The sequence below is a fragment of the Peromyscus eremicus genome, chromosome 3 (genome assembly GCF_949786415.1).
Source record: "Peromyscus eremicus chromosome 3, PerEre_H2_v1, whole genome shotgun sequence".
NCBI classification, from domain to species: domain Eukaryota; kingdom Metazoa; phylum Chordata; class Mammalia; order Rodentia; family Cricetidae; genus Peromyscus; species Peromyscus eremicus.
Window position 1 is genome coordinate 157,622,010 of NC_081418.1, and position 144,179 is coordinate 157,766,188.

The 144,179-nt window shown below is 37.4% G+C and overlaps 1 protein-coding gene and 1 pseudogene across 1 annotated transcript; one reads left to right on the forward strand and one right to left on the reverse strand.

The window, feature by feature from the left end:
- The first annotated feature begins 5,734 nt into the window (after window positions 1-5,734).
- On the forward strand, window positions 5,735-115,399 carry Bicd1 (BICD cargo adaptor 1). The gene is made up of 8 exons (XM_059257183.1): window positions 5,735-5,812; window positions 38,350-38,562; window positions 62,220-62,372; window positions 67,962-68,387; window positions 81,292-82,386; window positions 83,757-83,908; window positions 86,079-86,286; window positions 115,288-115,399. The coding sequence occupies exons 1-8, from the start codon at window positions 5,735-5,737 to the stop codon at window positions 115,333-115,335; spliced, it is 2,373 nt and encodes a 790-aa protein (XP_059113166.1). The 3' UTR covers window positions 115,336-115,399.
- Window positions 75,132-75,857, reverse strand: LOC131905577 (telomeric repeat-binding factor 1-like; annotated as a pseudogene).
- Window positions 115,400-144,179: the final 28,780 nt, after the last annotated feature.

Consider the following 144,179-nt stretch of genomic DNA (forward strand, 5'->3'; position numbering starts at 1 on the left):
GAAAACTTTAGCTACACTTCAGTGTTTTCATTATTATGTACTGAGAGGACTTTTTGTTGTTGTTGTTGTTTTTGGTCCAGTCTATTTGGTATTCTGTATGCTTCATGTACTTTGATAGGCATCTCCTTCTTTAGGTTATGGGAATTTTCTTCTATGATTTTGTTGAAAGTATTTTCTGTGCCTTTGACCTGGGTTTCTTCTCTTTCCTGTATTCCTATTATTCCTATTATTCTTAGATTTGGTCTTTGCATAATATCCAAGATTTCCTAGATGTTTTGTGCCAGGAATTTTTTATGTTTAACGTTTTCTTTGGCCAATGTATCCATTTCCTCTATCATGTCTTCAATGCCTGAGATTCTCTCTTCCATCTCTTGTGTTTTGTTGGTGACGCTTACCTCTGTGGTTCCTGTTCCAGTTCCTAAAATTGTCATTTCCAGAATTCCCTCAGTGTGAGTTTTCTTTATTGATTCTATTTCCAGTTTCATGTCTTGAATGGTTTTATTCATTTCCTTCCACTTTTTATTTTTTCATAGATTTTTTAAAAAGCTATTTATTAATTTTCTCCCTAAGTATCTCTATCATATCCATAAAGGCTCTTTGAAGCTCTTCTTCTTATGCTTCAGCTATGTTGGAATACTCAGGGCTTGGTGTATTAGGGTTGTTGGGCTTTATTGCAGAGATATTGTCCTGGCTGTTAGTGATTTTTACATTGGCTTTAGGCATCTGGGATTGGGAAAATTGTAATTCTAGATGCTGATATCTGATCTTGTTTTTGTTGGGTGGTTATTTTATTCCTTGGTTTCTGTTTCTTCTCTAGTTCTTAGGAGAGTGTGGTGACATTTATTGCTTGCTAGGACATTCTTCTGGGGTCCTGATACTTGTGGCCACTGGGGGCTACAGGTAAAATGTGTTTCTGGGTAATGGGAGCTGAAATTTAGGAATGGAGATTGGCTGGAAGTTGGGGCTTCAGGGGGGTCCAAGAGAGAGAGGAAAGCAGAGTATTCCACCAGGATCTGTTTAGTTCCTTGAGAAAGGGGGGGGGGAGATGAGGAGAGGCCACAGCATGAGGTCTGCTACTAATCTGGAGGTGAGACTGGGGGATTAGATTTGGAGGATGGAGGGAGAGGTAAAGATCTGCAGCTAGTTTACCTGCTTCCCTGGCCAGAGTAGCTTGTGGGTTCCCAGAGCTAGTTCAGTGATTATTAACCAGAAAAATATTTGTTAATATCTGGAGACATTTTTTGTTTGTCACAACTGGCCTTCAGGGGTAGAGTCCAGGTATGATGTTATACCTACAATACATCAAATAGTCCCCATATAAACAATATTGAGAAGTTCTGATCTAGAAAATTTAGTAGTTTTTCAGACAAACTGGAGCCCAGAGAGTCAAGCTTTAAAATATAATTACTTAGTTGGGAATGGTGGCACGTATCTATAATCCTAGACTTTGGGAGGTTGAAGTAGTTCAGGCAAGCTTGGGATATAAGACCCTGTATAAAAAAATCTCTCATCTCTCTCTATATATATGATTATCAATATTTATTCCTAAAATAGTTAAATGATGAGAAATTTTTCTTTAATACAAAAAACAAGATAAAGATGTCTCCTTACTGATGCCCAAAATTTAGTGTCATCCTTGGGTAGGGGGAGCTTTTAATACATTGCAATGTGAAGTCAGGTATTGCTACTTGTTTGGGCCTCTGAAATGTGAGCAAAATCAACATATGTTTCTCAGGTAGAAGCTTTAGTAGCACATGTCTAATGTGTGTTGTCTTATTCAGTGAGTATGGTCAGCAGTGTTTTAGGGAGAGGCAGCCTTGTCAAGTTGGGTCTCAGAGATAGAGCATGTGGTGGGAACTGGAAGTATTCCATTGCTGTTGTTTTGAAACTGTAATCATATTATAAACTAAGATCTTAAGCAGTGCGTCATACATTATTTCCATGCAGAGCAAGATTTCTGTGCTTTTCTTTGTCACTTCAGGTTTACATACACAGACTTCAGTACTTTCTTCTTTTATGGTGCTCCATTAGGAGCTCTTTGTTTACACCCAGCTGGAGTGCACAATAAGCCTTATCTAAAGTTTTCCTCTGACTCGGATAGCAATATGAACATTTTTAAACTTGTGATTTATGTGTTTATATTTTAAATATTATAATATTAAAACTTCTGAAATTGGGCACTAGACAGAAAGACAGTGTTTTCTTTCCCCTTTCCCTTCTTTGTGTTATTTTTCCTCCCTCCTCCTTTTATTTGCTACTACCCAAGACTGTTCATTAATGTATACATTGCTGACTGGCTTTTATCTCCATATATGTGGCAAGTTTAGAATTATCAGTTACCCAAAAAGGAGGAAGCACATGGCTAGTGAGGTATTCTAGTTAATTGAAGCTACAGCAGTTGGATTTGTGAGAGGGAGTGGCTAGTTTTCTTTTATACCAGCATTTCCTATACCATTTCATCTTCTAAAGGTGTAACAAATTCCTCTTATTCTTGCTGGGAAATCTGACATATTCATCCTCCAAGGCTTTGGTGAATGATTGGTGGTGTTTGCAGAAGACTCTGGTGTAGATAGGACCTATTCATTTCTTTTCGTGCTTATCCTGTACCTGGCATAGCTCAGGACCAGGATTCACTCATAAACGGGATAGAGGACATCTTTGCTCTTGAGGTACTTACATTCTCAACATTAATTACGTTGATTTCTATTCCATAGTGTGTGTGCCTTAGGCAAAGTCATCCTCTATTCAGTTTCTTATCTTAGAGTAGGTGTTGTCAGGTTGTTAAACTGTCCCCATGTTGACAGCATATGTCACTAATAGTAACAGTATAAAATGCAATTCTTGGCTGGCCAGCCAGGGGTCCTGCTCTGCACAGGTTAAGTCTATTATGACTCCTAGTTATAAATAAAGTTCTACTTGGATTCCTTAAAAACTCTTTCTAGATAACCTGGTAGGCCATCTCTTTATGTACTGCCGAGGCTGAGCTAATCTTTTGTCCACTTAGCTCTCAACTGATAGCTGTAACTTCAGTTTTCATGACTAAACCTAGTGCATGGTGCCTTGGGTTTGGGGAAGAAAGAAAAAATCCCTGTTAGTTATGCTCACATAAGGTTTGACTTTTCTTGAATTTTGCTTGTTTTCCCATAAATACAGTAGCTCAAAGACAGATGATAACATATCCAAAGATAGTACTGCTTCACCCCAAACTTGATTTTATTTCTCCTTTTAGGGAGTATCAGACTGGTACTACACTGTAATTTTCCTCTTGGAAAAATTATCCAAGTTATCAGATGTATTTATCTAAATTTTTTAAGAACTTGCATAGTTTTACATACTGACTTGCAATAAATATTGATATGAATATGAATTCTTCAGGAATTATTTATTTCACAAATGCTCTCTTAACCAAGACTTCCAAAGGCTTTTTTCATATGAAAATAGAAAACAAAAGTCCAGTCTACTTATCCCCACAGAGCCTTCACATTCTGAACATACTTTAATCTTGTTTATGGTGTAAATGAAAATGCATCATCACATTTTTTCTTTTGGTTGTTCATTGTTTCCCATATGCCTTCATAGACATCCTTTGTCTGTTATGAACTTCACTGTAGTTTTCCTCTTAGAAAAATTATTTAAATGTATATAGTTACCAGATATATTTACCTGAAATTTCCTGAGAACTTGCATAATTTTACATTTACTTGCAATAAATATTGATTGGCTAAATGAATGTGAATTCTTCAGGAATTATTTATTTCACAAATTGTCTCACAGCAAGAGACCATATCCTCTTGTCTGTCTTGAAAATAGCTTTGCCTTTTATAGTTTTAAATATTTATATAAAAGTGTATAATGCTTATACAGTCAAATATATTTAATTTTTTGCTTCCAGTCTATTTCTGTTTAATAACAGGAACTAAACTAAATGTAAACTCTTGAATTATATTTTCTAGTTAAATTTACTATAAATTATGCTTTATTTTCTTCTAGTTGGATAACCAATATCATAATTAAGTATCCTTCCCTTTAAAATCTGATGATTTACCATGTCCATCTATATTCACATTGTTTCCTAGATTTTCTGTTCTGCTCCAGTGATTTATTCACAGCATAGTATCATGTTTGAAAACATTGACTTTAACGGAAAATTTCAAAATAACAAAGACTTCATTATTCTTATTTTAGATATAATTACCTAGTTGTTTTTGTTTTTTAATTTATTAATTATTATTCTATGAGTGTTTTGCCTGCATGTACATATGTGCCTCAGAAGAAGGTATCAGATACCTTGGGACTAGAGTTATGAGCCACCATATGGGTGCTGGGAATTGAACAAAAGTTCTTTGTAAGAGCAACAAATGCTCTTAACCATTGAACCAACTCTCCAGCCCCCAGTTTTATTTTTAATATGTGAAATTATGAATCATTTGTTATTGAAAGTCTAAATGGAATAAAATCTCCTAATTCAAAAGTATGGAATCTAGTTTCATTTATCTAAATTTCCTTGAACTCACAGAGACCTGTCTGCTTGCTCCTGTCAGATTAAGGGCATGCACCACCATGCTGGCTCTTAGGATTTGTTTTGTTTTGTTTTTTAAATATGAGTTTTATGGTTTTTTTCATGTAGAACATACATATTTCCTAAACATTTTGTATTTTTAAGACAATGGAATTGAAGATATTTTCTTTCTAATTCTTATTAGTATAAAAGCAATAATACATTTTTTTCTAACCTTTTCTTTTACTGCATTTATTGCTTGCAATTGGATAAAACTTCTACCACTGAGCTGCATCCACATCTCTAAGATGACCATTTGAAACACTATTTTTCTGTTTGGCAGCATGGGACCGGCTAAGGAGATATAGAAGAGTTAAGATTTTTAAAAAAGGAAGCAAGGATAAAGAAACATATCTAACAAAGAAATTACATTAACTGACTATAGATATTCACATAAAACAACAGTTATTAAAAAATTTTATAATGATGAAAGATTTGGAAACAGCATAAATGATAAGTTTAATGGAAGTATTTGCAGTTGCAGTTAAAGGTAATGATATACATGTTTAGAATGTGTTTTAACTGAAAATTAGATACCAAGTCTTTATACCTCAAGGTGAATTATTTTATATTCATATTATTTTATGATTATAGACTGTTTTATTTTTGTTTTAAAACCATAAGGGAGGTAAAAGAAGAAATTATTTCTACCAATATGAATAAAGCAACATAGTTACATTCCTTCAAATAAAGGAATTTATTTTTCTTGGGGTAGCTGTAGTTTTATGAGCTTTGGTCATCTTTTTAATTAGATGAAAGGATAATCGAGAACAGCAGCTCCTTCTTTAGATTCTATGTGCTACTTTCAGAACACAGAGTACTACTGATTCATAATATCCAGAGATCACATTACACATGACACTGATGAGAGATATAGCACAACATTAAGGAAATAGGGCATGAGTGTGAAAAAAGAGAAAGCCCTAGTCAGAGTCTCCTCTACTAGACTTCAGTTCTTGGTGGCAGCTAAGCAGACATGACCGCAATTGTTGCTAAGGTCTAAGCTAGTTTTAAGGAAAGTGCTTAAAGCCAAGGAGGGCAGGAACAGGGTTGAAGAGGACCAACTTCTTTGTTAGGTCAGAAAATTAGCTTCTAATTTACATGCTTGATTTAGGCTTTGACTTGTTGAGAATTTGATTACCTTTGCTTGATTCAGGGTGAGATCTTTACTACAAGATGTCCTATCTGGTAGATGGACCAAAGAAGTTGGAATCTTATGACAGCAATATTAAAATTCAGGCAGAGCCAGGTATGGTAACTCATGTGTTTAATCCCAGCACTCAGGAAGCAGAGGTAGGTGGATCTCTGTGAGTTCAAGTCCAGCCTGGTCTACCAACAAGTTCCAGGCCAGCCAGGGCTATGTAGAGAGACCCTGTCTCAGAAAACCACCACCACCATGTCAACAAAACAAAAAATGAAAAATAACACAAAACAAAATGAAGCAAAAACTCTGGCAGGGCGCTGCTTGCTGGTTCTGAGTAGTCTTCAAATTTATACAGGAATCTGGTAGCTGGATGGGCAGATAGACAAAAATTGCTGCTCTTTCCAGGGCTGATGAAAGGAGTTCTTCCATTACTACTGCAGGCTCTACTCACATCTAGACTGCAGTCCTTCCCAGCCTCTGGCCTTAGAATCTTTCTGTCTCTTCTTCCTTGATGGTCCCTAAGCCTTAGAGAGAGAGAGTGTGTGTGTGTGTGTGTGTGTGTGTGTGTGTGTGTGTGTGTGTGTGTGTATGTGATATAGATGTCCCATTTGTGGTTGAGCACTCTATACAAAACAAAGAAACGTCTCTGATGAGGTCTGAGAGCTACACTAATCTATGGGTATAGAGAAATGAATTTGAGTGATAGTTTGATATTATGTCCATTTAGAAAAGTAATAGCAGTATACTTACCCATGGAGCCTTTGAGCACCCCAGTCATGGGTTCTTGGCCAGATTTATAGTACCAGGCATGTGTTTTCTCTTATGGAGCAGTCCTTAAACTCAAATGTTTGGGTTAACCCAAAACATTTATGGCACTATTGCACTCATGCACATATCTTGCCACTCCAGTTGTTATATGTCACAGAGTTCATAGCTGGGTAAAAATGTTGATGATTTTTCTCACCCAGTAGCTTGCATAGCACTTTCTGGTACTATGAAAGCTAACCAGCAGAGGGAAGCTTTTTTGGTCAATACTAATTTGATTTCACCATGTCCTGTGACCAAAGTATGTGGTATCTTCACCAATAGGGCCTGAAAGTTATGTTGGGAAAAGAAATAACCTGTATTGTTTTGTGGTCTTCCCCCAACTATTTGAGGGGGAGATATGCAACATCCAGCACTGAGCTTATTTGGCAATCTATGGCTCTGGGAGGAGCATTGTACTCTATGTAAGGTAACTCCAATTAAGTTATTTTATAGTAGGTTTCTATATGACTTTTAAACTTCTCTAGTGTTAGCTATCACTCTCTCTTTTAACAGAGGGTAGCTTATTTTCTTCTTTTTCTCCACCTCTCTCTTAGAGTCTCACTGTGTAGCCCTCGTTGGTCTGGGACTTGATATGTAGATGAGGCTGAATTGAACACACAAAGATCCACCTGCTTCTGCCTCCTGAGTGCTGGGATTAAAGGTCTGCACCACCACACCTGGCTTGTTTTTTCCTATGTAAAGTAGGACATATTTGGGAAGTGTAAAATATTAACAAAAAGGACACAATGTTTTTCATAATTTTGTAAAGGTCATTGAAACGTAAATAAATCTGTAAGAATGTACCCCTTTTAGAGGGCTTGTTCCTTGCAATGAAGAGACTTTGCTTAGCAGTTTTCTGTGTAAATCCATCTGTAGAGATTAAAAAGGCCTTGTGCACATAAATAAGCACTGGAGAAGCCAGAATAGTTAAAACACATAGCTTATTTCTTATGAAATGAGGTGTGTAGCTGCTCTTGTTCTTCCTGGAATGCCAAGAATGATGTAGTTTCACAATCTGGTGATCCTCTGCTGTCTGATGAGACAGGCTCTGCCTATATCTCCCAGAATTTGTTTTTACTTATACCAGACCCTTTCTACCTAAATCTCGAGCATTGCTTCTAGGCCATAAAATCCATCCTTATGAGTGATGTCACTTGTACTTTACAATAGCCTTAGTGACTTGATATCCACAGGCTTTATGTTTACCTCAGTCAATCCCCATAACCCTAAATCTTGGGCACTATCTCTGAGTCAACAGTACCCATCTTAGTGAAAGAGGCCAGATTTACTTTGTATAGAATCTCAATGTAAACATGTCTTATATTGTTGTGCACTTGGGACTGAATTGTTATCAGAACCACCCCTCCCCCCCAAAAAAAATTGTGCAGTGCTTAAATATGGCTAAAGTAAAATGATCTTGGCCAGACTCTTGAAGTTCTGGTCCAGAGCTGGTTACAATAAAATCGGGCTGAGCTGAGTTTTATTCTTGTCTCTTTGTGGATGGTTTTTCCTGTCTTCTGTAAAGCCTGCAGGGAACCACCACACCATCTGCCTGTGTCTCTGTAGAAACTAGGCTATGTATCAAATAAGAAAGCAGTTCTGTGGAGAAACCCATTTACACCAAGCCTGTATGCTGCTTCCACAAGAAGCAATTCCAAGATCATACTCATATTTTAAATAAATTGCAAAATCAAATTCTAGATGAATTCCACATTACAAAGTAGAAGCTTTGTGTTATTGATATATTTACAATTCAGTATTAACTAAAATTGAAACTGACAGAAATATAGTGATTCCCTCTTAAAATAGACAGTGTACATTTTAAGGTAAATTGTTTTTCTTTCTACCCAGTGCTTAAAATCTGATGATGTGATAGGTTGAGTACCTAAAGAATTATAAATTTTTGTTTCCTTGTTTCCCATTGTGTTAATTTTATTAAAATTGGGATAAGCAAAATACTTTTCATAATGATAATATTATTGGGTGAGGTAATTAATATCTCTGGAATACGATGGAGAATATTTATTTTACTTTGTTTTTGAGACAGTCTCACTATGTTCTTAACTCTTTATCTTCCTATCTCAGCTTCTTGAGTGCTGAGATAACAGGTACAAGCCTCCACACCTGGTTCTGAGGAGCATTTAAAACAGAGAACTTTTTACACTAGGTAAAGAAGCACAGCTTTACTTAATTACAGCCCAAGCCCAGACTTCAGTCTCATTTACTCATTCATGCCTTTTATGAGGTGGCAAAGCCTGTTAAGTATAGATACAGACTTCTGTGTCTGAAAATCAGTGTCCAGCTTTAATGCCCCTGCCAGGAACTGAGTGGATTTCCTGCCTGGACCTTGAAGTCACACACATAAGGTGTTTTTCCTGATTCTGCTTTTCTGCTATGTTCATGATGGATGTCTTCCTCTCTTAGGCCTCTGAGGAATCTCAGCTGCATACAACCTTATATCCAAAGAGTAACAGGTGCCTACAGTAGGTACCAGGTATACAGCCTACTTACAATTATGTTTTTTGGCTTTTTGCTTCATGTTTTTACTTTGTTAGATTTCTAAAAATGCCCTTCCCTGGGTGTCTTCATGTCTTCTACAGAGGATTTCCTAGGTAAGTTATCCTAGCTCTGGAAGTACATGGCTCCCTGGAAGAGTCTGAAATAGAGCCTGCCCTTTTCCTTTAGGTAGTTGTCCGTCATTCAACCATTACTCATTTGTAAATATTTTATCAATAACAAAAACAAACATTAATTGATAATGAATTTATAATACTGTTTTATTTAATCTTACAGTGGTATAATTAAGTAAGGAACTTTACTTTCTCAGGTTACTCTCTGTCCTAACTTTTCACTGTTTGTTGCAATTGGTTTCTATACTTTCTTATTGGCATTGAAGTGCATTTCCAGTACATTTTAAAATTTAGTCAAGCCATAGATTCTGTCAAATATAATTTTCATCACTAGCTTTTAAAATATAATTAGTTTTTCTTAGCAACTGTTGTTTTTAAGTGGAATTTACTTATTCTAACAGAAAACACCGATCTATGTGATTTTAGTGCAATTAAAAATTTCTCCATATTTATATGCACCTGGTAAATTCAGTAACAAAACATGATTGAGGAGTCTCTGTACATCTGATTACAGGGAAGTAATCTGCTGATCTGTCTGTGCATCTTTAATGTGTGATGTGATCACTTTAAGATGCATTTTGTTTACCAAGACTCACATGCTTTTAATTATTTACCAGTGTGAAAACTGAAGTTATACCAATATCAAAAGGGAAAGTAGTGGTAAATGCTGAATGTGCCCTTTTGATTTTTTTTTTTTGTGTGTGTGGCACACTTGATATGGATCCTTTTGTAAGATTAAAATTTTATAGATCTTGCTATGATGCTCATTCTAGGCTACACTCTTGGGCTCAAGGAATTTTCCTGCCTCATTTTTTGAGTAGGTAGAAATCTAGATCTGTGTGTAAATTGTATGGTAGTTTTATTTATTCTTTTTCTTATATATAAGTTTATGTTCTGAGCAGATGATTCTCTTGTAAGGATGAGGCTCTTTGCAAGAAGTCCCCACTATTTGGTACTATATATAATAAGCATTTACTGACAAAGGGACTTGGTAGTATTTAGACTCATAAGAGTTTTAGAAATTGCTTTGAGGAAATAAAAAAAGCTGAAACTACAGAATTAAGGGCATTTTTTTGTAATTAATCATAGCTTTTGGTCAATATTTATTCTTACAATTTTATTTGCTTAATGCATTGGAAATTAATTAACTAATGGCACAAGGTTTTGCTTTATGGCCCAGGCTGGACTCAAACTTGGTAACAGTCCTTCTACATTAGTGGTGCATGCTTGTTAATTTTATTTTTCTGTTTCTATATGTCCTTTAACATTTTGATATTAGTTTAAAAGTCAAATAGCATTGATGTGTTGTAGGACTGCTGGAGAAAAGTGACATTTAAGTATACTGCGAAATGTGTCTATGTTGAACTTCACTACAGTGCTTTGCAAAGAGAAAACATATTAATTTTAGTTCATGGTACACTGATTTCTTGCTACTGTATGACTTTGAATAGTAAAGAATTGATTATAACGAAGATGCCATATGGAAGGTGATCACATTCCATTCTCTCTGAAGACCTAGTGACAATTTGTTTCAAACTAGCAAAGGAGCTTAGACCTTCCAGAGGAGTAAGGTGAAGAAGCTAAGGCTCTTTCTGTGTGAAATTTTAGAAATAGATGAATCATGGGAAAAATTCTTAGTTAATTTTTGATTTTCATTGTTACATATAAAGTTTAGGACACAATCTTCAACTCATGAAATGTGGTTAATGTTTGTCATAGTTACTTTCTACATAGATATGACAAAATACCCAATGGAAACAACTTAAGAAAGGAATGGTTTATTTTAGCTTGCAGTTTGAGGAGATGCAGTCTTTCAAGTAAAGAAGGCATGATGGTGTGTTTTGGTGGTGGCCAGAGCTTGAGGCCACTGGTTCTTATATCTCAGCAGAATCAGGAAGCAGAGAACACTCGGGTAAGAACATGGGCTGGACAATACCCTAGAAAGCTTGTTCCCTTAGACATCCCACCTACTAGTGAGATCCCACCTACTAAAACTTCCACAACTTTCCTAAACAATGCCACTGACTAGGGACCAAGTTTTCAAACACATGAGCCAATTGGGAACACTCTACATTTAAATCATAAAATTGTTTTAATAGAAAGCTCTGCTGTGGGAAGTTCTGTATGGCAAAATGTGTTGCTAATTAGTCAATAAATAAAACACTGATTGGCCATTGGCTAGGCAGGAAGTGTAGGCGGGACAAGGAGGAGAATAAAGCTGGGAAGTGGAAGGCTGAGTCATAGAGACACTGCCAGCCGCCACCATGATGACAAACAGCATATGAAGATGCTGGTAAGCCACGAGCCATGTGGCAGGGTATAGATTAATGGAAATGGATTAATTTAAGCTGTAAGAACAGTTAGCAAGAAGCCTGCCACAGCCATACAGTTTGTAAGCAATATAAGTCTCTGTGTTTACTTGGTTGGGTCTGAGGCTGTGGGACTGGCGGGTGAGAGAGATTTGTCCTGACTGTGGGGCAGGCAGGAAAACTCTAGCTACATAAACATAAATTAGATAAGTTTTTGTTGGCTACATGTCTGCAGCCTATGTAACTATGTCCTGGAAACCCAAGTGGGAGTGATGGGAGATTAAAGCAGACCCATCAAAGACCTAATTGAGAAACCCAAAACACTGAAATGGCTACAATAAAATATAGGCAATACCCTACATCATGTAGGTATAGGAAAGACTTTCTGAATAGGAGTCCATTTACCCAAGAATTAAGGCCAACAATTGACAAGCTGAGGGTGCCTCAACCCTACACAAAGAATGACAAGCAGTTAAGGAATACTAGAGTAGGAGAAATAGTCTTCTGTGGGGAAGAGCATATCAATTGGTTATCTGGTCCCAAAAGGTTGGGCCTGAAAACATACATACAAGTAACATTATATGGACTGAGCGGGTTGTACGTTTGTATTTGGGAGTGTGTGTGTGTGTGTGTGTGTGTGTGTGTGTGTGTAAAACAACAATGAGAAAGGATCATGAATTTGAAGGAGAGCCCAAGAAGAAGTATGTGGAAAGGTTTGGAGGGAGGAAAGGAAAGGGAAAATTATGTTATAATTATGTTATAATCTTAAAAATAAAAAAGACACAAGTAACATAACTCTGGGATGAGGTGGGCTGTTTGTCTTGATGGAGATACACCAGCAGCCTAAATATTTAGCATGTTTATACTATACAGCGTGAATAGGGAATCAGGTTAGCTAATCTTGGTGGAGGGTCTCTGTAGGGGAGCAATCTAAGGGTGTGTATGTCCATGCAGTCATCTAGGATGAGGAAGCTGTGGTCTATACTTTTTGCATATTCTATTTTTAGCTGAAGGTCATCTGCTCTCCATACTCAGACCAGGGGGAAGTGTTGCTGGAGAATTTCTCTCCAGCTCCCACCACCAAGTCCCGCCAGTCTCAGAGCCCACTTATAAAATAAACATACAGACTCTTACATTATTTAAACTGCTTGGCCATTAGCTCAGGCCTGTTATTGTCTAGCTCTTACTCTTATATTTAGCCCATTTCTGTTAATCTTTACTTTGCCACATGGCTCATGGCTTACTGGTACCTTACATCTTCCTTGTCCTGATGGCGGCTGGCAGTGTCTCTCTCCGCCTTCCACTTCCCAGAATTCTTTTCCTTGTCCCGCCTATACTTCCTGCCTAGCCAATGGCCAATCAGTGATTTATTTACTGACCAATCAGCACCACACTTGACATACAGACCATCCCACAGCACTTCCCCTTTTCTTTTCTTAAAAAGGAAGGTTTTAACTTTAACATAGTAAAATTACATATAACAAAACAATTATCAAGCAAGAATTACAGTTACAATATTAAAGAAGAGATCCTATCTATCTTATATTTGTAAGTTTAAGGTTTTATATCTAACTTATCTTTTATTATAACTAAGGAAAATTGTAAGTATCTAGTCTTTAACCACATCAAAGACCTCAGAAGGATATATTACTACCTGAGAAATGGAGAAGGATATAAGCAACTTTTAGGAGTCTTGTAGGGTAGACAGAGACAGCTGGCAGCCTGGACAGTCATTCAAAGTTCTCTTGTAAAGTTGGGGCATCTGTCTTCAGCCCACAGGCCTAGAGTCTCTTATTCACTTTTCTCTGTGTCCTGTAGAATGTCTGGCAGTTTTCTCTGCAAAGCAGGAACCTGAAGGACCATTTTGTCAAGCAAAGTTCAGTGGTCACCTTTGTATGGGTCCTGCATGTCCAGTTGATCAGACAGTCCAGGCAAGAACAGTTTCTTGCCCAAATGGCTATTTTTGTCAAGGTGAAGATAAACTCCGTATGGAGTGTCTTCGATGCCCATCCTCCTCTCTGAAGTAAATCGGTGCTGTCAGGAGCAGACATGTCTCACTGTCCAAAAAGTCTAAATTTTTAAAACATTTTAAATGCCATATTCTGTAGGTCTTTGAAGTGTTTGAAGACTACCTATCTATCTGAAATATATCTATGTATACCTAGAAGACTTAACTAACATGGCTACAAATATTATCATAGATGACTAACTATTAATCTATTTTTTAATTATCCATTACAATTTTAAATGAGTTACATAAACATAATACCTCAAACAAGAATAGAAATATATATACAGTATAACAAAATTAAGTTTAAACTTGTATCAATAAACTAAAATCTGTAGCAATGTAAAACATTTTAAACAAGTTGTTACTCTTTAAAAGTAGGTTCATTAATCTACCCTTTCATCCTATCATATCTAAACTATCCCCTTTTTTTCTTTAGAAAGAGATTGTATTTATAATCAACCTGATTTAAATAAAAATATTGTTTTTTCTCTGTCCCACACCAGAGGGCTCTTCTGATTTGGGACACAAGAATCTCTTAACCATTTTTTTTTTTTTTTGAGCAATATGTCTGGGTTTAGAGGGGGAGTGAGCCAATTCCATCTCTAAAGCCAGCTTGGTATATTTGGGAATTTGGGCGTAGCTTCTCTTACTACTTCCTGCTGGAGGGGGGCGCTGTATCTTCTGGAGACAGAAAGAAAATTTTAGGATCATGGAGTAGTCCGTGAGGCTGTATATCTGAGCCAGTTGACTTGAAACCATTCTGGATGTTGAATCATCTGGGCCATGGTGTCATTGGAGACCTTTCAGGGGGTCTTGGCTGGTCAAACCTGATGTATCTTAATCTGGAACAAATCCATAGTCTCTGGCTTTCTGTGGAAACAAGAGCAGAGACTCTTTTCCAAAGCAATATATCCTTATATCCAAATTTTGAAGTCAAGGTACCTTTAAAATATACATTTTGGCATAACTCAACAGCTTTTACAATCAAATGTTTTTCTGCAGTTACGAATATCAAAGAGAACATAATCCAGATTCTTTGTGTGGTAGCCATCTTTACGTGGCTTATTTTTTTATATTAGCTTGAGCCTATTCCTTTTAAACTGCAGCCTTCTAAGCCTGAAACGGCGCAGTGGCTGCTGGCTCCGCCCACTTCAGCTTCCCAACATGGCGGCGGTCCGCTTTCCGCCAGCTCTGGGAGCCATAACTCTCAGAAATAGTGGGTCTACACTTTTACCAAAGTAGCGTGTAGCCCAGAAACCTCTTTTTTTTTGTTTTGTACTAGCAAAGGCTAAATTCACCACACAGTTTAATGTGTTACTTGCAGAGGCCTCATTCCCACCATACTGCAGGTCGAGAGCGCACGCTAGGAACCCGCCAGTAGCTCAAACCCGCAGCTGCCGCTTATTTGAGAGAGACAATTAGGAAGCTGTTTTTAGGTCCGTTTTAGAATCTTTTTTCTAAGTTTTTAGGTGGAAACTCTTGCCACCACGTTGGACGCCATTTGTTGCTGGAGAATTTCTCTCCAGCTCCCACCACCAAGTCCCGCCAGTCTCAGAGCCCACTTATAAAATAAACATACAGACTCTTACATTATTTAAACTGCTTGGCCATTAGCTCAGGCCTGTTATTGTCTAGCTCTTACTCTTATATTTAGCCCATTTCTGTTAATCTTTACTTTGCCACATGGCTCATGGCTTACTGGTACCTTACATCTTCCTTGTCCTGATGGCGGCTGGCAGTGTCTCTCTCCGCCTTCCACTTCCCAGAATTCTTTTCCTTGTCCCGCCTATACTTCCTGCCTAGCCAATGGCCAATCAGTGATTTATTTACTGACCAATCAGCACCACACTTGACATACAGACCATCCCACAGCAGGGAAGCCTTGCCATTCTCATAAGTCTGAGGCAGTGGTGTCCTTGACATGGCTGTGCTCATGTTAACAATACATATTCACTCAGTACTCAGCCACTCTCCACAGCTGCATTTCTATAGAACCAACTTTTGTGATTTTCATCGAGATTTGCTAAATGCCCTTCTCCAAGGCCTTGCTGGTCTTTTAGCAGAAGGAAAAAATACACAATGGAAATGTGAAATGGCTCTTAAAGCTTCTGTTGACAGTGGCACATGCCATGTCTTCCATGTTTTATAATCTAAGTCAAATGGGCATCTGGGGATGTGCAGTTTTACCAGAGTGGAATGCCACACATTGCATAGCCAGGGTGGGCATTAGTGCAGTGGGGATATGCGGTGGTATTGTGTTCCCCAAAGTATTGTGCACCCTAATAAACTTATCTGGGGTCAGAGACAGAACAGCCACTAGATACAAAGGCTAGAAAATGGTGGCACTCACACCTTTAATCCTAGCATTCCAGAGGTAGAAATCCCTCTGGATCTCTGTGAGTTCAAGGCCACATTGGAAACAGCCAGGCATGGTGACACATGTCTTTAATCCCAGAAAGTGAGACTTTAATCCCAGGGAGTGATGGCAAAAACAGAAAGATATATAAGGCATGAGGACCAGAAACTAGAAACTTTTGGCTGGTTAAGCATTCAGGCTTTCGAGCAGCAGTTCAGCTGAGAGCCATTGGGATGAGGACTCAGAGGCTTCCAGTTTGAGGAAACAGGATCAGCTGAGGAACTGTCGAGCTGAGAAAGCTGTGGCTTGTTCTGCTTCTCTGATCTTCCAGCATTCATCCCAATAACTGGCCTCAGGTTTTATTTTATTGATAAGAACTTTTAAGATTCATGCTACAGGGATATGAAATTATTTCATGGTAAAGTCCAGTGTACAGTTTTAACTAATAATGAAGTATGCTACAACTACAAATTCTCAAGACTTGATGTAAATAAATTCTAATTTATTTGTATGATGAGGTCTGAGGTCGGCTAATTCCTGTGGTAGAGGGCATTCTGTGTTCATCATTACCTTTCATTTTGTTCCTTGACTTATAGGGAGATTGCTTTCTCAAATCCTTTGCATCTTTATAAGTCCAGAAAAGTATTTGTGGCTAATAGATTATAAAGAGGAATGCCATTGGTGGGGTGGATTTAGAAAAGCCTGTTTTTCCAAGTTGAGTGTTATATCCAAGAAACCAGAAACATCACTGTGGACACAGACTGGAACAAACACAACACAGTGTTAAGACACTGAAATTTTATGGTTCTTCACTGCTGTGTAGCTAGAGTTTTCCTGCCTGGCCCACAGTCAGGACAAATCTGTCACCCGCCAGTCCCACAGCTGCTCAAACTCAACCAAGTAAACACAGAGACTTATATTGTTTACAAACTGTATGGCCATGGCAGGCTTCTTGCTAACTGTTCTTATATCTTAAATTAATACATTTCTATAAATCTATACCTTGCCACGTGGCTCGTGGCTTACCGGCATCTTCACATGCTGCTTGTCATGGTGGCAGCTGGCAGTGTCTCCCTCAGCCTTCCACTTCCCAGAATTCTTCTCCTCCTTGTCACGCCTATACTTCCTCCTGCCTGACTACTGGCCAATCAGTGTTTTATTTACTAACCAATCAGAGCAACACATTTACCATACAGAACATCCCACAGCATTGCTGTGCTACTGTGTCCTGACTTTGTTTTGTTTTTAGTTAGTTATGAACATTTAGTTACTGGAGTGCCATGTATTTAGTAATGAAGTGGCCAAATACAGCCCTAAAAATTGCTGAAAGTAGGAGTTATATTTCTACTCTAAAACTATAAAAATGTGACTAAAGAATCAGTTTTTACATTTTCTTTTTAAAATTAATTGTAACTTAAACAGTCATATATGGTGGCTAGTGGTTACTGTTTTGAATCAGAATGTTAGGTAGCAAGAAGCTTTTTTTTTCTGTGTGAAATATTGTAAGTTTTTGCACAGTCTCAGAAATCTAAACAGAAAATCTATTGTTGAGATTTCTATATTTTTATGTTTAGAATTATTTCAAAGCTGGAGCTGAGTGATGTAAAATATTGAATTAGGAGACAAAAATACCTGAGCTATAGTGTCTGCTCTCTTACTGGTTATATATTTGGGCATTATTTGAACTGTATGTGTCTCAATTGATTCTAAAGTGAGCCCATAGGCTTAGGTAACTTATACCCTCTACAACTACATGGTTAAAAATTCTTCTATTTCAGTCAGATTTTTTTCCTTAACCATCTTTTAATCATGCATGCAACATGAGGTATCAGAACTGTACCTATTTGTGTCAACATAATTTAATTATTTTTTTCCAGGATATACTTGACTAGGAAGATAAGACAGTAAGTTAATAAATATTTCCAATGTTTGCTTTAGGAAACTCTTGCAAATCACTTTATCATGACAAATGGTTTGGTCTTTTGGGCAAACACCTTTCTTATTAGAATAATGGATTGCTCACTTGGATGGAACTATTAGGCTTAGTAATGGGATTGTCATTGGGTCGATTGTAACAAAATAGATGAACAGAATTTTCTTTGTCAAAGATATGCTCATAATAGCCATTCTAAAAAAAATGTACCTTTTTGCAATATACATACATTGCCTTAAGGTTATAAGTTAAATTATCTTCAGCTTGAAATTGTTTGACACAGAACTTCTCTGACATTACCATTCTGAAACTTAAGTTACTTGTGAATTTGACAAGAAGCATAGCATATGCAGATATAATTTTGTCTATTGTGTGTTTTTGTTCTCTGTACTTTCAGAGCCACCAAAAAGTGCTTCCTTTGTGTGTGTGTGCTTGTTTTTTGGGACATGGTCTTCCCATGTAGTCTAGGATGGCCTTGAACTTAATATATTCCTGTCTTGGCCTTCAACGTGCTGAGATTACAAGTGTGTGCCACCATGCCTGCTGAAAGTCCTTCTTAGTGTGCCAGTGTCATGTTTCGACCCTATGTCCCGAATTATTAATGATCTGCCATAAAGTTGATTTTCTAGACCTTTCTCTCCAATTACATTAACCATCCATGAATTCTTTGTGTAATTTTAACTACAAAACAAGCCTTAACACATGTAATATTGAAATCTCAGTGACATAGAACTAGAAATTAAAAACACATAATTTTAGAAAATCATAAACATGTGAAAATTAAACAATATACGCCTAAACAACCACTGAATCAAGAAAGAAAATAAAATGGATATAAAACTACTTTAAAAGAAAGATGTATATATGATATACTAAACTTCAAATTTACCATGTTACAGAGGATGGCCTACTGGTCCTTCTTCTTCTACCTCCCAAGTTCTAGAATTATAGGCATGTGCCACTATATTTGGCTTAGAAGGGTAGTTTATAGCAATAAATATTTAGATTAAGAAAGAACAAAGTTTTTTTTTTCCTTTTTTCTCTCTTAAATTTTATTTTGTTTTATTCTGGGGGATCGGTGGGATGAGGAGGCATGATGTGAAAGACACAAAGAACAAGTAAAAAGAAAGAAGAAAAAAAAGAAAGAACAAAGGAGCCAGGGGTAGTGGTGCATGTCTTTAATCCTAGCAGAGGCAGGTGGATCTCTGTCAGTTCTAGGCTAGCCTGGTCTACAAAGTGAGTTCCAGGACAGCCAGGACTGTTGCACAGAGAAACCCTGTCTCAAAAACCAAACCAAACCAAACCAAACCAACCAAACAAAGAAACAAAAAGAAAGAACAAAGGAGTTTAGGTTCTTTACCAGACATGTTAAATACAGAGAGTGGAAGACATTTACCTTGACAATTAATTAGGTGTAGCTTTAAGGTTAATGTCTATATTCCATAAGAAATAGGATTAAGCCTCTGAAGTCTGGTGTCTCACAGGACATAGATAGGACACTTTATGTCAAACTTTTCTGGTGACAACATACAGATCAACAATAGGACAGGAGTGGCATATCTCAGCATGAATTATAGTTATACCCTTAGTTTTTCTTGTCTGAATCTGACAAACCAATAGACATTAAAAATTACACACACACACACACACACACACACACCCCACACACTCTGTAGACCACTTATCCTAAAAGTTTCCATAGGCTTCAAAAATATCTTATGGAGTTGGGCATGGTGACATGGTTTTATTCCCAGCACTGGCAGACAGAGGCAGGTAGATCTCTGTCTCAAAAACCCAAACCAAAAACAATTCCTGCAGCTCCCAAGCCCAAACAAATTCTTATTGGGGGAATGATGGGAATTATAAGGCATAAATGGTTAAAAATGTTCCAAATGCTGACAAACATAATGAGGAACCTGAATAATTACCATACAGTTGGAGTCAGTCTCGAATGTCTCTTTGTTTTGGTAATAAAAAGCAGCAGTTGTCCAGTTTGATGGGTTGCCTGAACATTCTGTCTTGTTGCTGGTTGTTCTTTCTTGTTAGTTTGCTCTGCATATACATACACATTTTTTTGGATAGGTAATTGACTGGTACCTCTATGCCTGCTTATTTCATCATTTCATACTCCCTTTAAGTCCTTTGGACTGTACAAGGTCTGCCTTTAAATGGTCCCTAATCTTCATGGATCCTGATTACCACTTTATTTACTTCTTTCTTTAAGCCCTTGGTAAATTTGTCACTCTCAACTGGAAGCTTCTTCCTCCTCCTTGCCAGTTTATGGTCAGTTGTTAGACCAATGTCACAAAGGAGTCTTGAATCTGAGTCATGGTGTCACCAGATACTGAGCCCATGATTCAAGACAACTTTAATTTCCCGTGACTTTTTCCATCTTCAAAACTTCAGGCCCAGTCATTAAACTTTCACATCCATTTCTCACATAGACCTTTACTAATACTCTTCTTTACATTAACAGTGTATGCTCTGAACCTTTTGACATATTAACATTATTGTATGTAGGACACAGAGATAAAGATATATGAGTATATGAGGTCAGTGGAGATGAGTTGCAGAGAAATGAAAGTGTGTATTAGAAAAGAATGAGAACAATATTTTTAAGACTTCTTGCAAATTTCTGGCAAGAAGATACTGACAAAAATTAGTTTAAAAATTATATAAAATATAACATTATTTAGGATTAGGATTAAGTCATATTTTACAGGAGACTCAAATGTTCATGGTTTAACCATATACAAAAAAAGTCCAAGATAGTTTTCTGTGGCAACTCCATGATCACAAGTCTTCAGATTTTTTTCTCTCCCATCTGTAGTGCTGGTTTACATGACAAAAAATTATGGCTACAAATGCTTATGTGCTCCAGTCATTATGTCTGTGTTCTACACTGGAAGAGAGTAGAGGATACCTCAAATGAATCAACTCATTTTACACAGTTTCTCTTCCTTCTACCCACTAACTTCTGTTCACCCTAGAAGATGAGGTTGGGGACAGTAGCTTTGGAAATTGTTTCTCTGAACAACACCAGCATTATTGAATAAGGAGTGGGAGGCTAATGTGTCAGCAACTCAAAGTTCTAGTAACCATGGTTACAGGGCTAGAGATAAAGGGGTAATGGGTTAACTTTAGTCACAAGCCCATTTCTTACATTGCTTAAACTGGATTTTTTGTTTGTTTGTTTCTACCCTTCCTATAGGCTCTGAGAAAAAGTTTCATGTATATATTTTTGCTTGGCTAGTTTTTGTTTTTCAGACAGACTCTCACTATGAAGCCTAGGCTAGCCTGAAACTTGCCTCAGTCTCCTTAGTGTCAGGATTACAGACATGTGTCCCACACCTGGCTACCTTATACATTTACTGGGTTCTTTTTCTAGTTGCTTGGTACAGATCTGCCATAGACAACATGGTGTAGTTAGTGGGTAGATTCTGCCACCTGGCTTTGAATGTTGTCTGGGCTACTTTATTCACTAGTAGGTAACTGAACCTTGAATACTAAAAAACAATGCTGTTTCTTATTATGTAATTATTTTGGGCCAAGGCAGCTTTTAAAAATTCAAGTAAAAGATCATATTATTTGAGAACAAGAAGATGCACTTAAAACATATAGCTAATGCATATAATTAGCCAATAAGAATGCAAGTGCCTAAATACAGAACAAAGGAAACAAAGTAAAGAACATTTCTTTTCCTTCCTCCTTCTCCCTCTTCCTCCTCTTCTTCAAATGTACATATTTGTGTGTGTGTGTGTGTGTGTGTGTGTGTGTGTGTGTGTGTGTTGTGTGTACATGGGTGTGCATGCTGAGGTCAAAGGTTGAAAATGGGTGTCTTCCTTAGTTGATTTCCACTTTATTTTTGAGGAAGGCTTTCTCAGTGGGCCTAGATCTTACAGACTGAGACAGACTGGCTATCCAGTGAGCCCCAGGAATTCTTCCATTTCTGCCTCCCCAGTACTGGAATTGCAGGTGTGTGTTGCTGTAGCTTGAGTTTTCCTGCCTGACCCACAGTCAGGACAAATCTCTCTCACCTGCCAGTCACACAGCCTCAGACCCGACCAAGTAAACACAGAGACTTATATTGGTTACAAACTGTATGGCTGTGGCAGGCTTCTTGCTAACTGTTCTTACAGCTTAAATTAATCCATTTCTATAAATCTATACCTTTCCACGTGGCTCGTGGCTTACCGGCATCTTCATGCTGTTTCTCATCTTGGCAGCTGGCAGTGTCTCTATGACTTAGCCTTCCACTTCCCAGCTTTATTCTCCTCCTTGTCCCACCTACACTTCCTCCTGCCTGACTACTGGCCAATCAGTGTTTTATTTACCAACCAATCAGAGCAACACATTTGCCATACAGAACATCCCACAGCATGCTGTCCTGCCTGACTTTTTTACACAGGTACTGTGGATTGAATTCAAGTTCTAATGCAGGTGTGGAAAGCACTTACCCATTGAGCCATCTCTGTAGCCCTCTGCTTCTTATTTGATGAAGATCTCTATCTGTTCTGCATTTTTGTCAAAAGTGAATTTTAAGAAAATATACTTTGCCTTAATAATTTAACATCAATATACTTCCTGCTAAGAAGACAAGATAAAAATTCCTTCATTTCCTTTTTTGGCTTTCACAAAAGCCACTCCCCCTTTTCCCCGCCCCTGGGAGTAGTATGAAATATCTGTTTTAGAAACAAAACAAAACAAAAACCTCTTTTTTATGGTTCTTTCTTCCAAAACAAGGCTTTCTTTTTCTGAAACTTAAGCTGGAATAATTCCTTCTGGGACAGTCTTCTCATCTAGGCAGACTGTAGCCTCAGTTGATTCTAGTCTATTTTTCTGAGCTGAATGGAATGAATGGTTTAATAAGTTGTTCTCAAAAGGGACAGGCTTGCTTTAATATTAAATTTGCATGTAAATAAAACCTCTAGATTTCTTCATATAGTCTAATGAAGCCAGAAATTTTGTGCTCCAGTGCATAGGCATTCAATGAATATCTATTAGCAAGAAGGATGGCAGAAAGAAAGAGCAGGAAAACAATTAATTGAAAGTAAACATTTGATTTTTAATTGGGAAAAGGAATATGTAATATAACTTTTATATTTGGGGCATCAGGAAATAACACAATGATCTAAGGAGTAATTTGTTTTTAATCTGCATTTAGTAATCAAGATATTTATTGGACAAGACCCAGAGAAAAATAGCTTATTGTCTTAGGATTTCTGTTGCTGTGACTAGATATCATGACCATGGCAACTCTTACAAAGGGAAACATTTAATTGGGCTGGCTTACAGTTCAGAGGTTTAGTCTATTATCATCTGTAGCTTGAGTTTTCCTGCCTGGCCCACAGTCAGGGCAAATCTCTGTCACCCGCCAGTCCCACAGCCACTCAGACCCGACCAAGTAAACACAGAGACTTATATTGCTTACAAACTGTATGGCCGTGGCAGGCTTCTTGCTAACTGTTCTTACAGCTTAAATTAATCCATTTCCATTAATCTATACCTTGCCACATGGCTTGTGGCTTACCGGTATCTTCACTTGCTGTTTGTCATCATGGTGGCGGCTGGCAGTGTCTCTATGACTCAGCCTTCCACTTCTCAGCTTTATTCTCCTCCTTGTCCCGCCTACACTTCCTGCCTAGCCAATGGCCAATCAGTGTTTTATTTATTGACTAATCAGCAACACATTTGCCATACAGAACATCCCACAGCAAGACATGGAGATGTAGAGTTGGGAATTTTCCCAGCTGGTTTTCAGTCTTGGTTTAGTCCAGTATTTCCTCCCTATGCTTCCTCCCTTCCTTGAATTTTGGAATGGTAATATATTTCCTGTACTATTATATGTTAGAAGTATGTGATCTGCTTTTTGATTTTGATTTTTACAGGTGATTAAAGTTAAGAGATTGCATGAGTCTCAGAAGAGACTTTGAACTTTGGACTTTAAAACATTGTTGAGACTGTGATAGGCTAAGGGGACTTCTGAAGTTGGACTAAACGCATTTTGCATTATATTATCACTACAAGCCTATGGGGACCACAGAGTGGAATGTGGTAGTTTGAATGTAATTGCCCCTCATAATCTCTTAGGGAGTGGCACTTGGAGGTGTGGCTTTGTTGGAGTAGGTGTGGCTTTGTTGGAGGAAGTGTGTCACTATGGAGGTGGGCTTTTAGGTTTCCTATGTTCAGGATACTGCCCACTGTCTCAGTCAATTTCCTGTTGCTTGCAAGATGTAGGATTTTCAGCTACTTCACCAACACTATGTCTGCCTGCATGCTGCCATGCTTCCTGCCATTATGTTAATGGACTGAACCTCTGAAATTGTAAGCAAGCCACCCCAATTAAATGTTTTCTTTATAAGAGTTGCCATGGTCATGGTGTCTCTTCACAGCAATAAAAACCCTAACTAAGACACCTTGTTAGAGAAGTTGTCCTTTTAAAGGCATTTGTGTCTGTAACAAAGTGACTATATAGTTCACATAGCCTCTTCCAGAGTGGAACATCTCATTCAGAGTAACTTGAATCTGAGACCCTGGGCTATGGTCACTTATTTTTGCCTCAAAATAAACTATTACTTATTCTCTTTGGAAGAAACATGCAGTTTATTGCTGTTGTCCTTGGTTACCACCTAGAGGTGAAAGGTAAGTTCCTATTGATACTATGCACTTTAGAAATAGGGCCCAGAGAACCCTGAGCGGGAACAGAATTGAATGCCCCCCACCAGAAGACTAGCTTTCATGGTACCAGAAGAAACTATGCAAGCTTCTGAAGGATAGAGATATCCAATAGTCCTACTCAGCTATGGCATCTATGAGCCACAAGAATGGCCAGCATGACACAGTAACCTTAGGGTGCATCAGTGGCACACTTACCGTGGTGGTAACCAACAGCTCTGTAGTTGAATTTAAGACCTGCTCAACTAGCCCAGTCATCATCAGAGAGGCTTTCTCTGGCAGCTGATGGGAGCAGATGCAGAGACCCACAGCCAGACGTCAGGCAGAGTTTGGGGAACACCACGGAAGAGGGGAGGAAGGACTGTAGGAGCCAGAGGGTCGAGGACACCAGGAGAACATGGTCCACAGAGTCAACTAAGCAGGGCTCACAGGAGCTCACAGAGACTGGAGTGTTAATCACAGAGCCTACATGGGTCTGCACTAGGTCCTCTGCATATATAGGTAGCTTGGGGTTTTTGTGGAACTCCTAACAGTGGGATTGGGGGTGTGTGCAACTCTTTTGCTTGCTCTTAGGACCCTTTGTCCCAGGTAGCAGCATCATTACAGTCACCAACATGATGAGAAGAAGCCAGCAACTCGGAGTAGCAGCCACTGCCTCCGTGGTCCCACCACTGTTTGTGGTTCAGTCTGGGCCAAAGCTTCTCCCAAGCCTCCTAGGCTGGCCTCAAACTCAGGATCCTCCTGCTCCTGCCTTCTTCAGTAAATCCAACCAGTGTGCGCCACCACAATTGGCCGAGTGTAGCTCGGGCCTGAGCTAGGGCCCACAAGGCCACAGGCAAGAAGCTTTTTCATGAATTTGTACCACAAACGTTGGGTGCCAGATATTTTATTTGTACTGAAATGTGATTGTATTTGTATGTTAATAAATAAAGTTGCCTGGGGGTCAGAGCTAATAGCAAGCCATAGCAGAAACTGGGCAGTGGTGGCGTACGCCTTTAATCCCAGCTCTTGGGAGGTAGAGCTGGGCGGATCTCTGTGTGTTCAAGGATACAGCCAGCATCCTGTATGGATGACACACACCTTTAATCTCAATACCAACCATAGAAGACCTGGAGGTCTGTACAGACACACAGTGACGAGGAGGTCATGTGGTTGGGTTTACAACCAATGAGAAGGCAGAATAGAAAGTCTATAAAAAAGACAAATGGACAGGAAGTAGGTCTCTTGCTGAGGAAGATAGCAGCGGCAGTGAAGGGTAAGGTTTTTAGCTCTTAGCTATCGCTCTGACCTCTTGGGCTTTCATCTTTGCATTGGCTCTGTGTTTCTTATTTAATAAGATGGTTACATCTATACCAGGCTCTAAGCTGTTCTTTATTTCCTTTTCACAAGTTGGAAGCTTCGCTGGGTAGGATCTTGCCCTGAAGTCACTACTCCCTATATTCCATTTAATATCAGGATTTTATTTAATCTGTTTATCTCCTTGAACACAGGATTTAGCTCTATTCCATTTCCTAATGTCCCCCTTTGCTTTGAATGGTACATTTTGTATTTTTCTTTGTTCAGCTTGCTCCTTTTCATTATAGATCTTCATAAGATTGAACACTAATATAATAACCATATGACAGAGTCAATACCAGGCTATTTTGAAATTTTTTCTGCCAACTCAACTAATCCAAAACTGTTCAATTTAGCTTCCAGCAGATTATTTGGACAAGGGCAGAAAGGAGCTAGATTCTTCATAAAAATGTTGTAAGAACAGTCTCTAGGCCACACACTAACATTCTTCTCCTCTGAAACCTCTTCAGCCAGGCCACCACAGTTCAAATCACCCTCAGCACCACTGTCTTCCATGTTTCCACTAAGATGGCCCATTAAGCCTCACTTAAAGTGATCAACTGCTTTTCTAATCCAAAGTCCCAAAGTTCACATTCTTCCAAACAAAAGCATGGTCAGGACTATCACAATACCCCAGTCCCTAGTACCAATTTCTGTCTTAGTTAGGTTTTTATTGCTATGAATAGACACCATGACCATGGCAACTCTTACAAAAGAAAACATTTAATTGGGGCTGGCTTATAGTTCAGAGGTTTAGTCCATTATTGTCATGGTGGGAAGCATGGTGGCGTGCAGGCAGACATGTTGCTAGAGAAGGAGCTGAGAATTCTGCAACTAGATCTACAGGCAGCAGGAAGTGAGTGGCACACTGGCCAGGTTTGAGCTTCTGAGACCTCAAGCTCACCCCCTAGTGACACACTTCCTCCAACAAAGCCACACCTACTCCCTTTCTAATAGGGCATTCTCTGTGAGCCTATGGGGCTATTTTCTTTCAAACCACCACACTTACCCAATTTTATACATATTTGTTTTAATAAATGAGTGCTGAGACTGCAGAGATGACTCAGTGGATGAGCAGAAATGACTACTCTTCCAGAAGATGCAGTTTCAATTTCCAGCATCCACATGGTAGCTCACAACCTTCTGTAAATCCAGTTCCAGAGGGATCAGACATCGTCTTCTGGCATCAGACCTGTAAGTGGTGTACAGACATACATGCAGGCAAAATACCTATACACATAAAATAATAAAATAAATTAAAACATGGTTCTGTAAGCTATCTGGAGAATTTCTCTCTGATTCTAATACTAAGAAAATATGTGCATTTCAGTTCTGTTTCTGGATAGATATGTTCTGCTAAGCATGCAGTTTTTTTTGGAATTCTTGTTATGCATATGTTTTTCCTTGTATTGATTATTGAAGTTTATGTATTTGGATGGCATCTGGAGTAGTAAGAGTGAGGTTCTAATATATAGAAAGAAGCTGAAGTGGATCCTTAGGAATACATCAGCCACACTACATAATTATGGGATGACAGCCATCGACATTTTTGATCTCAAGATTTCTTTTTTTTTGGGGGGGGGTTTCAAGAAAAGGTTTCTCTGTGTAGCTTTGCGCCTTTCCTGGAACTTGCTTTGGAGACCAGGCTGGCCTTGAACTCACAGAGATCCGCCTGCCTCTGCCTCCCGAGTGCTGAGATTAAAGGCGTGCGCCACCACCGCCCGGCCTAAGATTTCTTGATGTATAACACTGCCAGCAAAGATAAGAACTGGAAATCTGGGGAGGGTTAAGGAAAGAAAGCCTGGATAGTTGTTGGTAACACAACTTTACTAGTTAGAATACAGATTCTAGTATTGGGCCCACTTTTGGGCAACAACAAATGTTCAGGGTGTAGCAGGTGATGGTAGGCAAAGATTTGGAAAACTTGAGTTTATCTATTTTCAAGGTAGAAGATGATACAAGTGGGAACTTTTTGGTATTATCTACATATTCTTTAATTATTTTATGAAGACATGCAACTCACATACTCTTTAATTATTTTATAAATAAAAGATATAAATAAATATATAAAATATTAAAACAAATAAATATAAAAATATAAAATACATAATTATTTTATGAATAAAATAAATATAAGTATTTTATAAATATAAATTATATATTCTCAGAAAGAACAAATTGTAAGACTTATATCCATATTTTTCTTTAATTTTGACATATATTTAAAAATATAATATGTAGCTGGGCAGTGGGAGCACACGCCTTTAATCCCAGCACTTGGGAGGCAGAAACAGGTTGATCTATGTGAGTTTGAGGCCAGCCTGGTCTATAGCGCGAGTTCTTGGATAGCCAGGGGTACACAGGGAAACACTGTCTAGAAAAACCAAAAAACAAAACAAAACAAAACAAAAAGTCAGACTGTAGAGAGCTGCAGGTAGCAATGACTTTATCAGAGGCTGTGGAACAGGTGACAGATAGTGTTCAGATGTCAGCCCACTAAACAAATGGTTCTCTGATGGAGGAACCCTGCCAGGCAGGGCTTGCAGGGCCAGGACTCAGAAAAACTAGAGTGCTCCTGTCTGTAATTTCTCAAGGGCACACAGTTGGTATCTCCCCATTACCATGCATTTTCATGAAATGTATATACGTAATCTCATGATTTCATCTCAATCTTATGGGCACATATATTTATGGATGGTCAAGAGGATGACTTCTGCTTATACTGTGTTGTTCTGATATATAATTCAAGCTCTCATAGTTCAGCAATTGTCCACTTTATGGTGAGAAACTTAGAAGCCTGTTTTCTATAATTAGCTTACTGACAGGGCAATTTGGCCAGATAAGAGTCTCTGTGGATAGATTACAAGCAGGACTTTCACAGATTAAACTCAAGGATGAAATTACAAAATGTCTGGCTTTGTTGATTCAAGGTCCTTCAGAGACTGAATTGCCCTGAGCTTCTCCCCCTGGCAGCTGATAATAGATTCACAGAATTCACCTACTCTGACCCTTTAGCAATTAATATTTTGTACAAACATTCTAATCTCAGTTTATGATATAAAACTCGAGCTTCAATTAACTAACTGTTTATTACTTAGGTCCCAAACAACAACTAATCAATTAACCAGGTCCAGAGAGAAATAGTTCTATGTCCAGCTAACTGCAGAAGCCATTGCCTTATCCCCACCTGTGCAAGTCCATGGTAAATGGCTTTGCTCCTCATCGTCTCTCAAGGAATGTGCTATGACCTTGGGTAGCTTTGTAACTTTCCCTAGTAGTGCAAAGAGTCTCCTACTAGAAGGATGTATTTAGCCATGTAGAGCAGAGGAGCTAGGAAAAATGAGCTGAAAAGAAGCTGTAGAATCAGAGCTGAGGAAGATAAAAAGAAAACGACCCTCAGAACATGTATAGTCTTTTTTTTTTCCTTCAGATAAATAGAAACTTATTTCTAAAGACCCTCAGATAAAAAAGTCTGGTGCTCTAGAAATACCCCTCAGATAAGAAAGTCATAGATTAGACTTCACTATGCTGTGGTTTATTCTACGAACGCTGTTTGTATCTGTGGGTCTGGACTCCATGAATACAATACCAGGCAATAAAAATATAATATGTATATATTACAGAAAGAAAATACTTCTAGGCTCATTAAATTCAACATGAGAGGGACTGGAGAGATGGCTCAGAAGTTAAGAGTACTGTCTTCTCTTCCAGAGATCCTGAGTTCAATTCCCAGCAACCACATGGTGGCTCACAGCCATCTATAGTGAGATCTGGTGCTCTCTTCTGGCATGCCAGCATTCATGCAGATAGAACACTATACATAATAAATAAATCTTAAGAGGAAAAATTCAACATGAGAATGGGGTTACTCTTGTACAAATGTTGTCATCTGTTGATTGCCACTAATATGTTGTTCGAATCTTAGATAGTCTTTTAATAAAATACTCAGAGCCAGATATCAGGGTGAAAGCTGAAAGATCAGAGAAACAGAACAGCCAGCCACTAGTTCTTACCTCTACAAAATCCTCAGCCTAAAGAGAGTGAGTTCTTGTATCCTCATGCTTTATGTACCTTTCTTTATCCTGCCATATTACTTCCTGGGATTAAAGGCATGTGCTTCCCAAGCAAAGGCATGAGATCTTAAGTGCTGGAATTAAAGGTGTGTGCCACCACTGCCTGGCTCTGTTTCTAATCTAGTGGCTGGCTCTGTCCTCTGATCCTCAGGCAAGTTTATTAGGGTACACAATATATCACCACACTAATATGCCTTAGAAGCAATTTTTCAGTTAGATGCAGAATATTTAAGTGTCAAATAACTTAATGAACAAATACAGGTATGTCAGGTTCCTCTTCCTTCTCAACGGAACTCTTCCCCTTCAGTATCTTCTGAATACTAGTGAAATATCATGGGATATCCTAGAAGCAGACACACTTATGCACGCCATTATGATTTTTGAATGACTTGGCAAATAGTGGGGAAGGAGAGACATTAAAGAGTTTGAGAGATATTGATGATTCATACAGAAAATAATTTAAAATCTGTACTTCATTCCATCTGCAGAAATAAATTTCAGGTAGATTAGCTGATATAAACAAAAGGCAAAACTTTTGTCAAGAGACTAGATTGTTGGAGTAAGGTAATTTACTAGAGTAAGCAAAAGGAATAGATTTTGCAAATTTATAGTACAGTTACAAAAGCAATTTGAAAGAGTGTACATATGGAAGGCTTCCATTGTATGGATTTAAAAATAATAAACAAAATATTTTTACAGATATACATGTGATAAAGAAAATGGAAAATATGATATTTGGATTGTGTTAATTTGGTCAGGAGCTGGGGGTACAATGCAGGAGGTAACAATGAAAAGTAGACAGACTTTTGGGGCTAACAGATCCTGCTGTGTTTTTTTAAGGTACAGAAATTTTTTTTTTGTTATATTTTGGCATAAGCTTTCTTTTGTGTGTATTTAGCACACAATAACATTCTGAAACATCTCTGACAGTTAAAAATGAAATTTGTTGAACAAGTCAGAGGTATCCTTTATCAAGGAGAAGAAAAAAAATCACTTGTGGCTTGAGAGATGGCTCAGCTGTTAACAGTGCTTCATGCCCTTCCAGAGGATTAGAGTCAAGTTCCCAGCACCCATGTGTGTGGCCCACAATTACCTAACTCCAGCTTCAGGAAATTTGATGCCCTTTTCCAGACTATAAAAGTACCTGCGCTCACATGTGTACAGACCACTGTCCAATACACAGTTAAAAATAAAAATAAATCTCCAGGCTTTTCCAGACTAAGCCAGATAAATGCCACATGTTGTAGCTTGAGTTTTCCTGCCTGGCCCACAGTCAGGGCAAATCTCTGTCACCCGCCAGTCCCACAGCCACTCAGACCCGACCAAGTAAACAGAGACTTATATTGCTTACAAACTGTATGGCCATGGCAGGCTTCTTGCTAACTGTTCTTACAGCTTAAATACCTTGCCACATGGCTTGTGGCTTACCAGCATCTTCACGTGCTGTTTCTCATCGTGGCGGCTGGCAGTGTCTCTCTGACTCAGCCTTCCACTTCTCAGCTTTATTCTCCTCCTTGTCCCGCCTACACTTCCTGCCTAGCCAATGGCCAATCAGTGTTTTATTTATTGACTAATCAGCAACACATTTGCCATACAGAACATCCCACAGCAACATGTTTACATGTGGAACCTATATTTAAAATATTTGTGTGTGTGTGTGTGTGTGTGTGTGTGTGTGTGTGTGTGTGTGTGTATGTGTGTGTGTATGTGATATATATAGAGAGAGACCTTGAAACACTTAGTCCTAAATAGGATGTTTTCATCATCCCTCCCTTCAGGGCTCTGAGAACCCCACCAAAGAGGAGGCAGAAAGAGTGTGAAAGTCAGAGGGGATAGCAGGCACCAGCAGAACAAAGACCTCTAAATCAACATGAGCAAAGCTCATATAAACTCAGAGACTGAGGCAGCATGTACAGGGCCTACATGAGTGTGCACCAGGTCCTCTGTATATATATTATGGCTTCCAGACTAGTGTTTTTATGGGATTTCTGAGTGTGTGAACATGTGCATCTGACTTGTGTGCCTTCTCTTAGGCTCTTTTCCTTTGTTGGTTTGCCTTGCCCAACTTCTATATGATGGTTTTTGCTTCATCTTATTATAATTCATTTTGTTATGTTTTGTTGTTATCTCTTCAAAACTTCTTTTCTAATGAGAGACAGAAAGGGAATAGATCTATATGAGAGGGGAGGAGAAGTGGGGAGGAACTGGGATGAGTAGAGGGAGGGGAACTGTAACTGGGATATATCATATGAAAAAAGAATCTATTTTCAATAAAAGGGGAAAAGAAATCAATAAACTGGAATAAAGCAATAAAACTTTAAAATGCTACAGAGAAAAATAGGTGATAGTTATTCTAAAAATATAAGGTGATTTAGTGCTAACTCTCTGGCTGCTGAGGCAACAGAAATATATCTGGTAAAGTAATTTTCTTTTTATGTTCAAAGAAGGTAATCTAAGTCATTGGGGAGGATGGGCTTCAGGGACAGGGTTGCTTACTAGTCTTTCTGTCCCACAGGTTGACTCCTCTCTATATACTTGGTAGAACACTCAGCTATAGAAGTACTGATGGGGAGGTCTTAAAGAACAGTCACCCATGACCTTAATGACTTAACACTGTTGTCATCCTTGTTTGGACTTCAATTTAGGCTTGTTCCTCTGGGGAGGGCTAGTTTCAGTTCACTTCCGTGCTTTGTTCTGGTCTCTATGCTGACTAATCTCTAAACAAATCTCCCTCTGTCCACACCTGTGTTCTTCTTTGTCCCTGTATGGTCTAAAACAGTAGCTACTAGCTATATGTAACCATTAAAATTAATTTAATTACACAAAATAAACTCAATACATTGTCCAAACCAGCTACATTTCTGGAGCCCCATAACTACACAAAGACAATAGTAACCATGTTGGACAACAAAGATCGTTATTGAAGAAAGTTTCATGGGCATACTGGTGATCTGTGCTCTTACCTTACCCACTATTTTCTTCTTAGAACTGTTACAACATATGGCACAGTTATTAATAATTTAGCTGCTTATGTTTCACTAGAGTACATGATGTGAATGATATTGTATTTTTCTACAACTCATTGCTTATAGCTAAAAGCAATGTTTGATGTAGAACAGTGCCCTGTTAATGTTTTTTGAGTGAATTAACAAATGAGCAAATAAATGATTTAGCAAACTTAAGTATTATTTTGAAATTTCAAATTATAATTTTTTTGTCTATTACCTTTGGTGGTAATATCCTAGGATACTTACTGAATTTAACGTGATATTAAAAATATTCTCATCAAACATTATCTCTCATTTTATAAAGAATAATGGGCATGAAAATTCTATTTGATAGTTAATGTATTGTCTTGAACTTGAAGATACAAAATAACATTTTCCCTTTGATTAAGAAGTCATATAAAGCATTTGGGAGGCAGAGACTGGAAGATCTCTGTGAGTCTGAGGTCAGCCTGATCTACAAAGTGAGTTCCAGGCCAGCCAAGGCTACACAGTGAGACCCTGCTTCAAAAATAACCAAAACAACAAAAAAAATTGTGGTGTAATGGCACATGATTACAATTCTAGTGTAAAGGAATTAGAGGCAGGAGAATCAGAGTTCAAGGTCATCCTTGGCTTACAAGTTCAGAGGTCAGCCTGGGCTACATATGATCATGTTTCAACAAACTTACAAGCAAAACAACAAGAATAATAACAACAGAAGGTCATATAAGGAAAAGGAGAAAAAAAGTACTTATAAAAGTACTTATTCTAAATATCATCCTGAGTGAGGTAACCCAGACTAAGAAGGACAAACATGGTATGTACTCACTCATAAGTGGATACTAGATGTGAAGCAAAGAATAACCAGAGAACAAACCAAAGCTCCAGAGAGGCTAGCTAACAAGGAGGACTCAAAGAAGGATGAATGGATAATCCTGGGAAGGGGAAATAGATGAGATCTCCATGAGTAAACTGGGGATGAGGAGTGGACAAGGGAGGGTAGAGGATGGGGCATGAGAACACAAGGGAACAGGATGGTTGAGCTGGAACAGGGATGGAGTGGGAGAGCAAGGAAAGAGATACCATGATAGGAGACATCATGGGGATAGGGAGAAACCGGGTGCTAGGGAAGTTCCCAGGAATCCACAAGGATGACTCCAGCTTAGACTGCTAGCAATACTGGAGAGGGTGCCTGAGCTAGCTTTTCCCAGTAACCAGATCAATGAATACCCTGTCATCACAGAGCCTTTCTCCAGTAACTAATGGGAGCAGATGCAGAGATCCATAGCCAAGCATCAGGCCAAGTTCCAGGAGTCCAGTCGAAGAGAAGGAAGAGGGATTCTATGAGCAAGTGCATCAAGGTCATGATGGGGAAACCTACAGAGACAACCAAACCAAGCTAGTGGGAATGCATGAAATTTAGATCACCAGCTGTATAGCCTGCTTGGGACTGGACTAGGCCCTCTGCACAGCAAGACAATTGTGTAGCTTGATCTGCTTGGGGGCCCCCTGGTAGTAGGATCAGAATCCATCCCTGATGCATGAGCAGACCTTTTGGAGCCCACTTCTATGATGGGACACCTCACACAGCCTTGAGGCAGGGGGAGGGGCTTCGACCTGCCTCTACTAAATGTGCCTCCCCATGGGAGGCCTTACCTTCTTGTAGGAGGGAATGGGAGTTGGTGGGTTGGGAGGGGGAGGCTAGAGGGGTGGGAGGAGGGAAGAGGGGGATCTTTGATTGGTATATAAAATGAATAAAAATATTTTTCTTAAAAAAGTAATTATTCTAGTTGGTCTTATACTAAGAAGTAGAGAAATTTGACTCACTGCAATGCTACACATTACAAGTAATAATGTATAATTGTAACTACACATAATAAGCACTAGTATGTTCTAAAATTCTATAGCTATGTCAGAATACCCATGGAATTATTGTAGTACCTAAAATGAGTTTTTATCTAAATAAAATAAAACTAGAATCATAATTAACCTAGTTATTGAAACTAGTTCTGTGATTCACTAGATAGCCTTTTTAATAGCTATTTTTAATAACCTTGAAAATGGTTGTTTCTCTTCTTGTCAAGACACGCTTTGTAATGAAGGAATGAAAAGTGAAAGACAAATTTGGTAAATCAACTTTAACAAGAAGGCATATGATAGTTGGGCCTAGTGGCATACCCCTTTAGTTCTAGTACTCAAGTGGCCAAGGCAGGTGGATCTCTATGAGTTCCAGGCCAGTCAGATCTACATATTGAGACTCTGTCTCAAAGAAAAAAGGTAGATGTTATTTTTCTGTCGTTCCCATTGTCATTACAATTAGGAATTAGAAAAAATAGGATTGTTGTCTCCTCTCTCTCTCTCTCTCTCTCTCTCTCTCTCTCTCTCTCTCTCTCTCTCTCTCTCCTTTTGAGAAAGGATCTCACTATGTAGCTCTGGCTGTCCTAGAACTTACTATGTAGACCAGGCTTGCCTTAAACTCATAGAGATCCACCTGTCTCTGCCTCTGGAATGCTGGGATTAAAGGCTTGTGCCACCATACCTAGCTTCCTTCCTTTCTTCTTAAAAACAGGTATCTTCTTATAACTTTTAATCCTTACTCACAAATGTGGATCATGAAGAATTGGTATTATTTTTCTGTAGCTGGAGTTTTCTCTCTGGGTCCCACCAAGCCCAGCAGTCCCTTAGCCCACTTATAAAATAAACATACAGATGCTTATATTATTTAAACTTCTTGGCCATTATCTCAGGCCTATCATTGTCTAGCTCTTATTCTTATATTTAGCCCATATATATATATATATATATATCACGTGGCTCGTGGCTTACTGGTACCTTACATCTTCCTTGTCCTGGTGGCGGCTCCAGCAGTCTCCCCCTCTGCCTTCCTGTTCCCTCAATTCTCCTCTCTGTTAGTCTCGCCTATACTTCCTGTCTGGCTACTGGCCAATCAGTGTTTATTTATACAGAGCGATATCCACAGCATTTTTCTATTTCAGTTGGAAATAAAACAAAACAAACCTATCTTTAATGTCCTTTAGATGATCTTTTATAGTTTCATTATTTTCAAATGAAATACAGTGAAAGGCCAAGTTCTTCACTAAAAATAACGACTAATTTTAGAAATTCATGTGCTCAGTTAAAGATTCTGAGCTGGAATAAATACAAATTAGGTGTTCATAAAATTTTTTGATTTGTTTGTGAATATAGCTGCTTATTACTTACCACATGTGGAAATCTAACTACTCAAGAATTTCTTACAGTACAGTGATTCAACATACCAAGCCCCAAGAGTGTTCCACTTGTGCAGGTGAACATCTTTACTGGAATATTTCTTTTTGAGTGGTTGCTTAGAACCATGTTTTGGTTCATTATGACACAGATTTCAGGGTTGTTCTTCCAGAAGACCCAAATTCGGTTTCCAGCACCAAAGCTGAGCAGCTCACAACTCCAGTTCTAGTAGTTCTTACACCCTCTCCTGGTGTCTGTGTGCACCCACACATGTGGCACACACACACAAATACACACGTACATAAGTAAAAATAAAAATAAATCTTTAAAGTCACTAAATCATGCTTTGTTTTGAAATATTTTCAGATATCCATTGGAGTGACTGACATATACTCTCAGGCTTCAGATTTATAGTATAATGATTATGGAACTGAGTTTCACAGACTGATTGTAGCCTCATCTTTGCATGATCCAGAAACACTATACTGTAACTTTTTAAAATTTAAAATGTAAGAAAATCATATCAGATCATAAAACTAGTCCTCTTATTGAATATTATCTCTTTGGTGTTTATGCCCACATCTTCTTTAGTAACTGTATGCTAGGACTTTATCAAACAGATCTGTTAGTTCCTTTTAGTGAAGAGACTATATTCACTTGTTTACTAGGTTTTTTTTTTTAAATACAGAGAAACTTGCTAAAGTACTGCACTGAATTTCATGTACCTCCAAAGGTGATCTCCTACAGTGCCATTTTCCTTAGCTTTAGGAGCCAACTCAGGATTCCACACAGTACTCAATTGACATGTCTTTTTGGTCTTACCTAGTCTTAGAAATCTTTCTCTATTTTTTCATAAACTTCATACTTTGTATTCTGGATAAATTTTAAAAATGCTCTTCCAGACTCACAAGAGCTGGCTTCTGTACTATTGGCAAGAATGCTGCTGAAGTAAGGCTACGACACATGGTACTTGTGTCTCATTGCTGCTGATTTTTTGTTAGCTGTTTTGTTTACTTAGATATGGTGATGTCTCCCATGTTTCTTCACTATTTATTTCCCAGGAAATGAATACTTGAAGAGAAGATTCTTTAAGATTATGAAAATAGCTGGCACTTGGGAGGCAGACCCAAGTAAATAGCTGTGAGTTCAAGGCCCATTTGGTCTGTCTTAAAAGAAAAACAAACAAAAAACAAAACCCCAACTACAGCAAAAGACGGTACAAATACTTTTGTCCATGAAGTTTATGTTACATGGATGATTTTTTTCCTGTAATAGTTATTTCTTGGTGTTTTCATAATATAATTTATTTCAACCATACCTTTTATGTTAGAATTCTACTGTAAGGAAGGGTATTTAGTAAAAGTACTGTTTTTGAAATTATTCATGTTAGTCTATTATTTCCCACCCCTTTCTCTGTGGCTGAATTGATCATTTGTAGGAAAGCTAGATTCATTTGTTACTATTTGTATTTAATATGAGTTGATTTTTAATAATATTTATTTTAGGTGAATATGAAATATTACTATAGTTTTAAGCGTCAGAATGACATGAAAAACATCGTCAAAACAGATTTCATTTTCTCATTCTTTTCATACCATTCTGCTGTCTTCTGTTGGCTTTCAATTTCATTAACTCGATTTATTACTCCTGTAATTGTATTTGCACAAATAAGCAAATGTTTATAGAGATGACATTTTAATGTCTTTTTGTGGTACTGGGAAATTTGAATACTGATTGGTGTATTTTCTTTTCTCTTAAGGATGTTATCCATAATTGGTCTGGCATTATTGTCAATGTACTAAATAATTGATGCAATTATTACTTTCCCTCTTGGAAAATACTTGTGGATGTTTTTCTTGAACAAAAACAACAAAATTTGATGGTCTCATTAACACTGTGCTGTAGGATGTGTCTAAACAACGTAGCATAAAGCACTTAGCAATGTTTTCTTTGACTCATACATTTTTACAAGATATTTAAACTTTTTATTTACCCTTATGATTGTACTTGAAGAGTCTGGAGGTGTAACTTAGGGATTTAGCATGTACTTAGCCTAAGTGAGGGCCTGGAATCAATCCTCAGCATTCCCCAGACCAGGTACGAATTATTTTAAGCACTAAAAGTGACAGACTGTTACACATTTGTGTATGTATATGTATTTATTATTTTATTTTTTGCATCTAGAAGTATTTTGGAGTAGCTTTTCTTATACACAAAGCCAAATAAAACATTTGCCTAAATCTGTTCAATAATCTTGAGATGTTTTTCACTGTGCACTCTTTCTCTTTCCAAATTCTCTGCAGGCATTTGGGCAGTCCTTTTCTATCCACCGTAAAGTGGCTGAGGATGGAGAGACTCGGGAGGAAACACTTCTACAGGAATCTGCATCTAAGGAAGCTTACTATCTAAACAAGATCTTAGAGATGCAGAATGAAGTGAAACAGAGCCGGGCTGTGGTCACAAATGTCCAGGCAGAAAATGAGAGGCTCACAGCTGTTGTACAGGAACTGAAGGAGGTAAACAAGCCAATTCCTTTTAAGATTCATCTTTCAGGATCTAATTATCTTTTGAAATCCCCTCACAGAGACACTCCACTAGGTGTTTTTAATCCAATTAAGTTAACAATCAAAATTAACCATCACAGATAAGGATAAGTCCTTAGTTTGGTGTAGCTGAAGTTTTCTCTGGTCCTGCCCAGCCCCACAGACCCTGCAGCCACTTATGAAATAATCACTCAGAAGCTTATATTAATTTAAACTGCTCGGCCATTAGCTCAGGCTTACTACTGATTAGCTCTTGCATTTAAACTCAGCCCATTTCTGTTAATCTGTATGTTGCCATGTGTTCCATGGCTTTATCTGTGTGCCATTACATGCTGCTCCCTGGATAGTGGGCTGGCATCTGCCTGACTCAGTCTTTCTCTTCCCAGAATTCTCTTTGTCTGTTTATCCTGACTATACTTCCTGCCTGGCTACTGGCCAATCAGCTTTTTATTTATCAACCAATCAGAGCAACACATTCACAGCATACAGAACATCCCACAGCAGTTTGGTAAAGTTTGGTAAATCCTTAGTTTGATAGATGTTGTGTAAATGTAACAATTTAATTAATATTATCATATGTATTCAATAAAATGATTAATCTTGTTTCCATAGCATTACTGATACTGGCAAAGGCATATATACTTAGGTGTTGTGTGTGAGATATGACTTTATGTATATATATATATATATATATATGTGTGTGTGTGTGTGTGTGTGTGTGTGTGTGTGTGTGTGTATGTGTATGTGTGCTAAAAATCTCATTTATAAATGATAATTGTAGGGTAGCATAGTAAGAAAATTGTTGAATTAAATATTAGGAAAACAGTATTCTGGCCTCAACTCTGCTACTAGTTTTAGTATTATATTCACAGTATGTGTAAGACTTATTTTAAAGTTATATTGCTATAATCCTGATCCATAATAAACAAATGCTGCTATCATTAATAACTTTGTGCATCTTTCATGAACTATTGTTGAAGATATTACTCATCATATAGGTCTGTATTCTTACATTAAAAAACATTAGCTAGACAAGTGTGATGGTGCCCACCTGTGATAGCTGCATCTGGGAAGCTTCCCAGGCCAGCCTGGGCTATGTTGCAAGACTTTGCCCCAAACACAAACCAAAAGAAACAAACAAACCCCCAATAAAACAACACAAATAAATAAAAAAAGAAGAAAAAAATTAGATATATATCTTCAGTTTTCCCTTTGGTTGTGATTTAAGGTAGACAGAAGGAATCATAGTAGTTTCTATTTTTGCTTTGGTCATAAAGAAGCTTTTGTCTTATGCTTAACTGTGAAGAATGACCTGAGATTTTCATATAATTCCTTTTACATTTTAAACAAGTTTTACTTTTATTAATTTTTAACATTTTAATTTATATTTGTGTGTGTGTGTGTGTGTGTGTGTGTGTGTGTGTGTGTGTGTGTGTTTGTACACACACTTGTTCTACAACGGAGGTCAGAGGAAATGTGCAGGAGTAGGTTCTCTACCATGTGGGTGACCTAGTGACCAAACTCAGGTTTTTCAGGCTTGGTGTCAAGTATACTTACTGAACCATCCACTGGCCCTTAAATTTTTTTATTAGCCTTAGTGTATATGTATCTTTAATGTTAAATTATTTAAAATATTTTTGAAAGTATAGAGAATATAAAGAACAATTATTGCTTAAATCAAGAAACCAATTATGAGATAATAGATAATCTTAACCAAATTGGAATTAATACTACATAATGAGTAATAGGAGGCAAATTCCTAATTTCTTTTGACCAGCATCACTTTAGTAAAAATGCAAAGAGGTGGGTAGATTTCTGTAGTATATAAGTAGAGCATTGGTAAATAAGTTTGAATTTCATGTTTCTATCTCCCCTTCTTTTAGGTCTAATATATTAGAGTATAACCTAAATAGATTTATTTAGAGATTATTATAGAACACTTGTTTTGTACTAATCTACATTGCTTAAACTATAAAATTAGATAATGAAACTTTTGGGCTGGTAGGATGTCTCAGTGTGTAAATGTGCTTACTGCACAAGCCTAACAATCTGAGTTCAATCCCTGGAACCATGTAAAGGTAGGACAGAATGGACTGAAAAGTTGTCCTCTGACCTCTACATGAGTGTCACAGCTTCTCTAGGTTGCCTCTTCAAACTCTACCACCTTTCTCTCACAAACCATTTCCAAAAGCCTAAGAACCACATGGTCAGATTTAGCACAGCAACAGCCCCACTACTTAGTACTAATTTTCTGTATTAGTTACTTTTCTTGTTACTGTAACAAAATACCTCTCAAAATCAACGTAAGGAAGGGAGGCTTTATTTTGGCTCAGAGCTTGAAGGTTTTGTCCCTCATGGGAAGGTGCCTGGTTGCATTGTATCTACAGTAAGGAAGGAGGGAGGGAGGGAGGGAGGGAGGGAGGGAGGGAAGGAGGGATGACAGAGGGAGGGAGAGAGAGACAGAGAGCAAGAGGAAGGAAGGGAGGGGAAGAGGGAGAGAGGGGGAGAGAGAGGGAGAGAAAGAGGAAGAGAGGGGGAGAGAGAGAGAGAGAGAGAGAGAGAGAGAGAGAGAGAGAGAGAGAGAGAGAGAGAGAGAAAGAGAGAGAGAGAGAGAGGCTAGCTTTCAATTTTCTTTCTCCTTTTCATTCATTTGTGGATGTTGTTACCCACATTCAGGGTGGGCCTTCCTACTTTAGTTAAACTTCTCTGGAGATGCCTTCACTGTAACATCATGAGTTTTTTCTCCTAAGATATTTAGAGTTCTAATAAGTTGCCATTCAAGATGAACCATCACAATACCATAGCTGTTATGGTCTGAATGTGTCTCCCTCAAATTCATATGTTGAAACTTAATCATTAGTGTCTTTGTACTAAGAGGAGGGTCCTTGAAGAGATAATGAAGTCTTGAGTAAGATAAAAGGTACTTAAGAAACATTCTTAATCTTCTTAGTCACATTAAAGCAGCATCCCTTCCCTCTAGACAACACAGCAAGAAGGTTGTATCTTGAGCTGGAGAAATAACTTAATGGTCAAGAGCACACATTACTCTTTGAGATGACCCACATTTGATTCCCAGCATCTACTTCAGGTAGCTTACAACCTCCTGTAACTCTGGATCCAACTCTCTCTGAGGGCAGCAATTCTCACACACATATACATATACAGACCAACATACATAAATATAACTAAAAATAAAGTAAATCTTTTTAGAAAAGGGCTCCATCTTGGAAGCAGAAAGTAGCCCTCACTAGACACTGTCCATGCTGGCGTCTCGATTTTATTTAGACTTCTTCCAGAACTGTGAGAATTTTTTTTCTATATAACATTTCAAATCTATGGTATTCTGATGTAACAGCAGGGCTAGGATTAGATAATAGCTAAATTTGTGACTTGTTGGGACATTATTATAATTTTAATAGGATATGACAGTTGTATTTTAAATGCTGCCTTATTCCTATGTTTTTAAACCACATTAAAATTTCATTTTCCCTTCTCTAGAATATATAATTAAGTTTCATAATATGTTAATGACTCAGCTTCCAGAAATCTATTATATCTACATCTGTTCAAATGTAAGACGTTTGTACCCATAGAGCCATAGGTTGAGAAGGCACCTCAGTGACTATTTGGTAATGATTCTCTCCAGGACAATAATTCTTTGACATCCTTAAAGGATGTATTTCTATCAGGTACTTATGACATTCTACAGAATATATAATAAATTAACAAGTTCTTTTCAAGTAAAAGAGTATGTTTTATTTGCTACTTATTTTAGTATCTACAGCTTCAGGACAGTGCTTGAAAAAAACATTATTTGAGAAACAATTTTTATTGAATCATAAAAATTAAACTAAAAGAACATGTTTTGGGAGTTGACTATCGCTGGGCTCAAATATCTGCTGTGCCACTTACCAACAACTAATCCAGGCAAGTTACATTTGTTTCCTTGTTAGTCAGCTTTCAGTTGCTGTAATAGATACTTGAGATAGCCAACTTATAAAGATACAGGGTTTATTTTGGCTCACAGTATAGGAGATTTCAGTCCATGACCAAATGTTCCTGTTGCTTTTGGGTAAGATAGCACATTATGGCAGATAATGTATGTCAGAATAAACTAGAACTCACTATAATCCTTGTACAAAAAAAAAAAAAAGAACAAAAAAGGAAGAGGCTGGGGCTCCACTGTCCCATTCAAGAACAGGCCTCCCAAACTGGAAATTTCCCACAATACCCTACTTCTTAAAGTTTCTGCTACCTCCCCATAGTGTCAGACTATAGACCAACTCTTTAACACATGGGTCATAGTATTGAGTAAGCTTCTTTCTTCTCAGCATGGAGATGATAATACTAACAAATAGGCTTTGTTTAAATGCCTGATACAATAAAGGTTTGAAAGTAATTCTCATTTTCTATCTCTTGCTTCCCTCCCAAGACTCCCTTGCTAGTGTGTGGCCACTCTAATGGTTACTCTGTGGTTGAATGAAAAATGGATTCCCTGTGTTTTACCAGTTGTATTTCTAGTTTATGAATCCACAGAGAATAATTTCTTTAGTTTTCTATTTGTCTGGACAGGTTTAGCCAATTCCCAAGAACTTTAACTATTTGGACAAAACTGTCTTGCTATCTCTTTCTCAGAATGAGCATATCTAGAGTCATTGGAACTCCCTCCCATGATATGGTCTTAGGTCAGCACCCTGGCCATTCTTTTTAGCATTGATTTGTAACATTTGTTTATAATGTGTGTTTTTTTTAAAATACTTCCACAGACTATATTTACCTTTGTTGGAAATCCTTAAAAATGCAAACCACTGGACCCATGTATTGGTTTTCTCCTTAAACATTTAACTCAGTTTTAATCCTTTTGGTTTCAATTTTTCTCTTGTTTATCCATTCAATATCTTTAATGCCTGTAGTAAGCTAGGCAGATGCCTTTAAAAACAATCTGTTCTCTTTGATTATAAGTTTTTTTTTCTTTTCAAGAAGGTCACAAAAGTGGAATCATTTAGTTTGCACTTTTTGAGATTGAATCCTTTTTCCTATCTTAATGTCTTTGAGATTCATCTATGTTGTTGTATATTTCAACATCAAGTTTATTCCTTTTTATAGCTGGGTATTATTCTACTGTATTGAAATATTACAGTTTGTTTAATTGATTACCCTATCTGAGAGCTTTTTTTTCCCTCTAGATTTTGGTGGCTATGAATAAAGCTACTGTACATATTCATGTACATTTATATTTTTCTGTGAGCATAGATGATATTTAATCTCAATTATCAACTTGATCTCTAGAATCAGTTGGATGGTGGGCATATGGGCATGTCCATAGCAGATTACCTTGACTGATTTCATTGGCATGGGAAGACTCATCCATAAGGGTAGCACCATTCTTTAGACTGGAAGTCTGCTGTATAAAAATGAGAAAATGAACGGAACACAAGGATTCATCACTCTTTGCTTCCTGATTGTGGATGTGATGTGACTAACTGCTTCAAGCTCCTGCCATATTGATGGATTGATGATTGACCCTTGAACTATAAGTAAAAATAAACTTTTCTTCACATATATATTGCTTCCTTAAGGGTATTTTGTCACAGCAGTAGGAAAAGAAAATAAGTCAGCACATGCTTTTATTTTTTCTCTTAGGAGAATGAGAGCTCATCTGAGTAACTGACTCTGTTTTATATTACTATTAGAGTTTTCTAAGAGATTCTCCTTCCCTGTATCCTTTCTAGCATTCAGTATTGTCAGCACTTTTTCATTATAAGTATTCTAATAGGTAGTGACATAATAGTTTTTTGATTTTAATTTTAATTTTCCTAATGGATAATAATATTGAATAGCTTTCTTGTGTTTACTTGCCTTTCATGTATTCTATCTAGTGTCTGTTCAAGACTTTTACCTAGTTTGAGTCTGATTTTTTTCTTTAAGTTAATGTTGAAGATTCTTTATGTGTTTTGGATATAAGGCCTTTACCAGATATATGATTTGCAAATATTTTCACCCACTATGCGACTTGTCTTTTCATTTACTTAAAAGCATTTCTTGTGGGGGTGGGCATATGGCTTGGAGATTACTAGCTTGGCTGCTCTTCTGGAAGACCTGGCTTTGATTCCCAGCACCCACATGGTGACTAACAAGCATCTGTAACTGCAGTTCCAGCACCCTCTTCTGGCCTCTGTGGCACCAGGCATTTAAGTGGTACACATACATACATGCAGGCAAAACACCCACGAATATAAAAAAATTAAATAAAACAATCATTTGCCAGTGTGTAATGTTATGTTTTTCAATACTATAATGAAGTACCCTAGATAGACTATTTTGTAAAGAAAAGAAAATTATTTAGTTTACAGTTCTGGAGATTCAAGGGTATATCAGCTCAGTTCTGGTAATGATCCTGTGGCAATAATAGAAATTTCTATAAGAAAGAGGGTTCATATCATCAAACAGAAAGCTAGAGATGTTTTGCTCCCACAATCCCTTTTGAGGGCACACCTCCAGCTAACCTAAGGACCCCCCACTATGCCCACCTTTTAAATGTCCTACTTCCTGAAACTGTCACATGGAGGACCAATCTCCCAACACATGTCCTTGAGAAACAAACCATATCCAAACTATAGCACAGAGTAAAATAATTTGCATTGTGATGAAGTCTAATGTATAAAAAACAATTTATTATGAGGTATGAGGGTATAGCTCAGTGGTGCAACGTATCAACACATGTACAGTGCCTTAGATTCAATTCAGAGGGAGAGGAGGAAAGGGACAGAGAGGGAGGGAGGGAGAGGGAGAGGGAGAGGGAGAATGCTTTTGATGTCAGGTTTAAGAACCTTTAAAAAAAGGTTTATTTTATTAAATTATGTGTATGTGTGTGCCTGCATGATTGTGTGTACCATGTATATACCATACCCGTGGAGTCTTTAAGAGCATGTTGGATGCTATGGAGCTGTAGTTGCAGGTGTCTGCATTAGCTGGAGAGTCACTTGGATGCATTGAACAAAGGAGTGACATAAATTAGTTGGGGTGAATCCTCAAGTTTAAAGTTATAAATAACTTATCCTGATGTGAGAAGACGGCGGTTAAGATCAGGATGACAAGTAAAGGTAGTGAAAGTGACCGTATTTTCAATACATATTGAAGTTGGAGCTACCATGACTTTCCTCCCTCCCTCCTTCCCTTCCTCCTCCCACCTCTCTCTCTTTCTGTGTATATAATACTGGAATTGAACCTAAGGCCCTGTGTGTGCTAGACAAGTATTCTACCACTAATCTACATCACCACTGAGAAATAGGGAAAAATAAAATAGCTGTAATTCAATGTTTTTAGTTTGGCCAGCTTTGAAAATAGGATAAGCATCAATTGTGGTGAAGTTGTATTTAAGAAGAAATTCAATTTGAACACATTAAATTTGAATTGGCACTAGATCTCCAAATATAAGCATTAAGTGGGTAGTGGGATAAGAGTCTAGAATTATGGAAAGGAGCCTATAGTTAGAGAAATAAATTTGGAGTTATTGGATAATAGATGGTTTTTAAAGTCATGGTATTATTGATCCCATTTAGGACAAAGATGTAGACAGAAAACAGAAGTCCAAGCACTGAGCTTTGGGCCACTTTAGTGTTGAGAGATTGAATAAGAGAAGGGGAATCAGTAAAATAAATAAAACATCATAATGGGGTAGAAAGAAAGCAAAAGGAGAATGGCTCCTTGAAGCCAATTGAAGAAGGTGGTTTTTAGGAAGAGAATGATCAACAGTACAAGTGATACTAAAGGGACAAAAGATGAAGAAACTGAATTGACCATTGCGTTTAACAACATGTTGCTACTGGTTACCTTAATGAGAGGATTACCACAGGATGGTGGAAGGAAAAAAAAAAAACCTACCACCACCACCAATAACAACAAAAACCCTGGCCAGAGTTGACTTAAGAGAAAATACAGGAGAGGATACTGAAAAAGAATTGAGGTGTTGTTTTCATGGAGTTAGTTTCTAAAGAGCATCAAAGAAATGAGGTGGTATCTAGGGGGATGAAATGGGCTCATGTGTGAGTTTGTTCTTGTTCTACAGAAGCAGGGAAGAACACAATACCATCTGTGGATGCTGATGGGTATGATGTAGTAGAGAAGAAAAGTTTAATGAGATTAGAAGAAAATGGAAGAATCCATGGACAACTGATTTCCTTGAATGAAGAAGAAAGGGATGGAACTGGGACAAAAGTGGGCCTTTAGATAGGGGTAAAAACATTCATTTAAGGTAATGCCTAAAAAGTAGATTATGTATATATCAATCCTAGGCCTTGGGTAGATGTGAAGAAGGAAGTGTGCAAATCTTCATTCCACCTTGGGTTTCTCAGAATGGGAAGCCAGTTCAGGACAAAGAGAAGATGAGGGAAGCACTGGGATTTGGAGATAGTGACCTAGAAAAGTAGGTCACTAAGATATGAACAGGGAGGTTAGTGGCTATGGTAGGAGAAAATGTATCAAGAAGAATTACAGGAATTGAGATACTGTCAGTAATGATCTTATAAAGAGACAAAACTCACCAGGCATGGTGGCACACACCTTTAATCCCAGCACTCAGGAGGCAGAGGCAGAAGCAGGCAGATCTCTGTGAGTTCGAGTCTCCCTGTTGCATGAATCCTAAATGGTCTTATAATAAAAACTGTGAGCCATATATTGGGATAAGTGCTGAAATATCAGAGAGATAAAGGAACAAGTCACTAGAGAAACTTCTCACCACTACAGAATCCTCAGGCCAAAAGGGAAGTGAGATCCTGTCTCTACAAATCCTCAGACTGAATGCCTCTGAGTCCTCAGCTGAAAAGGGCTGAGCTCCTGTCTCCTCCTGCCTTATATGCCTTTCTCTGCCCAGCCATATCACTTCCTGTCTCAGCCTTCCTAGTGCTGGGATTAAAGGTGTGTGACTTCCAAGTACTGGGATTAAAGGTGTGTGCCACCACTGCCTGGCTTGGTTTCTCTTTTAGACTGGATTAGTTTTGTGTAGTCCAAGGTGGCTTTAAACTCACAGAGATCCAACATTAATATTGTACTGTTTATTGTTAGTGACTTTTATTTCTTTGGACCGTGATGAGTGTAAAATTCTGGTTTGATATAAGAGTTACATCAGTTTCCTGTGTAATAGAAAATATTAAACCAGTGCCAAGTAGAGAATTAAATAAGAAATTGCAGGAATGGCCTTACTAAATTAAAAGATGTCGAGAAAGCATTGCTCAGGACACATAATAGAAATGGCAGTTGGAGCTGATTGATACAAGCTTTAAAAAATAAGTTTTTAAAGTAATCTTACATGGCTTTACTTCTCTCAAGGTCAATTTACAAATAATAAATTGTGAATGAAAGTCTGCTATTTAAAATGTAGAACTGATATGCTATGCACTTAGCATGTATATAAGAATTTCCTTCCTCTCTTCATTCCTTCCCTCCTTCCACCCCTTCCTCTCATCCTTCTGCTCTTTGTCTTCCTTTCATCCTCCCTCCTTCCATTTCCTATTTTGTTAAGTAGGGGCATTCCCACTGTAGCTGGAAGTTTTCCTGTGTCCTGTAGCTACTTGGTCCCAAGTACACACACAGGGGTTATATTGATTACAAACTGGTCTATGGCTCAGGCTTATTATTAAATAGCTCTTTTATCTCAAATTAACCCATTTCTATTAATCATGTGTCTCGTGGCTTTACCTAAGTTCCATTACATCTTGTTCCCCTGGCAGCTTGCAGCATCTGCCCCGACACCACCTTTCTTCTCCCTGTGTCTTTGCTTGGATTTCCTGCCTGGCTATAACCTGTCTTGCCATAGGCCAAAGCAGCTTCTTTATTAACCAATGGTAGCAATATATGTTTACAGCATACAGAAAGACCATCCCACAGCATTCCCACCTCTTACAATACAAGAATAAGGATACATGCTCAATCTGTTTTGCACATACTGATTCTTAGACTAAAAATAGTACTTTGATTTTAAATATTTTTCTTTCACCTTGAGCTCAGGTTTTGTTCCCTATGCAGCCTGGGCAGATGGAGAAGTAATGCAGTCAGCATTTCAGATGGAATGCTTAGTGAACAATTAAATTTTTTTCCATATCTTGACCTATATTTATGCAGACTATCCTGGTTGGAAAGTCTAGCTTGACTCAGATTCTGTTCAACCATTGAATTTTCCTGTGGGAATTTATGCCTCACTCTGACAATCAAAGATACAATCAAATGAATCTATTTAAGATTTAATTTCTTAAAGTTACAGGAAGCTTATATTTGAGCAATGTAGTGAGTTTTATCATATTATATATATATATATATATATATATATATATATATATATATATATATAATTAAACTATACTTTTTATTTTGTTTTATTTGAGACAGGTTCTATGTAGCCCTGGCTGTTCTGGAACTCACTACATAGACCAGGCTGTTGTGGAATATTAGTTTAAGATGTGTTACATTTGTTTATGCTGTGGAATATTTGTTTAATGATGCAAAGATGTGTTGTATTCTTTTATGTTTCATTTGTTGAACTCTGTAAATCTGTGTTACTTTGCCTGTCTAAAATACCTGGTTGGTCTAGTAAAGAGATGAATGACCAATAGGTAGTCAGGAGAGAGAAATAGGTGGGGCTGGTAGTCAGAAAGAATAAATAGGAGAAGAAATCTAGGGAAGAGTGAGAGTGAGAAAAGGAGAAGGAGAGGGGCAGCCACCCAGCCAGCTACAGAGTAAGAAGGAAAGAAAGATATATAGAATAAAGAAAGGTAAAAATCCCAGAGGCAAAACATAGTTAAAGAGAAATGGGATAATTTAAGTTAGAAAAGCTGGCTAGAAACAAGCCAAGCTAAGGCCAGGCATTCATAAGTAAGAATAAGTCTCCATAAAAAACACAACTAATCCAGACTTTCCTGGAACTCACAGAGCTCTGCCTCCTGAGTCCTGGGATTAAGGCATTAGTCACCATGCCCAGCTTCAAGCTACTCTTTTTAATGCTTAGTCAGTGAAGATATGACTCATGCTTCATGTGTTATTAGGCCCAAACTTTGAATTTGAATTGAAGTAGGATATAGAGGACTTCATAAGAAGGGTGTTATACTTGTCTACTTAGCTTTATATCATCATTTGTACAGTAACATTAAAAGACTTAATAGTTTTCTGATACAGTTTTAGTTTTACTAAAAAAATTTTTTGAAAAACAAATTGTAACTAAGCATCTTTTTGAGGCTTTCATAGTACACAAACACTTCAAAATATAAACAAGAGTATCAGATTGTAGAAATCTATGCCAAATATATTTCCTCTCTTTTGATATACTGTGTAACTCTACAACTGTTTTGAAATATGCATAATAATAGATTGACATTTCTTTTTTTCTTTTTCTTTTCTTTCTTTCTTTCTTTTTTTTTTTTGTTGGTTTTTCGAGACAGGGTTTCTCCATGTTGTTTTGGTGCCTGTCCTGGAACTCACTTTGTAGACCAGGCCGGCTTCAAACTCCCAGAGATCTGCCTGCCTCTGCCTCCTGAGTGCTGGGATTAAAGGCATGTGCCACCACTACCCGGCGATTGACATTATTTCTAGGCAAATTATTCTTGTTTTAATATAGACACAAAAGAGTGTATGTTTAAGATGAGGTAGAGATTTGCAGCCTGTACAAAGTGGAAGCCAGATAGTTATTCTGGATAGCTGTTTCAGTAGTGTGAATGTACACTGCAAGAGAGCTTATTAGGATAGCAACTCACCTCTTGTCCTTAGAAATTCATGATAATGAAGCTGGGCCTTGCAAGTAATAAAAATATGCTTGTCATTGTAAGCTTAACAACTATTTCTTTTTAATTTTTTTGTAATATGTCTTTTTTTGTGCTCTTCTAACTTTTCCTGATTGTCACAAAATTAAACACTGAGATATAGCTTGAGAAGACCATAAACCATTGTAATATGTAATATTCTTTTTTAATTTTTCAAGACAGGGCTTCTCTGTTTGTAGCCCTGGTTGTCCTGGAGCTCTGTAGAACAGGCTGGCCTCGAACTCATAGAAATTCACTTGCTAATGCCTCCCGAGTGCTGGGATTAAAGCTACTACTGCCCGGTTTGTAAGATTCCTTCTTTTCTCCAAGGATCAATTTTTGCACCCTCATCCTTGGAAGATGCATTAATTTTATATGGCTGCATTAGTGAGAAACTACAATATATTGTGGTTTAAAACAATGAAAACTGATTTCCTTATAGTTGTGGAGTACAGAAGTCTATGAGTTACTGGGTTAAAGTCAAGGTGTCACAGACAAACCCCCTCTGGAGGTGACAGGAACATGCACTTGTTCTTTTCCAGATCCCAGAGCAGGCTTCTTTGCACTCATTGGCATGTGGCCCTCCTTACATCTTTCTGAGCCAGTAGCATGGCATCTGGTTTCAGTGCCTCACTTCCTCTCCTCTTTGTGTCTGCCTTCTTTTTAATGTGGCAATTTGATTGCACTTAGGCTTTATCCAGCTTACCCAGAATTACATTCCATCTTAATTTCTGAACTTAATCACATTGGCAGAGTTTGTCTCACCATATAAGGCAGCAGTCACAGGTTCTAGGGATTGAGATCTGTACACTTGGGACTGTTATTTAGCCTACCACAAGGTTATGTCACTACCATCTCTTCCTTTATAACTGCATGTTCTATACCAATAAGAAAGTGAAATAGGAAGAATAAAAGGTAGTAAATATATAACTTTGGTTACCAACCAGTTATTTTTCATATCTCAGTCTATAATGTCTATTAGACAAACAGCAAAGATATGCTTAAAGTTGACAAAATGAAAGTAGTGGAGCTGGTGATATCCATCTCATTGTCATTTACCCAATTCAGTTTGCATTACTCTTTCTGCCTGGACCAGTCAGCATAGAAGGGCAATGAGTCACTCCAAGGTCAGACAGAGTTACTACTCTCTTATTGTGATGGGCAAATCCACTATTAAGCTTCAGATTGAGAGAAATACCATTGAGTTGGCAAATGCTTTTGATGTGTACGTGCAAAGAGTCATATGTAACCACAACTTTCCAGTCTGTCTGTGGCAAAGAGAAATGGAACACTGCTGTATTTTAATTTACTGCAAAGTCTCCTTCAAGAATGATCTTTCAATGATCTTTCTACTCTGTGCAAATGCTGTGCCAGATAGTACTGGAGACATCATTTGTAAGGCAATGTCTTTCTTTATTACACTGCTCAAGGGATAAAATACAGTTGCATCATGTTTGAATCAGTCTTTCACAGGCAGTACTTGCCAATGAGACATTTTGAAACCTATCTCTTTAAGCATCCTTTTGGATATTTCCACCTAAGCTTTCCTAGTTGTCACAAAAGTAAACACTGTAATATGGTTTGTGGGAAGAGCATAATTGCATCTATAATTAATTTTAACACTAGAAGGCACTTCTGTCGCCATGGGCTGCTCCCTCCGGGTAGGTGTCTGATTCAGAGCAAAACACACATGGCTTGTGTGCTCTAAGGTTATAACATAATGGGTCTCTGTATGAAATACCAGCTATATACCATTTATTTCCCCAGCTAAAGATAAGTTATTTGGAGACAGGGCCTCAGTATTCAACCTAAGCAGACTTTGAACTTACTACATAGGTCAGGTTGTCCTGGAACTTAGAATATTCATGTTTTGGCCTTTTAATTGCTGTTAATTATAGGTATATATCACTAGGCCTGGCTTTAGATCATTTTTTTATGCTAACGCACATCTTAGATGGCCTTGAAGTTGATCAATTCTCTATTAACAACCAATTGATCAATTCTTTATTGTTCTCCAGTCCGAACTGAGTAGAGTTCAGGGTTATTACTGTGGTTTGAATGGGTTCTCCTAAGGTTCAGATGTTGGAAATTTCATTCTCACATTTGTATGTTGAATGCTGTTGGAGAAATAATTATGGTTAAATGAGATCTTGAGGGTGGAGGCCCTTATATGGATTAAGTTGCTTTATTTCCGTAAGAGACACAAAAACTTGCATGTAATACCTACTACCACCCACCATGAGATGATGCATTCACAGGCCCTCACCAAATGCTAATGTCATGGGCTTGGATTTTGTAGCTTCTAGAACTGTAAGGAATAAATTCCTTTTCTTTATAAAGTACCTAGTCCCAGGCATCCTATTATAGTATAAAAAAGGGACCACAATCTTTATAGAAGCTGAATTCAACTAGGAGTCTTGGCAATAAAAGAATGTTGATGTCCTGCTTTAATTACTGTTAGACTTGAATTTTCTTGAATACATTCTACCAAGTTGCAAACTAAAACCAATCTTATTTGCTCTATTCTTGGCCTAGGGTGCCATAATTTATCTTAAATTGTATTATCAGGAAATTTTATCGAAGCTAGAAACATACCATTTCATACTAACTAAGAATAATGTACTAAGTACAACTTGTTTATAAATTTCTTACTTAAAACTTTACAGATAATTGAAATGAGAAGCTTAGTGTAAATTTTATAAGTATGTTCACCTCCATATTAACATTAATCATCACATATTAACTGAATGACCTCAGGCAGATGGTTTATCCTCTTGAACCTCAGTATTGTTATCTGGCATATGGGACTAATGACAGCACCTACTTTACAGGACTGTTATGAGTATTGAGTAAATGCTCAATGTGAAGCACTTGGAACAGTTACAATTACAGAGGTAACATTAATTATTATGTTATTATTTCAATGACATCTGTGCACATTTATTTGTTGTGAGATAATGTTCTTGTACACTGTAAAGATTTGTCACTAGAATTGGTTTAATAAAACACTGATTGTCCAGTAGCCAGGCAGGAAGTATAGGCAGGATAAACAGACAAAGAGAATTCTGGGAAGAGAAAGGTGAGTCACACAGGACGCCAGCCAGATGCAGAGGAAGCAAGAAGAGAATGCCGAACTGAGAAAAGGTACCAAGCTACGTGGCTAAACATAGATAACACTTATGGGTTAATTTAAGTGTAAGAGCTAGTCAGGAATAAGCCTGAGCTAATAGCTGAGCAGTTAAAATTAATATAAGCTTCTGTGTGGTAATTTGGGAAGTGACTGCTGGGTATTTGAGAGTTGTTGGCAGAACAGAAATTTCTACCTACATTTATTAGATATATTTAAGATTTTATTCAAGAGATCACTGTAGAAGTAGAGTTGCTATATCAGAACAGACTTTTAAAAGAAGATCTATAGAAAGCTATATTTCTTTTATAAATAATCAAACCACTTTTTGTTCCTATTAGTAAGATAAAAAAGTTTTCCATTTTAGCCAGCCTATGGTTCATGATTATAATCCTAGCACTTGGGATGCTGAGGCAGAATGACAAGTTTGAAGCCAGCCTGGGTTATATAGTGAGTGCCTATCTTTAAAAAAGAAAAGAAAAAAATCTATAAAAAGAAAGCCAGCCATAGTGATCCTACCATTTAGGAAGTAGAAGCAGGTGATAAGATACTGGAAGTCTTCTTCACTACATACTGAGTTTGAGGCTATTCTGAGTACACGAGACTGTCTTTTTAAAAATTACCACTTCACCAAGCCCTGTGTGTTAATCAGCTTTCTATCATTGAGAAAATACCTGCCACAAATACTTATAAGGAAGAAACGTGCATTTTGGTGCATGATTTTAAAGATTTCTGCCCATAGTCAACTGTTTCTATTGCTTCTGGGCCTGTGGCAAGGTGGCCCAATATAGGGATCTATGGCAGAGCAAAATGTTCAATACATGATAGCTGGGAGGCAAAGACAATAGAGGAAGTGGGGCTAGAATCCAGAATTCTCCTAAAGGACATACCCCAGTAAACTAACTTATTCAGTCTTTTAAAGGTTTCACCACTTCCCAAAGCTCTCAAGACATGAGCTATTAGGGCCATATAAGGACCAAATAAGGTACCTGACATATGTTAAGCTTCATATATATATATGAAGCTTAACATATACACACACAATTTTTTTTTCTTCTTAGTTACTTACTTTTCTTGGTTACTTGCTTGGTAGGTAAACAGTGGCATTGTTGTTTTTGGAGATGGAGTCTCACGTTAGCCTGGACTGGCCTTAAACTGGCTAAATAGCTTGAATTCTTGATCCTCCTGATTCTGTCCCCTGAATGCTGGGATTGGAGTCATGCACCACCAAGCCTGGCTCAATAATGCTATTTTGATGAGTTTATGAGGTTATCCTTTAACAAAGCTTAGCATATATAGATACCCAGAAAAAAGTCAAAGAATTAATAAGAAACATGCCATTTTTGTTTATTTGTAGAATAAATAATTTATAAACTAAATGTGAACTTAAGGAATAATTTTTAAAAATAATTTACTTTTTTTTATTTCATGTGCATTTGTGTTTTGCCTGTATGTATGTCTCTGTGAAGGTGTCAGATCCCCTGAAAGGCAGTTTATAGGCAATTGTGAGCTGCTATGTGAGTGCCGGGAATTGAACCTGGGTTCAGTTAAGAGCCAGTGCTCTTAACTGCTGAGCTATCTCTCTAGCCCAAAGGAATAATTTATTTGTCTTAAAATTTGCACATTTATTAGAGTTTAGTGTCCTACTATTAGTGTTTGCTAAATACTAATTGATTTTTCTTAATCTTTTGGTACGAGTTTTTTACTCTGCTTATCATTTGCTTGTTGGATTTGTTTTCCTTTTGACACATTGAGGTTTTGGTAATTTTTTTTTAATTACTGACTATTTCCTATTGGCTAAATTTTAACAGTTTTAAGTTGAGTATCTTGCCCTGTCTTTTTTCTTTGACCCTTCTCAAATTACAGAAATCTACTGCCAATTGTTATGTTCTAATATTTACTTTTAGTGCTTCATCATTCTGTCTTTATTCTGTTGTGACTTTATATTCTGGTCTGCTTTCTTTGAGCTCTCTTCTGCCCATTTCTGTCCTGTTTTATTGTTCTTTGTATCTACTCTGACAGCAAGGATACACCATTTAATTATTACCATAATGCTGCAGGCTGCAGGAAAATGTAATGGAACCCAGCTACTATCACAAAAGCTACTCTACTTGGAAAAGTCAAGGACTTTTCCAAAGGTCAAGTCATGGCTTAAGAAGTCTTGGTGATATTTTAGCTTTTGTATATATATAGCTGGTTCCTACAATGATTTTCTTGTGTGCTTCCAAGAACTCCTAACAGTGTATTTACTAACTTCTTACCTAACCACTTCTAGGAATGTAGATTGCGCACATAAATTCCCTTTTTGATATACTAACCAATATTAGCTCTCACCATATAATAATATGTATAAAGTTTACAAGTGTTATGTTTTTTTTATGTTTCAGTTATTTTGGTAGCCCTTCCATTCTTTATTAAAATTTTTCATTTATTTTACATACCAACTACAATTTCTCCTCCCTCCTCTCTTCCTGTTCCCTCTCCCCACCTCCCATCTATCCCCCCTGTCCACTCCTCCTCTGTTCAGAAAGGGTCAGGCCTCCTATGGGAGTCAACAAAGCATGTCATATCTTATTAAGACAGGACCAACCTTCTCCTACTGCATCAAGGCTGGGAGAGGCATGCCTACATGGGGAATAGGTTCCAAAAAGCTAGCTCATGTGCCAGGGACAGGTTCTGATCCCACTGCTAGAGGCCCCACAAACAGACCAATATATACAACTGTCATCCACATTCAGAGGGCCTATGTCTGTCCCATGCAGACTCCCTAGCTCTTGGTCCAGGGTCCATGAACTCCCATTAGCTCAGGTCAGCTGTCTCTATGGGTTTCTCCACCATGATCTTGATCCCTCTTACTCATACAATCCCTCCTCCTTCTTGTCAACTGGACTCCTGGAGCTTAATGCTTGGCTGTGGATCTCTGCATCTGCTTCCATCAGTTACTGGATGAAGGTGCTCTGTTGACAATCAGGGTAATCACCAATTATAGGATTATAATTGATTATAAGAGATTATAGGAGATTATAGGATATTATATAGGATTATAGGAGAAGACCAGTTCAGGTACCCTCTCTACTATTGCTAGGAGTCTTAGCTGGGGTCATCCTTGTGGATTAGCCCTTCCATTCTTGATTCATCTCTAAATGGTCTGATTTTTTTTTTAAGTTATCAATGCCCATGTGTTCTTAATAAACTAGTTTGGAAGACAGGTTCAGCCTTTTTGTTTCAAACTGCTATTGTTAACATCTTTGATAAAAGTAGCTTAAGAAATTGGGTACATCTACAATACAACTCCTGCACCTAAGGCTCAGGGATCATTTCAGAAGAGGAGGCAGGGAAGGTTTTAAGAGCCAGAGGATCAGGGAATTTGCTGTGAGGCTATGTCTCCTGGAAATTTCAGAAGCTGAGGGTGGAAGAAATAGTCTTCCCCAGAGAAGAGCCTACCAATTGGTTATCCAGTACCATATAGTCAGTCCTGAAAACACACACACACAAGTAACATTGTACATACTGAGCATGTTGTATTTACATATTTAGGGGTGTGTGTGTGTGTGTGTGTGTGTGTGTGTGTGTGTGTGTGTGTGTAACAACAATTAATGAAAAAGAGGCTGTGAGTTTGAAGGAAAACAAGGAAGGCTATATGGGAGGGTTTGGATGGAGAAAAGGGAAGGGGAAAATGATGCCATTATATTATAACCTCAAAAAAATAAAAGAAATAATTAAAAAAGAAATCTTTGTTTCAGTTGTCTATAGGAAAGAATTTTTTTATCAACTTCTCCAAAATTAAATCAATTGCTTTTCATAAATATTTTCTAAAATAGAACATGGGAGCCAATGATTTTTATAGCCAGATATTGAAAAAAAAAATAAAGATTCTCTAGTATTTTAAATATAGAAGACTAACAATACCTAAATATTCCAGTCTTAACTTTTTTTTGTTGTTAGTTTTGTTTTTTGGGTCATACTATGTATTCCTGGCAGGCTTGGAACTTGCTGTGTAGACCAGGCTGGCCTCAAACTCACAGAGCCCCTTCTGCCTCTGCCTATGCTGAGGTTTTGACCTAGTAAATTGTTGGGAGAAGGCAGTGGGAAATCAGACTTACCTTAGTAAATTTGTTTGTATAAATCTATTTCAGCATGATTTCTGTCTCTGATGGTAAGAGTGTTCTTCTCCTATATAGAAAGACAGTACTTTTCTCTTCTGGCCAGCTTCAGGTTGAAAGGGAAGGGCAGGAGGCCCTTTCTGTATCTGCTGTTTCCTCCAGTACTTTCAGCTTAAAATAATCAAGATGTGAACATGGCATGTCCTGAACTCATTCACAGGACGTGATTATCTTGTCTAACCTTTTTACGTTTGAGGGGGAGTCTGTCGAGGACCACCCCTGACCTTTTGAAGGGTTCTTGGGTGGAGGAGAGAGGAATGAGGAAATGACAGAAAGAAAGATAGTGACAAGGTGAAAGACAGAGACACAGGATAGCTTTGGGAGGCCCCTGGGTCAATACCTAGCTGCCTTGAGACTTTATTCAAAAGGGCTTTTTAAACAATGCCAAGAGGAGAGGCAAAAGCCCTTGCAAGATCAAAGCATAATGTTCAGCCAAGTGTAGACCCTTCAGAACACTTGGTAACCACGCCCATGGTCAAATCATCCCATTATGCAGCCCTCCTGGGTAAAGCAAGCTCAGACTCTCTGACCTTGAGCAAGGCCTTAACAGAGAGCCTCTATGGGTTCCCACATGCATTTTACTTAGTCTTTTACTTTTAAATTTTATGCCATTATTTAAATAACGTTTGGCTTGCTTTGTGATTTACTTCATCTACTACGTTTTTAAGGAGGTCCAGGAGAGGAGGAAGAAGGAGAGGGAGGGTGAGAGAGAAAGAAAGAGGGAGAGGAAGAGGGAGAGAAGGGGTGCTAAGCTATTAAGTCACTTTAGGCAAGAGGTTTATTAACCTCATTCACACACACACACACACACACACACACACACACACAAAACCACAGCTGTCACCTTAAAGGGAATAAAAGATCATTTATTCTGGAGCCATTTTCAGTGGCCATGGCCTGATAACACAGATAAAGGTTACCCCAAATTTTAAGTTGAGGAGGAGTGTCAGGAGACAAAGCCCAAAAGATAATAAATCAAAAATATTTCAAAGACAAAGAAAGCCAAGACAAACAAACAAACAAACAAAAAAACGAGAAAACAAACAGCGTTTAAAGTTCCAATTTTTAGCAAAATCCAAAATGCCTTTAGAGATCTGAAAGCAAGCAAGCAAGCCAAACCAAACTAAGTTTCTAAACCAAGCTGCTTTCAAAGCAAACAAATGAACTAGATACCTTAAACCAAGAACTTTGAAAGTAAACTAAAAAGGTTTATGTTCTATTGGGATCCTTAATTTACTAGCTCAGAATAAACAAGTGGACTGTTGACCAAAGCAGGAGAAGCCCATGAGCCGCAGAAAGCACTCACTAACCACCCACCTGAGGAAATAACACCAAGGAGCTCAGACTCAACAGTTCCAGGCAGGGAACTGGCTTTCACTCAGGTCCTTCCTCTGGTGAAAAATGGATTATTTTCAGAGTCCCACATTTTGGCATCAAAAACTTTTGAAGTACTAAACACAGCTCTCATCTTAAAGGGAATAAGAGATAGTTTATTCTGGAGCCATTGTGAATGACTGTGGCCTGGGAACATAGACTTAGGTTATCCCAAATTCCATGTTCCAACATGGAAGTGGTTTTATGAAGTTTTATAGTTTTACAGACCAAAGAAAGTCATAAATCAAGACATATTTAAAATACATTGGTGGGGACATCAGAGAGGTAGTTATAGCAAGATGGAGGAAGCTTTTCTGTAGGCTGCAAATGATGTCTGATGACATTCTTAGCTTTTGGGATGGTGAAAGCAAGTGGTCTACTAAGTTAATAGATTTCAAAAGGTTTTTTTTTCCCTTTTTTAAAAAATCTATTAGTCATAGGATGTTAGTTCTACCACTCTACAGATGGATAAGGAATGACTACTGATGGTCTTGAAGGCAGCCCAAGATAAGGTAGTTAGTCTCTGGACCAGCAACATTCCGAACTCTCAGCATCAGTACAGTTTTAACCAGCCAGTCTTTGCAGACACAGCTTCTTTCCAGGAATTCTTCACAACACCAACATCATGGCAGAAGTCTGAAGTTAAGCCTCAATGTCTCACCAACACCATCCCACTCCCCAAAAGGCAAAATTTTTGTTGTTGTTGTTTTTATTTTTATTTATTTATATTTTTTAGGGTTACTTAGGAGGATGGGCAGGGAGGTGCTACACCACCAGGGAATAAGTAGAGGTTCCTTTGCATTACCAAGTTAGATTGAAAGACTATTTGCCCTGAGGTTTGGGCTGGGAGACAAGTGCTTGGAAAGTCCAGAGTATACTTTTAGAAAAATGTTCAGATGAAGAATTTCACAGAAGAGTTGGCCTGGTTAATATGTACCATGTGTCATTTGTAGGACTAATTAATATTGACCTGTGAGGTGTGATAATAATTTGGCTGCCTCTGACCCCTGGGCTGTATGAGGGCAAGGTGAGTTCTTGTCAGCTCCCTGTGTTTAGGGCCTCAGTAGCTGGAAGTTGTGCTTCTCTGCCTATGTAATACTCTTGTTTCCAATGATTCAGTGTATAAATTATTTAAAAATTCTGTGAGTTCGAGGCCAGCCTGGGCTACCAAGTGAGTTCCAGGAAAAGGCGCAAAGCTACACAGAGAAACCCTGTCTCGAAAAACCAAAAAAAAAAAAAAAATGATATGTATTTAGTTCGAGGCCAGCCTGGGCTACCAAGTGAGCTCCAGGAAAGGCGCAAAGCTACACAGAGAAACCCTGTCTCGAAAAACCGAAAAATAAATAAATAAATAAAATATTCCTTGAAAAAGATAAAGGTCTTATAGTCAAATACATTTAGGAAATGGTGCATATTGTATTTTGCTCTAACAGAGTGTTAATATACACAAGCTCAATGTATATTGGCATTTTAAAGGTTCTGAGAGGCCTAGAAGAAAAAAAATGGGTAGTTTTAATATAACATTTCCTAACTCTCTTTTTATTTGAGGACTCCTGTTTATCTCCCAAGCTATGAACACAAAGATGTGTTTCTCCCTCACTCATTACCTGTATTCATACTTAAGAGCGATAAGTCATATCAGTCATAAATTAGCATGGTTCAGTAGTTAGTGCATTTTTTCTACAGAGATAGAAAGGGAGTACAGTATAAATATACATGGCCTAGAGGTTACCAATAAGGGTTTTTAAACAATGGAGAATTTTTTGTAGGGCCTGCTTGTGGTTATCCATAGGTTATACAATTAAAGTAATAGGCCCTCTGTTTATTGTGATGATCTGCCTAACCCTACCCCTGCCAAATAACCACTATTAACAAATTTGGAGAGAATTTTCACAAATATATTTATAACATAAAAGTGAAGTTTGTTTGTGTATGCATGTACACATGTATGCATTTCTTTAATTTCATTCATTTTTATTGTTTTGTTTTTTGAGAGAGAGTCATATAACCCAAGCTATCCATGAACCCCCAATCCTCCTTCCTCTACATTCCAAGTTCGGGAAATCCAGATGTGCACTACAATACGAAGTCACCCTTATTTATTAATTTAAATAGAGATCTTTACTTTAAAAATTATTATTTTTGCTGGGCGGCAGTGGCACATGTCTTTAATCTCAGCACTCTGGAGGCAGAGCCAGGCAGATCTCTGTGAGTTCAAGGCCAGCCTGGTCTATAGAGTGAGATCCAGGACAGGCACCAAAACTACACAGAGAAACCCTGTCTTGAAAAACCAAATATTATATATATATATAATTTTATGTGTGTAAGTATTTTCTCTATATGTGTGTTAGTGCACTGAATGCATGTCTGGTGCCTGTGGAAGTGGAAGAAGGCATGGAATATGCTAAACTGGAGTTACAAATGGTTGTAAGCTGCCATGTGGCCCTGGGAATCCAATCCAGGTCCTCTACAAGAACAGCAAGTGCTCTTAGCCACTGAGCCATCTTTCTAGCCCACTCCCTTATTTTTAACACTTATGAGATCCTACTGTGCATACTAGTCTACAGCTTATTTTTATATTTAATAATACATTGTAGCTATATTTCCATTTTAACATCATTAAAGTTCCCTCTGATTGTATTTCTCATCATCTTAAATAATTTTATAATTCAAGAGTAAAATAATTTATTTCAGTGTGACTCCAAATAGCAAAAATTTAGTCTATTTCCCATTCTTTGTGTGAATAAACATGAATTTGCTTAGCTTTTTATTTATTAATTTGAAAATATGTTTAAGGATGATTTTTAAATGTCAAATTGCTTGTGCTTAGGGTCAGGTATTTGTGCTTAGAAATTTTGCTAGATATAATTAAATTGTCATCTAAAAAGGCAGTACCAATTTAATTCCAGGAAATCTTTTTTTTTTTTTTTTTGGTTTTTCGAGACAGGGTTTCTCTGTGTAGCTTTGCGCTTTTCCTGGATCTCACTCTGTAGACCAGGCTGGCCTCGAACTCACAGAGATCCACCTGGCTCTGCCTCCCGAGTGCTGGGACTAAAGGCATGCGCCACCACTGCCCGGCCCAGGAAATCTTTTATGTTATTTAACAAGTATTTTCCCCCTACATTTTCTAAAACCTAGAATAAGGAAGTTTTATACTGATTGTTTATATTGTTGTTTCAGAACAATGAGATGGTGGAGCTACAGAGAATACGAATGAAAGATGAAATCCGAGAATATAAATTCCGGGAGACCAGACTCCTTCAGGACTATACAGAACTGGAAGAAGAAAATATTACGTTACAGAAACTAGTGTCCACATTAAAACAGAACCAGGTGAGGCTTAAGAAGATTTTCTTAAAAAGTTATACCACAGATGGGTCTACATTTTCTAATAAATGAGGTTCACTCTTCTCTTTATTCCTTTTTTTCCTAAAATACTTAGTTTTACAATTTTATGCATGTGTATGAGCACAAACAGGGGTGCAGGTGCTTGTGGGGGCTACAGGCTTTGAATCTCCCTGGAGTCTGGGTTAGAGGTACTTGTGAGACACCTGACATGGGTGCTGACAATTGAGATCATGTGCTCTGGAAGAGCAGCATGTGCTCTGGAAGAGCAGCATGTGCTCTTTAACTGCTGAGCCATCTCATCAGCCCTATACTTTATTTCTTAAGAAAGAACTTGTCAGATCTTTTTATACTCCTTTAATTTGTTCACTGGAATTTCTCAATCTTCCTATGTCAGCTAAAATTTATAAGAAAGAAATGTAAGTAGTATAGTTTACAATGCAGTTTTATTAAGTAAGAAGAATGCTAATTTGTTTTAGTAGTAAGTCAGATGTATTATGATAAATTTAACTTAGCAACTTCTTGTTGTTGTTGGGTGTACTAACTTGTTTTATATAGCATCCTTAAGATCTTTCTGTAGAATGAATCTTAAAAGGTCTTATTAATAAAAACAAACCCAGAGTCAGGTATTGAGGTGAATGCTGGAAGATCAGAGAAGCAGAACAAGCCACAGCTAACCTCACCTCTCCACTTCCTCAGCTGATCCTGTTTCCTCAGACTGGAATCCTCTGAGTCCTCACCCGAATGGATCTCAGCTGAACTTCTGCTCAAAAGTCTAAAAGCTTAAAAAGCCTCTAGTTTCTGGTTTTCAAACCTTATATACCTTTCTGCTTCCTGCCATCACTTCCTGGGATTAAAGGTGTGAGTCACCATGCCTGGCTGTTTCCAATGTGGCCTTGAACTCACAGAGATCCAGATGGATCTCTGCCTCCAGAATGCTAGGATTAAAGGCGTGTGCTGCCACTGCCTAAACCTATGTTTAATATAGTGGCTGTTCTGTTCTCTGACCCCCAGATAAGTTTATTGGGGTACACAATATATCAACCACATCTTCCTATAAAAACTTGTCTGCTTTCCTCCCCTTCCCCTTCCCCCTTCCCTTCTCTGTCCCCTTCCCTTCCCTTCCCTTCCCCCTTTCCTTCCCTCCCTCCCCTCCCCTTCCTTTTTCTCCTCTCTGCCCCTTCCTCTTTCTCTCATCTCTTTTCTCTCTCCTCTCCTCCCTTTCCTTCCTGTCTTTTTCTTTGTTTTCTTCCCCTTTCTTTCATCTCTCCTCCTCCTGTCTGTCTCTTCCTTTCATTTTAAATACTTGATTTCTTTTTTAGCTGTAACCTTATTATAAAAATCCATTGTAATTTACGTTTTCTTCCTGTAACGAGGCTTGGATGGTGTCTTAGTTCCTTTTTGTTGCTGTAATAAAACACCCTGGCAAAAAAAAACTTTGGGAGAAAGGATCTATTTTGGTTTACAGTTGCTGGGGAGGTAGTCCATCATGGTGGGGAATGCAGGTAGCAAGCAGGAAAGGCATGGCAACAGGAACAAAAAGTTGGATGGTCATATTACATGGGAAACAGAGAAGTGATCAGGTAGTGGACCTGGGCTATAAGTCCTCAAGGCCTACCTTCAGTTACCAACTTCCACTAGCAAGACTCTACTTCCTAAAATTTCCACCACCTTCCCAAACAGCACCACTAGGTGGGAGTCATGTATTCAAATATATGAGCCTACAGGGGACATTTCACATTCAAACCACAACATTCTGCTTCTAGCCTCTCTAGGATCATGGGCATTTCTTGGTGCAAAATATATTTAGTGTAACTAAATCCTACAGCTTCATGTCTGCCATCTGGGGCTTGTGATGAAAGTGGCTGGGCCCCGTTCCTCCGGCTCTGCCCTCTGCAGTACATACAGCCTTTGTCTTAGGTAGGCTTCATACCACACCTACAGCTTTCCTTGGCAGATGTCTCATGATTCTGGTATCTCCAATATTTTGTGTCTCCACTACAACTTAGGATTCACTTTCACAGCTTCACACAATGGATTCCCAGGGCCTACTTTCAGGAACTTTACCCATGCCACATGCTGCCTGTTCTCAAAAGTCTTTGAAACTGTGGAAGAAGACTTCATGATCCTTTCTTATCTCTCATGCCCGCAAAACTAGTCACTAGTAAGTTCTGCTGCCACCTTGAGCTGGAGCCTGGTTTGCTCATATCACAGTTATCAGATTCTATGTGCTCAACCTAGGTAAATATTTCCCTAAGTAATTGCTTACCAGGAACTGGAAATTACATGGACATCGGAGCTTAGGTTTTCTTCTTTTGAAAGAGACATATTTTTAATACCTTTCTACCCCAGTTATTACTCTTTATCACCTAAGACCTACATAAAAATAGTAATAACCATTAAACATGTAGAATTGTGTCCTGCCTGGATATTCACAAACAAAGCACATGAGTCCATTATATTTTAATTCAGCTAAAATATCACATGAATGACATCCTGCATAGATTCTTTGTTTCCCTCTGAACTATCATTCGCCAACCCACCATTATCTGCATTTCTCTCTTTATTTGACTTTCCAAAATCCTACCAGAACAACCCATCAAACTTTGTTTTTCACTATTCCAGAGCTTTTCTAGCCCAAAGTCCCAAATTCTTCCACATTCTTCCACAAACCAGTTCCTAATGCTTAAGAACCTCATGGTCAGGTTTATCACAACAATGATTTTACTTCTTGGTACCAATTTCTGTCTTAGCTACTTTCTTATTGCTGTGATTAAAATACTATGAAAAAGGCAACTTACTGGAGAAAAGTTTCATTTTGTCTTTTGGTGCTTGGAGGTAACAGTCCCTTATGATCGGAAAGGCATGGTTGCAGATAGAAAAGGTATAGAGGCAAGAACATGAATCTGGCCAGGTTATAAAGCCTTAAGTTCTCTCCCTAGTAACTGATGTTTTCCAGTGAGATCCCATCTCCCAAAGGTTCCATAACCTTTCCAAACAGCACCACCAGCTGGTGACTAAGTGTTCAAACGCATAAATATTTCACATTCAAACCACAATAGATGGTTTTGTTTTCCTAACTGGTTTGCATTTTGAGTTTTTACAATTATTGCTAGTTGTATTCTTGAGTCTGTAATATGATAATTCACTTATAAATCAATTATTTGTGCCAGTAATTCAGCAAAGGTGAACTAAAAGTTCAAATTCTTTCAGAGGGGCTTGCTCAAAAACAAGGTCTAGGTCTATTCTAGTTTAAATCTGTTATAATCACTCAGTCAGGTCTATCAACCATGTACCAAACTGTAGGGTGGTGAACATTCTTTAAAGAATTAATACTCTCCTCATCCCCATATGTAACTAAATACTCTTAGAAACAGCTTTTATTCATGAATCGTCCATAGTGTGTTCCCTGTGCCATTAGTCTAGTGACCTTCTATAACACTGAATGCTGTTGTTCCCTTCTGTAGCAGGAATCTTAGAGAGTCTTATTAATAAAATCAAACCCGAGGCCAGTTATTGGGGTCAATGCTGGTAGATCAGAGAGACAGAACAAGCCACAGCTATCTCACCTTGCCAGTTTCTTAGCTGGTCCTGTTTCCTCAGACTGGAAGCCTCTAAGTCCTCCTCCAGAATGGGTCTCAGCTGAATTGCTGCTTGAAAGCCTGACTGCTTAACCAGCCAAATGCTTAACCAGCCAAATGCTGCTAGTTTCTGGTCCTCACGCCTTAGAAACCTTTCTGCTTTCTACCATCACTCCCTGGGATTAAAGGCTGCTTTCTGGGATTAAAGGCGTGAGTCACCATGCCTGGCTGTTTCCAATGTGGCCTTGAACTCACAGAGATCCAGAGGGATTTCTGTCTCTAGAATGCTAGGATTAAAGGCGTGAGTGCCACCATTTTCTAGCCTCTGTATCTAGTGGCTGTCTGTTCTCTGACCCCAGATAAGTTTATTAAGGTACACAATATTTTGGGGAACACAATACCACCACACCCTTCTTCCATTTTATTTACAATTTTCAACTGTACAAGTCTGATCCTACTAGAGATTACATTTTTCACTTTCTTTACAGCAAAATGTTATATGTATATGAGGAAAAACAATGTGGGCAACTTTGAGGGGTCCTTAAAGGGAGAGGATATATCCTTTCCTTCATTCCACTGGGGACACAGTCAAGATGGCAAAGCCCTCCTGGATTGTGTGGACTGTAGTAGGAGGTTATGTAGCAAGAGAGAGGCCTGGTTCACAGAGGATCTCATGGAGCTGAGATTGCAAGCTTGCCTTGGCTATCCATTCCCATTCTGTTACACAGGGTAAAGTCCTTCTATCTTAACTAAGGCATTTTCAATTAGGTCTTGTTTATTTCAGCCAAATCTACATCTGAACTAAACTGGTACTTCAACATTTTTACAATAAAAAAATTACATTAAGGTTATGAAAATGGTAGAGAAATATTATATGAAAGCAATGATGGTCTATGATCCCTGATTCAATTTAAACAATAAAAATACAAATAAATATAAAACTAAATGTACAGTTTATATTAGTATCTAGTAAGATAATGTCTAGTACTTGTTCTAGTTTTTTTTTCAAAGTAGTTATCTATTAAGCAAATGCTTATTGAAGAGCAGAATTTGGTTTTAAACATTGTGGAGGAGCATTGATATACTAAGGGATATCTAGGAGAATAAAAAGGCACTTATTTATTTTTTTATTGAGACAGGGGCTCAATATGTAACCCTGACTGGCCTGGAAACTTACTATGTAGTCCATGCTGGCCTCAAACTCACAGATATCTACTTGTACCTGCCTCCAGAGTTCTGGGATTAAAGACATATAGCACCATGTGTGCCCCAGATAACATGTTTTTAAAAGGTGGCATATGGTTAGTACCATGGAAGAATCTCCAGGAAGGCATACCAGCTCAGAGACACTGTAATCTATAGTTCCTATGACCAAAGGTTGTTTGAGTAGACTCCCTATTATAATTCAAAAGAATATTACATCACTAACAGTATAGATACTCATTATTTGGGGTTAATTTTTTTGGCATTTTTTTATCTTACTCTCAATGATGTTTTATTGAAATTTTGGTCTTATTGTGATCTTTTAAACAAATGTTTGTGTGTATATTAAAACTGTGTTTTATTAATGAAATAAAACATTGGCAGTAAAAATTTTTTTTTTGGGTGTTACATATTCAAAAATTTGAAAAAATGTTACCAAAATATTTTATTGTTGTTTATTAGAAAAACAATAGATCCTAATAAATAATGTATCCTTTTTTCCACTAGATCCTAAAAAATGTCCTAATATAATAGATACCTTTTCATTTCTGCTAGATGTTAAATTATATATTTTTATTTTTAAAATATAGCTAGTTGTATATATAGATATGTGTATGAGTGTATGTGTTTATATCTGTGTAACTTTTGTGTACCATAAGAATATAGTATGTACTTTTTATTATTTATTTTATAGACTGTTTATACTTAAATGATTAAGTCCATTAGAGTGTTTAATGGAAATTTTTGTAAGGCCCAAATTTTAGTTTTATGAATCTTTTTTAACCTAATTTAGGTTGAATATGAAGGCTTAAAGCATGAAATTAAGCGATTTGAAGAAGAAACAGTGCTACTGAACAGCCAGCTGGAAGATGCCATTCGACTAAAAGAGATTGCAGAGCATCAGTTGGAAGAAGCCCTTGAGACACTAAAAAATGAAAGAGAACAAAAAAACAACCTGAGGAAGGAGCTGTCCCAGTACATCAACCTTAGTGATAACCACATCAGCATCTCAGTAGATGGGCTCAAGTTTGCTGAGGATGGGAGTGAGCCAAACAATGATGACAAGATGAATGGGCATATCCATGGGCCTCTTGGGAAACTGAATGGAGACTATCGTACTTCCACATCAAGGAAAGGAGAATCCCTACACCCCGTGTCTGATTTATTCAGTGAACTGAACATTTCAGAAATTCAGAAACTGAAGCAGCAGCTCATGCAGGTAAGAGCTTCATTTAAATCTACAAGAATGAATTCCATGTTGATGGTATGCAGTGTGCTATAGGACTTCTGGTTCTCAGATTTTTCTTCCTGATTAATTTTTTCACATATTGATTCTTCAGCTAGAAAATTTAGAAGTATGATATTTTAGAAAGACATGACAGAAAGAATGTTGAAAAGAACTTTCTCATTTGCGTCACTTGAGAAATGAGTTGGGAATAGCTCAGTAGTAGAGAACTTACAAGTACTGGGTCCTGAATTCAATCTGCAGCATCATAAGAAAGGAAAATTTTCAACTTACAAATTACATTGCAGTGTGGTCTATGAAAAGAAAAATCATTCATATATTGCTGAATGATAAAAGAATTCAAAATATTATATACAAGTAACATGACAGAAAATACAGCTTTTAGGTTAATGATTGCATTCCCTAGGAACATTCTTAGCTTTAAAGACACAAAGGACTTCCTAAATAGAAAGTAGCCAAGATTCCATATGTTTATAAATACAAAACAAATGTAAATATGAAAACAAAGTGTTCCAACTTAAATGAGTCCTTAAAATTTTAATATCTTCCAAGCAAAAGTCCTGTGAAGAGTCTGTGTCTTCAACCTTATCTAACCATGCTGTGGTTTTCTTAATTTAGATCTTTGCCTTCCCAATACACCTTAATCAAATGCCAATGGAAATGCTGTCTGCTCAATGGCAGCATCACCTTTGCCTCAAGGGTTATTCACACTATATATTTGGCTCAAGTAGATTTACAGAGCCAGGAATCTGGTTTAATAAACTTATTAGGTGATTCAATTTGAGGCTTGATCTTCAATCTCAGTCTCATCCCCCCATGGTTCTTTGTGTATAACTAGTAATTAAAAGTTGCTAACACTCTGTAAATGACTTATTTTTATAGAAAACATAATTCTGCTAGCACAGAAATAGTGGCTGAAAAATAGCATAAATAAATAGGAGGTTAGAGAGTCAATGAAGTTACTTGGTTAGAAAATTTGCTTCTGCCGGGCGGCGGTGGCGCACGCCTTTAATCCCAGCACTAGGGAGGCAGAGGCAGGTGGATCTCTGTGAGTTTGAGGCTAGCTTGGTCTACAAAGTGAGTTCCAGGAAAGGTGCAAAGCTACACAGAGAAACCCTGTCTCGAAACCACCCCCCCCCAAAAAAAAGAAAATTTGCTTCTAATACATCAAGAGTTTATATAGCCAGTATTTTACATGCTCATTTCTTGTGGCTGCTAAAATAAAATTTGTTTTTGCAATGTTTAATTTGAATCAAGATTGAAGAGTATGGCCATTGGAAGAAAATGAACTTCATGTAGATTTTAATATAATCACGAAGTCCAGTTCTGTGTGGCTAATACTTTTCTATATCTTATTGCTTGCTTTCTATCAAAACAATGAGGTTGATAGAAAACATTTTTTTCAAAAAATTTTAGATAGTTAAACATTAATATAAATTTTCCTACAAATTAAAAATTATTTTTTCTTAAGTATAATGCTGAGGGCTTTAGAATAAAGTTTGTGCATTGAGCCTCTTTGTTTCTTCATTTTTGTTGTTGCAGAGTGTAAGAGGGGTTTTAATGAATAAAAAAGCTCAGTAATTTTAGTTAGCTCATCTGTTGGGGGAAGCTCAGAACAATTCTCACATTTATCTTTAAATATATTTAAGTTGGATAAATGCAAATGACTAAAAATGATTAGTAATTTAATACAAAGAATGATGGAGGACAAATATGTTCTCTCCAAGAGAGTGATTTTAAACAGTGTCAGTTGTGCTTTGGGATGAGTGAATTCCTCACTGTCTGAGCCTAAATCACAAGGTACAAGAGACTTAGCACTTCTGATTTCAGTCCATTAAATGTCAGTTATATCTCCTCAGTAGCAGTGATGACCCAAAATGTCCCATAGATTTTTCTTCCTTCCGATTATGAAACTCTGATGGCTAAGAGGATTAAGTTCAGAGAGATTTACAGTATAGTATGATGACTGTAGTTAACAACAATCACTGGGCATGGTGGAGCATGTTGGGTTCATGGTGTGTGTGTGTGTGTGTGTGTGTGTGTGTGTGTGTGTGTGTGTGTGTACTTGTTACTTGTCTTTATTGGTGTCTGATCATTTTTTTTCTGAAAACACAGAAACTTATAAAGATAGCATATATACTTGTATTAACACAAGTATGGAATGTGCAGTGTGCACAAGTCAGCTAAAGATGATTTTTTGTTCTGTGTTTGAGCAGATAAAAGGCATATTTCAACTTTATAAGTCCATTTGGACTATATAACCAAACCTCTAGCCATGCCACATGAAAGGATGGCATGTAGTAATAAGTCATGAGGATTCTGTAGCCAACAAGATTTATCATGTTTCATCCATTCTCAGAGCTGTTCTATGTAGAGGGATCAACATATATATCACCTGTTCTATATAGTCTTCTTTCTTTCTTTCTTTCTTTCTTTCTTTCTTTCTTTCTTTCTTTCTTTCTTTCTTTCTTTCTTTCATCTGTAGCCAAGATTTTCAGGAGTTCTCCCCCAAGCAAATCTGATCTTCGTTAATTTTGAAGAGAACCATAGCTTTTTGTTTCCTGTACAAACAAAGGCATAATTTCTCCCCCAAAATATGTAGGTTTGTTTAATTTAGCAGTTTCTATAATCTATGTATCTCAACAGCATTTTTTTTGTACATTAGCATTTAAAAAATTCAAAGTCAGCAAAGCACTATACAGGATCCTGTATCTAGAGAGTTTTCTCTCTGGGTCCCGCCAAGCCCCGGCAGTCCGACAGCCCACTTATAAAATAAACACACAGACACTTATATTATTTAAACTGTTTGGCCTAATGGCTCAGGCTTCTAGCTATCTAGTTCTTACATCATAAATTAATCCATTTCTATAAATCTATACCTTGCCACGTGGCTCATGGCTTACTGGCATCTTCACATGCTGCTTGTCATGGCTGTGGCTGGCAGTGTCTCCCTCCGCCTTCCTGTTCTCTCCATTCTCCTCTCTGTTAGTCCCACCTATACTTCCTGCCTGGCCACTGGCCAATAAATAAAACAATAAATCAGTTTTATTTATTGACCAATCAGAGCAACACATTTGACATACAGACCATCCCACAGCAGGATCCAGATGTCCTCTGTATTTCCCATCCTTACATGGCTTATTTTTTTTTCTTTCTTTCTTTAAAGACTTTATTATTTTTAAACTATTTATTTTTTAATGACTGTCTATACCCATTTTCTTTTTCTTTATTTAGCATCTAAGTACATTTTTAAACATACTGTAATCTGTTAAGAGGTTTTGTTAACTTGGACCTAGATTTTTTTCCCCCCTCATCTGCAGCCTCCACTGACCATGTGAACCAAATCTTAAAGTGCTAGGCTATAGCCACGTGGCTTACTTAGCATGTGGCTCACTGGCAGCTTGCTCTGCCTCCCTTGGTTCCATGACAGCCTAGCTGCATTTATTCACCCATCTCTGGAAATTTGTTGTATCTACCTGAAGCAGGAGTTTGTACCCATTATTGGCTGCTCAAGTGCTCAGCTGTATAGTGGGACATCTTTAAAAGAGCCATGCCTCTGTACGCTGAGCCCACCCAAGAGACTGCTTTCTCGGGCCGTATGTGGATATTTGAGCCCCTCATTGTAGTTTAACTTTTCTTTAGGAGGCCTCCAGCTCCCAAACAATGACACAGAGACTTCTTATTAATTATGAAATTAATTATGAAATATTTAATGAACGCTTGGCCTATAGCTTAGATTGTTCCTAACTAGCTCTTATAACTTAAATTAACCCATTTCTATTTAATCTACATTCTATCATGTGGTGTTACCTCTCTTCCATCTTGTACATCCTGTTTCCTCTTTGTGTCTCCTGCATACTTAGATTCCTGTTCTTCTTCTTTTCTTTCCCCAGAAATCCTGCTTATACTTCCAGTCTAGCTATTGGCCATTCAACTTTTTATTACACCAATCACAGCGAATACATCTTCACTCAGTGTACAAATATCCCACAACACTGAGACATGTCTCCTGTCCTGGTGTACAGTATCGATGTATGGGCCAGGTGTGGTGGTAAACTTTTTTAACTCTAATACCCTGGAGGAGGCTGAGGCAGAGGAATCATAAGTTCAAGGCTATACTGATCTGTATAGGGAGGTCAAATCCTGCTTAGGCTACGAAGTGAGACCCTGTCTCAAAACAAACTAGCAGAGAGACAGACATACAACCACACACATAGAGAAAGTGTTGTTGCACGAATTCCATGTTGGGTGCCAGAAGTTGCACAAATTCCTAAATGGTCTTAATAAAAAAAAAACCCCAGAGTCAGATATTGAAGTAAATGCTGAATGATCAGAGAGACAAAGGAACAAACCACTGTCATGCCTCACCTTGCCAACTCCACGAATCCTCTCACTGAATGTCTGAGTCCTCAGCTGAAAGAGGGCTTTTCTCAGCCAAAAGAGCTCTGTTGAAAGAGAGGAAGTCCTTACTTCCTGTCTCCTCACACCTTATATACCCTTTTCCGCCCAGCCATATTACTTCCTTCCTAGTGCTGGGATTATAGGCATGTGATTCCCAAGTACTGGGATTAAAGGTATATGCCACCACTGCCTAGCTCTGTTTTCTCTCCTAGACTGAGTCAATTTCATATAGTCCAGGGTGGCTTTGAGCTCACAGAGATCCAGATGGACTCTGCCTTCCAAGTGCTAGGATTAAAGGTGTGTGCCACCACTGTCTGGCCTCTATGTTTAATTTAGTAGCTTGTTCTGTTCTCTGATCTTCTGGCCAATTTTATTAGGGTACAAAAAATATCACCACAAAGTGTGATATCTATATGTGAGGGAATAATATTTAATCTTAAAACATAATGAAATTGTATCATTTAGAACAATACTGGTAAATGTAAAGGATATGCTAAGTTAAATAAATCAGGCATAGTAAAATAAATAATGTGTCATCTCATTTATGTATAGAGTATTAAAAGATGGTGATTGACAGAGGCTGAGTTACCAGGGATGGTTAATGGGGAAAGGGAAGACAACCAAAATTTCATTTATACTGTAGAATTAAATATATGGAAACCTCATGCAATGTGGTGACTATATTAATAGCAATGTGTTGAAAATTTTAAATGGCTGTGACAAAAACCTAAGATCAAAAAACTTGTATGGTGGAGAGGTATATTTTGGGTTTTGTTTTAAGAGTTTAAGATCACAATTGCTTGGTTCCATCACTTTGGGGCTTGTATTGGGGTAGAGCATCATGTTTTCTTAAACACTTTATTTAAGAAAGAAACATAAAAATGGACAGCTAATAAAGTAGCTTGGAGTCTTTGTGTTAAAAATCACCATAAACAAAATATGGTGAGACATATGGGGGAATAGAGCTGTTTACTCCATGAAATCCAGGAAGTAAAAGAGGGGAAAAGGAAGCCAGAGTTCCAGTACTCTTCAAGGGCCTGTTGCAATAATCTAACTTCCTCCTACTAGGCCCCTCTTTTTGAAGATTCTATACCCTCTCAGTACTGATATAGGTTGGAAACCAAGCTTTTAATACATGTGTTTTGGAGGACGAATAAAACAGGATAACTGTATAAGGTAGTAGGTATGTTAAATAGCTTGTTTTAGTCCTATAATTAAAGGACTAGAAGTATACATGTATGAAAACATCACATCATACCCCTCAAAACATAGAAGTATGATTTAACAATTTTTTACAATAACAGGATTTATTTGGGCTTAATGGAATATAAGAGTATCCTGTGGGAGGATCATTTGAACTCAGGAATTTGGGGCCAGTCTTGGCAATATAGTGAAACTTCATGTTGTAAATAATAAATTAATTAGTAGGAATATATATTGAGACATAATTTACATATTATGAAACTTATCCTTTCAATACTATATTTAAAAAATAAACATAGAAATCAATGGCTAATAAAATAGCTTTGATTCTTTATGCTCTAAGTCCTAATATGAAACAAAATATGATGAAACATGCTTTTAATTCCAGTATTCAAGAGGCTGAGGCAGGAAGATCACTAACAAGATCTTATCTAAAAAAAAATCCTGCTGGGTGGTGGTGGTGGTGGTGGTGGTGGTGGTGGTGGTGGTGGTGGTGCACACCTTTAATCCCAGCACTCAGGAGGCAGAGGCAGTCGGATCTTTGTGAGTTTGAGGCCAGCCTGGTCTATGGAGCGAGATCCAGGAAAGGCACAAAGCTACACAGAGAAACCCTGTCTTGAAAAAACAAACAAACAAACAAACAAAATTCCTATTGTGAATTCAAAGTTTAATCTAAGCTATTTTTGTTAAAGTGTTTTAAAACTCAAAATAATGTCTCTTGCAGAATGCAGTGATGACTTACAATTTTACTTTAACAGCATAAACCCTTAGTAATTAAAGTGTCAGAGAAAAATAATACTTTATTGGTTTTAAGATTTATTTATTTATAGTGTGTATATGCCTGTGTGTATGTTTGCACCACGTGCATACTGTGCCTGTGATAACAGAAGAGGGCATTGGATGTCCTGAAACTAGAGTTATATGCAGTTGTAAACCATCATGTGGGTAATGGGAACCAAACCTTGGTCTTCTGAAAGAGCAGCAAGTGTTCTTAACTCCTGAACTATCTCTCCAGTTCTAAAAAATAATATTTTAAATAAAAACTTTAAGATACATCAGTAACCAGATTAAACATTTAATTTAACTGTCCTTTTTTATCCAGCTCTTGTAAATTTAGTCTGTAGTGTCTGAACAAATCAGTTTTGTTTCTTCATAGTTCTCCATCTGTCTATTAGCATGACACTCATTCATTTGTTGAACTTATGTGATAATATTTTGCTCATCCTTCTCCATATTTTCTCTCACCCTCCCTAAAATTATTGTCCTCTTCTGAAAGCCATGTTTGTATTTCCCCAGGTCCTCTTTTTATCAGTGTCTGGTTAATTCTGTGAAATGCATAATCCCTTACCTTCAGTGGTTCTTCTGTTTCCTTTCTTTACTTTTTTGTTATTGTTCTTGTGTCTTTTTTCTTTATCCAAATTAACTTCAGTTTCTGTTTTAATATCATTGCCATTGGAGTTATCTTGAGACTTTTTTTAATTTTCCATCACTTTTGCTGCTGCTTTTATTTAAAAAGTTGATGTATTTATTTAGCACATAATCTACACAGCTATTAATGTTTCCCTATAATGTAATTATAATTGCAATGATGAGAAAAGGAGTGTATTTTCCTGAGAGACTAATCTAAGCCATTTCCTTTATAAAGGCATGAGAGAATCTGGACAACCAAATATTCTTGCAAATATTTCTTCTTCTTCCTTATAACCACCATTTCCCATACAAGCAGCTGTAGCCTGAATATTAATCCAGTTCTGTATTCCTTCATAAACTTTGTCATGCTCCTTTTCAACTGAAGCCCAAATCATCAACTGACTTCAAGGGTGTCATGTGTTCATCGTTTCAATATATGTATAGTTATCAGTTTCAAGTTGTAAGACTAAATAGTACATGAATAATAGCTTTGGCACTATAGTTTGTAGGGGAGGGGAGTCATCAGTAGCAGAAGGTGGGACAAAGAGAAAGGGCAGAAGAATTTGTAGCCTTCAGCTACAGTGTCAGCCTCCATCATCAGATTGACATCCTCATCTTTCTCAGAGACCCCTAAACTATACTTGGCTCCCCAGTAGTTCTTGGCATTCAGACTGCTATGGGTTGTGTCTGTGTCTTTCTACTACAGATTCTGACTCTGCATCCTTCTGTAGGTGCCATTGTATCACACTTGGATGTAGCATGAATCTTAAAAGGTCTTATTAATAAAGTCAAACCTGAAGCCAGGTATTGGGGTGAATGTTGAAAGATCAGAGAAACAGAACAAGCCACAGCCACTTCACCTCGCCAATTCCTCAGTTGATCCTGTTTCCTCAGACTGGAAGCCTCTGAGTCCTCATCCAGATGGATCTCAGCTGAACTGCTGCTCAAAAGCCTAAAAGCTTAACCAGGCTCTAGTTCCTGGTCCTCACGCCTTATATACCTTTCTTCTTCCTGCCATCACTTCCTGGGATTAAAGGAATGTGTCACCATGCCTGGCTGTTTCCAGTGTGGCTTTGAACTCACAGAGATCCAGATGGATCTCTGCCTTTGGAATGCTAGGATTAAAGATGTTTGTGCCACCATTTTCTGGCCTCTGTATCTAGTGGCTGTTCTGTTCTCTGATCCCAGATAAGTTTATTATGGTGCACAATATTTTGGGGAACATAGTATCACCACATTTCCCCTTTTTTGTCTAAAATTAAAAAAGCTGATCCTGGGAGATTTCCATACCTCTGGCCCTCCATTGACTTTCTGTGGTTTTAGCCTTATCCCGGTAATACATGTGCCACTGCAGCTGTGCTCCAGGTTCCAGGACAGCATTTACCAGCTCTTTCCAGGCCTGAGGGATAATCCTTTCACAAGTTGACTAGGACCTAACCCTAACCATAACCCTAACCCTGACGAGTTTAACATTTGCTTTACAAATGGAGAATGCATGCCATAAGATACTATTGCCTCCTTAAACCTTCTTTTAACATTTCAATTGGAGTCCAATTAGTTTGTACATTCACTTGACCAGGTAGCTGCTGTACAGTTACTGGATAAATTAAGTTTGACTGTTTGAAAACAGGCTTTCTTTCTGTAACCTTATAATCTAATCCTGAAATAATTTCACCCTTAAATTCTTCTGTCTGAGTCTGATTTTCTCTATAATTCATTTTAACAGGTTTTTCTAAAGCTTCTATCCTGGCACTTAAATTGACTATCTTTTTAAATTGTAAAATAAGGATAAGTAAAGTAATAATATGCATAATTGGTATAATGTACATCCCATCAACATTAATCTTCTCATATAATTGTTCCATTTTCAGACTGCCTAAAGTTTTATCAAGCAAAGACCAATTTTCTTCTACTGTACAGATAATACCCATTTTTTAATGTGGAAAACTTTTTCTCTTTTAAATAGTTTTTCCCTTTAAAATATCTGATACCTTAATTGACTTACCAAGTCTGTGTAGAACAGTAGAAATCTGAGGGAATTTCAAAACAGCTACCTAGCATGGTTGCACAGAGAGAGAGAGAGAGAGAGAGAGAGAGAGAGAGAGAGAGAGAGAGAGAGAGAAGCCACACGTTCTGGCTAAAAGCTGAATTCCAGCCATGTGATTCCATTTGAGCCAATTAGGCTTGAGCTCAGGCTTCCTTAAGCTCTGACCACATGAGTTGGCAATTCGGCCGCAAGCAGCTCCAGCTGCAGCTGTGTGCAGCTCTGACCACGTGCAGCTGGACTGGTAGCTCCAGCTGGGCCTGGGGCTTGTAAACTCTGGCTGAGCCGGGGCGAGCCAGGGCCAAGCCAGGGCCGAGCCGGGGCGAGCCGGGGCCGAGCCGGGGCCGAGCCGGGGCCGAGCAGGGGCCAAGCTGGGGCATAACTACCAATGGTTTTTTAATGAATTCTTGCCCCATGTTGGGCACCAAATGTAGATGAAATTCCAAACGGTCTTATTAAATAAAAAACAGAGACAAATAAAGAGTTAAAAGCACAGAGATAAGAACAGTAGCCAATGTTTGGAACCTGGGGCTTATGCAGGGACACTTCGCTCAGCCTGGGAGGAAGGGACTGGACCTGCCTGGACTGAATCTACCAGGTTGAGCTGAATCCCCAGGGGAGTCTTTGCCCTGGAGGAGATGGGAATGGGGGGTGGGCTGGGGGGAAGGTGGGGGGGGGGGCGGAAGGAGGGAGGACAGGGGAATCTATGGTTGATATGTAAAATTAAATTAAATTATAAAATTAAAAAAAAATCAATAAATACTGCCAGATTTCACAGCATTTAAAAACATGGTAGTTGTTAGTTGTTCCTCCAGGGGGAGAATGGAATGCTAGGAAACACTACTTTTCTTAGAGATTAATCAAGAAGTTCTCTAGCAGTTTACAGTAGACCCACTTCTGTCTAGTCTTGAATAGGGGTCCGTTTTGTGTAGTTTTTATATTCATCTTTGAGAAATACTGATCCAAAGTGATCTCTCAGATTTTGACCACTAGTATTTTTGGTCAATAAAATTGACCACTATTATTTTACTATATTTTGATTTTCATTTGTTTTTTTCTTTGTTTCTTTGGGATAGAGCCTTGCTCTGTAGCCTAGACTGGCTTGGAATTTGTAATCCTTGTTCCTCAGCCTTCTTTGTACTGAGATCATAGATGTGTGCTACCATGCCAGCCATTAGGCTTTTAAAAACGTGATTAGAAATGCACTGTTCATGTTGGGGACACACACACACACACACACACACACACACACACACACACACATAGCATTGCAGTTTGATGCAAATATTTTCCCCTCCCCCTTTCTTGGCTGTCTCTACTAATGGCTAGCATATGATTCATTTCTGGTGCTGTTACAGGATTATTAATTATGCTTATGGCATTTCTCCTTTTCAATTAAAAATAGTGAGCCTAACCATGGATACATTTTGTAAAGCATGTACATAATGATATTGCCATAGAATATTGTAAGAATGTAATTATTCTATATCTCTGTTATGTACAATATATTTATGTTCAAAATAAATTCATTTCACACACACACACACACACACACACACACACACACACACACACACACACACAAGAACAATAGCCAAGAGCTAAGACCACCTTATCTTACCACTCGCTGCTGTCCTTCCCCTGAGAGAGAGAGAGACCTTCTTCCTGTGTCCTGTCTTTTTATTGCCTTTCTGTTCTGCCTTCTCATTGGTTCTAAACCCAACCACATGACTTCCTCATCACTGCCTGTCTATACAGACCTCCAGGTCTCTATGGTTGGTACTGGGATTAAAGGCATGTGTCACCATGCTGGCTGTGTCCTTTGAACACGTAGACACTTTGCCTGCCATGTGATCAGATTAAGGGCATGTGCTGTCACTACCAGACTTCTGCTTAATGGCTTGCTCTTAGCTCTGATCCCCAGGCAACTTTATTTATTAACATACAAATAAAATCACATATCAGCACAAATAAAATATCACCATACTTGGACTTGCATGCAGTCCAGCAGCTGGGGAGGCAACCTCCCTCTGCATAAGAATTCTGATTATTTTTTCCTTTGTTCTTTCACACAAGAGTCATATGTTTTCATTAAATATAAATGCATTCATTTAAAAAATAAGCCATTAACAAAATAAAAATTCTATGGCATGTAACACTACTGATAGTTGTCATATACTGTATATTTTTAGTAAATATTTTATAAATACAACATTCAGGAAAAAATAAAATCCCCAACTTCAAACATAAGATGGAACAGTAGGTAGAGAATCAGTGGCTGTTGTTAGTCACTACATAAGAATACAATCAAGTCTCTCTTGTAGCTAGAGTTTTCCTGCCTGGCCCACGGTCAGGGCAAATCTCTCTCACCCGCCAGTCCCACAGCCACTCAGACCCAACCAAGTAAACACAGAGACTTATATTGCTTACAAACTGTATGGCCGTGGCAGGCTTCTTGCTAACTGTTCTTACAGCTTAAATTAATCCATTTCTATTCATCTATACCTTGCCACGTGGCTTGTGGCTTACCGGTACTTTACATCTTCCTTGTCCTGATGGCGGCTGGCAGTGTCTCCTTCACCCAGCTTCCTGTTCTCTCAATTCTCCTCTCTGTTAGTCCCGCCTATGCTTCCTGCCTGGCCACTGACCAATCAGTGATTTATTTATTTATTTATTGGTTGAATTCTACACAAATGGAGTTTAAGATAACGATACTAAAAATGTAGAGTCAGTTTAAGCTTTGAAGTACTTTGCATTTATTCAGAGAGCAATGGCTCTTAGATCATTTAAGCAAAGCAAATATTCATCAAAATACAAATACAACTTAAGCTACTCTAAATTCCAATAACTGATTGATAATATAATGCTGAAGTTTTATGAAATTATCTGTAATCTAATAGACTTGTTTCTATTAGAACAGCATTGTCTAGGAACATATAGTAGAATATATGCATATCTATCTAGCTATATACAAATATGTGTGAAATATATAAAATTTGGATACCATTCCTTATTTAATTGATTTAGCACTACACAGAACACACAAGGGAGAGCCCATGTTCTGTTGAATGTTTTCTGTATTTGCTATAATGAAGAAATAGTAGATTTTAGAAAATGTTATATTAAATACAAACAAAACACAAAACAGACCCAAAACTTTTCTAAATGTATTACCTCACTTATCAAGATATTTTATCCTTACAATAAGCTTAAGACATATCCAGCAAATTTTGTTTTGATTAAATTTTATGAAAAGGCTTTTCCAGAAGGAAAGGCAATTTGGAAAAAGCTTCAGTTTATTTAATTAATGCTTAAATTTTAGAGGGAATTAATTTAATTTTCAAAGAAAAAAGAACACAGAAGCCCCCAAATCCATTTTTTTTTGAGACCGGGTTCCTCCATGTAGTTTTAGTGCCTGTCCTGGATCTCGTTCTAGCCTCGAACTCATAGATCTGCATGGCTCTGCCTCCCGAGTGCTGGAATTAAAGGCATGCGTCACTGTCGCCCAGCCAAATCCGCTTTTTTTTTTTTTTTTTTACTGAGATCATAATGCCAACAATGAAATATTTAGATTTTCTATTTCTTTTATGAAAAATTCAAATGGCTTGCCTTACATCAAATCCCATGTTATGAATTAGGTATTTTTAGGTTAACTTACCAGAATCTAAACTAAGAAAATATTTAAATTTAATTTGACATAATGTGAGTGCTGGCTCTGATAGCTGGGCATTTTAAATGTATACGTGTCTGTCCACCTGCATTGAGTTCATTATTGGCTTTGCACTGAAGTTATTCAGACATTGTCTTCTGCCATTGCAGGTGGAGCGAGAAAAAGCCATTCTTCTGGCCAACCTCCAGGAGTCACAAACCCAGCTAGAACACACCAAGGGGGCACTGACCGAGCAGCATGAGCGAGTGCACCGGCTCACAGAGCATGTCAATGCCATGAGGGGCCTGCAGAACAGCAAGGAACTCAAGGCTGAGCTAGATTGTCAGAGGGGCCGGAACTCATCGGAGGAGGCCCATGACTATGAGGTGGACATCAATGGCTTAGAGATCCTTGAGTGCAAATATAGAGTGGCTGTCACTGAGGTCATTGATTTGAAAGCAGAAATTAAGGCCTTAAAGGAGAAATATAATAAATCTGTAGAAAATTATACAGAAGAAAAGACAAAATATGAGAGTAAGATCCAAATGTATGATGAGCAAGTGACAAACCTTGAGAAGACATCTAAGGAGAGTGGTGAGAAGATGGCTCACATGGAGAAGGAGTTGCAAAAGATGACTGGCATAGCCAATGAAAATCACAACACCCTCAATACAGCCCAGGATGAATTGGTGACCTTTAGTGAGGAACTAGCACAGCTTTACCACCATGTGTGTCTATGTAATAATGAAACTCCCAACAGGGTCATGTTGGACTACTACAGACAAAGCAGAGTTACCCGCAGTGGCAGCCTCAAGGGGCCTGATGATCCCAGGGGGCTTTTGTCTCCAAGATTATCCAGGAGGGGTATGTCATCCCCAGTAGAATCAAGGACGTCATCTGAACCAGTTTCAAAAGAAAACACAGAGACTATTAAAGAGCCGAGTCCAACTAAGACTCCCACAATCTCTCCTGTTATTACTGCCCCACCATCATCTCCAGTTTTGGATACAAGTGATATCCGCAAAGAGCCAATGAATATCTACAACCTTAATGCCATAATCCGGGACCAAATCAAGCATCTGCAGAAAGCAGTGGACAGATCCTTACAGCTGTCTCGTCAAAGAGCAGCAGCCCGAGAGTTGGCTCCCATGATTGATAAGGACAAAGAAGCCTTAATGGAAGAGATTCTCAAGCTGAAGTCCTTGCTGAGTACCAAACGGGAGCAGATTGCCACACTCAGGGCGGTGTTGAAAGCCAATAAGCAGGTAATACACTTTTGCTGATGAAAGAATACTAGTAAAAGCTTTCTTAACCAATTTATTCCCTTAATTTTGTTGAATCTGTAGTGCCAAGATAAGTGTTCAAATTCCTGGCCAATAGAGCAGTAAAACAAAGTACATCCCAATGCCAAATCAGAATGTAGTCTTAGTTCTAAAGTGTGTAAGGGATCAGTGAGATGGCTTAGTAATAAGGGTGCTTGCTGCCAAGCCTAATGACCTGAGTTCAATCCTCAGAACCCATATGGTGGAAGAAAAGGACCAAATCCCACAGTTGTTCTGTCTGTCACAGATGGGCCATGATACTCATTCTCATTCTCTCTCTCTCTCTCTCTCTCTCTCTCTCTCTCTCTCTCTCTCTCTCTCTCTCTCTCTCTCATAAAATAGGTAGATAGATAGATAAAAATAAAATAAAACCGCAGTTTGAAGTGAATAGGATAGAAGAGCAATTGTGCATAGCTAGGCAGTACAGGTGGTAAGGAAGGTAAAGTACAGAGATCCAGCTGCAGATAAACCCAAGACCCAGGCAGTGATAAGCAGAAGCTTGGTGGCCAGGAAATATAGAAACAGCCCATGGAGGATCATGGGACAGGCTTGCCTAGTAGCTAATGCCAACCAGGGAGATTGGGAGGTGGGCACAGACATGATGAAAGAGGTCTGACAGGCAATAGCTAGACCCAACTTTAGAGATGGAGATTCAACTCTAAGACTCAATTTCTAGGGCTGTCACAGGATAGAAACTTGGTGTCTTGTCTTTCATTTCAGGCTTAAACAAATAAGACTTAGTAACCAAATGATCAAGTAATGGCATCAAGGACAACACAGCTGTGGGGATATGAGTAAACAGAAGCAGACTTTACCAACAAATGAAATAGTTTGGAACTATGAGTGAGAGAGAGGGGAGGAAGGAGGGAGGGAGAGAGGAAGAGAGACAACACCTCCAAATCCTAAAGCCTAGCTGTATCACCGACCACATATATGAACTTTATGTATAGTTAATTGTTAGTTTACTTGTGTCAGAACTGAAGCATTAGGGAATTTTCTTAAATATAGGTCATATCCCTCTGGAATAAGTAGGATGTTTCAACATGACTGATTTGTTTTCCATTGTTGAGTTTTACCTGGGTGTGGGTGTCCTGATGTACAGACTGGAAAATAATACTGTTTAGCAGAAAAGAGAGTAAAAGACACATCTCTGTTCAATACATACATAATACATATACATTTGCTTTTGCAAAAGTCCAACCTAATCTATTTCTATTTCCATTTTCAAGAGCAAAGAATAGGTTTGGCATAAAGAAATGTGTGGGCAGGTTTTCCTGGTGTGAGTTGGTAAGCACTGTGATTTTGTACCTCAGACAGCGGAAGTGGCTCTAGCTAATCTGAAGAACAAATATGAAAATGAGAAGGCAATGGTGACTGAAACGATGACAAAACTAAGGAACGAACTGAAGGCTTTGAAAGAAGATGCTGCAACCTTCTCATCTCTAAGAGCAATGTTTGCAACAAGGTAACTTTTTCTCCCTAAAATTGAGTGTTTCTCATGGGAAGAACACTGTCAATATTCATGAATGAGTGTATTTGGTTTTCATGAAGAAAATGATGAGATACTACTCTGACAAATCTAAGATTAGAAATGTGTTTCTAGAGCTCAATGTTACATGTTACTGAATCTCTTGGAGATGGTAAAGAGGAACCTTAGACCACATGACTGCAAGGAATCTGGCAGGAACTTACTTCTGGATTTCTCACAAAATTCAGTGGCATTTAGAATGTGTGTATTTCTGATAACTATGGGGGCAGGACAAAGAATGGAAAGGGAGACAAGGTCACCTTATTGAGGAAAGAAATCAGGATTACCTTCAGAATTAAGAGAACATATATTTCCTCTTTGAGAAAGAAATTTTAAAAATTTAAAGGGATATTTAAATGCTCAGTTTGGCTCATATTTTAATTATTACCTCCTTGCAGTCCATTTTCACAGACATTTGTTTCTTTCAGGTATAGTAATTTCAAGATACCAAAAAGAATTAATCCAAGGTCCTGGAGTTCATTTCATTTTTTTTTCCAATAAGCTGTGATTTTTCTCATGATCTATGTAGCCCCATAGTCTTGACTTTAAAGGTTACTCCCTGGACTTAATATATTTTAACCATAGTTTCTGGTTTGTTTGTTTGCTTTTCTATATAATATATCAAACTGTGCTAATTTTAGTTTGTACAATATATTTTGAATAATTCTCTGAGCTCATTAGCTATCTGCTAATACATGAAGAATAATTCTTACTAATTATCTTAAACTCAGCAAAAATCCATGTGAGTTTTCTTCTCACCCTACTTTTTCCAAATGTATGTGGATGGAATCAGGTTTTGACTTCAGTGGGGAAATAGCACAGACCTTGTCTTTGTGCTTCAGTATAAATATGAAGTGGGATGAAGATGTTTCCAATAGCCTGCTGTACCTGAATCAAACTTTTAAAAATCTTTTTTTTTTTTTTGACAACTCATGACTTTATTTGGTTAAAAATTCATTGAAACTTTGATTTTTTTAATTTGGGAAAATCTGCCATATTGAAAGCAGTGTCTGCTGTAATCTAAAATAAAGTCTGTAAATACAGATAAAGGAAGAAATGTTCTTTTTATTAATACTATTATTCTTTTGGCTACTGTAAATATAACATATTACAAACTTTTTGCAAAGGATACAGTGTTATACAATAGAGACAGCAATTGTAATATACCTAAAGTAGTGGAGAAAAGCATGTGAAATTGTATTATCACCACAAAGCAGCTTCCATAATACTTATCATTGAGGTTTATGCTGCTTATTTAGAATGTCCCCTTATGGATTCCATTGTGAGGCTGAACCACCAATTACTGAACATGGTCTACTGTTTCCAATTGTCTATTGACTATTATAGCTAGTCTTTCTTTGGACCCCCATCCCCAAAATAATGACATGGAGACTTATTATTAATTATGAAAGGTTGGCCTTTAGCTTAGGTTTGTTCCCAACTAGCCCTTAAAGCTTAAATTAACCTGCTTCTAATAATCTACATTCTCCCACGTGACTTTTTTACCTCTCCTCCATTCTGTATGTCCAGCTCCCTCCATGTCTTGCTGACATCTGCTGCTGCACCAGATTCTAACCCTGAGCTCCTCTCTCTGCCTGGAAGTGCTGCCTATTCTCTCCTGTAGCTATTGACCATTTAGCTCTTTATTTAACCAATCAGGTGCTGGTAGGTGAGGCAAACATAGACACATCTTCACACAGTGTAAACAAATATCCTGCAGCACATTATTATAGAGTATCTTCATTCTATTGCTGGGAAGATCAATGCTCTAAATTTCAGTTAAATTTATTATACTAGTTCTCTTTATCTATGGGGGAATATATCTCAAGACCCCCAGTGGATGCCTGAAATCACTAGTACCAAGCCCTATAGATTACTGTTTCCCTTGTATGTAGATGCCGCTGATGAAGCTTAAATTATATTATTAAGTATAATAATATAATATAATGTTGGTATATAACCATTCTAACAGTATTGAATAATAAAGGTTTTGATACTAGAGTGGACATCAATATCTGGGCTGAGGGTAAGAGGAATACCTTTCTAATTAAGTTACAGTTTATCTTCACCAGGATTGCTTCCTCACCCTTTTTTGCTTGGGTTCCAGATGTGATGAATATGTCACACAGTTGGATGAGATGCAGAGACAGTTAGCAGCTGCAGAAGATGAGAAGAAGACTCTAAACACTTTATTGCGAATGGCTATCCAGCAAAAGCTCGCCCTGACACAGCGGCTAGAGGACTTAGAGTTTGACCATGAGCAGTCCCGACGCAGCAAAGGCAAACTTGGAAAGAGCAAGATCGGCAGCCCTAAAGTAAGTGGGGAGGCGCCAGCAGCTGTACCTACCATAGACACTTACCTCCTGCATAGTCAGGGCCCACAGACACCCACCATTCGGGTCAGCAGTGGCACTCAGAGGAAAAGGTATGCATGCGGCTATTGTCATAGTGTGGTACAGTCGACAGGTTTTAGTTGACTGCAAAAAATTATGTGCTTTTGTTGGGTAGGATGGAGAAAGGGAAGGAAAAGAAAAACGTGAAAGCTACTAATCAGTCTTGCTAATGCTGGTTTTTCTGCCACCCCATCCACACATATTGATTAACCATAACATGATTTTCAAGTGTCTGTTAATGTTTTTGCTGCTGTTTGTGTACATAAATGTCTCTCCCTACCCTCCAATCTAAAAACGGGTAGATAAAAAAGTGAAGCTCTGTGAACATGGGCTATAATTTTAAATGCCATGTCTCTGGAAATTATGATGTTTGTCATTTTTTCTGTCATGGGGCAAAGATGAATTTGTTCTCTAAGAGAAACACTTGTTCATAAGACTAAAACTGATGACTAATTGAAAGGTCATTGCTATATTTGATAAAATGGAATAGAATATGTATAATCTTTTTCTTAAAAGCAAGTTTTTGTGACTTTTTTATTAGTCATGTTAATATTGCTGAGAAACCACTTTTAAGGATTTTAGTGACTTGATTTTGTAACCTTTTACCAAATTCTGGTTGTTGAGTTACTTGCCCTGTTTTCAGTTAATATAGTTAAAGTTTTTTTTGTTTGAGGAGCTTTTGTTTAAGAATCAAAAATAAAAAATATATTTTCTATTTGTAGTTCAAACTGTCTAACTATAATAAATTTCTATTCCAGTATTCAGAGTAGATTTCAAAAATGGAAACTAAAGAATTACAAAACAATCTTGACTTTCATATTTAAAAGATAATTAAATGCCAATATGAATGATGTTGTCACTGGTGAGGTGTTGAAAGGTAATTAAAGTAAAACTTTTTTGTTTCCTATATGTATTTTTCTTGGATCTCCTGCAAGACAATTTTCACCTTCCCTTTGTGATCAGAGCCGTCCCAGGACTTCAGGGGCTTCCTACCTACAGAATTTATTAAGAGTTCCCCCTGATCCCACCTCCACAGAATCATTTCTTCTGAAGGGTTCCCCTTCCATGAGTGAACTCATCCAAGGGCATCGGCTCAGCAAGGAAAAAAGGTTAACCGTGGCTCCACCAGGTAAACACTTTTTCCTTGGGTGCATGTGATGCAAATAACAGTTAAGTAGACAGCTTTCCTCTTATTCAGCCCACCTTGCAAGTTGAACTGTGACGACATGGGACTTCCATCACTGAAGTGAAAGCTCATTTACAGTTAGCATCCTGTTTTCTCTTTCCACAGCCAGATACCAGGCATGTCTTAGCATTCTCCAGTAATTTCTTTCCATTAGCCTAGGAAAGAGAAGGAGGGTTGGAAGAATGGGATAGGCAAAGAGAAGTGAGCAGCAGGTACAACACAGGACATGTGTGCATCCCGTCTACAGTTCTGTAGTTTATAGCTGTCCCGTCTTGGTTAGTTTTTGTTTTCTCTGAACGTTGTCAGTGTAATTTCAGCAAAGGGCGCCATATTTATAACATGCTTTTAAGGATAATTTATTTTTGTAGTGACTCAGAATGTCCAAATCTCTGACAGCTCTGCTCCTTGGGAACATTCAGGTTTGTTCTCATAGTGACACTTGACCACAGTTTACTTTAGCTTTATTGTTTTGTACCTTTTTTTTTCTCCCTACGTAAAGGTCTAAATAAAAGTGTGGTTTATGCCTCATATAGACTATCCCTTGTGAAGTCCCTGCACAGATCAGAGGTAGAAAACAAGTCCATGAAACAAAATAACTACAAGGACAGCCATTGCCTGTCTGTTGCAGGAAATATAAAATTAAAATGAGCTAAAATATTTGCTAACAGTTACAAGACCAGTAATTTCACACGAATGTCTGTGGTTTTGGCCTTTTGAAAGATTTTGGGGTATGTGGCAGCTCTAGGCTGGGTCTGTATTCACGATTGCCAGCTGTGCTGTTAGATGGGGTAGATTCTATACTTTGCCATAGTCCCTACCACTCCCTATTGATTGTACCCAGCTCTCTGTACTTTTTCCTGTATCTTCTTTCTTCCACCTAGCCTCTGAGAGTGCCACATTTGCCAATTTTTTTTTAATTTAAACTTCAAATTCATCTTAATTCCTTTTTGGGAACCCCAGCCTTTGAATCTCTATATTCTTCTCTGATTTATGCTATTAGCATAGTGATTGGGATCAGAATATGCGGTCTAGAAGGCTGCAGAGATGGCTTAGTGGTTAAGAGCTCATGTTGGTCTTGCACGAACCTGGGTTTGTTTCCCAGTACCCACATAGTTGGTGGTTTATAACCATCTGTAACTCTAGATACAGGGGATTAGACACCATCTTCTGACCTCCATGGACACCAAGCATACACATGGTTCACATACATATATGCAGGCAAAACATACATGAAAATAAAATTAATAAACAATACAAAATTTTTTAAAATGTGATCTTAAAATATACAGCACATGTTTACTGTTCTAAGAATTTTTGAGAGAATCTTTAATACTAATGATTTAAATGGCATAATAGCTAGAATTCATGCACTCAGGCATATTTACATGCATATATACACCTATGCACACATGCACGTCTATACACACATATATACATATACACATATATACATCTATGCACAAACATACACATATTCACATGTATAGATACACACATAGAAGTAATTAATCTCCTGAGCCTTTTTGCTTTCATAACCTACTTCCTATTGTTTTATACTATTTAAGAAAGCACCTGAAGAAAAAAAAAGCAAGCACCTAAAGTATTTTGTGAGCCACCAAAGTGGTGATGACTTATCAGGGTACCTAATGTAGGTAAAACACATTAAAATCTTTCTAACTTTTCAAATGGATTTAGTAGTACTGCCTTCTTAGAAAATAGCTGGTATAATTAATAAGTAATTCATTTGTATTTAAATATAAAGTAACATATGAATAAGATTAAAAATTAATGAATATTAGCAGTAACTATTTTCATCATTGTATGACTATTTGGTCCTTATGTCCATGAATATGTATTTACATCATTATCATTACATTGTAGATGCTATTAATATCATGTCATAAACTTTTTCATGTTGCTACTTAGTTTTACTTTTAAGATTAATTATTGTATCTTTTTTAATAAAAATTTTTTAATTCATTTTGCATACCAACCACAGATTGCCCCTCTCACCCCTCTTCCCACTTCCCCTCAGCCTCCCCCACCCTGGCCCACCTCTCCTCCCCTCCTCCAAAAGGGTAAGACCTCCCATGAGGAGTCAGCAAATCCTGGTACATTCAGTTGAGGCAGGACCAAGCCCTTCCCCCTTGCAAGGGTGAGCAAGGCGTTCCACCATACGTAATGGGCTCCAGAAAGCCAGCTCATACACCAGGGATAGATCCTGATCCCACTGCCAGGGGTCCTTCAAACAGACCAAGCTACACAACTGTCTCCTGTATACAGAGGGCTAGTCTGGTCCCATGCAGTTTCCACAGCTGTCGGTCTAAAGTTTGTTAGTTCCTACGAGCTTGGTTCAGTTGTCTCTGTAGATTTTCCTATCATGCTCTTGACTCCCCTTGCTCATATAATCCCCTTTCCCTCTCTTGGACTAGACACCTGGACCTTGGGGAACACTCCTCCACTGTTGGTGGGAGTGAAAACTTGTACAACCACTTTGGAAATCAATATGGTGACTTCTCAGAAAATTGGGAATCAATCTACCTCAAGAACCAATGATACCACTCTTGGACATATACCCAAGGGATGCCCAATCATACCACAAGGACACGTGCTCAGCTATGTTCATGGCAGCATTATTCAAAATAGCCAGAACCTGGAAACAACCTAGATGCCCCTCAACCAAAGAATGGATAAAGAAAATGTGGTACATTTATACAATGGAGTACTACTCAGCAGTAAAAACAATGGCATCATGAAATTTGCAGGCAAATAGATGGAACTAGAAAATTTCATCCTGAGTGAGGTAACCCAGACTCAGAAAGACTGTTTGTACAAACATGGTATGTACTCACTCATAAGTAGATACTAGATGTAAAGCAAAGGATAATCAGACTACAACCCACAGCTCCAGAGAAGCTAGGAAACAAGGAGGACCCTAAGAGGGATGCATGGATTGCCTTGGGAAGGGGAAACAAATGAGATCTCCATGAGTAATTATTGTTTCTGTCAAAATTTATTTTTATTATTTTAAAATTATGTGTATCTATATGTATGCACAAGGGTGTAGGTGCCCTTGGAGGTCAGAAGAGGGCATTGGATCCCCTGGAGCTGGAGTTTCTGATGGTTGTGAGCCTCCCAACAAGGATGCTGGGAACAGAGCTTAGGTACTCTAAAAGAGCAGTATGAACTTTTAACCACTAAGCCATCTCACTATTCCTTTGTATTTTATTTTTATTTCATATGCTATTGTCACATCAATTATTCTTTCCACTCTTATCCTTTATTTTGTGTATGTAGGATCCTGCTTGGCATAGCTTGATGTTTTCAACTTCTCATCCTTTTAGTCTTGGGCTCAGAAGTAAGATGATAGGTTAAAGGTTGAATATCTTTATGGTTTTTGCTCTGTTTTGGTGTTGCTTTAGAAAAGTTGTATTATTATCCTATCTGACCTATGAAACTTTCCACACATTCTAAATATTTCTAATTCTTTACATACTCTATAATACCTTCAGCCTTAAGATACTTAGCATACATGGGTGAAAGTACCACATTGTCTTAAATTCTTTAGTTTTGAGAAACCAGAAAAATATTTAGATATGAGTACTACATACAAGATGAAAGCTATAAATACTATGGAATTCAGAATTATCAATAGATCTAAAAGTTGCTTTCATGAAAACTTAGCTTGTTGATCAACTTTGTATTTCTAGCCATTTATTTGTAGTTAAAATAATGGTAGAGGAAAGAAAGTAAATTGTTATAGCCTGAGGAATAATTTCTATTACATATCATGAAACCAACCAATTTACTTGTATATTTATTAATAATTTCTTATTTGTGTATATGAGTGTTTCACCTACATATATGTCTACATGCATACCTAATATAGGCCTTGAAGCTAGAAGAGGGGTTCAGATTCCCTGTTACTAGAGTTACAGATGATTGTGAGCTGCCATGTAGATGCAGGGGATCAAAACCTGGTCCTATGGTAGATCAGCCGTCTACCTATCCCCAAAATCAACCAGTTTAAGCTTTAATAAATTCTTATCAGATGACTATTTTCTAAAATGTTCTAGTAGTGAAATTACTATAGAAACTGATTAATCATACACACCAAGCATAGTTTCTGGAAATATCTACTTTATTGACAATATGTATTAATTTTATTAATATGAAATATTGTTTGAGACATATTTATTTAGTTTTATTTATGGCTTTAATATAAATTATTGACTATTATAAAAATTTCTGACAGATAACGATATATATTAATCATTTTTAAGGAGAAGTCCCCTATTTTAGAATTTTTTGATAATCATTTTGTAAAATACATATATAACATATTTTATTTTAATAAACAAATAAAGATGCTTATTTTTCTGTTGAGGATTCTTGATGTAATTATATCAATAAAAGTGAAATTAATACTTTTTTATCCTTAGGTTAAGAAATTGAGAGATAGAGCTCACTTAAAAATTTAAGATAGAGAACATGAAATGTTTTTGCCTTCTATAATAAATACATAAAAAACATACTTAATAGGTTCATTTTTATGAGATGGTTAGCATACAATCCCACCTTCTTTTTTATTGTTAATTAATTTTTTCCAGCCCCATCATAGTTTCCCCTCCCTTCCTCCTCTCTTCCTAGTCCCTCCCCCAACCTCTCCTCTCCCCCCAACCCCCAACCCACTCCTCTTCCTTTTTCTTCAGGAAAGGGCAGGCCTCCCATGTATATTAGCCAGTCATGGCATATCGAGTCGCAGTAAGACTAGGCACCGCCTCTCCTATTAATGCTGGAAAAGGCAACTCAGTAAGGGAAAGGGTCCCAAAAGCCGATAACAGAGTCAGAGACAGCTCCCACTGGTAGGAGTCCCACAGGAAGAACAAGCTACACAATTGTAATATATATGCAGAAGGCCTAGGTCAGTCCCATGCAAGCTCTCTGGTTAGCAGTTCTGTCTCTGTGATCCCCTATGAGCCCAAGTTAGTTGGTTCTGTGGGTTTTATTGTGCTCTCCTTGGCCCCTTTGGCTCCCACAATCCTTCCACCCTGTCTCTCACAGGATTCTCTGAGGTCCATCTAATGTTTGGCTGTGGATCTCAGCATCTGTTTCCATCAGTTGCTGGGTGAAGCCTCTCGCCTAACAATTGGGCTAGGCAACAATCTATGAGTATAGCAGAGTATCACTAGGAATCATTTCATTGACTTTTTTTTTTTTTTTTTTTTTTTTTTTTGCCAGTCATGTTTGGTTCTATCCTAGTTCTCTGGACTGTCCAGCTTCTGGGTCCTGGCCCTCCAGGCAGTGTCAGGGGTAGTCTCAAGCTGGACCAGTCATTGGCTCCATGTCTCCCATTGCTAGGAGTCTTAGCTAGGATCACCCTCATAAATTCATGGGAGTTTCCATTGTCCTAGTTTTCTAGCTCATCTCAGAGATTCCCCCATTCCAGTTGTCTTTCCCAGGACACTCTCCCTCCGTCCTCCCCCTACCTGATCCCTTCTGTTCCCATGCCTACCTCCCCCATCCAGATACACCCTCATTCACCTGTGATGTCTATTCTATTTTCCCTTCAAAGTGAGATTCGTGTGTCCCCCTTGAGCCCTTCTTGTTACTTATCTTCTTTGGATCTTTGGATTGTAGCATGTCCATCCTTTACTTTATGGCTAATATCTACCTATAAGTGAGTACAAACCATGTGTGTCTTTCTGAGTCTGGGTAACCTCACTCGGGATGATATTTTCTAGCTCCATACATTTGCTGGCAAATTTCATGGTGTCATTGTTTTTAACAGCTGAGTAATACTCCATTGTGTAAATGTACAACACTTTATTTATTCCTCAGTTGGTGGACATCTAGGTTGTTTCCAGTTTCTGGCTACTATGAATAAAGCTACTATCAACATAATTGAACAGGTGTCCTTATAGTATGGTAGAGCATCCTTTGGGTATATGCCGAGGAGTGATACAGCTGGGTCTTGAAATAGGTTGATTCCCAATTTTCTGAGAAACAGCCGTATAGATTTCCAAAGTGGCTGTACAGATTTGCACTCCCACTTGCAATGGAAGAGTATTCCCCTTATTCCACATCCTCACCAGCATGAGTTGTCACCTATGATTTTGATCTTAGCCATTCTGACAGGTCAGATGGAATCTCAGAGTTGTTTTGATTTGCATTTCTCTGATGGCTAAGGATGTTGAACATTTCTTTAAGTGCTTCTTGACTGTTTGAGATTCCTCTGTTGAGAATTCTCTGTTTAGTTCTATACCTCCATTTTTAAAATTAGATTATTTGCTTTGCTGATGTCTAGTTTCTTGAGTTCTTTATATATTTTGGAAATCACCCCTCTGTCAGATGTGGGGTTGGTGAAGATATTTTCCCATTCTGTAGGCTGCCATTTTGTCCTTTTGATGTTGTCCTTTGCCTTACAGAAGCTTTTCAGTTTCATGAGGTCCCATTTATTACTTGCTTATCTTAGGGTCTGCATGACTGGTGTTCTGTTCAGGAAGTTGTCTCCTGTGCCAATGTGTTCAAGGCTATCCCCCACTTTCTCTTCTATTGGGTTAAGTGTATCTGATTTTATGTTGAGGTCTTTGATCCACTTGGACTTGAGTTTTGGGTCTGATCCTTTTGGGAGGAATTCCCCCTCCACCCCCAAGTTTTGGGGAATAATTCTGGCCCTGCTTATGACTTTAGTTCAGCCATTACTGAGTCAGTCTCCGAAATCTCATAATTTCTCATAGTGGCAGTTGACTTTCTGTTAATTTTTAAGATATATATAATTTATGTGTATAGATGTGCATGCATATATGTAAGTGCGCCATATGTATGCAGTGCCTGAGAATCCAGAATAGGGTGTCAGATCCCCTGGAATAGGATCTAGTTACAGACTATTGTGAGATACCATATGATTGCTGAGAACCAGACCCAGATCCTCTTGCAAGAGCAGCAACTAGTACTAACTGCTGATCCCTTCATTCTAGCCCCTTAACTTCTTGTTCTTGATATTATGAATCTCCTGGCACACACTCACATGTGCCCCACCCAATGCTCTGTTACCAGCTAAGCTGAGAAGTGATTCTCAATTTTGATGAGATTGAATCAAAATGGATTCTGTGGTGAAAAAAGTTTATAATCAGACAGCAGATGTAGATCTCCATAAATTACCAGTTATTCCATATTGATGCCCTAGCTAGTAGTTAGGCCTAACTAGTGATAATAGCAACTCTCTTACCATTTAATCATTAAATGAAGCCAGCCAACCAGGATATATAAGGAATTAACACATTTCACAAGTAATAGATACTATTTTTGTATTAAGTACCTGATTTTGCAGTACTTTTACAAGATGAATAACAAATTCCAACCTTTAAAAGCAATTTTCCACTCTGTTCTTGAATTAATAACCTAAGCAGTTTTCCACAGAAGAATTTTTTCCTTAGCTGCTTTGCTTTTTTACATTATTTTGAGTGTCATCATTGCTGTGTCCCTCCCTCTCTCTGTCTTGTCTTTCTCTTGCTTCTTTGACAGCATTTATGGGCTAATGTGAGAGAACAGTGTTGTTCTGAAATCTAATTTTTGTTCTGTAATATTTTGTACTTTGCTAATTTGAAAATCAGCTCACCAAAACACATTATCCTTAGACATGCAGCCACTGCTTTAGCTCTGTAGTCAACATACGCACATTTTTACAGTAAAAATTGTCTTTTACATTTCATTATGTTCAAACAACTAGCCCATTTTTCTATTATGTTACAAACCTTATGTTATTAATCTTGTACCAAAACCATGTTTCTTTTATTAATCTATTTGTTCACTCATTCTTCAAAATGTAACAAAATTATCTGGTATGTGTCAGGCACTTTTCTTGGCTTTTGATATATAGTAGTATTTAAAGCAGTCATCACAGTTGTTTTTCATGAAAATCAAAATATGGTAAGGAAGATAGGCAGGCAAACAAATAATGATTAAGTTAATAGATATTCTTATAATAAAAAAGAAAATTAGAAATATTAGTGATATTTTCTCACAAGAGACATCCTGTATGTATGTATGTATGTATGTATGTATGTATGTATGTATGTATGTATTGCCTAGACTTTAATAAGGAGAGACTAGGGATGTAGTAGTAAGAAGGGAAGGGTGCAGGTGTGAGCAATGAGAAAGTAGAGATGCAGATGTGGGCAGTATAGGAGTGCAGGTGTGGGCAATGAGAAAACAGGCAGTGAGTAGGCAGAAGTGCAGAAGATCAATGAGAACAGAGAGGGGATCGATTGTACAAAGCCATGAGCATTTGGTTAGAACTTGGTCAGGAGTCGAAATGATGGAAAAGTCTGGAAGGGATCAGAAAACAGAGGTCTTGATGGATGTAAACAGACTATATGCCCTGGGTTCTGCTAACAGGCTTATTTTTATTTTTGTTTTTAACCTGTAGTTTTATTTTATACGTGTAAGTGTTCTGCCTGCATAAATAACTGTGTACCATGTGCATGACGGAGAGGCCAGAAGAAGTCTTTGACTTCACTAGGGCAGACAGTTGTGAATCATCTTGTAGGTGTTGGGAATCGAACTGGGTCTTCTAGAAAAGCAACCAGTGCTCTTAACCACTGAGCCATCTCTCCAGTACCATAGCTAACAGTTTTAAAAATAGGACCATGTACTCATTATATAAAGCAATCAGGATGTCATCTGGGTGATGAATAGGTTGAATGTGTGTAACACCTGAGTAAAGAAGCAAGTTTGGTTACAAAGTGAAATTTAGTGAATCCTTGGTGCATACAGCCTGTTTTTATTGCCTCTGCCCCTTCATCCTTCTTATTTTGTATGCAGAAAGACCTTGGTGAACATTACTTAACTCTATTTCCTCAACTAAAGGTCTCAGTAGTTTGTTCTTCACACATTTATTTTTTTTTTATAGAGACTTTCCTATTTATGTGTTTTCCTCTTCTATCACTGTCTTGCATTTCCTTGACATAGTGAAAATAGTGATTTTGTTTAAATTTGTGGTCTCTCATCATCTTTTTTTTGGATGAGAGAACTCTGGGCCTAGTGCATGTTAAATGCATTCTCTACCATTGAACTATACCCTCAGCTCAAACTTTTAACCTTTTAAAGTTGTGTTTTTCTTTAGTTTGCACAGATTTCTTCCTGTAGATGATGGCTTAGGCATTGCATGTCTATGTTTTTGTATTTGCCAACACAAAAGTTAATTCAAAATACTAATTCACTCATGGTCTAGCAGATAATGGAACACTTGCCTAGCATTCTCAAGGCTTCAGATTTATCTCCACAAAATTACCAGCCATGCTTTGAAAAGCTATTTCTTTCTATCTTGTCCCAATATAGTATACAATTAAAAATCAATTCAGATTTCAAATTGTAGTGAGTCACAAATGGTGCGCATGATATTTTCTTACACTTTGAGGGTTAATGATGAGAAATTTCATTGTAGGAGAGTATAATACTTTCAGTGTCTCCTTCTTTAAGTATTTCTTTGGAAATTTTGCTTCTATGGGAAATCTTTTAGCATAGAATGATCTTGAATTGTACGTTCCTGTGCAATATTAAGTAAGATTACTGTCTGACAGATAGATTCTGTTTCTCACTCTAATAGCAGACAACTAATAGAATACTGAAAAAATACAGTAGTTTGTTTCTCTAGGTATTTCTATATTTTCCATATCTAGATGAATATCAAATATCCTCAAATTTAGCCTGATGTTTTTAACAGTTCGCTTCACAAGAATATTTTCAAACTTTCAGGCTGGGGAAATGGCTCCATAGGCAAAGTGCTTGCAGTATAAGAGTGAGGGCCTGAGCTGGGATTCCCCAGAGAACACGTAAGAAGCAGGCATGGTAGTACACATCTGTATCCTCAGTGCTGTGGGGAAGGGCAGAGACAGTGGATCCTGAGGACTGGCTGCCAGTCAGCCTAGCAAAAATGGAGAGCTCCAGATTCAATGAGAGAGTCTGTATCCAACTCTCTTCCCTTGAGAAACATTAACTTCTGCACATACACATGTATTGGCAAGTGTACCCACACACATATAAGAATACCACACACATACACAATAAATAAAGAATATTTTTAAATTCTAAGATTTCAATCCTTTTATTTCTTATAAAGGGTGTAAGCTATATGTATCCTATGCATCAGCTTTACCATTGTACACGTAGGAGTTAACACTGAAGTCTTTTCTGGTATCATCCACTGGAGCGAACCAGCAACTTTGTCATCTGTGCCCACATCTGACTGCTTTTTCTTATTTGCTCCTTGTGGGTCTGAAACTCTTTGATCTTTGAATCTCAGGATTACACACGTACCTGGAATACCTAAAGTACCAGAAACTCAGGATCGCCCAAGTATCCTGAATCACACAGTAGATACTCACTGTGTTGAATAATATGGGTATTAATTGTGTACAGTATCTCAAGATAGTCAGTTTATTTTTGTTAGCTACACATGAAGTTATCCTGGTGTATAATATAGTGTATCTCAGATATAGCTTACTATAGATAATTAAAATCTATTTGGCAGCTGGGCAGCGGTGGTGCACATCTTTAATCCTAGCACTTGGGAGGGAGAGCCAGGCAGATCTCTATGAGTTTGAGGCTAGCCTGGTCTACAGAGCAAGATCCAGGACAGGCACCAAAACTACACAGAGAAACCCTGTCTTGAAAATGTCCCCCCCAAAAGAAAAGCTATTTGGCAATTTTCCAGTTTTATTTCTTTATGTAGAAAGTAGTCCTTTGCCATAAATGTACCCACCCAACTCTTTTATCTTTTTAGAAGCATTCTATACATATGCAAGCAATTACATATAAATATCTACATTTATAAATACAAATGTATATTTATATATTTATTATTAATGGCATTGGTACAACCATAAACATGGTTATGCATGCTGTTTTCATATTATATCTCCCTCTTTCATATCAACTCGTCTTTTTGTTTATTTTTAGCCATAGGAAAATATCAAAGGGAAGAAAAATCTTGAAGAAAGCTTTAAATATTTCTCTATGTAAAATTGGAGTATTTCTTCCCAAATGACAAAAATTATAGCTGTCAGACTGTGCAACCTTTGGACTAGAGCTATCAATATTAGCAAAATGTATACTTTTAAATTCTGTAGTAGGCACATTAGAAAAATAAGAAGTAATTCATCTTAACTTTAACAGTATATATTTACCATAGTCATCATAGCATTTCAATAGGAGATTCCACTGTCTTGTTTCTCAGTCTTTGAAATTTAGTGTCTCCTGTGTACTTACAGCACATTTTGGTTTGAACCAGCCATGTGCCAACTCTCCAGTAGCGTTGCGTACAGTTTGAGACTTTATTTCCTGTACTTTTGATTAACAGAATTTCTGAATGTAAATGTAACTTGTTTTTCAATGTGTTTTTGTGGCTTGCTTAAAACTTACTATGTATACCAGGCTGGCCTCAAATCCATAGACATTTACCTGCCTGTGCCTCTGGAGTGCTGGAAACACCAAGCTCAGCTAATTGTAACTTTTGATAACTAATATCTTTCTGGTTTTGCGTGTGTGTGTGTGTGTGTGTGTGTGTGTGTGTGTGTGTGTCTGCGTATGGTTTTTCAAGACGTGATTTCTCTGTAAACAGCTCCAGCTGTCCTGGAACTCACCTTTGTAGCCAGGCTGACCTCAAACTCAGATATCACCTGCCTCTGCCTCCAAGTGCTGGAATTAAAAGTGTATGTCACCACCACCTGGCTTAATATTTAATTTTAAAAATAATAGTTAAGATGGTTTATAATTTGTCTATGAAATTGAACTGTTGGATCAGTTATTTCCTGCTGCATATTGAGTCTTCATCCCCCCCCCACTCTGGTTTATAGTATTGCTCTGCTATATACATTAAATGTTTGCATATCCTTTTCTACCTTTTGTGTTACTAAATCTCATTTGCATTATAGGAACTTAATTCCTGATGTTTACATAGATGCTAAAAAGACGTATTCTTTAATGATTTTTAGAATATTAAAATAGCTTTTTAAAAAATGGTATAATCATCAAATTGGGGAAAGGCTGTATTTCTTATTTTAGGCAGGGAGCAACTTAAAAATGTTCAAAGTACATCTTGTCATTTTTAAATGACACTATATAGACTGAAAGTATACCAATCTCTTTCAAGGTAAGTTCTTGGTGCGTTCCTTCTTCCCAGAATGAAAGAAAAGATAAGGACGATACTGAGTAAACCACTCCTTACCTTAAAGTGGATCCAGCTAACAAATAAGGCAATGATGGAACATCTGATGACCACAGTTCTATCACTCTTGATATTTTATTTTATTTTTGTTTACTACTACTTTTTGTCAGATATCCCTCTCCAGAGCTTGCATTTTTTTAATATTCCATGTTCAGAACATGAACTTTATAAGTGAAATGAACTATAATAGAAGGATATAATTCCTTAATTACTGGAGAGACCAATATGATAATTAACTCCACATCAGGAGTGTGCACAGAACATTAGATTATACTTTTTAGTCTATGCTATTTAATATTACCATACAATTTAAATTTAAAATTTTAAATCATATTAAAATTTTACTAAACCCATGAAAATTGAGATTTCCTTATTTAAATCTTTAAAGAAAAAAAGTGAAATTTATCCACTAAAAATGAAAGAGAACACATTTTTAAAATATTCTTAATTGTTTCATATTTAGAGAGCAAATGAGTGATTAAGGTGTACTTATATTCACCAAAGTCTACCCACATCATGCTGAAAATCAAGGCCCCTAGAATGAGACTGTGTCTAGAGGGTCAATATCTAGAAGAAGAGATACCCTGTGACATATTATAAGGCTCAGGAAATCTTAGTCAATAACTCCTGTCATCTCCACTTTCTGGTTCACTTTTTTGAAAACTATCAACCAGGAGACACAAAACCCAAAAGAGACATTTTTAGAGTTTGTTCCAGATCACAGATTGTGTTTTAAATTTACTGAAGTGACAACCTCTATCTAGTAATAAGAAGCTAGTACAAATACAGTCTGAAACTATTAAACATTTTATATACTGCCTTTTTCCTGTTTGTACTCACCACCTTCAAGTCAGAGAACAGTCTTTATTCTAAACTGCAGTTAATTGCTTACCTATAGCTCCTGACCTTTAGTTTTTCTGGTATCTTTTGTGCCAGGGGTGTTGATACTACAGTGTTTTGCCCTTGGTATTGCTTTCATTCCAAAAGTCTGCATGGAAAGAAGAGTTCTGGTGGCTAGCTATACCATTCCTGTATATTTCATAGGGAAATGGCCATCAATATCTTCCATGCTATTAAATTATTATTATACTATTGAATTTAGTCTGATGCACTCATCACTTGTAGTCTGCTCTTTGTTCTTATGTCATGTTGTAACATTATTTATTGAAAAAAACCTTGAGGCTATATGGCTTTACCTCAGTTTTTATATCCAACATGTACCTTGCAGAGGGTCCTTTTCTATCTGAGAAAACATATTAATAGAAAGCCGTAGTTGGTACCAAAAGAAGCCATTCAGTAGGATAACTAGCTGTTTCCTCTGTCTGTCTAGGCCCATATACATAAAAGAGATACACAGTGAAGAAATCATTAAGGGACTTCTACCAGTGCTGAGGCTGTCATTGTTTGAATTTGTTATTTTTCTCCATTATTGGATCTGGGGATCATTTTTAAAAATTATATTTTCCTTTTCTTATTTCCTCTCCCCTCTTTCCTTTAGGGTCTTACATAGCCCAGGCTGGCCTGAAAATCACTATAAAAGGCGAGAAGGATGATCTTGAACTTCTGATCCTCCTGCCTCCACTTCCTTAGTTATGAAATTACATGTGTATTCCACCATGCCTTATTTATACTGTGCCAGGGATCAAACCCAAGACTTTGTGCATACTAGACAGCCAATTAAGCTGCATCAGGTTTCTAAAAAGATATGTAAAGTATTTCAGTACTTTATAGCATAGTTCCCAAGCAAAGGTATTATTTTAAAAGGAAAATTAAAACATTCATTTCCTAGTATATAAAACACACCCCTTTTTCCAAGTTTAAAATATATGCCAGGCATGGTGGTGTATATCTATAATTCTAGCACTTGGGAAAAAGGAAGGAAGATTCAAGTTCAAGGCCAACCTGAACTACATAGTGAGTTAGAATGCAGCCTAGGTTATAGCAAGTCTGTTTCAAAAAACTTACTTATTATGAACTGGATACACAGGCAAAAAGAACAGTATTCCTGGATTCACTATGAATTCTTATAGTGTGTTAGATTTTTATTTTTGTCAAAACATTTATTATTTTAAAATGTAACTACATTTTAAATAGTGTGTAAAGGCTTACAATCCAATTCATTAATGCTTTTTAGTGTTTGTCAACATAGCAGGCACCAAAAGTCCTCTGAACTATTATATTGAGTAATGGACCTCTACATACTAATTCTAGATTTAAGGTCCCTTTTGAGTTCTGTGTAGCAGGAATCTTGCCAGTTCCTCAGCTGGTCCTGTTTCCTCAGACTGGAAGCCTCTTTGTCCTCATATCCGAATGGCTCTCAGCTGAACTGTGCTGCTCAAAACCTAAAAGCTTAACCAGCCAAATGCTTCTAATTTCTGGTCCTCACGCCTTATATACCTTTCTGCTTTCTACCACCACTCCCTGGGATTAAAGGCTTGCTTTCTGGGATTAAAGGTGTGTGTCACCATGCCTGGCCTTTTCCAATGTGGCCTTGAACTCATAGAGATCCAGAGGGATTTCTACCTCCAGAGTGCTAGGATTAAAGGTGTGAGTGCCACCATTTTCTAGCCTTTGTATCTAGTGGCTGTTCTGTCTCTGATCCCAGATAAGTTTATTAGGGTATACAATATTTTGGGGAACACAATACCACCACAGTTCTGAGTGCATTTGTTAGGGACTACAGATATGAACATGGTGTAAAATGTGTATAGTTGTGATGCCCATGGAAGGCTTTTTCTGGCTACTTTCTATCCTTTGATTTTCAATGATATGGTGAAAATATGGCTACATAGCATTTTTAGCTAGACTAAAGTGACCTAGGATTTCAACTTGTATAGCTAATCAACTAGAAAAGTTCATAGTGTGCTGTAGTTATAGTCATTGGAGGACTTGTAGCACCCCTGCAACCCTGTGAGATTCCTCTAGCATAGCTATATGTTCCTCTTCTGCACACTATCTCTTTAATCATTCATTGATCTTGTTTAGATTTTTGTGATTTAAAGTGTTATGTTTAAAAGGTATAAGATAAAAAAGAAAAGCACACCTCAAATGATTGATTTTATTTCTTTCTTTGCTAGCTTTAAAAGATTTCAAGTTGGGCTTAGAAAATTGCTCAGTTGGTAAAGTTTCTGTTGTGCAAGCATGAGGACCTGAATTTGATGCCTAGAAAAAGGCATGCTTGTGTATGCTTTTAAGTCAGCCTCAGGATGGGAGAGGAGTAGAGACAGGTAGATCGACCCCTGGCACTAATTGGTCAGCCAGCCTAGCCAAAGCCATAAGCTTCAGATTTAGAAAGATACTACCCCCTCCACCCATAAAAGCACAAAGTCATAAAGACAGGATATAGTCAAGTCATTGCCCTTTAGTAACCACCTTTTAGCTAAAAATAATGTCAATTTTACATAGATTCTAATGTAACGATTTTGTGAAGAGTACCCATGAAACTTAAATTTGTTTTGGCGTTAGTCATTACTGGAGTCCAGAAATTATCTTATTCATTTTTTAATTTAGATTATTATGTCCATAAATCAGATCTCCTTCCCACAGGCTGCCTCTAGAGTTTTTCCCATGTGATCACATCACTTAGCAAATATCTTTTAAAATGGGCTATATTCTGTTACTCAAACAGTAACTAAAATTTTTCATTTAAATATTTATGTAAAATATATTTTGTAAGATATTGACCTAGAAAAGGACTGCCATTTTAACTGAATTCACTTTTAGTGGATGTAAAAACTGAAGGGATTTTGTTAGCTTTTTTAGTTGGAAGGGGCTTTTCTCACTCTAAAGACTTGTCTGCTGCTCTATTGCTCACCATTTTCCAGTTTTTAAATCTAAACTGATCCCTAGTTTTTAATCCCATTTAAGATTATGTCTTACTACTAATATAAACTCAGTCTATGACCAAACTGGTCATAAGGATTGAAATTATATGAAGGAACATGTACCATTTTCTTCTGGTCCTGCTTTACCCAGGTCCTTGGTACAGGTACCCAGTGAGTACACTGTTTAGTTCGTCTTGTATACCTGTTTTTGGCTGTTTGAGCAGTCTGTTCTTTATCTCCATTCATAGGATACTTTGAAAAACAGTACTGACCTTTACTCTGGGTAGGTATTTATGGAGTAAGCCATACATAATAACATTAGAATCAGTTAAACATAATTTTTTTCTCTTTTATGCACTACTTGACATCAAAAGCAAAAAGAGGTAAGTTTGTTATAAACATGTAGGTGAACCATATTTCCCTTAATAGATTATTCCTTACTATCTTTGCCTGACTTAAATTTCCACAGATCAATAGTTTTACATCAAGAAGCTTATCATTGCAAATCCTTTTTAAAATATATGTAAAAATTGGATTTTTAAAAATGCTTTTTTAAACATATTGCTGTTCCTGTAAATTTTGATTTAGTTTAAGTGTTAGGACATTTGGAAACACTTCATTTAGTTTGGATTATTGTTTGCCTGATAATGTGTATTACACATTATAAGAACTCCTTTCTTAATATAAGAAAAAGAAAAACAGAACAAAAGAACACCACAACAAAACAAACCAAGAAAGAGCTGATATTGGGAAAGTCTTTAATTTTGAGATACATTGAATTGCAGAAGAGAATTCCAAACTTCTCAGAACGTTCTCCAGTGCAATGATTTAAAAGCGAAGAAAATTATTAGATAAGAAAATCAAACACATTTCATTGAGTGGTATCTCATGAATTTTTCCTCATCTGATATCTATCTTTATAACTGAATTTTTAGTGAACTCCTGGGTATAATTTGTTTAACTTATTTCTCTCTGTGTCATTGATGATGAATTAAGACATGAAATGATGATCTGGATTTGATACATGCTAAGTAACTTTGCTTACCAAGAATTAACTGCCTTATTATCTTGAGTTAACTGTGCTAGCTTGCATTGTTCTTGAGAAAGTTATTTCTAAACAAAGGGTCATGTTTGAAAAGGTGTTTAATTGGTATGAGAATCTGGCAACACAGTGTACTTTTACCTCTTGGTGCCACTGTAAATAATTACTCTCTCTCCCTTTATCATCTATTTCTGTCATGCTCATGATTTATTCCTAAATTGTTCAGAAGCAAAAAGGTGCAGACAATTTGTTTTTTTCTCTTTTGTAAGATTTGCATAAAATGGATTTTTCTATAAACATGTTTGTTTTATTGACTAGCCATATGGCAAGTCTCATGAAAGTTTTTGTCTAATCTGTAAACAAAAAAAAAATTCTGCTATACTTAGCAAACAGTTTTAATACTTACCAGAGTATGATAAGCTTGTATGCTGTTGTCATTTAGGGAAGGCAGAACCAGATGCTTTTTAAAGGTTTGTTACTTTGCCTGGATATTTCAACAGTTCTGTAGTTTTTGTCCTTTGAAGAATTTTAATGCATAATAAATTTCAGACTATCAAGGACACAATGATATAATGGAGTTTGCTGTCTTGAACACTGAGTGTCTGGTGCTATAAATTAGCAGATTATACCCCAGAGAAGTTGGAAATTATGCTATCATTTTATCAGTGACTACTTTCATAGAAACTAAAGTGTTTCTAGGATATGTGATATAATTGACAAAAAGGGATGAGATAGCCAACTCTATGTGTTTGATTATAAAATAGCAAATGGTCATAGCTACCTGTTTTTATTAGTGTTGATATACCATTAACTCATTACTGAATTTTTGAAAACATTTTACTGACTACAATTAGTATTTATGTGTTTCTATCACACCCTCTTATTTTCCCTTCTATAATATTTCTATCTCAAGTTTTTCATGCTTGCCTGTTATTTCAGTTGGTTTACTTGGGAGTCCTTAAGACTACTTAAGTAGTGTACTTGATGCTTCTTTCTGTTAGTTCACGAACACACTATTAATAACTTTGTGGATTTAGTGAGGAATAATTTAGTATTGTTGTTGTTGATACGTCTTAAATGATAATTTAAAAATTATTTTCCTGACTTGTCTCCAATTATCAAAAGAAAAATTAATGTTACTACATTAACTTTAAGATCTTTATTATTACTATTCCCTCTTTCTTATTCCTTTTGTTACAAACATATTTTGATGGCAGGAATGCTTGATTCACAAACTCTTTCTTCCTCAAGTGGATCTGTCCAACATTTACAAAGTACTCATAAGGAAAAAATTTACAGATCCTTTAAAGGAAGTGGAGTCAGTACATTAGTAAATATTTTGCATCACATTGTAAACTACTGTGGGGAAATAAGTAACCTTAAGGCAGTTACTTCCTTTGGCTGGAAGACATTCTTCAACAAAAGTTGCCAACAAAGGCTGATGGAGGCAAGTGACGATGGAGCTTGAAGAAGTCAGACATTCCCTTCTGGGATGCTGGAATGCTGTCACAAACTGGATGGCTCTGAACAGTCTGAGAGAGAAGGAACATTTCAGATGGACATAAAAATAGGAGCAAAGGCTTTTGGAAATAGATTCTTTTTTTAATTAACAAATTCAAAGGCTGAAGTTTATAGGTAGCTTTTTAAGTTTTCATGAATAGACAGATATAGCTGGAAAGTAGTAAAAACTCCAGACAAATTTGACAATTTCCAGGAGACTGAAGAATGACTTGATGCTTTTGAAAATATAGCTAAGAACAGACATCTCAACTAGGGTCATCATCAGTCAACTGCTCAGCATGACAGTCCTTTTCAATGTTTTGTCACCATGTTATTGGAGTATTTTTTTTCCTTTGAAGAATTTTTATGGTATTTTCTCTAGAATCCCTGATTTTAGAATTAAAAAATATGCATGACATTCTAAAAAGATTCTTTAAGTGTTTATTTTTAACCTTTCTTGCTTCTCCATGGTTACTCCCTTTACTTATTTCTTGCAGTGGAAAATCTCAGTCATGGCCAGATCTTCCTTTCCTTTGTCCTGTTGTCTAATCAATGAGCTCTGGGTTGTACATTTTCACAAACATTTTTTCACCTGATCTTCATGGGAATCCTGCAAGATTATTGTTTGATGTCTCCACTTATCTAGTAAATAAGGCTTAAAATTTGATGCTCAGAATAGTCAAATTACTTCTTTTGACACCTAGTGACTGGTCCACAGAGCATGAAGCCAAACACAATTTCTCTTTAAGTGCATGGCTTCATAGTGGAATCCAGGCTTAATGTGTTTGAGAACTAGGTTTAACCTTTGGCCCACCAGAGATAAATGCATACTGTATTAGTTATTTTTGTGTTTTCATGATACAATTCCATGACCATAAGCAACGTATAGAAGAGTTTATTTTGATTTACAATTCCAAAGGGAGAGTCCACAATGATAAGGAAGGCATGGCAGGAGGTGCCTGGATCAGGAAGTTTGCTGATCACATTTCAATAGAACACAGGAAGCAGAGAGAGCCAACAAGAAGTAGGGTTAAGCTATAAAATTTTAAAACCTGCCCACAGCAATGCACTTCCAAAAACTTCCATAATTCCTCAAGAAGCATCACAAATGCGGGACCAAGGGATTAAACATGTAAGCTCATGGGATACTTGGTCATCCAAACCACAACAAATGCTTAGTTCTTTCTGATAGACTCTGAATACCAGGCAGAAAAGGAGACTTGAGCAGAATAAGAGAGAGAAGGCAGTATAAAGAGACTGCCAGGAAATGGTGGCAGAAGCTTCACTGGCTAGAGGCAGGAAATACTTTGTAGAATGCTCATCATCTGTCATAGTAGGTCTGCATGACCATGCCTGAGGACCTGAATGTGTCCAGAAGAGTGTCTGTAATGATTACATGGAGAGTGTTTTGTGCTATTATCCACAGCAGCAAACTCCTGTGTTTGTAAGCAGTGGCTATAACGATTCAGTTTTCTTATCTCCATGTACAGTGTATAGAAGTTTATTTTTTAGTGATGCAATTATCACCCAGATTTATACTTAGTAATATAATTACCCACATGTCACATCTTGTCATCAGTTTAATTATCCCCAATAATACTTATTTGGTAGATTTTTGCTTCTAATATATACATATATACATACACACATACACATATATATGCTGTTTGGGGGTTTTTTGGACTGAAGAAGTACTCTTGGCAGAAAGTGGGTGTTACCATTGCATCTACTTTAGAATACATAAAACAAAGGCTATGTTTTATGTAGACAGAAGTTTTCCTGTATCCCATATGGACCTGCAGCTGCTCAGTCCCAAGTAAACACATAGAGACTTATATTAATTACAAACTGTATGTCCTATGGCTCAAGCTTCTGGCTAGCTAGCTCTTTAATATTAAATTATTCCTATTAATCTATATGTTGCCACATGGCCATGGCATTACCAGTCTGCTGGCATCTTGTTGCTCCTTTGGTGGCTGGTGGCTCTCTCCACTCCGCCCTTCTCTTTGTTTTTGAGAGAAACAAAATTTGAATTTTGGGCTCTCTTGAATTTCTCACCTGGCTGTAAGCTTTCTTGCCATAGGCCAAAACAGCTTTATTTATTATCCAATGGGAGCCACACATATTCATAGCATACAGAAAGACATCCCACAGCAGTTTTAGTTTTGGGGCTATAGTTACAATATACCACAGAGCGAGCAACTAACTTAAACAACAAATTGTATTTATTTAATTTTCCACACAAAATACTCAAATTCAAGGTCAAGGTGCCTACAGTAGATGCCTGCTGCATCCTCATTTGGTCCTCTGAGTTATATATATTCTTGTGTCTCTTTGATCTTTTCCCTGCACAAGGATATGCATCAGATGGAAGTAGAACAAAACTCAATTAGCATAATTTTAACTGACCCTCTGAAGGTCTCATCTCCAAATACAACCCTATTTAAAGGTGCTGGGGTAAGGCTTTAACTTTGGGAGGACACAATTCATGCCACAGCAGGCTCCATGGGGCATTACACTGAAAGAACATGTATAGACAATCAGAAACTTGGGCTTAAGTTCTAACTCTTACTTGGGCCCTGTGCTGATTAGTTTTATGTCAACTTGACATAGGTTAGAGTCATTTGGGAAGATGGAAGCTTAATTGAGAAAATGCTCCTAATAGATTGGCCTGTGGGCAAGCCTTTGTGATATTTTCTTAATTAGTGATGGGAAGGTTCATCTCATGGTGTATGATACCACTCCTGGGTAGGTGGTCCTAGGGTGTATTAGAAAATAGGCTACATAAGGAAGCCGTGGAGAACAAGCCAGAAAGCCACTATTGCATGGCCTTTGCATGGGCTCCTGTATCCAGGTTCCTTCCCTGACTGCCTTGGATGATGGATTACATGCTGTAGGGTGAAATAAACCCTTTCCTCCCCAAGTTTGTTTTTGGTCATGGTCTTTTATCATAGCAATAAAAATGCTAACTGAGACAGGCCCTAAGAAAATCACTTAACTTTTTGATACTCAGTTTTCTGAGCACACACACACACACACACACACACACACACCCTTTTGTTCTTTATAAAAGTCACAGAAAGTGACCAGGCATAAACTCCTCTACCTTTCTAAGCCTTATTTCTTTATTCTAAATAAAATTAATTCTATTTCAGTGTGGTGGTGCATACTTGTAATTATATTACTTGGAAGGATGAGACAGAAAAATACCAGCTTAAGACCATTGTGGGACCCTGTATCAAAAGTTAAATAAAAAGAAATAAAAACTATTTGATTGACTTTTTATAAGGATCAGAGGTCCTTGTATGCAAGATATTTAGTTCATGTTTGTGTCTATAGAGCACTTTCCAAACATTACAAGTTATCATTATGTCTCATCTTTCTTGTTTTTCTACTTTCATTCTGTGTGTGTGTGTGTGTGTGTGTGTGTGTTTCTGTCAACCAAAATCAGGTCTAGGTTTGCAGAAAAAAAGAAAACAAAAGAGGTTGTCTTTATGCTTTCATCATTGGATGTGGAGTATCAAAATAATCCATAACTCTATCAACTTTTATTCAAGTAGATTTCATAAATATTCTTGTTTTTATAGTATTATTTAGTCCTCTGTTACTGAATATTGACTATTTGCTGAAAGTTCCTATTATTTTTGGTACAAAGTTATATCTATTTGAAAAGTGCAAAAATGTCATTCTATGATAGGATTTGTTCAGATGTATTTATTAAAGTTATTATCAAAATGGTCTTAAAATATTATACCAGTTTAACAAAGATAATAACCAAGTGTCTTACCAAGAGGCATGTATGCTCACTGAATCATGAACTTCCCTTTCTCTTGTCTATTTTTCTAGCATGCCTATTTTTGAGAATATGAGTTACTATTTTCAAAACATAAAAAGAGAAGCCGAATGTAGAGGCAATATCTATAATCCCAGCTTTCAAGAGGCTGAGACAGGTGAATCATGAATTGAGGCCAGTTGGGCCACAGAGCAAGTTACTGTCTTGAAAGGAATAAGAAGAGCAGTGAAATGAAATTTTAAAATTTTAAAAAGACACCAAAAAGTCATGTGCATATACAGCATAAATAAAGAGGTGCCCAGGGAGAAAGAGAATGTGGAAGCAATAGTATAGACACCTAAATGCACCAGAGAGAATGTAGAAATACAGTTTTTATACAGAAGAAACAAGGTTTTCTAAATTCAATCCACAAACTTGAGCCTGATCTTCGGCAAATTTTGGGAAATGGATGGGTTCATCTGCTCAGTATACAGTGGTGACTGATAAAGGCTAGTTCATTAAGAATGACTTCTGCTAGACTAAGCTTCATTCTCATGCGTAAAGCCAGGGTAAGTGGTATGTCTGAATCTTGACAAACAACCAGCTGTTTAAGAAAATTTAAGGCAAATAGAGAATTAGTCATACATTTTTTTTTGCATTCATGATTGAAAGGGTCAAAAATCATCCATCAAAATTTATGAAATGTGTCTCTACCTAGCCCTATTGTTGCCAATATGAAATGAAGATATCAAAGTCAAATTACCACATTTTTTGGCTTGATACATAAAAATAGGAGAGGGACTAATATATTAAAGGTGAAATGCATTAGGGATAAACATAAAACATTAAAAAGTAGGATCTGGAATTGTAACTCAGTGGTAGAATACGTGCCTAGCATGCACAGGGCCCTGGATTCCAGTTCCAAACCACAAATAAATTATATAAACTATTTCATTGGAATTATAAACATATAGATCCTTAATTATATTAATAATGGATATATATCCACATTTCATTGGCATTGTAAACATATATCCATAGGCATGGAATAGAAGAAACATGACTTATTAGCACCATCTATAAACAAAAAAAGATTGGCATGAAATAGCAGTGGAATGTGGTTGCTTTAAATGTCATACAGACTTTGTTATTTTCATAGAATTTTGATAATTATGATGAGACAGGTCTGCTGTGCTATTCTTCTCTTGCCATACCTGACTGCATATGATTTCATTTTCAGACACTTCAGGGTTAGAAAGATGTTCCTATACTAGATCATGTCCTCTAGAGTAGGGTGAGGGAGGTACATGAGAGGAAAGTGAGAGAAGTTGCCACCATGTCTCATAGGAAGAGCTTGATTTGGTATTGGGGACATAGATTTCATAGAAACTTGAGCAGCACTGGATGTGGCTCATGGTGCTGAGGGAAGGAGATACATATTGAAGAGCCAAGGGTGCATTAGATCTTCCACTTTGAAAGCATGCTATAGGAGATTGTGTGCCATTGAGAACTGCTCTGTACTTTTCACGGAGTATCTGGTAAGCAAGGAAACCTCTTCTAGAGCCTTATTCTGGCAGACTGTGTGATCCCATATCACAGCCACTGCTGTCATGTGGGCTGAGGGATGAGCAAAAACCTAGTGTTTCAACTTGTTCTACTCAGGGCACTCTCACCTATCCCATGCAGCCACCGCTGAGTTTTTAGACTCTCTAAGGCACTGGCTTTTCGGATATTGATGAATTTTCTAAATTGCATCAAAAACATTAAAAGTAGTAGAAGCTTGAGGGAGAGCTGTAGAGTAATAACTTCTTCCTCTCTGCCAGGGAAATCTGTTTTCAGCCACCAAAACAACAAACAAGCAAGCAAACCAAACCAAAAATAACAACACAAAACATTATCCCTGTTCTTGGATGCTGTATCTTGCTTTGTTTTTTTGATGTATTTGATTCTCTTCAGATCAGAGTCTCAATTGTATGATGGTATTCTTTCACCATGTAACCCTGATACTTTCTGGAAGTAGCTGATAGAAATGTAAGAGTAGCCAGAGAACACAGTGCCTGACACATGGTAAGCAATGAGTGAGTTCCAGATGTTATAGCCTCTTCCTCTTCCTCACCATCTCCATGCCACATTACTGTAAGTGCTCACTGAATGTGTTTGTCTTTCTCAATCAAGCAGAGATTTTATCTTCTTTGTGTTTTTGTCCCCACTGTCCATTAGTCTCCAACATAAAGTTAGTAATTTGATTATTGAATAATTGAGACTATCTTGGTTAATAAATGACATCGGCTGTGGTTGCTCTGCAAGTCATCTTTTATGATTTAAAAATAGTGAGATTCAGCTACACTTACCTCAAGAGTCTGTCTGGCCTAGAACATCATAGTCAGAGCTGGGATAACAGGAACTGAAGCCTAGGAGGGACCTTTTCTATCTCCCAGCACACCTGCTTTACTTTGCAGAGTGTATGCTAAAATACTGTGGTTCAGTTTGGCTTGAAGTGGCATAATTAGAAAGATGTGGACCCAGGAGGACTCAGAGGGGAGACTTGAGAGACAGCTGAATCAGAGAAATGTAGCTTTTTTAAATTCACATCAACACATCATGTTTCTACATTTGGAATCTGTTGGTTTTGCTCTTAAGAGTAGCACTTAGTTAAAGGATTAAAAAATATTAACAATAACTGGAGGTGATGTCTATAGTTATTTTTATTTACTTATTAGTATATTTTAGACAGAATCTCATTATATAGGCTTGTCTTGTCTGGAACTCACTATGTAGAACAAGCTGACATTGAACCCAGAGATCTGCCTTCCTCTGCCTCCCAAGTGCTGGAATTAAAGACATATACCACCATGCCTAGAAAAGTAATTTATTTTTAAAAGAGATATAGGACTGGAGAGATGTCTCAGTGGTTTTTTAATTTGCTGATCTTGAAGAGAACCTAGATTCAGTTCTTCCCACATGGTTCACAACTGCTTGTAACTACAGTTCCAGGGTATCTGGCACCTTCTTCTGATCTCTGTGGCTACCAGGTATGCACATGATACATATACATACGTGTAGGCAAACACTCATGCACATGAAATAAAAATAAATCTTTAAAAGGAAAGAGAACATAATGTTCACTATAAATGTAAAGAGCTACCAAATCAGGCAGCTTATTAAGGGAGTGCATTGTGGTTTTGTGTGGGAGGCCAGCTCCCACCTTTTAAAGGGTTCCTATGAGGAGGAGAGAGGTATAAGAAAATAGTAGATAGAAAGATAGCAAATAAGAGAAAGACAGAAACACAGGATAGCTTCAGGAGGACATGGATCAAAACCCAGTGGCCTCGAAGATTTATTCAAAAGGCTTTTTATAACATGTCAAGAGGAGAAGCAAAAGACCTTTCCCTTGCTACATCAAAGCACACTGCACAGCCAAGTGTAGACCCTTCCAAACATCTGGTAACCATTCCCATGGTCAAATCATCCCTTTATATAGCCCTGCTGGGTAAAGCAAGCTCAGATTCTCGGACCCTGAGTAAATTCTCACTAGGAAACCTCTGCAGGTCTCTACCGTCTTGATCATCTGTTTCCTGTTATCAGAAAGGGTATTTTCAACGCATGATAAGCCATGATTGCATTGCAAAGAAATTATTTCTGATATACATATTTGAAAAGAAAGAATTTTGATACTCCAATTGATTCAACAAAGGCTAATGCTCTGCTTTAGAAGTGTTTCATTTATCTCTTGCTGACAATATAAAGTGTAAAGATTACAGAGTACATGTCCAGGTCATTTTTTCATCCATTGTACTTATCTAAAGGAGGGAAGTATGCACCTAGTTTATAACTTATAAATTGCATATCTGGTGGCACAATTAAAATTCAGTTAGCTGTCTGAATTTGTCCAAATTATAACACAGATAGAAAAGTTTTGGAAAGAGACAAAATGAACAGACAGAGATTTTTAAATAGAAAAGGAATTAATTTCTAAAGCCTTGAGTTTTTACAAAAGAGAACCATTGAAGCTGGTCGAACTTAAAAGGGACAAAACAATAAAAAGGGGACACCTCAAGTTCTGAGAAAACAGAGAAAAAAGTCCAAGTATGATAAGTCTAAATATCAGTTAATACAGATTCAGATTTCTTCATTCCTATTAATAAGAAATGGTTAAGCTGCAACAAAGATCACTGTGTAAAAGAGTCTACTCAATAATGATGCTATAGAGAACTCAAATCAAGCTTACTTCATGTTGCTTTCTATATTTCATTAGAAAGTTTATGTTTCTTAAAAACATTATTGTGAATTTTGATATTCTAGAAATACCAAATTCTGATACATTTTGTTATAAAATAGAATATAGTGATTTTAGAACAGCAGTGACTTAGATATGAGCTTTTAAACATAAATTTGAATAGAGTCTTAACCCTAAAAATCCAGAATTTGAGGTGACTTGGCTTTAATATCTTCTACATGTCTAAACTGTTCAGCAAAGAAAATGCTTCAAGAATCATTTTCAAACCCAAATTCCATTTTTGCTTTTTTTCAGACTTTTTAAAAAAATATTATGTATACATTTCCCACTAGCCTTTTGTATATTTCTAATATTGTAAACTCAATGCTAGAGAGCAAACTGATTTGTGATGGCTTAGACCTATCTTTTTGGATTAACACAATGACAACCTATAACATGTAGTTAATCTAGTATGAGTTATAGTATATGGTTTTAAAGTAATAAAAACCAAACAAAGTGAGTACCATTAGTAAGGTTAGCTTCCTTCATCAGTCCAAGTTACTCAAATTTTCTTATATAATGAACCATCTAAGATTTCTGCTAACAATTATTTTCAACACATACAATCCATTTTCTGAAAACTGTAAAGATAATTTTCTTGTTCAATATCATCTTAATAAGGTATTGTTTGACTTTCTCAAAATATCTGTGAGTTTGACAATATTACTATATGCCCTGACAATAAAATCTGTTACCTAAATATATTCCATTTTAGAACAGCAGATCTATGTGCTAATCAAGTAATCAGCATCATGTTCAAGTTCAGAAGTTGAAGATTTTTTTATATCAATAGACTCTGACTTTAGAGGCATCAGAACACCAACTATGAATGCCATAGGACATAATGTACTTTAAAAACTATTGCAACTGTTTTTATGCCATTAGTTTTTCTAATATTGTATTTAATTAAGAAAAAAATTCTGTCTTTTCTATTGGCGTTAGTCAAGGAAAACACACCCAAAAAACCCACACTTAATCTAGATGTTTCTGAGTGCACATTCCTCACTAAATCTCAGGCAGCTGATTTAGTTACTGTTGCTAACACCTTTATGTCATCTCTTTGTGTACATGTCTAATTTATTAGTTTCTTGTAGATTGTCAGCAGCCTGCTGCCTCCGTACCGCCACAGTGCTCACAACTAACTGGGAGGCAAGACTACCCAACTGTCAGGTAAATTCACAGGTCCTTCCTTCTCCCATCAGCTGCATGTCAGCTCCCCTCCCAAGACCATAACTACCTATGCATCTTTATATGTTATTGCATGTTTTTTCATGAATTGGCTACATGATGATTCCCTTGTTACTTGAAATCCATATTCCCTATGAGCATGCACAGGAGTTAGTGCTATGTCATCAACCACTAGCTGGTAGAATGAAGGCTGCTTCGTTTCCCCTAGTGAGCAAACACTTGGATTATGCCAGTGTTTCATTGCCTCCAATCTCAAACCTGTAATTTTAAGCTATTTGACCTACTTTTATCTTTTTGTCCTTCAAATATACATCTCAGGCAAACAAACAGTGAAAATATATGCAAATAGACATGGAAAATATCTAATGTCTATTCTAGGACACTTTATAAAAGGGTTTCCATTTTCTGTCTACTCAGTCCCATTGTTAAAATTGAATTTGTGATATTATGTACCTGTTACCCCAGTATTTTGAATGCTGTGATAAGATGCTGAGTTTGAGACCAGCATGAGATATATATTGAGTTCAATGCCAGCTTGTGATACAGAATAACACTCTCCAAAATCTATTTTTAAAAAAAAGGGGGGAAGGAGGGAGAAAAATTAAAATCTGAATTAAAAAAAATTGCAGTGATTATTTTCCCTTTATCTGAAATGCAGTGTTTTAAAGGCATGTTTGTAGACTTCCTAGACATTGAACTTGAGAGTTTGCTGACAGTTCATATTCCACTTTAAAGCACTCCAAAACAATTACTAGTTCCATCCTGAGTGACTCCCCCAGCCTAGCAGCATCTTGTCAGAACCTCCTCATCTCCATAATGTCTTTCATCCTCACTTACCTGGCTTCTGCTGGTACCAAGCTTATTAATATACATAATGTATCTCTTGTTCTCCTACCAGAAGAAGTCTTGTGTCAAGCAAGGACCAATCCAAACATGGGTCCATGTGTGTGTTTGAGATGAGTAGCTGTCAGTAGCAGACATACATGTTCATGCCTTAGGGTAACTGGGTACCCGCCAATACAGAAGCAATACATCTAAAGCTAGAGTGTGATGTGTTCTATTGCCTATGTAAGTGGAACACTGCCCTCAGTATTGTGGATTAAACCTAGGGTGTCACATATGCTGTTAAGGGATCTACTATTGAGCTGCATTGTCACCCCCTCAAAGTACATTGTAAATAGTGTCTTCTGATTGATGTCTCTTAGAAAACTGATCATACATTTACCTCAGAAATATTCCTTATTTTTTGTATTTATTTTATTTTATTTTATGTGGGAATGTTTTGCTTGCATGTATGTATGTGCACCATGCATGCTTGGTGCTTGGAGATGTTAGAAGAGGGCACTGGATTTCTTGGGAGTTACAGATGGTTGTGAAACATTATGTAGGTGCTGGGAATTGAACCCAAGTCCTTTGCAAGAATAACATATGTTCTTAATTACTGAGCCATCTCTCCAGCTTCTCAGAACTGTTCTTTACTAACATGTTGATGGCATTTATAACAATAGCCAATTCTGGGTAATTTCAATTATATAAGTAATGAATATTAGTATGAGTGCTCAAGTTGATCAGAGAGAGATTCTATAGTATAGTGACTAAGAACCTGGAGTCTGAACCTCTAGTCTACACTCTGCAAAGGAACCTCCTTCATTTGGGGCTCCAGGGTAGTGCTAACACTGTACAGATGCCCCATAAATGTTGACTACATAACGGAGTGAATGAGCTTTGTAGTCAGATTTTTGGCTTGTGATCCTATCTCTTACACCCTATATGTGTAATCTTGGAAGGCTGTTTCTGCTAGCTATGTTCTTTCTTTACTTATAAGGTAAAAAGCACAGACACTGGGGGAATTCAGTGATGAAGGGCCTGGCATGTCTGCCCAGTCTGCTGTTAGAATTCACACTTTTGTACACTACCATCCCTGACCAAAATCTGTTTATTTTGTGGCCAATCCAGTTTGCTTGAGCACAGTTGGCATACTACTGCATTAAAAATTTCCATGACTCAGGAATGCAAATAAAAGCAATTTAGTGAATTTCAGACATTCCTAGTTTCTATTCAAGTAGTTGTAGAATGTCTAGAACAGACATCTTCTCTTCCTCACTATAGTACACACAGAGAAAGGATTAATGTATAGAGATTTGGAAGGACTCCTCTTCAGAGTGGCTTGGGTCCTGACTGGCTTCTGCTACAGGAGGACCTGAGTCAGTACTGCACTGTCCTCTTGCTCCTTCTAGGCAGGAAAGGCAATACACAACCAGCATCAGAACTCAGACTGGGTACCAGGCAAGGGTAAGTTCTTCACGTGTGTTAGTCACTGTGATTCCCCTATAGGCTAAGCAGCTGTTATACTCCTCTAAATGAGGAAATCAGGGTTGGGCACACAGAACGACTGAGCCAAGTATTTAACACCCATCCCTGTCCACCATGGAGCATAGCTGCACTTAGATAAGGAGCCAGTCATTTTATCTACAGTTGGCAGAACAAAGAAAGCTTGTGTAAGTTACCTAGCTGACTCAGTTTCTTTGAATTGAAAGTGGATATTCAGTGAAACATGAGAAAAATTTCTAGGAATATTGAGTGATTTCAAATCAGATGCTCTCTTTGTTTCTCATTTTGAAAAAAAAAAGTTTTTTACTTCCCTCCTGTTTATATGTATATACTTAGTAACTGTAACTGTTTTTTTACTTCTGGGAGTTAAATTCAGGACTGTACACATGTTGTACTCACATAACTTTTAAGGTATATGATTTCTCAATTCCTTAGTATTTAAGGTATATGATTTCTCAGTTCCTTAGTTTCTTAATAAAGTGCTCTTACACTGAAAATGTAGAACTTTTCCACATATAGTTTTGTTGTTTTGTTTTGAGACATAGTCTTGCTATGTTGTCAAGGCTTATCATGAATTACATGAGCTCCTGGACTTCAAGTGACTCTCCTGCCCTGGCCTCTCAAAAAGCTTTAATTGCAGGTTTATGCCACATGCCCAACGTCTATATACTTTGTTTTTTGGTATTAAAGTTTTTATTTGGAGTCTCATGCACAATCTATACAAGTCATGAAAATGGAAAACACCACAAAATAATATTTAAATAGAAGGTAAGAGCACAGTATGTCATGTTTCAATAAATACAATTCAATTTTTTGGACTATTTGCAGGCTGATTCTATTCTAAGTTATTAAAAATTTTTATACATAACGATACAGTGGGAAATGATATTATAGCCTTGGACATAATATTTAAATATATAAAAATGTGTAATATTTATCACATCTTCACATCTACTAAGTTGTATTTACCTGGAAAAAGACAAAGAAAAATAATAACTGTAAGATGAATTACTAAATGGTCTTATTAATAAAAAACTTGGAGCCAGATATTAGGGTTAAAACTGGATATCAGAAAAGCAGAAAGAAGCCAGCCACATTCTTACCACTTGGAGATCTTCAGCCAAAGAGACCTACTTCCTGTATACCCAGCCTATACTCTTCTGTTCTGCATTTCACTTCCTGTCTCCACCCAGCTACATCGCTGCCTGTCCTGACCTCTATGGTTAGTGCTGGGATTAACGGCGTGTGTCACCATGCCTTGCTCTGTTCCCCAATGTGGCCTTGAACTCACAGAGATCCAGATGAATCTCTGCTTCCAAAATGCTAGGATTAAAGGCATGTGCTACCATTGCCTGACTTCTATGTTTAATATAATGGCTGGCTTTTTCCTCTGATCCTCAGATAAGCTTTATTAGGGTGCACAATATATTGGGAAAAACAATGTATCACCACAAATAACCTTTTTGAAGATATTTCAAACTTCCTGAAGATATGCCCAACTTAATACTTTAAATATCTTAGTAATGAATTATTAGGCTCTCTGTTGCCATGTTCTTCCAGTGAAAAGTTATTTATAGTAAAGGTTGAATAACAAGCAGTCTTCTAAAGATATTTAGCAGTCAAAATGGAAACTGAATTCATGTTATACTTTAAGTAATAATGTGCCGAATGTTTATGTTAAAATAACTTATTAACCTGTCAGTCAAGAATATGTTTCTTATAGGTTAGTGTATATATATTGTGCATGATGTTACTACATTTTATGCAAACTTAAAATACTGATACTATGGTGTAAAATAGTCCAACTTTCACTTTATAAGGAATTTTAAATGATGAAAATAATTTTAAGTCATCATGAATGATAATCAAGATGTTGAGCCAACTGAACTATAGCCACTGCTTGGGCTATGCTCTCCTTAGCTAGCCATGCAAAAACACCCTAGGAAGAAGAGAACTGCATCATACAAGGTCCTTCCTGTGTAATGTGACTACCATAATACTACTTGCTATAACTTATGCTGTACTTTATGTTTAATTCCATAGAAAGAAGTTATTTCTAACTTACAAAATACCACAGGGTCTGAGGAAAGTCTCTCTGATTTATTGTTAATCTGTTATTCCTTAACCGTTGACTATTGGGGAGGTTAGGGATAATCTTAGCCAGCATTGATTTTTTTCCTTTTATCATTAATTGATTAAACTGTACACTACCTTCTTGATCCTTGTTCCACCATTTTGTATTTGCTACATTTATACACATGGGTTAGAGCTGTGGCTTAGTCACAAACTGCTTGCCTAAACTGTATGAAGTCTTGTGTTTCTTCCCAAGCATCACCAAAAAGAAAAAGAAACAGGAAAAATAATTTTTACCATTGGTCATCCTAATCAGTATAGGACATCAGTTTCCTTTTAAACTAAATTTACAGTGGTTCAAAGAGCTCAGGAAGTAACTTCTTGCTAAATATTTACTAAATTATGATTTTATACTAATGTTCAACAGATACAAATGATTGACAATTTCAGTACCAAAGCTTCAAAAGTATCTGTTTAATCCGATTTTTAATTAATCCATTGATAATATTGCTTTTAAAATTATTTAAATATATAAATAATAAACTTTGAATAGTTACAACAAATACTCCCAATAGAAATGAGTTACGATACTAAAATTCATAATATATGGGGAAGTAGACCATGTTTTCCAATTTAAAAAAACCCATGGTACCCTCTCCCTGTTGATAATCATGTTTTAAAAGATATCAACCCAAATATGTTTTGTAGTTTTATCCTTGGAAATCTAATGATTTTTACTACTTTACTCTTCAAGATTATTCATCAAGACATTGAAGAGTCTGAAACCATGCTCATTACAACTGGAGGCTCTCAGAGGTGTCCTGTTGGTTAGAAGACCACATCATTCACTTAACAAATGTAAAATGCTGTAAAAGTCATCAGGGTTTTTTTTTTTCATACCACCAAACCAAAGTGGAGGAACCCTAAGAGCAAACTAGACTTCACAAGCAAGTGGATTATCTTTCTGAGTCTCTATAGTAAACTAGATTCTTATAAATGTTAATGTCTTGGTCTCTGGGCTAGCACCATCTGAACCACAGAGAGCACATGGCAAATACAGGCTCTAGAGTCCCTTACTGGCCCTGATAACTCAAAGTCTCCTTTACCAAGATAATAAAGTTTGAAAAGGACTGATCTAATGACACTTTACTGCCAACCCAGAGATCTAGGAGTTGGAGACTGTGCAAAAACTGAATACTTGGCTTGGAGGACAAGTTCATGTATCAGTTCCCAAAGTTTCTCTTTACTTTTTCTTTTTTTCTTTTTCCATGCTCTGCTTTAAAACCTGAATTTTTCTTGGCATGCTTTGAATTTAAACAATTTTCTTCACAAAGTTTCTGTTCATGTGTTTAAAATGTATAGTGCAATAATTTGTCTGACCATCACAGTGTACGTGGTTGTTTACCAGTATGATTTTGCTAACTGCCTTCTTTCTCATTTTCAGTCCGGACATTGCCCTCCCTGAGGAGCAGCCACATTCCAGCTCACAGTGTGCTCCTCTCCATTGTCTCACCAAGCCTCCTTACCCCTAGTCTTCATCTCTCATGGATGAGTATATGGGCTGAAGGTTTTGTAGCCACACTGAGGACACTGCCTGAGATCTAGCAGGTGTTTTCTTCTTGGAGATTAGATGTACATATAGATTACAGTCCATCATTTTTGAAGAGGAGAGAGAGTTCAGAAGAATAAAATGATGCATTGAACCTGGTGTAATCAAACAATTTATGGTTTATCTGAGTCACAGATGACCTGCAATCAAATGGCAACAGTTCACTTGAAATTTAAATGAAACATGTATCTCAGTTAGCTGGCTTTACCTCCACAGCATAAAAGAGATCCAAGACAATGTAAAACAGATACGTTGTAAAATCATCTTTCCCTATACTTCAAAGTCAGTCATCAAAGTTGATTCAATATTTTCATTGATATTTATTTTATATTTTATTTGCTATATGGTTTGTGTTTGTAAAGATACCTTCTGTAAGCAGAATTCATTTATTTTTAAATACTCATAGTTTGCTCAATTTAACTTAGTTTAAAATCTGGAACTGGCAAGATTATGGTCCTTTTTCTTGCAGAAAATTACAAATGAGGTGCATCAGAATGTTAACACTAACTGTTTTGCTGCTACATGAATATTCTTTATGCAGTTATTTTCTAATTAGTAACTCATTAATTGCTAGTTTTTTTTACTATATTTCTTCAGTGGACATTTATTAAGTAAATCTAAGAAAGAGGCAAAGATGTGATTCATTGACTTAATCAAGTTTTGATTGTATCTTTAATTTTTTTAAATTGAAGTTGAGTAGATATATTGGTGCTGCTCCTGTGTGATTGTGTGTGTATGTGTGTGTGTGTTAAAGAAGGGCAAATTACTGGAAGGAAAGAAATGGTGTGTTTATTTAATGACCACAAATTTTTTTAAACTTTTTCCAAATTTAGGGTCTTACTATGGGTTTCCACTAAAAGGGATCACTATAAATGTAAAAACATATACATATATAGCTGTAAGGTAGGCTTGGCTTGTTAATTTGTGCATAAAGTGTATGTTTTTGTTGTTTGTTTATTTCACAATGAATCTTTCTTGCCAAAAAAAAAATAATAAACCTTAGATCATTGTCTACTTTTGACAAATACTCAGGTGCCTACAGTCATATTATATTGAGATAAGACATATTCCTATTTAATTTACAGATTCTGCTAGGTAATTTTTATGACTTTATTTAAGTCAATAGAATTTCATAGAAAATTTTAGGTTTTGCATTATTGAGAAAACAAGGACAACAGCTAATTGAGCTGTGTGGTCTAACTTGGATTCCTCAGTTCTCAAGTGCTGCCCACATAACTGCGCCTAACCCTGACTCCTTGTCCTTGTCAGGTAGCCTTAACTTACATAAAACCATAAAGATTTTACTTTTTCATTTAACAGTATCTTTAACTTCTCTTCAAAACAAAACTGGTCCTCACTGTTAGCAAAAAGATGACTAGCGCTGTAGGAAGACAACAGAGATTTCAGAGCTTCCCAGCTTGTGGCACATTTATGAAGTGCTCCATCAAAGTCAGCTGTCAGTCACAAAGCACATTGCAGGAACTTTGTTTGTTTTTTCTGTTCCTGTTGAGTAGCAGTCATAGTTACCAAAGCAACCCAAAGATTTTGTGTTCCTTATCTGAATAATGTTTTCATGTCATTTCTTATGCAACTTGGAGTAATAGTTGAAATAGTTGCCCAAATAGGGATGCAGGTTAAAGTACAGCAACACACAAGACAGATCCTGATGGAAGTCCTAGTCAATCAGCATCCCCACATAGTTGCCTGTATTGCTTTGTTATTTCTGTACATTCTCATTTATTGGTGTTGAATTTGCCTGGTGCCAATATTAGTGAGACAGTATCGATTTTCATTGGAGTTCAATTAAAGACAACTTCCTCTGTTCTTTCTTTTTCACTTTCCCCTTTCCTAAGCATGAATTGAAACCCAAGAAGTGTCATAGTTGCTAAGTTGACTTTGACCTGAGGGATAAAATGCCTTTTTTAAGTAAGTACCCCAGAATGAGTTGTGTCTTTGGAATGGGAACTCAACAATGGATCTCTTCCCTGTGTAACCACTGTTGACATAGCTACATTGTGTTTGTGTGTAAAGCTGATTTCTTCCAATATGAAATTTATCAATAAGTCTGTTATAAATGTGTTTCATTTTAGTTGTTTATTTGAACAGAGTATGAAATGTTTGTTTTGAAATATTAATTCTTTAAAATATTAATTTTAACAGAATTTAACCAAGAAGATATAGAAACTTTGAAACAAATTTTTCATTTTCAGCACAAAAGTAGGTGGTAATCTCTAAGCAGTAAGAGACTGTCATTTATTTATGTTGTACTACAACATTTAGTATAGTTTAGACTGAGCCATATTTATATTTATTTATTTACAGACCTTTTCAATGAATAAATGTATAGTGCTGATAAAAATGAATACCTGTAAAGATAACAGTGGGATGTAAAAAGAAAACGAAAAAATGAAAAACTGATGAAACAAAAAGCATGAATCTCAGTAAGAATAATTGAAGGTGCATTTGATATTAAAATATAAACTATAGAAACACTACAAATGCTAATTGTTGTAAACATTTCAAACAAAGATGAGAGGTAATGTTCAAGATTAGTTAGACAAAGTAACCAACTATTTGTAAAATTTCATTACATTTTACTCTGTGTGTGTGTGTGTGTGTGTGTGTGTGTGTGTGCACATGCGTGCATGTACACACATGCATATCCACAGCATGTGTGGAAGAGTCAGAGGAAAACCTACAGGAATTACTTCTCTCCCACAACTATGTGGACCCCAAGGATTGAACTCAGATTATCAGGCTTAGTAGAAGGCATCTTCATCTGCTGAGCCATCTTACTGGTCTCCATATTTTTTTGGGTTTTTTTTTTTTTTTTTTTTTTTTTTTTTTTTTTTTTGGTTTTTCGAGACAGGGTTTCTCTGTGTAGCTTTGCGCCTTTCCTGGGACTCACTTGGTAGCCCAGGCTGGCCTCGAACTCACAGAGATCTGCCTGGCTCTGCCTCCCGAGTGCTGGGATTAAAGGCGTGCGCCACCACTGCCCGGCCATATTTTTTTTTTTAATGTAAGCACAATTACAAAACCGAATAGAAGAATTAGTATGCAGAAATGCTTTCCCACAGAGGATTTTTTATTAACACATAATAGTAAAATAAAAAAGAGCAATAAACTGTGATTGGCCTAAGTGCTTAGGAGCATAAAAAAACTTTGGATGCATAAACCTTTTGCATATCTAATTCTGGATTTAAAAGAAAGAGGAGGAGGAAAAAAGAATTTTGAAAACTTCTAGAAAATATAAATTTAGGAATGAAGAAAAGACTTATTTGAAGTTATACTTTACATTTGCCTAAAGGAGAGGTACAACAAAAAGAACTTAACAAATAGTAGAAAGTAGCTACAGATCCCATAAGACTGATTGTGAAAGGTTAGTATTATCTGTAGAAAGAGATTTTTAACAGTGGAAAATTAATCATTGGATTATAATGATTTGTTTTTAAAAATGGAATGCACTGGTAGTCTAGTAAGTATAGACAATTTACAATAATGTATTATTCTAGGAGCCCACAATTCTATTTCTTTTGTTTTGAAATCTAAAATATATCTAATTTTTACTGGTTGGTCATGAAATATTTTTACTTTTGAACTAGGATAACAATCTTAATTTTCTAAGGTATTTATTATTTTTTAAAAGGAGTTCTTCAAAGTTGTCTGGAATATAGCAACTTCACTTTAAAGAACTTCAATGTCAAAGTCTAAAAAGCAAAAACCCTCAAGAAAACTTCATAAATAGAAGGTATGCAATCTCTTAGAGGAGACAAATACTTCTTAAATTCTATTTACTTACAAAGATCTTCTGTCTTTAACATTTGTTTTACCTATGCCATAGAACATGTTCTTGTATAGATAAGTCCTTCTCTATTAAATAAGCATGAAAAATTGGCTTATTAAACTAGCTAAGAATGTGGGTATTCCCTCATATACTACATTGAATAAAATGCTCTCCAATAACCAAGCACAGATTACAAATAATGGAATGAATAAATCAAATATATTTTCTACTGTGATAAATGTCAACTTTTATTGTATTAGTCAATCAAAAGATTTAATCTTTCTTAAGAAGAAATCAGTGGGCAGGAATAGGGTGTGGCTCAGCAATGGGGTGCTTGCTGGACCTGTGTGAGACCCTGGGTAGCATCCACCGCACTGCAAAACAAACAAAACAAAAACTGATCGATTTCCCCACATAGAATCCTATCCATTCAATGCAAGGTCACAAATGAATTGATACTGTACATATAACTAAATTTGTAAAGTCCACAAGTTTAAAACTTTTGTTTTTTTAATAAATAAGAGTGATTTAAAATAATCTTTGCATGAAGGCTGCAAAAATTGTTTTCAAATAAAGCAGAAAACTGCCAAACTGAAGTCATGCTAGTCAGTATGGCCAGTGCCACTGTTGAGAAATAAGTATGTACTTCAGAATTGGTGTCCTAGCTCCTGAGTGACCATTTCCGTTTTCTGTAATAATAACCCAAGATGAGTTGTCTGAAATTAAATCTTTATGTAAATGCCATTTTAACTACAATAGTCCCTGATATATTGTAGCCTGGTTCTTTTATTTAAATACCTGAAAGACTTCAACTGAGACACCTCTTTCATCTTGTTACTCAAGGTATAAATTAATGAGATAATTTGTATTAGAATATGTGATTTGATTTGGGATTTTTCAGAACTGACAATCTGTTTATGAGAAGGCACAAGCAATTGACCTCTGTCGTTATAAGGCAAGAATATAAGATGTTTGCATGAAATATTTCACATCATGTAAGCTTTCCCATATCTATAACATGGATTCTACATTGAAACCTTACTTGTCTTGTGATCTCTTCACTAGGAATGCAAGGAGGCTGTTACATGTACTGGGTCTCCTTTCCATACTGAAGTGCATGGCTTTATCCCTCAAGTGTATTTTTACACCTCTCAGCTGGGGTTGTTTAATAATCTGCCACATCTGAACTGAAGCTTAAATGACCTGCTGAACCAGATAATTTCTAAGATTGGAGTTTAATTGCTCTACAACACTTGCTGAGAATTTATTTTATTTTAACTAACTTTCATAATCAGTTGCTGCTCATTATACCTCTCTGAGACCATTGAGAAGTAAATTTGATGCTTCTTAGTGTGAATGTATGCTCTTTGTTTAAGGGAAATGGCACCACTGTGTTGACAAATCTTTTTGTTGTAATGGTGAAACAGAAGGAATCCTAGGGGCAGTGGTGGTGCACATCTTTAATCCCAGCACTTGGGAAGCAGAGGCAGGCAGATATCTGAGTTCCAGCCAGCCTGGTCTACAAAAGGAATAATTGGGTTCAAAGCTGTTATTGTGTGGCAAATTAGAGGAAATACTTTTTAATGTTATTGCCATAGAACTTTTAAGCCCAATGGTTTGACAGTTAGAGTCAATCAAACAATATTTTTGAAAATCTTTTATGACATTTTTGTAATATATTCACTGTTTTTATTTGCATGGCTATGCATATATGAAGACACGATTCTGATGTTGTGTTTCTTTCCCATGTTAAAATTTGTGTTGTGTGTGGTGAAACCTAATTTCTATGCTGTATGATTATTCTTGTAATGATTAAGTTATTCCTCCCTCTCTTATTATGCCTTTGGGGCTTAAACAATGTGAAGTGTTTCTATCTAATAATAATAATACCATGTGAAACATGACTAAAGACCAATTTAAGAAATGGTCTTGCTAATTATATAAAAATCCAAACATCAGAGACATTATCAAAGACACATGAATTTGTTTTAAATTTAGAAAGTTCTTATGAATTTATTGTTTGATGTTCTTTTTACTTTTTTAATTGTAGATAATCCCAAGTGAGTTTCACAAAGGAGAATCCATATGACATATGCTTGTTTCTGTGATATGATTATACATTTAGTAGTTGTATGAAAGGCACTCCATTGCTAAGGAAATAACCAGATACTAATAATTATTATGTTGGTTAATCTTACCAACTGACTATATTGTAATGCGAAACATTTTTCAGTAAATAAACTGTTTATCTTTTGTTCATTTCATCAATGCTAAATTTTTATTAGTTTAGAATTTTTCTGTGTGCCATTTTCATTTATGCTTACAACAAATAAAAAGTATAGGAACCTCTATATGATATATATTTTGATCCAATATAAGATCTTATTTAAACTAAAAACAGAAGGGTTTGCTTTAATATTTCTGCATATTCCTGTTAAGTGATATGTATCAACTTTATTTTCTCCTTTTCCTACTCGTAATCTTTCCTCAAAGGGTATTTTGGCAGGAAGATGCATTTAGTTGAATTCAGCTAGAAATGTATTAATTCAGGAAACAGTGTTTTAATGAAAAGAGAATGGAGCTTTATATTTGGAAGTAGTCCTTTTTTCTTTTACATAAGAAAGAACTCAGTCAGCAAATGTGAGGGAGGTCACTTTTACTGGGTCTTTCTTCTTTTTCTCCCCCTTTTTTATTAAGAAATTTTTTTATTCGGTTTGCATACCAATCACAGATCCCTCCTCTTCCCTCCTCCTGCCCATCCTCCAGCCTTCCATGAGCAACTCACCCTCCATTCACTCCTCCAAAAGTTAAGGCCTCCCATGGGGAGTCAGCAGAGCCTGGAATATTCAGTTGAGGCAGGTACAAGCCCCTCCCACTGCATCAAGGCTGTCCTACCATGGGTAATGGGCTCCAAAAAGTCAGCTCATGCACCTGAGATGGATCCTGCCTGAAGGCCCCTTAAGCAGATCAAGCTACACAATAGTCTTGTTTATGCAGAGGGCCTAGTCCAATCCCATGGAGGTTCCACAGCTGTTGATCTAAAGTTCATGAGTTCCCACTAGCTTGGTTTGGTTGTCTCTGTATGTTTCCACATCATGATCTTGATGCCCATTGTTCATAGAATCCCTCTTTCCTCTCTACAACTGGAGTCCTAGAGCTCAGCCTGGTGCTTGGCTATGGATCTCTGCATCTTCTTTAATCAATTACTGTAGAAAGGCTCTATGATGACAGTTAGGGTATTCACCGATCTGATTACTGGGGTAAGCCAGTTCAGGCACCCCTCTCCGTTGTTGCCAGAATCATCCTTGTGGATTCCTGGGAACTTCCCTAGTACCAGGTTTCTCCGTATAATGTCTCCTTCTATCAAGGTATCTCCCACTCCATCTCTGTTCCAGCTCGACCATCCTGTTCCCTTATGTTCTCATCCCCCATCCCCAACCCTCTATTGTGCCCCCTAACCCCCAATTTACTCATGAAGATCTCATCTATTTCCCCTTCCCAGGGCAATCCATACATCCTTCTTAGGGCCCTCCTTGTTAGCTAGCTTTTGAATGGGCTACAGAGCTAAACAGAGAATTCTCAGTGGAAGACTCTCAAATGGCTGAAAGACATTTCAGGAATTGCTGAACATCCTTAGTCATCAGGGAAATGCAAATCAAAATGACTCTGAGATACCACCTTACACCTGTCAGAATGGCTATGATCAAAAACACTAATGACAATCTATGTTGGAGAGGATGTGGAGCAAGGGGAACACTCCTCCACTATTGGTGGGAGTGCAAACCTGCACAGCCACTTTGGAAATTAGTATGGCAGTTTCTCAGAAAATTGGGAATCAATTAATCTCAAGACCCAATGATACCATTCTTGGGCATATACCCAAGGGATGCTCAATCATACCACAAGGACTTTTGCTCAACTGTGTTCATAGCAGCATTATTCATAATATCCAGAACCTGGAAACAACCTAGATGCCCCTCAACCGAAGAATAGATAAAGAAAATGTGGTACATATACACAATGGAGTACTGCTCAGCAGTAAAAAACAATGGCATGAAATTTGCAGGCAAACGAATGGAACTAGAAAATATCATCCTGAATGAGGTAACCCAGATTCAGAAAGACAAACGTGGTATATACTCACTCATAAGTGGATACTGGATGTAAAGCAAAGGGTCTTCCTTCAATATAAGTGATAGTAAACCAGCTGTTCTGGGAATCATCTGTTTTGATTCTGCTTCATTTTACAGTGGTTCAGGGGAAAAACAGGCAAGCATAGGTTTATGTGAGGTGCTAATGAGTAAAAATGAAATACTTTGTGTAACTGATCAAATTTATGGGCCTGGCTAAGGTTGCCTCTTCACCTTTGGAACAGAAGACTTTAGAAACACAGTTGTCTTAAAAAAAAAAAATCTCTTGCCAGGCAGTGGTGGTGCATGCCTTTAATTCCAGCACTCGGGAGGCAGAGGCAGGCAGATCTCTGTGAGTTCAAGGATACCCTGGGCTACAGAGTGAGTTCCAGGAAAGGTGCAAAGCTACACAAAGAAACCTGTCTGGAAAAAAATTTTCCCTGTTCTAAAAACTACTGTTTTTATTTTTGTCTTAGGAGGTTGGACATACAAGTGTATTTGATACTTGCCTTTTTCATATGCAGTAACACCATAGTTTGTCATATTCCTAAAACTTAAATAATTAGACAAGCCTCCATAAACATCAAGAAAGTATTTTTTAATCCAGGTACATTGACACATCCCTGTCACAGTTATTGGAGAGGTGAAGGCAGGAGGAGCAGGAAGATCACTTGAGCTTTTGAGTTTAAGGCTAGGAAGACTGCCTTGAGAAGAAAAAAGAAAAGAAAAAGTCTTTTTTTTTTAACCTCTGCATTTTACAGACAGCTTGTAATATGGAGTATCCCTGTAATCCCAATTGCTTAGGGAAGTCCAGAATGTACTGGAACTTCAATACACTTTTCTTAATATTTGGTGCTGCACATGCACTGTAGGAGTTACAGTGATTATCATCTGAGAAATGGGTCTTTTGCTCTCCATCTTTTCTTACAGGACTTAACATTCCCATAGTTAGAATCACCAGACACTAAGAATTTAAGTTAACAAGTAGTTATTCTTATCATACCTTCCTGATGAGTCAAAATACTAGATCTTTAATATCATTATAAATTGCCTTCATGAGTGAATTAATTCCTCTGATAGAATTGCTTCTTAAACAGTTTATAGATCAATCATATTTGAATGGGTAACAGAACCTCAGATGTTTAATTCATAATATAACTGTTGAAGAAGATAAATCTCACTGCCAGAAGTTTAAGTATCAAAAGTAAATGTGATGTGTAATAGAACTAAATTATAGAGGACAATATAAAAATAAAATAAGTCAACCATGATAGCAGATTGTTGTAGTAAAAGTTACAACAAAAATACTTAATTTTCTTTCATACCCACATTTGTAGGGCATACAAGATGGATATTTTCATAGCCTTACCTCTTTTAGTACAAAAGTCAGTTGGGAGTGACTATAAACACTCACAAAGAAGTCTGTTTCATGTCCCACAGCAGAATGATGAATATAATTTGAGAGAGCAAGTATGAAAAGAAAATGTAGAATTTCTTGTTCAAAGATTAAGCATTTCAGGGCAGTGACATCAGGTCATTAAAGCAATCAAGAAGTCCCAATGAATCTAGGCTGCTATATGACAGTGTCCAGAGTATGATGAAACATTGGGTGATTTTCAGTTTCTATGGTTGAAGAAAATATTCTAGAGAAAATGTAATGGTAGCACACCAAGCACTTGGTCTGTCATGTAAAGTCCCTGAGCCCCAGCCTACTTATGGTTTGCCATAGTTTAAGATTCCATCTTGCAATACTCATTTTCCATACAGCTGTAACATTTTAACTCAAAAGTTTATAAATTCTGATACATGTACCATAGTATGCTGAAATTACAGAAAATTCTGAAAGAATAGGAATCTAACTATTGGGATCCAACCCCTTAATAGCCTTTTCCCAGGATCCATGGAAGAATCTACAATGAACTGCTGTGGGATGGTCTGTATGTCAAGTGTGTTGCTGATTGGTCAGTAAATAAATCACTGATTGGCCATTGGCTAGGCAGGAAGTATAGGCGGGACAAGGAAAAGAATTCTGGGAAGTGGAAGGCTGAGAGAGAGACTGCCAGCCACCGCCATGACAAGCCGCATGGGAAGATCCCGGTAAGCCACGAGCCATGTGGCAAGGTATAGATTAATGAAAATGGATTAATTTAAGCTGTAAGAACAGTTAGCAAGAAGCCTGCCATGGCCATACAGTTTGTAAGCAATATAAGTCTCTGTGTTTACTTGGTCGGGTCTGAGCGGCTGCGGGACTGGCAGGTGAGAGAGATTTGCCCTGACCGTGGGCCAGGCAGGAAAACTCTAGCTACAAATGGCGTCCAACGTGGTGGCAAGAGTTTCCACCTAAAAACTTAGAAAAAAGATTCTAAAACGGAACTAAAAACAGCTTCCTAATTGTCTCTCTCAAATAAGCGGCAGCTGCCGGTTTCAGCTACTGGCGGGTTCCTAGCGTGCGCTCTCGACCTGCAGTATGGTGGGAATGAGGCCTCTGCAAGTAGCACATTAAACTGTGTGGTGGATTTAGCCTTTGCTAGTACAAAACAAAAAAAGAGGTTTCTGGGCTACACGCTACTTTGGTAAAAGTGTAGACCCACTATTTCTGAGAGTTATGGCTCCCAGAGCTGGCAGAAAGCGGATCACCGCCATGTTGGGAAGCTGAAATGGGCGGAGCCAGCAGCCACTGCGCCGTTTCAGGCTTAGAAGGCTGCAGTTTAAAGCAATAGGCTCAAGCTAATATAAAAAAATAAGCCACGTAAAGATGGCTACCACACAGAGAATCTGGATTATGTTCTCTTTGATATTCGTAACTGCAGAAAAACATTTGATTGTAAAAGCTGTTGAGTTATGCCAAAATGTATATTTTAAAGGTATTGACTTCAAAATTTGGATATAAGGATATGTTGCTTTGGAAAAGAGTCTCTGCTCTTGTTTCCACAGAAAGCCAGAGACTGTGGATTTGTTCCAGATTAAGATACATCAGGTTTGACCAGCCAAGACCCCCTGAAAGGTCTCCAGTGACACCATGGCCCAGATGATTCAACATCCAGAATGGTTTCAAGGCAACTGACTCAGACGATACAGCCTCATGGACTACTCCATGATCCTAAAATTTTCTTTGTGTCCCCATAAGATACAGCGCCCCCCTCCAGCAGGAAGTAGTAAGAGAAGCTACGCCCAAATTCCCAAATATACCAAGGTGACTTTGGAGATATGTAAAGGTTAAAACCTTCCCTTTTAAGAAAAGAAAAGGGGAAGTGCTGTGGGATGGTCTGTATGTCAAGTGTGTTGCTGATTGGTCAGTAAATAAATCACTGATTGGCCATTGGCTAGGCAGGAAGTATAGGCGGGACAAGGAAAAGAATTCTGGGAAGTGGAAGGCTGAGAGAGAGACACTGCCAGCCGCCATCAGGACAAGGAAGATGTAAAGTACCGGTAAGCCACAAGCCATGTGGCAAAGTAAAGATTAATAGAAATGAGCTAAATATAAGAGTAAGAGCTAGACAATGACAGGCCTGAGCTAATGGCCAAGCAGTTTAAATAATATAAGAGTCTGTGTGTTTATTTTATAAGTGGGCTCTGGGACTGGCGGGACTTGGTGGCGGGAGCTGGAGAGAAATTCTCCAGCTACAATGAACTGAGGAATCTAGTCTTAATGATGTCAAATGAATCTATGTACATGAAACTCTTTACTCCATTTACTTTATTCTTCTGAGTCAATTCTCTTTCCAAACCTCTATTCTGCTCTCCTACTTAGCTCCTTTCTTGCCTGATTTCTCTCTACATTTTTCTGCTATTCTTTTTAAGTTCTATCTTAATTCTCCCATCTAGTTTTTTCCCATTTAGTTCTTTCCCATTTTGTTCCTTCCCACCTAGTTCTTCCTCATCTAGCTCTTCCTCATTTTCCATCTCATTCTTCTAGTCCCGCAAGTCTCTGAGGTTTTTCAGTTATATACCCATACAAAGCAGCAATTCCCTGGCCAAGGCAAGGTCATACAGGATTGAATTCTTTCAGGGTCAAACAGAGAGGTGATAAGATCTACTCCAAAGAGCAGTAATTGTCAGCTATCATTTACAACCCAAAAGGGAAGTGACTAATGGGGAGTAGAATCAACTGAGGGCTAATTTCAGCTGATAATTCTAAGAAAAGGGATTTATGTGCTCAAACTATATTCTTAGAAATGGTTAATTAAAATGTTAAGAGCCTATAAGTTACTAAATCATGAGTGAAAATAAAACTACCTTTTTTCCCTTGGGGTCTGAAATCTATTTTGACTGTGCCATTTTCTGGTGGGGGAGGGGGAAGTGCACTTGGTAGCTAGGCAACCGGCTTGATGCACCTGGTATGTAAAGCACCGGGTTAATTGTTAAAGGAAGATCTGGAACTAGAGATAAGACTTGAAAAGGGGAAGGTTAAGCTTAATTAGCACATCTGCCAGGCCTTCTATAATAGATAGTCTGGATGCTATCCATCTGCAGTCAGTTCTTAGGAAGTCTGGGAAGTATCTCAGATAAGATACTTTCATCTGGAGAAGGACCTGGCCAGATGTTGCTAATGACAATAATTACAGAAAGGCCAGAAATTAGGGGTCTGGCTGTGTGACTTCTGTTAACACAGTTGGGAGATGTTATCCATATACTTTAATTGCATAGGGGAAATTGTGCCCAATGAATGATCAAACACACTGTTATGGGAATGGAAAAGCTAGAATACCACACAAGAAATTCATAGCAAAAACCAGCTACTATTCAAAAGCCAATAACACTAATTCTCCTTGAGACTTGGCTTTATCCTCTGGAAGAGTTCTGAACTCTTCCAGGTAATAGCTTTTGCCATAGTCAGCTGAATTCCTACTTTGTATTTCTGCAGCATGCAGCAGAAATCTTCAGAGGCAGTACAAATTTTAATAACTGCTGATACTTTCGTATTGTGACTTCTTCATTGTTGCTAGTTATTATTATTATCACAGGAAATTTGACTTAAACTATTAGCTGAAGATTGATGAGGAGTTTATACCACAAAGTTTCAAAGGGAAGAAAAAAATGTTTACACTGGGTGTGCTGTGATCTTATGTATGGCAAAGAAGGGAGAAAATTTTTAAAAGATTTAAATTTTTTCTCATTTTTCAAATAGACATATAGAAATGTTTATGTGCTAAGGAGCAAAGGATGCAATGGAAGGGGACTAGCTTGAAGCCTGGCTCTGTAAGCAGGTGTAGTAGCTTTTATGTGTTTTGCTTTTTAAGTTATGGAAAAATACCATCTATTTATAAAAGAAATATGCCCCACCCACTCCAAATTGCACAAGGAAATCAGAAATAAAAGTGGAAGGTCAGGGGTTAGGGTTAGGGTTAGGGTTAGAGTTAGGAGTTAAGGTTAGGGTTATGGGATTAGGGGTTCAGAGTTAGGAGTTAGGGTTAGGAATCATCGCTTTTGTATGTTCATAATTATTTATCCAAAGTGAATAGACATTTATTCACAGACCCCTAGGAATAGTCACTGTAACTATATCACAAATATTAGACAATACTTAGCATGCTATTCAATGTGGAGATAGTATATATATATATAATATATTATATATATATCATATTATATATATTATATTATATATATTATATTATATATATTATATATATATAATAATATTATATATATATAATAGATAGAAGATAGATGATAAATAGATAGATAGATAGATAGATAGATAGATAGATAGATAGATTGATAGATAAATAGATAGACAGATAGATATCTCCAATAAGCCAAACCTAGAGGAAATATAGGAAATGTTATTTCAGGTTTCAGGGGAAATGAGCTTAGCAGAGAGACTATAGAAATGAGAAGCCACAATTATTAAAACACAAAATACCACTGAGAACACAAATACCACCATCAAAAATCAACAACATGATAAGCACAACTCCCACATATATTTTCATAATAAATTTAAGCATCTGTAGCCCCAATTCTCCAATCAAAAGCTACAGGCTGGCTGAATGGATCAAGAGACAAAAATCCCTTGCTCAGTTTTCTAAAAAACAAACTACAACACAGCACACACACACACACACACACACACACACACACACACACTTTTTAGTTTTAAATATAGGAACTGACTTAAAGTAAAACAATGGACTAAAGTATTCAAATGAACCAGGAAGGAAGCACAGTCATTAATTAATATCTGACAATATAGATGTCAAACTAGAACTCATCTGAAAATATAAGAGATATACTTCATCCCAATCAAGTGAACAGCTAACCAAGAGGACATTACTATCCTGAACATACATGCATCAAACCTTGAGGTGCCCAATTTAATAATAAAAAAAATCTTATCATTTGGTGGTGGTGGCTCACACCTTTAATCCCAGCACGCAGGAGGCAGAGGCAGACAGATATCTGTGAGTTCAAGGCCAGCCTGGTCTACAGAGTGAGATCCAGGACAGGCACCAAAGCTACACAGAGAAACCCTGTCTTGAGAAACCAAATATATATATCTCATGGATTTAAAGACATAGATTAACATCCATCAATAGTAGGTAATTTTGATACACCACTTTATACAATAAGTCATCTGAACAAAAAATAGAGGAAAATCACAATTGACATCGTACATCAAACTGATGCAGCAGATATTGACAGAATATTCTACCCAAACAGTAAAGAACACATTCTACTCAGAAGGATATTTAAATAGACCATATCCTGGGACACAAACCAAATTTTTACAAATTCAAAAAAGATTAAAATTCCTCCTTGCATCCTATCTGAGCACAATGCAATAAAACTTAATTATTATTGCAATCAAGTATCTAAATACAAAAACTAATGGGGATTAAACAATTCATTACTGAATAATGAATGGGCCAAAAAAGAAATCAAGTAAGAAATTTTAAAAATTCCTGGGACTAAATTAAAATGACAGCCCAACACACCAAAACCTCTAGGGCACATTGAAAGCAGTACTACAAAGGAGAGTTACAGCTCCTAGTGCCTCCATTAAAGAATAAGAAAGACCCACAAATCTGAGGGGTGGGGTGCCATCTGTGTCCACCACCAATTCAGGCCCAGGTGAGGCTGCCAGTTCCTGGCCGTGGTGTCTTCTGGGCCAGGGCTGCTACAGAGAGCTATGTCTGGGTCCATGGCCCTACAACAGCCAGGGTCTGAGTTGATATCTGGAGCTCCTGTTGTCATGGCCCACCAAGGGCCATGTGGATGACTGGGGTCTGGTCAGCCACCTCGGACCATGTCGTTATCTGAGGACTGTGCCACACCCAAGTCCATGCTGATCTGGGTGGCCAGTGCTGCCACCTGGAGCCATGGAGATGTCCAGACATGGGCCGCTGCCTAGGGCCATGTCTGGGTCCATGGCCCCCGAGAGGCTGGGGTCTGGTGTAGTGTCTATGGCTCCAGTGGCCACCAAGAGCTCTACAGATGCCTAGGGTCTGGCCAGTCACCTGGAATCATGTTAATGTGCGGAGACCATGCTGCTGCCAGGGCTGTGCTAATCTGAGTGGTCTGTGCTGCCACCTGGCCGTGGTGGCATCAGGCCCTGAGCTGCTGCCAAAGGCAGTGTCTGGATCCATGGTCCCGCTGCAGATGGGGTCTGTAGTGATATCCATGCCCATCTTATCATGGGGGTCATTAAAACCATGCTGTGGTGGGCTGGCCCTACCTTTCACTGGCCTTGAGATGGGCTGGTCTTGCCCCTTGCTAGATACTGCAGCAGGCAAGCTGGCCCTACCCCTCAGGGGAGCACTCATCCCGGCACTACCACTCGGGAAAGATGGCCCCACCCCTCACCATAGAAGTGTACCTCACCTGGGAAGCACACTAGAGCTGACCCTGTGGTCAGTGACACAGGTGAGCCAGCCCTGAGGGCATGAGAACAGAGCAGACACCCCACACACATGCACCCCATCTGCCATGCAGTGGCATGGGTGAGGGAAAGATGCCCTCTTCCCCTCTGCCTCTTGCTACCTATGGCAGGCAAGAGAGCTGGCTCCAGGGTCATGAGAATGAAAGAACTAGTCCTGTCCCACACCAGCTACAGCACACAGGAGAGCAGACCTTGCATCCTGCATGGAAAGCAGACTAGAGCTGACCCTGTTGTGGGTATCTCAAGTGAGCCAGCCCTGAGGGCCTAAGAGCAGGAGAGCTGAGCCCCCTCTTATGCCCCCTACAGCAATTAGGAGAGAGGGCCCTGTACCTTGTCTGGGCGAAACAGTAGAGCTGGCCCTAGTGATATGAGCCAGGAAGACCCAGATCTGAAGGCCTAAGAGCATGAGAACGGGCACCACTCCTTGCTGTAGGCTGCATTGATTGAGCTAGCTGAGGCAGCGCTGAGAGCTCATCCAGGTAGGAATAATGAGGAAAAGCTATCAAGCTGATCAACCAAGCAACCATCCAGGCTCAGAACCCGGGCTATGTGTTGGCCCACCCCAACATCCACCGAATCTATGAATTGTTGGATCATGAGAAGGGGATGAAACTACAAATTCAAAACTGTGGGATCTCCATGACACAGGACGATGATAAGATATCCAAGAGGAGCCCCAGTGAGAGCCCATTATCAGTGTAGCAGAAACCAGAGGCCTCAAGCCAGTCCAATGACTCATGGCAATGAACACTTGCATGTAATGATGAATGGATTTACCTTTAGGGTAAACTGTGTGTCTCAACTGGATGCACTATAGCTTCTGTGACAAGATGCTTCCTCCTCCTCCTCCTCCTCCTCCTCCTCCTCCTCCTCCTCCTCTTCATTTGTTTTTGTTTCTTCTTTTGTTTGTTTGGTTTGGGGTTTTTCTTTTAAATTTGGTTTTGATTTGGAGGGAGGTTGCAAGGACAGAGGGCAGATGTAAGGAGATGGTGAGATAAGTGAGACTGGAATGCTTGATGTGAAATCCACAAAGAACCAATAAAAGAAAAAGAGAGTACACATAAATGGCTTTATGATGGAATTTATAAAGTTGGAAAAACAAAAACAAACCAAATCCAAACTCATTCAACAGCAAGAAATAATAAAAATTAGAACATTAATGAATAAAACAGAAACAACAAAATAATAGGGAAAAATCAATGATTTTAAAAGCTTGTTGTGAGGGTTTTTTTTTTTTGACGAAATAGACAAAATTGACAGACCCTTGACCCAACTAACAAAAAGAGAGGACCCAAATTAACAGAATTAGAAATTAACAGGGGAATATTTAATAGATAGCAAAGAAATTCAGATTACACTAAGGAAAAAACTTATGGTCCATTAAGCAGGGAAACATAAAAGAAATGGATGAATCTCTAGGTTCAGCCAGAGCACCAAAATCAAACCAAGAAAAAATAAACAATCTTAGCAAACCTATAACAAAGGAAGAGATTGAAATATAATGAAAAAAACTTTCAGCTTAAATAATCCATGGACAGGTGGCTTCACAACAGAATTGTATAAGACTATCAAAAAAATTCTGTAGTCAAACTCTATTAAGCTTTCAAAAATAGAAACAAAAAAATCCAAGCTAATATTACGCTATTACCTAATTCTCAACACACACACGCACCCTACGGACCAATATTGCTGATGAACATAGACCAAAAAATACCCAATAAAATAGTTGCAAACAGAATATAGACACACATCGTAAAGAGTGTACACCATGACAAAATTGGCTTTATCCTTGAAATGCATGAATGTTCAGCATGCACAAGTTAATAAATGTAAGAAACCACAAAAATGTGCTTGAAGACTGAAAAACACATGGGACATTAAATATATAAATAGAAAAGACTGATAAAATGCAAACAGCAATCCTTCATGATGAATGTCCTATAGAATCTAGAGATAGTGGGAACATCTCTCAACATAATGAAAGCTATATATGAGAAATTCATAGCCAACATCATCCTAAATGGATAAAAGCTGGAAGCAACCCCACTGAAGTAAGGAATGATGTCCACTATCCCTACTCCTTTTCAATAATTTTCTCAAAATACCAGTTGGAAAAATAAGGCAAGAAAAGGAAATTAAAGGGATACAAATAATGAAATAAGCAGCCAAACAATCTCTATTTGCAGATAACATTGGATAGTGTGCATTTGAAGTCCCCAAAACTCCTTGGAATAAAAAGAGCATGTAGCAGGTTACAGAATAAACTTTCATAAATCAGTAGCTTTTTCATATACTAACAATAAACATACACAGAAGATCATGGGCATAACACCATTCACAGTAGCCTCAAAGAAAATAAAACATCCAGGAATAAGCCTAACAAAGGGAATAAAATATTTTGATGATGAAAACCTTAATTTTTTTAAGAAAGAAAGAAAGACACTAGAAAAAGGAAAGACATCCTAGACTTATGGATTGGTAGAATTAACATTGTGAAAATGACCAGTCTACCAAGAGCTATGTACAGATTCAGTGCAATCCCAGTGAAAAGCCTCTTCCAATTCTTCACAGAAATAGAAAAAAAGTGTCCTAAAATTCACATGAAACCACAAAAGAACCTAGATAACCAAAATAATCCTGAGCCAAAAGAACAATGCTGAGGGATTACAATTCCAGATCTTAAGATATATGACAGAACCATAGTAATAAAAACAATATGTTATTGGCACAAAACATACATATAGTCCAATGGAACAAATTTGACAACCCAAACATAGGTAAATGCGAGAGCTAGCACCTGGCATCTGGCACCTGGAACAGGGACCTGCAGAGGTAATCTATGTGCGATAAGGATAGGATTTCACTAAAAGAGTTTCATGAGCCCCCTAGGTAAGAAATAGACCAGGAACTAAAGTGGTGTGAATAGTCAAGAACTATAAATAAGTCATGGGCCATAAAGAGTTTTGTTTTGCTTTGTTTCATTTTTTAAAAAAGACTCCTCATAGACATAAAACAGAACTTTAAAAAAGCTATCGGCCTTAATGAGTCTAAATGAAAAAGACTCATTACAGATATAATGCATCATACCCTAAAGATAAAAGGTTATCTAACCATCTCAGTTAACAGCCTCTTTGTAATTTATGGAACTATCTAGCCCTTGGTTCCTGCACCAATGGACTCTAGACTTGGATATTTGGGATAGAATGGGGAGAGATATCCAGGTCTGGTATCTGGACCTGAAACAATGCCTGTTAAAAACCTTTTCTTACTGGAAAAAGTCTTAGACAGGCTTTAGTACTAACTAACCACAAGAAATAGATAATTTGCCTTGCCCTTCAGCCCCTCCATATGAGGACACAATGAAACAAATAAAATATGATCCTAATAATGAACAATAGCAATAAATTTATATATATATGTGTGTGTGTGTGTGTGTGTGTGTGTGTGTGTGTGTGTGTGTAGTTAAAGTATTACAGAATTTTTACAACTTAAACTGCTGGTGGCTGTGTCAGAGGAGCAGCAGGTAGCAATTTAGCTTCAGGAAATCAGCCCACCAGGAAGCAAAACACTTATGGTGAATCTCTGATAAGTAAGGCCCCAAGGGATTTGGTTCCAGAATGTCTCTTGCTACTGCTGTGCCTTTACATGTTTGCTGCTACCATTTTCCTCTGGTATCTGGCATTGTGTGAATGGGTGTCAGAGGATCCCCACTGCCTTTAATGTAGTGTGATTATCTCATGGAAATATCCTGTTCTACTGGGCATTTTTACCTGTGGATTATTATAAAGACTATTTCCTCTTCAACTATACTGTTTAATTGAAATAATGATTTTATACAATAATAATGTTAGTTTAAATACAATTTTGATGATGACGAGTTTTAAAAAAATATAGTACGGGATTATGAAAGGGATTAATTTAATAGTAAAATGAATATAAGTAAAGGCAGGTTATAATGTTGCCCCACACCTGATAAAGTGAGGGCAGCAGAGGATAGAAAAAAAAGAATAAAAAAGTGTCACACAGCTAGGATTTATGAGTTTCTCTTGAGGAGGCATATAGACTGTGGCTTCATTAATGATTAAGGGAAACAATTGAATCCCAGAAGCTAGGCTAGCTCAAGTTCTTTTAATCTTAATATTGGTAGATATGTTCATGGGCTTTGGTGTGCATCATAGCTAAAACAAAGCTTCAAATAATAACTTAAGTTTATATTGTGATGTATTTGTTAATGGCTTTGAGGTAGAAAATCTTGGGTAACAATTTAAAGTTTAGAAAGGCACACTTTTAATAGTTGACCAAGGGACTCATAGAGGTCAGGGAACAAAACAATGGCAGCCTGGCTAATGCTGACTGACGTACCTTCTTGCTATGATGGGTTGATGATCAAAGGTGATGATTAATTCCTTGTACCCATTTCTGCCCTCATCTTCCTGATATAAAAAACTTTTGATGAATGAGTATGCACCATGAGGATTTAAAGTAGAGATGATTGGTTGTTTTTCATATATAAAAGTTAAGGTTTTTGATTCTTTTAAGATTTTTTATAAGATTATCTTTTGAGATTAAAAAATAAAGTAATAAAGTAATCTTTAACAAGTTGTTTGGACATGAATGTATGTGGGTCCTTGGGGATAATTTGTTTTCTACCTGTAATATGTAAAATGTTTGATAGTGTAAGGAATATGGAAAACATGCTGATTTTTACCTTTATTCATTATAATGATTCATTTGAAAAATAGAATGTGACCACATTATAATTTTTATATTGCTTGAAAGATGTTACTGGAGTATATAAGCTGTAATGGAAAAAATAAAGTTAATTAGAAAAAAGACAGCAGGAGAGAGAGAGAGAGAGAGAGAGAGAGAGAGAGAGAGAGAGAGATCAGGATGAGAGAAGCAAGGTATCAGGGTAGAAGAACAGAACAGAAAAAAATAATACAATGAAGAACTAAGCTTTGGCCCTCAAAAAAGTCCTCATGTGTCTGTTTGTCTGTCCAATAGTTTGCCTACTCCACATCTCATTTTCAGCTTCTTTGATATGCTCAAGGCTTGCCATCCATCAGCACCCTAGGTGAGCTCCTGACATGTTGGAGATGTATGTATGTGTATGTGTATGTTTCCCTTTTTTTTTTGGCTGGCCCCACAGTGTTAAAAGTTTTTACTCCCTCTCTGGCCCCAGATAGAAAAGTCAATTGAGTGGTTAGTCTGCTGACTCTGTGACTCCCCGTAAGTTCCTGAGCTGCTGAAGGCTGGTCCTCATAGCAACATCCCTGGCATCGGGGAACAGGAATCTTGAATGGGTTAGTCAAGATAGCCATCCAGGAGAGAAAGAGACAGCTCTTTTTGGAGACTGTCCAAAAGAACAGCAATTCTCCTGAGTATTGTCCAGAAAGAGACAATTCTCTAAGGATAATCACAAATAGAAGTCTTACTTAAGGTGCTGCAGCTATCCCCTGCCCCCCACTAGTGAGTGTCAGGTTAGGACAGATAAGTAATCTAGTTCTTCCTCTTTTGTTTTTTTCCTTATGCTTGTTATTCCATCAGAACAGGTCAGGGAGAGTCTAGGGAAAGACAATTCTTTATTGATATTATTAAACATACACTTAAGAAAAAACAAATAAAGATCAGAAATCAGTCAACTGATTAATTTTCTCCAGTTTATGCAAACAGTCAGCCCCTGGTTTGCAGACCAGGGAACTTTATATGTGGAAGCTTGGGATACAGTAGGGATATACAGAGAATAAACATGCCTCTTATAGCATTTTCTATTTATGGTGTGCTTGACAGGCATTGGCAGGTGATAAGGAGCCTATATGTGCTCCAGAGACTTCTGCTCCCCCTCTTCATGAGGGAAACATTTGTTGTTATTTCATTCAAGATCTAAGAAAGAGACAACAAAATAGTATAATCTTGATTGGCCTCCCCTGCAATGCCTGACTGTAAATCACTCCATAAGACCCCCCTGAAAAATGTAAAAAAGGGCCAATGAGATTTGCTGCCACCATAAGTCATGCCTACCAGCAGGGTGAATTACTGGGGAAAGAAAGGGAAAAGCTAACTTACAAAGTGATTGTGGACGCGAGGCAATGGCTCTGAGCAGATGCTCAGCTGAAACTAACAAAATAACCTTGCTAACAGTGTCTGCTGTGCTATGGCAGGCCCCGACACTAAATTAAAAATCCTAAAAGATGGTTCCCCCACTCATATTTTATTCCTAATACTTGGGATAGTTCTATTTACTCATCTCTCCAGCTATTCCAGAGTGTTTCAGATTTCTTCCTCTCTCTATGTTATTGTTATATTGAGACTTCAAAAGTTTACAGTTTTAACACTAATCAATAGAATTCTGATACACTATTAATCTAGCTCTGATAAACACTGACTACTGATATCATAGTTACAAGTTCAAGATCTTAAAATTCCCTTTGGTTTTCTTCTAAGTATAGACTTAAAAATGCTTCTCATTATGTTAAAACATCTATCTAGTCTATATACACCAAGACTTCTGAATAAAACAAAATAATAATATTAATGCTTTTAACCAAGCTTTTAATTTGACTCAAAGGCATTAGCCTACTGCCTTTCCTACAATATGTATTTCAATACAGATTATAAATAGTACTAAGGCTAACATATCTGAAACTTTTGCCTCTTTTTGTAAACTTAAAAAAGCTTCAGGGAATCAACTTGGTTCCACCTCTCACAGGTCAAGTGGACCCCAGCTAAGTACTATCAACTAACTGCCTATTTCCCCAACTGCCTATGGGAACTCTTCTCCTTTCCTAGGTCTTGAGACTCCCCTCCACCAACTACCAGGACCATGGGCCTATCAGTTTCAAGTGTATATTAAAAAAAATTCTAAACTACTTAACTTCATCTCTGTCCTTAGTCTGTCTGTCCCAACATGTTTCAAATCACCTACAGATACCTCCAGGAAACCCACCACCAGTCTTAGCTATTTCCTTGAAACCTGAATCCTGATCCAG

Bases quoted from the DNA above. Each gene is read 5' to 3' on its own strand.
- Bicd1 (XM_059257183.1), top strand. From the start codon at position 5,735: ATGTCCTATCTGGTAGATGGACCAAAGAAGTTGGAATCTTATGACAGC. The intron at 38,563-62,219 runs GTAAACAAGCCA...TTGTTGTTTCAG, and splicing joins TTGTACAGGAACTGAAGGAG to AACAATGAGATGGTGGAGCT. The intron at 83,909-86,078 runs GTAACTTTTTCT...CTTGGGTTCCAG, and splicing joins AGAGCAATGTTTGCAACAAG to ATGTGATGAATATGTCACAC.